This window comes from Mirounga angustirostris, unplaced genomic scaffold (genome assembly GCF_029215605.1).
Source record: "Mirounga angustirostris isolate CCGP_5_RB_7025 unplaced genomic scaffold, mMirAng1.0.hap1 SCAF_4, whole genome shotgun sequence".
Taxonomy (NCBI): Eukaryota; Metazoa; Chordata; class Mammalia; order Carnivora; family Phocidae; genus Mirounga; species Mirounga angustirostris.
This window is the reverse complement of record NW_026991712.1, coordinates 157,060,170-157,188,945: the sequence shown is the minus strand read 5'-3', so window position 1 is coordinate 157,188,945 and position 128,776 is coordinate 157,060,170. Positions and strand designations below refer to the sequence as shown.

The following is a 128,776-nucleotide window of genomic DNA, read 5'->3' as shown; positions in this document are numbered from 1 at the left end:
TAACGAGACAGTTCTTTGCCTAGTAAGATGGTTCAGAAGGCAGGTCCCCGTGGAGTACACCACCGCCCTCCGCCCTAAATATGCTGAGCAGGGGCGACTGACGGACTGCGTGGTCCCTCCAAGGTGACTGCTCCGCCAAAACGGACGCTCTTTGAATGCATACGTTTAAGTCCGTTCCAGAAACCCTCGCTGTGCCGAGAGTACACGGCCATCGTAGAAAACAGGGCTCAATCCGCAGTCTAAGGTCACAAGGACCACATTTAAAACAGGGAGAGAGGAAGGCCTTCCCTCCACATGAGGCTAAGGTGTCGTCGGGTCCCCTTTCAAGCCCCCGGATCAGGCGTTTGGTAGTCCCCTTCCTTCGGCCAGGACCTAACCCTGGACGTGAGGCCCGCCCGCCCGCGTTGCAGCCTCGTGAAAGTCATGTTCACTCTGCCCGTCCTCTCGGGTACTCTATGGTTCTCGTGGTGCCTCTACTCTAATTCTAGTTCCGGTCTCTATGGCGGCGGCGGAGGCAGGAACGGTTGTAGGTCGGCCGAATTAGCCGCCTAAGAGCCAATGAGAGTAGAGGAGTGATAAAGTATTAGCCAATAGAGGCCAGGAATCGGGGTCAGGTGGTGAGATTGACAGCACTGCTGGCCAGTGAACGATGCTTGGGGCGGGTCGATCGCAGGGCTTATCCCGCCCGTCCCGCCATTCTCGCTAGTTCGATCGGTAGCGGGAGCGGAGAGCGGACCCCAGAGAGCCCTGAGCAGCCCCACCGCCGCCGCCGGCCTAGTTACCATCACACCCCGGGAGGAGCCGCAGCTGCCGCAGCCGGCCCCAGTCACCATCACCGCAACCATGAGCAGCGAGGCCGAGACCCAGCAGCCGCCCGCCGCCCCCCCCGCCGCCCCCGCCCTCAGCGCTGCCGACACCAAGCCCGGCACCACGGGCAGCGGCGCAGGGAGCGGCGGCCCGGGCGGCCTCACATCGGCGGCGCCTGCCGGCGGGGACAAGAAGGTCATCGGTGAGGGCCGGACGGGGACGGGGGTGGGGCCGTAGGGAAGCCTGGCGGCGGAACCGTTACCCGAAGCGGGGCGAGCCGGCGGGCGCGCGGCCGGCGGGGACCGACTCGGTGGCGCGCGGCCGCCCCTCCCCCAACCTCCCCCCTCGCGCCCTCGCAGACGCCGGCCCGCCCCGGTCCGCGTGCCCGGCTAGCGCGCGCGCGCGCGCCGCCTCTCGCGCCCCTTGCGGACCCCGCGCCCCTCCCCCCGGGCGGCCGCGCGCCGCCGACCGCGTGTGCGGCGGGGTCCCTCCCCTCCCCGGCGGCCGCGTGCGCTCAGGCCCGCACGCCGTTGTTCCGTCCCCCAAGCTCGCTCCCTTCCGCGTGTACCCTGAGGGCGCGGCGCGCCGCCTACGCAGGCCCGAGTGGGCCGGGCGCTTCCCGTTCCCTCACGTGCTCCCCGCCCAGCAGCCGCGCCCGCCCGCCGGCTCCGCGGCCCGGGCCTGCCTGCGGGCCTCCGCCGCCCCGAGCGCACCCACGTGTGCTGTGGGGCCCGCGCGCGGCCTCGGAGGGGAAAGGCTGTCAGGTGGTCGCGGGCCGCGGCGGAGCGCGCGCGGGCCGGGTACCCAAGCGTGGCGGGTTTAAGAAAGGATGTCTGGTAATCGTGGGTTTTTTGTGTGTTTTTTTTTTTTTTTCCTCCAGCAACGAAGGTTTTGGGAACAGTAAAATGGTTCAATGTAAGAAACGGATATGGTTTCATCAACAGGTGAGATGACCGCCACCGTAGTCTCCGTCCTACCTTTTGCATGCTCTGCTCCGTGGGTAGGCTCTGCGGACTTGGAAGGGTGTAAGCATGTGTAGCTTGTTATTTCTTGGTAGTGAGATTTTGCTTTCCTTGAAGACTGAAGGGATTAAGAATTTAGACAATCTATAGAGAGGGTCTTTGTTTTGCAGCTAAATATTAATCTAAAACCAGTTTGATAGTCGTCTTAGGTACGGAGCAATTTAAAAGGCAAGTGCAGTGAGTGAGCCAACTCTTAACAGGGCAAACTGAGGAGACTGGGACCTAGTCTGATTCTCAGGCGCATTTTTATCCTTGTCACTCTTTTATACGTTATTGAAATTGATAGTGAAAAACGTGATGTGACCCACTGATAAGTGTATATATAGGTTATATCTAACACCTTAACCTTTAGAGGTAACAAGATTTGATAGTGCAAGATTTGTCATCTTGACTGTTAAGGTTAGAGCACCTTTGTTTAACGTTTCAATGTATGCTGTCTTGAATGCTTTGGATAAATTTCCCATTAGGACTACAGTAGTTTTTATTTGTTCCTGCAGTCGCATCTGGAAGAAATTGCCTTTCTCCTTCTGTTTTTATTTCTCATACTTTTTTGTTCCTATCTTTAGGATTAGTCCTTAGAATCGTTTGTAGCAATAGTAATGGTAACGTGCAGTTCTACACACTGTACTCTTCTTCGTGGTCTCCCTTGTGAGCCGGGCATCATTTTCAAGATGGCTGCCAAGCAAGGCTACTAGTGCAGTTGCATATGGGTGTAGAGCATGATGTGTGCTCATAGCATATTGGCCTTACAGGTGGCATAGTGTCATCTTGGTGTTTTCTTAAATTCTTACTTTAGAAGGCATTAAACAACCAGATGTTTTAAAAGAACACCTAAGAGTAAGACATAATGCTGAATGCATGTGAAATAGACACTACTGCAAGAAACCAAGAGGGCAAGATCAAGCTTAAAGACAGACCTAATTGGCTGATGAAAACCTTTCATTACTCAACCATGAAGTAATTGTGGAAATGTTCAAAGCAGAAGAGATTGTAAGCATTTGATGGTCTGTTTTCCACGTTTGCAATTGTGGGGAAACATTGTTTCTTCCAAAATCTTTGGGAATCTTCCATCTACTCTTAACACTGCTTTTGTGACATACCAAGGTTACATTTTTCATCAGTTTTTTAATAATGGGTTACTAGTGATGAAGGAAGGGAATGCGTGGGTGCTTACATTTGACCACTTCTTAGTTGATCTCTGAATGTTAGCACTTCCCTCTGACTCTCCTTACTGTCCTAACCCTTAAACCAATAGTTTTCAAATTAAAGTAGGCTTATTATCCTGGAAGGTTGTTAAAAAAATACAAATTCCTGAGTTCTTCCCCTTCCCAGCCTGGATTCATTGGGTCAGGGGTACATTTTTAACAAGAATTCCAGGTGATTATGTCTGGTGGGCCATACCTTGAAAAACACTGCCTTTAATCCTTTACCCAATGTAATGCTGGTGTACACATTAGAAGGGACTGTAATTTGCAGCTTTTCTGTGGTAAGATTGTAGTTTGTATGTGCTTTAGATATTGTACCATGTGCCTTATGTTTTGCTGCATTTTGTTAAATGGACAGAGGTTATGATTTTTGAAGTGAACAATTGATAATCTAAAAGTAGTTTATTTACATACTCTAAATTATTTTAGGAGATGCCATTCCTTGACTTTCTCTTTTCTAACTTGGAATCAACCCTATTGGTTGTCCTCCAGGGCAAGTTAAATGTAAATTGACTTTTGATGATCCTTTGGACTGTCCTAACCTCAACTATTTTGTCACGTTAACTGATTTAAATGTGCTTTGTGTTTCTAAACTGGTTATTTCAGTGATTTTAAGTCACTGTAAAATGTGACTACAATTAAGTCCAGGAGAGGTTTGCCTTGATTAAGGGAAAATGTGGGTCTTAAAAAACTATAATCTGGTAGTTTGCAAGTTGGTTGGGTGTGTAGGCACTTGGCTCTTGGTGGGGGTTTGGGGGGAAGCAGACACATGCTGCTTCTGTAGAAAGGAGAGGATGTAGTGTTTGAGATGATTGCTGTGACTATAATTTTAACCTTGGAGTTCTCTGAATTATATTATGGTCCTTAAGATTTTTGTAATGAAAACAGAAGATAATTTTTATATAAACTTTGATTTTAAAGAAACGTATTTTCGTTGTAAATGTTTTGATCTAAATTACTACCTGTGAAAATAATGTAGCCTTATCAGAATTATTTTTTAAAGGATTTTCTTCTGATGTTTTCTTGGGTAAGAGGTGTTAAGTAAGAGTGTAGAGTTTAGACCATCAAACATTTTGGCTACAGAATCTAAGAATTCTGACAGATTCATGGTTAGTCCTTCAGTATGCTGTGTCTTGAAAACAGTAATTGGATTATGTTACTAGAGGGGTTTATTAACACCCCCCCCCATTTCATTTTATTATGAAAAGCTTCACTCAAAACTGTTGAAGATGTCATTAGAAGGATGCCACAGGGGTCAGTGGTTTCAGGGTTTGGTTCTCTGCTTTTTAAGTCTGGAAACCTGATTTTGTCTTTTGCTTCCTTCTTTTGAGGATAATCCATGCTCATCAAATTTCGTGAAAAGTTGGCATGAATCAGTAACAGTTTTAACAGTTTTTCATTGAGACATGCGTCTTTCATAGTGACCACATAGGAATGCTTCTCTGTTCTCCGGAGTACTTAGAGTTTTGGGGTGGGCAGGGAATTTGGAGCAAAGAGAATCCAATAGGGCAGAGGACATAGACTGGTGACCTACTAACTGAACTACCCCCAGATGTTTTGTTTGGATAACACAGTATCTTAGAAAGAATTGGAATGAATTGTTGCTGTTTAAAATTAGGGAGATAATCTCCAAAATGTTCAGATTACCATCTTTTTAAGATCTGAATTTTAGCTTTGGGGCCTGAAGTCCCATGTAAATAAAATCAGATGGCCACGAGTATTATTGCCATCTTTCAGTGGGGCATACATTCTCTTATTTGCCATCTTTCAATGGGGCATACATTCTCTTATTTACCACAGTATGTCAGGTCTGGTTTTCTCCTGTTGTTGACCTCCCTGCCTGCTCTTCCTGCCTGGCCTGTGCATTTGAGTTTATTACGCATGGTCCAAGAAAAGGTATAATAAACTAAGCCACGGAAGGGTTTAGCTATCTTTAGGAAAAATACCTAGTTGTGGCTGTCAGATTTAGTTCTTTTGGGGATTCCCTGTGTATGTAACTGATGAAGGTGACTTCCTGGACACAGTGGTGACACATAAAAAAGTAGCTAATGTTTCTCAAGTGCTTAGACTAGACATTATTGTAAATGCTTTACGTGAACTAGGCCGTTTAATCCTCAAAATCTGAGGTGTCAATACTATACTGAGACGCAGAGAAGTTGAGTAACTTGCCTCGGGAAGCGTGGGAAGTGGCAGAGCTAAGGTTTGAACTCCCATTTTCTGCCTTGGAAGTTTGTTCACTAGCTGCTGTTACACTGTCCCTGAAAGTAGGCCCTGGTCCTCTTCAGTATGGTTGGTGTCCACGGTTACAGATACTTTCTTAGGGTGGCTATTCTTTAGCCATCAAGAGACTTTTCCTAGATGATACCTAGCAGTCACTGGAGCTCCTGTGTGCTGACTTACTAGTTCCCCAGATTTGAAAAACTTTGCTTTTTGCACTGCCTATTACATGTAGTTAGGTAGTGCTGTAACAGAGTTTAGTGTGCAGATTTGCTTTATAAATTAAAAGGACTTCCTTAATATAGCTAATGCTGGGATGCAATTGAGCTATTAAAGGAGAGAGCCTTTGACCCTTATCTCACTTGTGAATCTTTTAATTTTGTCTTTGTGTGACCTGCAAGCTAAGAATGGATTTTCTTTTTAAGGGTTGTTTAAATAAGAATATGTGACAGACATGGCCTAAAATATTTACTCCCTGGGTCTTAGTTTTAAAAATTTGTAGACCTGTCGGAGAGTGATTGCCAAGTCTCCTGGACTATTAAATTAAAATCAGACTGAACTTGATCACAAATGGTAAGGTTATCTCTAAATTATAAAAGGCATGGATGGTCTATAACATAATTGACTAAATGCTGTGGCACTAGGGAAGACTTGGTAGTGTGCTATTAAGGAAGGATGGGTGGGTGAAAGCATAAAAAAATGATACCTAAGTAGTCCCCAAGTCACGGTGTATCATTGGCAGTCTTGAAAAGCACTGTTATTGGTTGTTGGTTTGGGTAGGGGTTGTTTTTGTTTTGATTCCAGAACTGAGGCTCTTCAGGCAGTGACTTCCATACAAGGCACTTTAGGATTAATTTGCATGCTGGTTGTGTTAGCTACTGATCTTAAGTTGGCCAGAAGTCATCCTTGTTGACCAAGTCACTGATATGTAAAAGCTTTTCATCTTGAAATCTGGAGTAGAGAACTAGCTTACTTACCTTCTGTTTTCCAAGTATTGGGGCTGTTATTGCTGTTTTCCACCCTTCAGTCTTAGCCCTTGGAAGCCTCTACAGTCCAGCTCACTGAGGCAGAATGATAGAAAGTAATGTGGGAAATAGTGTGCCTGCTGGCCATAAGAAGTGTTTAATAGAAAACAAGTAAAAAGATAAGTAGGGTTTATTATGGCCATGTGCAGAACTTGGGAATTGGTGTCTGGATGCTTTGGGTTATAGAGTATATATGGATGCTAAATCCTAGAGGTTTTTATGACTTAGAATTAATAATTTGTGCAGTTGGGCAATTTAAGCTGTTAAAAGGGCTTGGTGTGGTTCTGCAACAAGATAATAGCATAAGAGCATTTAGTTATGGGTAGGTGAGCTTATATGTTAGGTTTCACTTAAGGCAATGCTGTGGTCTGGCAAAAAAAGGTTTCCTAAAATTTTAGGACATTTTGAGACACTTTAATCTGGATAAATTTAGTACTATAGGAGTTGAGTGTTGGCTACACTTTTTTTTATCTTCATTGTACTACATTAGGAACTTTTAAGAGACTTCTATTTGTAAATCCCAGCAGGATTTCTTTTTTCTTTAGCATTTTCCAAACTTCAGATGGTAACTCCTTTTTTTCTTCAGCCTCCCGCTGTGATTCTTTTTTCCTTGAAGTCCATACTGTGTCCTCATTTGCTGAATAAGGACGATATTAGTAGTTAGGTGAGAAAACCTGAGAGGTGGAGTTTTTATGAAAATTTTTCAGTATAAATAATGCACTTAAGAAGTGGGGTAGAAGAATACAGCAGAAAGCATACACCCGAGTGCAGGAAAACAGGAGGACTGTGCTGTATGGAGTGACACTGTTAGAATATTGTAGGCCTGTGCTGTCCAGTAAGTACAGTAACCATTAGACTTGTATGGAAACATGGTTCTTACATCTGAGAAACAGCATTTTTTTTTTAACTTGAATTTTAAAACTGATACCCAATTTAGTGTTTGTTTTGAACCACTTTCTTATGAACAGCTTGCATTTGTGAACCTACTTTTCAGAAGTGTAAAATATAGAGCAGATTATGAGGGCTTAGTATGAAAAAAGAAAATACTTCAGTTTTTTATATTGTTCATGTTTAAATGGTAAAACTAATTCTACCTGCTTTTACTTTTTTTTATTGTGGCCATTAGAAAATAAACCTAGATATAGATTTCCCCCTGCTATCCAAAAGTAGTGCATTCCTGTGAAACCTCTCATGCAAGTGAAGTGGTATCAAGTGAACTTTAAGGTAACAGGACGAACCTGTATCGAACTTGGATTTTATATCTTTTGGACAGCAGTACTAGGCACTGGGCTGCCAGTAAAAATAATGTCTCAAGTGGCAGCAGTATGGATGGGCTTGGGTTTGATTATAGTGTGGTCTTTAGGTAAGTATTGTTTCATCGCCATTGTCCAAATAAGGCGACTTGCCCCAGATGGGGTGCGTCGTAATGGGGATAGCCAGGATTCTAACCTTGGCTCCAGTGCTTCTAGTAAGGAACGCTGAACCACTGCTCTGTATTATGTGTACTGCCTGCTCTTTCCTCTTCCTCCTTTCTGATCAGTGGGACTTAACATACTACAATATGTGGAAAACAGGTTTTGGTAATTCAGCTGCTGCATTGGATCAAAGGTGGTGGCCTTCTAGGTTGAAATATTTGAGGATAGGCCATGTCTTATTTTTATTAGTGGTGCTTAGCACAGTTCCTAGCTAGCTAGCTGCTTTTTAAAGATTTATTTGTTTATTTTTGGGGTGGGGGGAGGGGGACAGGGAGAAGGGAAAGAGAATCTTAAGCAGACTCCATACTCAGCACAGAGCCCAACACAGGACTGGATCTCATGACCCTGAGATCACAACCTGAGCTGAAACCAAGAGTTGCACACATAACCGACTGTGCCACCCAGGCACCCCTAGCTAGCTAGCTTACTTATTACTATACCAGTCTGCCCTGTCCGTGATTTTCCACCCTCGGTAAAGTTAGAAGTATGTCTGTTGGTTGTCAGCATATACCACAAAAGGTAAGGTGCAGTACTTAGGAATGTCTCTGTTCTTCCTTACTACATTAGTAATAGCTAGTTTTTTATTTTGTTTTGTTAGTTTTTTTTAAGATTTTATTTGATTGAGAGAGAGCAAGAGAGGGTACAGAGGGAGAGGGAGAAAGTGGACTCCCCGCTGAGGAGAGAGCTTGACGCAGGGCTCTATCCCAGGACCCTGAGATCATGACCTAAGCTGAAGGCAAACGCTTAACTGACTGAGCCACCCAGGTGCATCCCAATAGCTAAAGGTTTAAAATATACTTCTTGATGATCCATTTTGATCAGCTTATTTTATTTTTTAAAGATTTCACTTATTTGAGAGAGCACGAGCAGGGGGGAGGGGCAGAGGGAGAAGGAGAAGCAGACTCCCCATGGGCAGAAAGCCCCACATGGGATCAGTTCCAGGACCCTGGGATAATGACCTGAGCTAAAGGCAGACACTTAAATGACTGAGCCACCCAGGTACCCTGGTCAGCCTGTTTTAATTGCTGCTTTTCCCTCTTCAGTAAGATCTCTCGTAGCCATGAGCATGCATTTTTCTCCAGTATTACTATAGATAGGGGTCAAGAAATTACCACTCAGCATCTGTTTTTATATGGCTTGTGAGCCCAAAATGGTTTTTACACTGGGGGAGGAGATACATAGGAGAACCTTGGTCTCATTAAATCAAATAGCTGTGTAATGAAAGTGAGGATGTAGGGGTGCTTGCCCTTTGTTGTTGTCCTCCCAAAAAATGGAGAGACCATATTGCTGTAAGTTGCCTCAAGAGCTGAAAATGTGAAGATTCTGAACTGGTCCTTTTTGAGTTTTTAAAATAGTAAAGATCAGGGCCTGTGGAGTCAAATTATACCACTGAGCAGATGAACACGTACTTCATTTTCCTAATGTATGGAAAGGGTTATGATAGTGTCTACCTCAGGATTGTGAGGATTGAATGGTATGTATAGTTAAAGCATTTGGAACAATATCTGGAACTTAAATCCTCAGTAAGGTAAGCTGTTGTATCCAATTTTGCAGATGAGACAGCTTTCCAAGGTTGCACAGCTGTTAATAGTGGAATGAGGACTAAAAATTGGGTTTCCTTTTAGCAGTACCTTGAATTTCTGCATAGTCACTTAAATTGTAACTAGATTGATTTAATGCATCCAGATTATAGTGTTCTATCTAGGCTAAAACTGCATTTCTTTGAGCGGTCGTCAAGTTTTTTCCTAAAATCGAGATACGCTTTGGCCATGTTAATTCCCTAATAGGTTGGCTGGTTGTCAACATTGTAAGTGAGTGCTGTTGTCTGGCACATCATTAATGAACCTTTTATTGGTTTCTACATATCTTTGTACCCACGGAACATCTTAAGCTGTCTTTCAGGGGATGCATTGTGTGTATTATTGCCTACCTTGTACTGTTTTAAAGAAGATTGTTCTAGGGATGCCTGGGTGGCTCAGTCGGTTGGGCATCTGCCTTGGGCTCGGGTTGTGATCCCAGGGTCCTGGGATGGAGCCCCACATTGGGCTCCCTGCTGAGCAGGGAGCCTGCTTCTCCCTTTCCCCCTGCTTGTGTTCTCTCACTATCTCAAATAAAAATCTTTTAGAGAAAAAAGATTGTTCTAACTACTAGATAAATAGTTGGTAAATTTTCTAATTCCTTTTACAACCTTGAAGTAAAATTTATAGATAACTACTTGTATTTCTTTTTATTGTAGTGTATAGTGTATATGTACATAGCTATTTGCAACTATATTAGAAGACATGGATAGTGCTACCACAGAGACCAACTGATAAATGATGTGTTGGCTACCCAGATACACAAGTGGCATTATCAATAAATGAAAATTTCTCTCCATGGAAGTTGCATTTTTTGTAAATTTAATGCATATTAAAACTGTAAAATACCAGATTCAAAACTCAAGTTATAATAAATGTACTTACATGAAAGTCCACTAGGATACCAAATAATTCTTTACCTAGTCCTCCAGCAAGCCTGACATCCTTCACCCCAATTATGGCAAATAGTGCCCATCTTCGGAACAACTTTAAACGGCCTATGGTGGTCAGCACTGCCCCTGTTGAGAGTTCCTTTTCTAGACTTTACCCACCTTTCCTGCTCTACCAGATTTTTGTTGCACTTCTCCTTAGGGCCCCAGGGTTTGGAATTCAGTCCCAGTGTTGGAGATGAGAATTTAATAGTGATGGCTATGAACTTTGTGGGATGCCTGTGGACCTATTTGACAGATAGGCATTGTGGCAACCATTAATTCCCTAGGTTTCCTAGTATTTAACTAGCTTTTAAAGGTCAGTTTTTAATCAGTTGCCTTGAGTAGCTTTTGCAGTATTCTGGGTGTTTGTAGATTTTTCTTTTGAAGATTTAAAATTCTGTTCCCATAAATGAAATGTCCTCATGTTACGATAATCCAAGCTATGTGGATTCTTTGGCGCATTTTTGTTGCTCCACGGTTCAGCAAGGAGCCAACAGTCAGTAAGCCAGTCCGTCTAGTTCATTGCAACCTTTGTTCCTTCTGTCATTAAACATTAGAACTCTTATTGAGCCCATTCTCTCTCTGACCTACTGGACAAAATGAAAAGGGCGGAGGAGGTTGATAAAGGTCTGGAAAATGGTTTCTCCTCCTGTGGATTTTGCTTATATAGTATCATCATCTTAACTGTGATGTCCTAGCTAAAATAAGTTCATTCTCCCATTCCATTTTTACCTCAAGAAAGCAAACCCTCAAATAAATTCCCTCACACATAGCCCCTTAATTTAGGCTTCCATCAGTCCCGGTCTGGGCTTCTAGAGTAGTTACTAGAACTAACTGGGCTCCTCTTGTATTTGAAATTTCTCTTAATAGCCACCAAATTTTAACATCTGATGTTATGGCATATTTGTCTACTCAAAAGCCTTTGGGACCTCCTCTGCCTACGTGGTGATCGTTTAGCCCCTATTCTTTATCCTCCCCCACCCACAACCATATTCCTCATGCTTCAGCCAGTTTGGACTCTGCTTGCATTGAATTTGCTAGTTGCTGCTTTACCCAGGTTTATGACCTCCTTTCTGTCTACCTCTGGAACATTTTTCTCATTTTCCAGTAAACTTCTTTAAGACTTAAGGGCAGATGTTTCCTCCTTTAACACTACTTTTGAAGTTGTAAAGCAGATATTTTCAACCATATTTCTTTAGCACAGTTTGACTAGATATTTAATGATTGCTGTAAAATGGTTTCTGATACGAAGTGAAGGGGTGTGTGTGCTAGTAGGAAACTGTCTCATTCATTTTCACCTCCTTAGTTCTCCAGTACAATGCTTGTTGCCACATGGATGGAGTAAGAGTGGTGTATGCTGGGAAGTTGGTAATGTTTGGTAGGATCATAAGGAGTGATAGTTGCTAGTCACTTAAACCTTCTTAATAGCCTTAATGGCTTAGTAGGTCACAGACTTTTTTTTAATCCTTCTGCAGGTAGTGAGGTTTACAACTGTTGGCAACTGCTTCCTCAAGAAAAATGAAACAAAAACTATGTTTCTGCTTTATATTTCCTGGTGACTGGTTGGCAGTCAGAAAGTCTTTAACAATAGGAAAAATAGGGAAGTGCACAAAGAACCACACTTACTCTTAACCTTTGGCAACATGAAGTGTATTGCATTTACTGACTTGTTCAACTTGGTTCTGTCTTGCAGGAATGACACCAAGGAAGATGTATTTGTACACCAGGTGAGTGCTCGTGTGAATGTTTACAATCCTAGTTTTAAGGGACGTGAGAAGAAAGAAAGGGGTGGATGTTATCTCAACTATTGTTCCTTGCAAAAAGGTTATTATATCCAACCAACCAACAATTTAGCTCCCACAGGAACAGTGGGAGCATGCTTAAATGTATACATTGAAACATCATATTGGCGGTTTACTTAATTAAGATAGATGTTTCAAATGGGTATTTTGTTAATAGCTCTGGCTTTTTTAAATGTGGAAATGTGCTCAACTCATACCAAATTTTAAAACCCAATTTCAGAGGAAGAAAAAAATCTCCATTAACCTAAACTTGAACTAATTTTGCTATAAACACACAGAACCTTTGGTGGGGTGTTTTCAAACACTGTCAGGTTTTTACCTCTCTGGTAAGGACAAATCACAATAATCGGGGAAAATAGGACTCAGCTGCAAAACATAAATTTGAAGTGAATGCTAGAACACCAGCAGAGTTAGCCTAGGTCCTTCTGTTTATTCTAAAGCACTTTGGGAATTATTTTTGAGAATTTTGGTTGGTTTGGAAAATTTATAAATCCTCACTAGTTTAGGATTGAGTGAAAAGGCAGTGTGACAAAAGTTGGTAATTTACTCATTAAATAATTAGATAGGCTTCAGTGTTTTAAGAGGAAAAAACTAACATGGGATTAGGTGCCATATGCTGAAATTTCACAAGTGCATTTAAGAAAAATATTTTGGGAAGTGAGCATTAAGGATTACTTTTATTAAAGCAAGCCACTACAGTGTAAACACTAATATCTCAAACTTAAGTTTATCTCATGGGCTCCGTTGGACTTCATTATCCTCACAGGTGTGCATTGGATAGGAAGAACACAGTTGTGTATGTATAGTTGTGTGCACTGCAGTTTTTTCACCAAGACCGTTATAATATTATCTTACATTGAAAATCACTCTAAGAACTTTTTAACCACTTTTTTGTACTTTTTATCCAGACATCAAAAGAGAGTTTTCACACTCAACACTGTTATTCAGGCAGGTGTGAGCTTGGATGGCAGCATACTTTTCTTAGGAAGGGCTATCTGAGGTTGGTGCTTTGTCGCTTTCTGAGATGTCCTATACAGCATTCAGTGGCAATCAAGGGAGCCAGGTCAATTTCTGGTATGTCCAAAACCTTATCAGAAAATCCCAGGGTCAAATATATAAGTATGGAAACATTTAAATTCTAAACATACGGGCACCTGGCTGGCTCAGTAGGAAGAGTTTGAGGCTCTTGATCTCGGGGTCATGGGTTTAGCCCCATTTTGGGTGTATAGATTACTTTTTTTTAAAAATGAACTTTAAAAAATTAATCCTAAACATAAATATAGGACTGCTTAATGTTATTTTTAAAACAAATGTTTTATAAAATTGAATGCCAACTCCTTTGTGTTCCTTACTTCTGCATGTTCAAAGGAATATGCACATTTAGGAACAAGAGACAGCAAGGCAGGTCAGTCTTGTTATTTGTCAGCACAAAAGGGTTTGGGGAGATTGGGGTGTTCTGAAGATGCTGACCAAAATATGTTCTTAGATTGTAATTATCCATACTTCTGCTATCCCCTATGACTGCAGGTAATTGAGAGTTGGCTATATATGGAAGGTATGAAAACTTTGTGACAGTTTAGATGACAGATGAGATCAATTATTTGGCTGAATGCATGTCACCCACTTGGTACTGACCCACAGGTGTCACCAATATGCTTTCCTCTTTATTTTGGAAGTGGTTCAACATTTAGTTGTTTCTTGGGACTTTGGATGCTCAGGTCTTAGTGTATCAAGGAGACTGCAGTTCTGGGCAACTTAGCTTAATTGGCTTCAGCTTTGTTGGTTGTCCTGCCTCCTATGGAATGGAAATGCATGAGTGATCCTGTAATGGATACTGCTGTGATGTAGTAGAATGAACACGGGATTTGGAGTCCCAAGACCTGGATTTAGAAAAGTCCATACTGTGCCACTTAAGCTGTGTGACCTTGGGCAAGTCACGTAACTTTTAAAAGCCTGTTTATTTGTAAAAAAGGAGTAATAATACCTCACATCATTGTCATAAAGAGATTGATCAGGTAATGCATGAAGGAACTTTATTATATTACACCCAAACGTGAGATGTTATTCTTCCCCCTTTTACTTAGTTGTAGCAGTCTAGAGAACAAGTAACAATGTGAGATTTATTGTATTCTGAGGAGGTAATAACCGACTATCCCGTGTGGTCAGATAATGTAAAGAGTGGCGCATAGTCAATACATGTGAATTGCATTTCCATTGAAGTATCACAGACCAGTTGGAAGGGATTTTGGTTGACATTTGTAATTGAGTTTGATATGGTTAACACAGGGACAAAGTTGGTTTGGTCAACTTTGAAGCATGCAAAACTAAACTCGCCTGTCATCTAAACTGGCCCTGTGTGGGGCTAGCTTCTACTATTAAGTGCAGTCTTTGGGGGATAGATGGATATCCTCATTTTGTTTAAAGCTACATATGATGCTTTTGCAAAAGGCATTTTTAAAAAATACATATTGTTGTGTCTTGAGTGTTAAATTACTTGCTTTAGTTTGGAAAATGCTGGGGCCTTGTAAGATCAGAGCATTTTGGTTGAGGTTGGGGGTACATTGGTCCCTGTTTTCCTAAATTTATTGACGGTTTGGTCTTATTTAAAGCTAATTTTAAGTGTATATCCAAGCTAAAATAATATTGACTCTGGTACATTTTGAATGAAAAAGCACATTATTCTCCCCTGTTAATCTATTTTTGGAATGTGATATTACTAGACTGCCATAAAGAAGAATAACCCCAGGAAGTACCTTCGCAGTGTAGGAGATGGAGAGACTGTGGAGTTTGATGTTGTTGAAGGAGAAAAGGTGAGGATGCTTTTTGTGTAAAGGTTTGACTTCAGTATGGAAATATTTTGGAGATCTCATCCGTTAGGATGGTGGCTCTAATGTGGATGGATGGGTCAGGTGACCACATGAACACAGGTGCATCAAGCCTAATGTGCTGGCTGCAGTTAGAGGGCAATCTCTTCAGAACAGTGAGGAACTGATATTTAATCATTTCTATGCACCCCTGGCCACATAGACCCTTTTTTATTTGTTTTGTGTAAATTTTATTAAGTGTACTTAATTCTGTTGTCACTGTCAATATATGATGGCTTTTGTAGGGTGCGGAGGCAGCAAATGTGACAGGCCCTGGTGGAGTTCCAGTGCAAGGCAGTAAATATGCAGCAGACCGTAACCATTATAGACGCTATCCACGTCGCAGGGGTCCTCCACGCAATTACCAGCAGAATTACCAGAATAGTGAGAGTGGGGAAAAGAACGAGGGATCGGAAAGTGCTCCCGAAGGCCAGGCCCAACAGCGCCGGCCCTACCGCAGGCGACGGTTCCCACCTTACTACATGCGGAGACCCTATGGGCGTCGACCACAGTATTCCAACCCTCCTGTGCAGGGAGAAGTGATGGAAGTAAGTTTTCACCAAAAAGTAAAAGAATGAACAGCATGCAATAACTTTAAATAGGACTGCATTTTAAGCATTTTCTGGGTGTCTTCCCCTATATTGGAGCAATTAATCTAATGGGAAGCATTTTTTGATTTCTGAAAGATTATAGTATAATTATAGTTACTAGATGATTGATTTATTTTTAACTCCTGTATGCAGACTTTGGATTTGTCTGATTGGGTTTTTACTGTTACTGATTGAGTCAGCTTGATTGTCTTTTCAGGGTGCTGACAACCAGGGTGCAGGAGAACAAGGTAGACCAGTGAGACAGAATATGTATCGGGGTTATAGACCACGATTCCGCAGGTATGGTTTGTATTAAATTTCTCAAGCATATGTTAGGACTCAGCAGCATCATGCTTCTCCTGTAGCCTTTTGGAATCATTTTATTTGTTAACACTTAACATTTTCTTTTGTCAGATGCCAAAGAGGTGAACCCGAAGTCAGTTATCTTTGAGAGTGTGTTCTTTGCTGGCACTGGTTAAAAACAGCTTGTATAGATGAGGTCTACTTTATATACAGTTGTGGGTTCTCCCCCGCCCCCCCCAATGAGGTTATGGAATTTCAGTTTTTGTCTTGAACAGGTAAGAGAGTAGTTCAACCTGTGTTATATGTTTAAGACCTGCTTCATTGGGAGGGAGAAAGGTAAAGGTAAGCATTGCCTTTAAAGCATTAGGAGTATGTGAATTGCACCTTCATCATAAATGAAGAATCTATAGTGTCACCTCTGAGATGGCATAATTTTCCATTAATCACTTCTCAGTTTAGGTTTTTTTTGTCACCCTTAAGTTGCAGAATGAAATCACTCCAATAAAGTAGTAACTAGAGAAGAGTTCCATGAGCCAGACATGTTTAGTATATAAACGTTTGGTGTATTTGAGGCAATAGATACCCAGTCTGTCCCACAGTGGATGGATATAGTGGTGTTAACAGCTATTTCTTTTAAGGGTCTTTTTATTAAAGCATTGAGTCTCCAGATGTAATCCCTAAAACTAACGGGTTGTATACTTAAGGCAATACAGTAATAACTCTTAACTGATGATCACTTATGTAACAGCTTTAAATGTACAGACCCAAATAAGTTTTAAGAAATTCCTTACTGTAAAAGTATCCAAAATACAATATAGAAGTCTTTAAAATACATTGTGATTTTGTAAGCAAGGTTTCTGAACACACACACCCATGTTCAAAATACTTCAAGGAAGGTGGAGCAGTGAAGCTTTAGGAACTAGGAACCCAGCTGAGATTGCAGTATACATCGGTATATATGCATTGAGAGTTTTGCAGTAGCCAGTGTCTATAATTTCTTTTCTCGTTTCCAGTGATGTGTGTCGTGTCCTGAGTTTTTATTTCATGAAAATAGCCTGGAGTTCCAGCTCTGGTTCATTAAAATTTCCACCAAGAGATTGTGTTAGCCATGTGCTGGATGTTGGAGATCCAGTGGGGTTTTCCCTGTTGAGTGGGGAAGATTATTTTTGATGCTGACAGATGAGCTTTGTTGATCCTGAACTGAACTATTGTTCAAACTAGTTTTAAACCTAGACAGAGATACCTTGTTGAAACATTGCAAATAATATAACAACATCATTTTTTACAGTGATCAGTGTTTTTAAAATTGGTCTAAAATAGGCTCTCATGGCAGTCTATACATTACATCCATTGGTTCCAACAGCAGAAAATTTGGTTTACCTTTGTGTTACACTATAAAGCTGCTTACATTTTTGGGTTAGCTTCATTGATGTCTTTAAAAGCATGGGAATTTTTGTTGTTGAGTGCTTCAGTTTTGTTGTTTGCCTTTTAAGTTAGACGGAATAGTCTCATTTGAATGGATAGGCAAGTTGACAGTGCTAAATACAAAGTAAAAGGGAGGAGTGGTGTTACGAAAGTATTTTTGTTCGAGAAATTGGGCATATTCATAGGCTGAAAAATGGCAGCAGAAGACAGTTGGTAGAAAGTGACTGCTTAGAATTGTCTTCAGATAGGATAGGATTTTGTCCATAAGTGAGTGGTGGACCATTTGCTAAGAACTCTGGGTGTGTTGTATGTAAGAAGCCAAAGTATGTGGGCATTGGTGTGCTAGTGGAGTCAGAAGGAGAGGGAGAGGTAAGAGAAGAGGTGTGGGGAATTTGAGACAAAGATGTGAAATGATCTCTAGAAGAGAAAGGGGAAATGAAGTAATAGAATAATGGTTACAGGGTCCACCCAGCACGATTGTATTTTCCAGCCATTTTTGAGCAGCAGGCTCAGATTGAGCAGGGTTGAATTTGTCCAGCATTTGTTGATCCAAATGAAGATCCTGGGGTTGGGATTGGTCATAATTAATGGTGGGCTTTATACTTGGGTAAGAAGGGAGAAAAATATTAACGGAGAATGGGAGATAGAGTCATAGGATCACTGGATTATAAGCCCTAATGGAAATAAAGAATGGGAGAACAGGAAGGAATTAAACTAGGAGAAAAGGAAAAGGAGTGTTTGGAGAGTGCAATGCTTAAAATGGGGAGAACCCAGATAGAAAACAACTGGATAGGAGGTAAAGAATTTTAAATGCTCAGGTTATTTGGGGTTGTCAGGATAACTACAACAGGAAAAGGATAGTAAAATGGTATGTAAGATTTGAAAAGCTCAGAGTTTTAAAAAGAAGGGGAAATTGACTTTGAAGCGACAGTGGGGTGAAGCAGCCACACTTGAAGGCTTCGGGGAAGAGCCAGAAGAGTTTTGCCAAAGACTGGCTGTGAGGTCCCAAAACTAGGAACAGGGTTTCCGGAAAAGAGGAAGGGAATTAGTTGGAGCCCATGATGACCAATAGGTATAAAAGGCATGCTACTAATCTTGATGTTTCTGGGGTACTGTGATCGAAGAAAGGCCAAGAAAACCTCTGCTTTCTGACATAGTCACCAGCAAAAGCAATTCTAATCTTCCCTTGGTGATAGAAATCTTGACACTTTCTTTGGTCCTGAAATCTTTAATTTCAGGCTATTGAAACATAATATTGCTAGAATGTAAATTTGAAGTTTTTTCTAAGTGTACAACTCTGGATTTTAGTATTCACGCAGTTATGCAACCATTACCACTATCAGATGTTTTCACTCCTTCACCCGCCCTGAGCCAGAAAAATACCCTTGTGTCCATTAACAGTTACTCATTTCCCTGTACCCCAGCCCCTGGCTACTACCAGTCTGCCTTTTCTGGATAAATCAGGGTCCACTGCATGGATGTCCTGTTTTGTTTCTTCCTTAGTAAGCTAATGGGCACTTGGATTGTACATCTTTGTTACTGGTAATCAGGAAATGGATACTTTCTTGGGTGTATAGACCTCTGAGTGGAACTGCTGGGTCACATTGACTCTTTAATATTTTGAGGAATTGCCGGGCTATTTTCCAAAGCTGCTGCACTGTTACCTTCCCACCAGCAACGTATGAGGGTTCCAGTGTCTCCACATCCTCACCAACACTGGTGGTTTTCTGATCTTTTGATTATGGCCATCTTGGTGTGGGTATGAAGTGGTCTCTGTTTTGAATTGCATTTCCTTACTGACCATTGGTTGCTGTGTCTTTTGATTTATATAGAGAGAGCATCTTTTGTTTTTTGATATCATGCCTTTTTAGCAAGTGCTCATCTATCGGTAAAGGATTAGTAGCGCTTGTTCCCAAACCTGGTTACCATGGAGCCCATTTAAAATGACTGATCAAAGTGTCTGGTGGTGTGCGACTTCTAGTAGTTTCAGGATTAATTTTGTAATCGTTCTACTGTGAGTAAAAGTTGGCTAGTTCATAAAACCAGTTTTAAATGCCCATCTTCTAATTGACACTTCGAAATCCTTGCTCAGTTATCCCATTCGGTTTGTGAAATAGGAACCAAGTTTTGGAAAACAGGCCAGATACGGTGTTTAGTTGACTGACCCAAGTGAGAGCGTTGGTGGGTGGATTAAAGAATGAAGGTTTTATTTGTCGTTTCAACTTTGCACAATGTTCATTCCAGGGGTCCTCCTCGCCAAAGACAGCCTAGAGAGGATGGCAATGAGGAAGATAAGGAAAATCAAGGAGATGAGACCCAAGGTCAGCAGCCACCTCAACGTCGGTACCGCCGCAACTTCAATTACCGACGCAGACGCCCAGAAAACCCTAAACCACAAGATGGCAAAGAGACAAAAGCAGCCGATCCACCAGCTGAAAATTCGTCCGCTCCCGAGGCTGAGCAGGGCGGGGCTGAGTAAATGCCGGCTTACCATCTCTACCATCATCCGGGTAAGTAGGTGTAGGTGGCCTTCTGGCCTCTGACCAGTCATGGGTGGTGAAAAATCTCAGTTTATCAGGTAAGATGAGCCATTGTTATTTAGGTTGTCTTTCAGCCACAGTCCTCTTCAAATTACCTAGGTATATCCAGTTTGGGTCATGGCAAGTATTAGAGCCTTTTGTCAGCTGTTCTGAATGAAGTCTGTGATTTCACCAGTAAGCGGACGAGTCTTGCTATAACTTTACCCTAAGAAGAATGACGACATTGTGTTTATTTTCAAAAAGAGGTGGGATAGCTTACCAGAATTAATAACCTGCGTGGTGATGAGCAGTGTAGTCTCTTTGGGGGAAAGTGGCAGTTGACATTATATCAGTTCTAAAGGGATTCCTTTGCATTCAGTTTTTTACTTGATACTGAGAAGCATGTAATTGTCTCTGTTTGGCTTTGGAATTGTCATTTCCAGCCAGTGATACTTTTGGTTTTTTCCCCTCTATTATTTTCTGGGTGGCAAAAGGTCATCCAGAACCTGACAGTAGCCATTCTTGTCACAGAGCATTGTCCACCCCTGTTGGATCAGTGTCTTGTGATAAAGAAATAGATTTGTTAATACCTTCCCTACTTAGCTAATGTGATCTGGAGCAATTTGGTGTATACCAAGAACATCGTAGTCAATTGTGCAAGATAATCTTAAATTTATTTTAATTTTTAATTTTTTTTTTTTTTTCAGTTTAGTCATCCAACACGAAGAAATGAAGATGAAATTCCAGCAATAAGAAATGAACAAAAGATTGGAGCTGAAGACCTTAAGTGCTTGCTTTTTGCCCACTGACCAGATAAATAGAACTATCTGCATTATCTATGCAGCATGGGGTTTTTATTATTTTTACCTAAAGACGTCTCTTTTTGGTAATGACAAACGTGTTTTTTAAAAAAAAAAAAAAAAAAACCTGGTTTTTCTCAATACACCTTTAAAGGTTTTTAAATTGTTTCATATCTGGTCAAGTTGAGATTTTTAAGAACCTCATTTTTAATTTGTAATAAAAAGTTTACAACTTGATTTTTTCAAAAAAATCAACAAACGGCAAGCACCCGTTAATAAAGGTCTTAAATAATTGTCTTTGTGTATATTTCTGTCTTGTCTTAATTTTAGTTTGTAAGTCCTTAGGTAGCCATAGGACCCTTAGCTTAAACCTAGCAGCAGATAGATGGTACTCACTGGATTACTTGGAAATTTCCTTAAAATGTATAATTCTTTAAGTGACATACCTGTGGGCTCCTACTAAACATCAGAAAACATTTACTATGATAGAAAAGGCCATTTTCCTTTTCATAAGTTGTTTTTACTGAGGGACAGTGGTAAAGGGGAGAGGGCATGCTCTAGCATGCACTAATTGGATTCTAATCCCTACAAGCCACTTACTTCTGTCCTTGTGGAAGAGTTACTTCAGCCTGCCACAGAGCCTGGTTGTGCTCAGTAAACAGGCTCACTCTGATAACAGATGTAATACATATAGGAAGACTTTTGCTAAAGAATACGGAGGTTGGTGAAAATAATTTTGTGGTCTCAACTCCCTTCTAACCTAAACCTGTTCTGGTTATTCTTTTTTTAAAGATTTTATTTTTTGACAGAGACAGCGAGAGAGGGAACACAAGCAGGGGGAGTGGGATGGGAGTGGGAGTGGGAGAGGGAGAAGCAGGCTTCAGCCGAGCAGGGAGCGTGATGGGCTGGATCCCAGGACCCTGGGATCATGACCTGAGCTGAAGGCAGATGCTTAACGACTGAGCCACCCAGGAGCCCCTGTTCTAGTTATTTTTATACAATGTCTTGCTAGGTGTTCATTTGGGATCATCCTGGTCAGTTTTTTGGGCCCAGGGTGAAAAGTTGCTGGGGATTTAGAGGATACTTCCAAGAGTCTTGCAGTTCTGTGTAAATCCAGTTGGTGGTGCCCCTTTCCAGAACATGCTCAGAATTCACAACCAAGATTGCATTGCGCTGGTATATAAAGTATATTTTTTATAATTACATACCTAGGATATGTATGTATCATAGAAATAACAATATTGGTTAAATATCCACTACAGGTAGTCCTTTTCAAAATTTTGCATTATACCATACCACTTTTTAGGAAAGACGACATTGCTTTTGCTAACCAAGAAATCTGACAAGAATTTTCACTTTTATGAAAATAGCATTTGGTGTTTGTTTTGCTGCAGTGAACTATATACAGAGGGCAATGCACTGAGCAGCAAGAGTGGGGCCACCGAGCTCCTTCCCTGAGAAGGAACGCTCATCAAGGCGCCATAGTTTGGAACCGTGTGTAAGCATCTATGCTCTTTTTAAATTCAAGTACAGTGTAGTATTGGTTTCAGGAGTAGAATTCAGCGATTCATCGTGTAATACCCAGTGCTCATCCCAACAAGTCCCCTCCTCAATGCGCATCACCCATTTAGCCCACTCCCCTCCAGCAACCCTCAGTTCTCTTAAGAGTCTCTTAATGGTGGTTTGCCTCCCGCTCTGTTTTTATCTTATTTTTCTTTCCCTATGTTCATCTACTTTGATTCTTAAATTCCATACATGCAAGACATCATATTTGTCTTTAACTTACTTTGCTTAGCATAATACATTGTAGTTCCATCCATGTTACAAATGCCAAGGTTTCATTCTTTTTGATGGCTAAGTAATATTCCATTATATATACATTCCATTTTATATCTATATAGACACGCACCACATCTTCATTAATGTGCACATTTGGGCTCTTTTCCATAATTTGGCTGTTGATACGCTGGTATAAACATTGGGGTGCATGTACCTCTGGCATTTTTTTATTCTTTGGATAAGCAAAAAATACATAACATTTCATGAATTTGCTTGTCATTCTTGGGCAGCAGCCATGCTAATTTCTCTTATTTCAATTTTAGTATATGTGCTGTCGAAGCAAGCACTCTATTTTGTACATCCATTAGCAAAATACACCCCAAAGTATCAGAAAAGCCTAAGAGACTATTTTTTATTTCTGAGAACACTTAAATTTTTCCATATAAGCTAATGGTAATTGCTTCTTCACTTTACACTCACTATTCAGCTTACAGAGGGTTCCATAGGAATGCAGTGCTTTCAGATAGCAGGGGAGACCTGTAAAAATGATTTTGAAAACCACAGCAAGGAAGAAAGTTGTCTTGTGGTACAGTCTTGATGCCAGTGTTGCAAACAAAACTATGCATTTTTCATGTGTCTTGTGTTGCCCAGCACTTTATGAATGCCTTCACTATGTGTGAAGATTAGATAGCCTGAGTCTCTAAGGCAACCCAGAGAAGCATTCTTTCTGCAGCCCGGGTGCAGGGTGAGAACCTGGCCTTGCAGTCACATGGTGCAAGCATGAGACCTGGGAGAGAAGTCAACACTTTTCTACAGGGGGGAGTGGGGGCAGTGTTGAGCCAAAACAGCAGCAACGGTTTCCTCATCTGCTAACTGCCTTAGTTTTTGACACTTACCTTTGAGCCGGTGCTCCAGCCTTAACAATTAAAATATCTCATCCCTGGGGCGCCTGGGTGGCTCAGATGGTTAAGCGTCTGCCTTCGGCTCAGGTCATGATCCCGGGGTCGTGGGATCGAGCCCCACATCAGGCTCCCTGCCCCGCGGGAAGCCTGCTTCTCCCTCTGCCTCTGCCTCTGCCTCTCTCTCTCTCTTTCACGCTCATGAATAAATAAATAAAACATTTAAAAAAAAAATCTCATCCCTTTATAAGAATATGTGGCTGTAGCAGAGTAAGCACAGGAGAGTGATAAGAAATTAGGTATCCTGTATCGGGCATGTGGTGTGTTCTGTTTTATTCAAAATGAACAAGGTGAGGATGCTTTTCGTGGTTTCTGTTAAAAACATTGTACTAAACGCCTAGGCAGTGCATGGAGGTTAACATATGTAAAGATTGGAAAGGAAACTGGCAGGCAGCATGGATGATACTGGTAACAAACTTGCAGTCAGTTTAAGGATGGATGATGTGTTAGTAAATGGCTAAAACCTATTTGTGTATAATAGCTAGTAAAAAAATTTTATCCGTGGTACTATCAAGGAAATAGATTTAGAACTATACCATTTTGAGGGCTCATGGCAGGCTCACTTGGTACAATATGGAACTCTTGATCTCAGGGTTGTGAGTTTGAGCCCCAGGTAAGGTGTAGAGATTATAATAAAAGTTTTTTTTAAAGCTTATTTGAGAGAGCATGAGCAGGGAGAGAGGGAGAGGGACCAGCAGACTCTCCACTGAGCACAGAGCCCGACCTGGGGCTAAATCCCAGGACCCCTGAGATCATGACAAGGACAGTCGCTTAACAGAGCCACCCAGGTGCCCCATTTAATAACAAAATCTTGTGTGTGTGTGTGTGTGTGTATACATATACACACCATTTTCAAAATCTGGGCAGAAGCAAAACTATTGAAAGGTATTAAAAGAAAATGGAGGTTTTCATGTTAATGGATATTGAGGCTTGTCAATTCATCTATTCAAATTAAGTTCAATAAAAAATTGAAAAGTTTTGGGTTTTGTTTTTGGGGTTTTTTGTTTTGTTTTTGATGAATCTTAGAAAAGGGAGAAGAGATGTTAGAAGTTTGATGAAAGAAAAATGTAGGGGCGTCTGGCTGGCTTAGTGGAGCGTGCGACTCGATCTTGGGTTGGGAGTTTGAGTCCCACGTTGGGTATAGAGAGTACTTAAAAAAGAAATGTAAAATAGTTGTCTTGGAGAATGGGAAAACAAATGTACCAGGGAAATAAAATGGCCAGGAAGTAGAGCATTGGGTTTAACCAGGACTTCGGCGGCTGAATTCAACAGAAGAAAAGTGCAAAGGTATTAAAAGTGGGCGCAGGGGCCCCTGGGTGGCTCAGTCGTTAAGTGTCTGCCTTCAGCTCAGGTCGTGATCCCAGGGTTCTGGGATCGAGCCCCGCATCGGGCTCCCTGCTCGGCAGGAAGTCTGCTTCTCCCTCTCCCACTCCCCCTGCTTCTGTTCTCTCTCTCGCTATGTCTCTCTCTGTCAAATAAATAAAATCTTTAAAAATAAATAAAGTGGGCGCAAAGTTACCGTTAACAGTAATGTTCCCAGCATCCTCTCCCCCTGTCCCCACCCAGAGATGGATCCTGATCAGCCAAAGCCAGTACGAGCGTAACATTCTCTGCTGAGTGGAGTTGGTGCGTTACACATTTACTTGGAGTAGAAGTATTGATTGAAGGGGGCTAGAAGAAGGTGAAGTGTGGTGCACCTAGACATGCTTAACCTTGAGATGTGCAGTGACTGGTAATGACAAAGTTTTTGGGTGATGGTCATGTGAGTGGAAGATGGGAGAAGGAAGAAAACATTGGAAGTGAAAATGTCAAAAATAGACCATGCTGTTCAAAGGATTTCTGTGTGTTAAAATTGCTGCAAGTGATGGTAGAAGTAGTGGGCATGAGAAGCTGGTGCTGGTGATTCTGGAGTTAAAAATCTTCAAGAAAGGCTGCTTAGATAATGGATTTAGTCTAAAAGCATGGGCTTCAAAGAAGGTTGAGCTTTTTTTTTTTTAAAGACTTTATTTATTTGACAGCAAGAGAGGGAACACAAGCAGGGGGAGTGGGAGAGGGAGAAGCAGCCTTCCCGCGGAGCAGGGAGCCCGATGCGGGGCTCGATCCCAGGACCCTGGGATCATGACCTGAGCTGAAGGCAGACGCTTAACGACCGAGCCACCCAGGCGCCCCGGAAGGTTGAGCTTTTGAGGGCTTATGAAGGAGGAAAATGGTTTAGAAGTGGCAGTAGTGTGATCTAGAGGAAACTTAGACCACCACCAGGAACCCTGCTGCTTCTGGTGTTAGGGAAGAAAAGCCTCTGAAAGGGCTCCCAGGCAAGTCTGTCCTAGAGGCCGAATAAGAAAGTGAATGCAAATGTTCGCAGAAGAGGCTGGGGACAGAGTTCCAGATGGCACAGTGGAAGGTTTGGGCAGGGAGCAAACATGGGCCAGATTTGTGGAGTTGGAGAGAGCGAATTGCTGACCGGGGGGAGCTTGAACATCTGGTAGGGACAGTTTAACCAGAAAGTGTCACACAGGACAGGCTTAGTGCTGAGGTTCTGCTAGTGGAAGGGTTAATCTGACACTTAGAGGGGTTAGGTTGACTTGTGGCTGGGGAAAGAGCAATCAGATTAGGAACTCAGCCTCTCGCTTCTCTGAGTGGTACTACAGGTAGAGGAGGGCTTGTTTATATACCTTCAGTCTGGCCGCCTGTTTATAAAGCTACAAATAATTAAAGTGAGTAGACTGTTAACCTGCACCATATTCACATCTTTTTTTTTTTTAAGATTTTATTTATTTGAGGGGCACCTGGGGGGCTCAGTCATTAAGCATCTGCCTTCGGCTCAGGTCATGGTCCCAGGGTCCTGGGATCGAGTCCCGCATCGGGCTCCCTGCTCTGCAGGAAGCCTGCTTCTCCCTCTCCCGCTCCCCCTGCTTGTGTTTCCTCTCTCACTGTGTTTCTGTCAAATAAATAAAATCTTAAAAAAAAAAAAGTGTTTTTTTTGAAAGAGAGAGCATGAGAGCGGGGAGGGTCAGAGGGAGAAGCAGACTCCCAGCTGAGCAGGGAGCCCGATGTGGGACTCGATCCCAGGACTCCAGGATCATGACCTGTGCCGAAGGCAGTCAACTAACCAACTGAGCCATCCAGGTGATGTTTTAGCACCTCTTCTAGGCTTAGGCAGCTAGCTCTACCACCCTCCTGCGCTTTAATTCCTCTGTGCTGAGGAGCTGATAGGGAACCTGGATTATCTTTAAGTAAAATGATTTTCATTTTAGAAATAATACTCAGGGTGGGGGGGGGCGGGGAACCAGTTTGACCAGAAAAGAAGTGACCAATGTGGACACTGTTGCAGAAGTCCAGTTAAATGATGAAACCTGTATCCTAGATCTGGCAGTTGGGAAGAAGGTCAAATTTGAGATATTTTCAGGAAGGGAGCTGACTGAGCTATGTGACTACCTGGATGTGGGGATGAGGAAGAGGAGAAAATCCAGCATGATTGCAGGACACTGACGCAGGTGGTGCCATTTGCTGGAATAGAGAATGCACAAAGGGATGGGGTTTTTTCAGTTTGAAATGTCTGGTGTTTGAGGTGCCTATGGGGAATCTATTTGGGAAGCAGATTTGGAACTAAGGAGTGAGGTGTAAGCTGAGGTGAATGCTTGACACTCAGGTGGCTTTTTGAAAGCTGTAGTCATGGATGAAATCCTATCAGTCAAGGAGCGTCACTTTGGGAACAAGACCAAGGATGTAAAAGTGATGGCCAGAAAGAGATGTAAAAAGAAAGGGAGGGCATCACAATCCTAGAGCACAAAATAGGAAATTATTCATTTGGCATCAAAACCAAGAAGTCCAAGAAGGTTAAGGTGGGCAAGTGTCCACTGGGCTCAGCAACAAGGAGACTACTAGCAAGAGCAGCAGTGGAAACGGTGGGTGGACCCCAGGCTGCAGCAGAAGCAGGTTGAAGGGCTGATGTTCCCACAGCCTCCCATCCCAGTAACAGCCAGCCCAGCCTTCTAGGTCCCAGCCGCAACCCTGAGAGTCCATCCTGACTTCATCTTTTTTTCTCACACTCCACATCCAATGAGTCTACAAATCCTGTTGATTCTGCCTTTGAAACAGAGCCTGACCACTTCTCACCAACTCCCCCAGCATGGGTCTAGGCCTCTGCATCTCACCTGGATTATCAGTCTCCTAGATGAACTCCCTGCTACCCTACTTTCCACCCTCCATCTCTCTGCTGTAGTCAGTTTTCAATATAGCAGCCAGGGTCACTTAAGCAGAAGCCTCCAGAGGCTTCCAGTCTCACTGGAGCAGAAGCCTGCTTCCTACAGGAAGCTTCACAATGTACCCCCACCTGTCTCCCATTTTCTCTGCTCTACCCCTGCTTTCCTCCAACCTCAGAAGCTGCCTTTTCCAGACACACCCCAATCTCAAGGCTTTTCCCTCTTGATGGGAAGACAGTTTCCCCAGTGAAACCAATGGCTATCTCTCTCAGTTCTTTCAAGTCTTTAACTAGGGAGGCCTTCCCTGACCACTGTTTAAAATAGCAGCCCCTCCCCATGGCCAGATCTCCCAACCTCCGTACCTGCTGGACTTTTCTCCGTGCATATCCTCATCTGCTAATTCTGTACTTCCTTGTTACTCTTAGTGTTTGAGATTTTTGTTTTGTTCACTGCTGCTGTATCCCAGCATCTGCAGCAGGGCTAAAAGAGTAGAGCGAGAGGTCAAAAAATACGTTGAAATGGGATGAAGAAAGTGAAGGCTGCCTCTGGAAGGGCAGGTTTGTTAGTGTGACCATGTAATTTACATATTAGCCAAATAGGATGCTCTAGGGAGTGAAGGGATGTGGTTATCAGTTATACTGGGCTGAAAGGACTACCCTGGGCAACATGGACGTTCTGGTCACTCTAAAGATAGATAAATTGGAGGGAAGGGTTTTTTAGAATGAGACATGTTTGTAGGAGGGAAAAAGGAGCCAACCAAGAAGACAGCTTTAGGGTAAGCTTCGGCAAAAGGGTAAGCTTTAGGGTAAGCTTCGACAAAAGTCCTCATTTTATCATGTGCATAAAATGTAATTTTCATAAATCATTTGAGACACCAGGAGGGAAAGTAGTTTGGAGTCAGAAAACCTGAGTTGGAGTTCTGTCAATGAAACTTGACCTTCCAGAGCCTTGGTATGGAGCTACCACATAAAAGTCAGTACTGAACTTTGAAGTAGCTCTTAAAGTAAGATGTAGGGACCATCCACAAGAAAATGAACAGATTTTCTTGGATCCCACCTTCAAACTGCCAAATCCAAGTGCATGGGAAGAGCCTCAGAATGAGCCTTTTATATCTTTAGAGATAACAGAAATTATTTCTTGAAGTTCTTGTGAGGATTAGGTAAGACCTGACATTTGGTTAGTGCTCAGTAAATGTTGGCTGTTACTATTACAGGAATATTGTAAGGATCAACTGAGATAATAGTTGTGAACATTGTAAACTGAAATGATGGGGAGCCTGCTTCTCCCTCTACCTCTACCCCTGCTTGTTCTCACTCTCTCTCTCTGACAAATAAATAAATAAAATCTTAAAAAATAAAGTGCTAAAGAAAAAACCATAAACCAAAAATCCTACATCTGGAAAATCACAAAAATAAGTTCCATATGATTCCACTTATGTGAGGTACTTAGAGTAGTCAAACTAGAGGCAGAGAATAGAATGGCAGAAATGGGGAGTTATCATTTAATGGACATAGAGTTTCAGTTTTGTAAGAAGGAAAGAATTTTGGAGATGAATGGTAGTGATGGTTGCACAGCAATATTGATGTACTTAATGTCACTGAACTGTGTGCTTTGAAGTGGCAATTAAGATGGTAGGTTTTATGTGTTGTTTTTTTTTTTAAACTTTATTCATTTGAGAGAGAAAGAGCACAAGCAGGGGGAGCGGAAGGCAGAGTGAGAAGCAGCCTCCCCACTGAGCAGGGAGCCTGATGCAGGACTTGATCCCAGGACACTGAGATCATGACCTGAGCTGAAAGCAGTTGCCTAACCATCTGAGCCACCCAGGCGCCCCAATTTTATGTGTATTTTACCACATTAAAAAAATTGGGGAAAAAATGATGGGAAAGATATTGAATAAAGATGTAAGAAAGAAAGAGTACATTGGAAACAAAACATTTTAGGGTCTTGCAGTGGTTGTCAGTTTTATAGAAAAAGAAGTTAGATGTCCAAGGAAGAAAAACTAGTAGAAACAACTGATACTTAAAGGCCATTTTATGAGTCTTTGTCATTTGTATAACGTCTTTTCCATTTTTGTGAAAATATCATATAACAAGGTTCATGTGCTTATTGGATAATTTTTGGAATGCATATTTAAATTAAAAACTTGGGGGCACCTGGGTGGCTCAGTCAGTTAAACGTCTGCCTTCAGCTGGGGTCGTGATCTCAGGGTCGTGGGATCGAGTCCCACATCAGGCTCCCTGCTCATCAGGGAGTCTGCTTCTCCCTCTCCCTCTGCCACTCCCCCTGCTGTGCTCTCTCACTCTATCTCTCAAATAAAGTCTTTTTTAAAGATAAATTAATTAAAAATTTTTAGGGACTCCTGGCTGGCTTAGTTGGTGGAGCATGTGACTCTTGATCTTGGGGTCATGAGTTGAAGCCCCACATTGGGTGTAGAGATTATCAAAATAAATAAATAAATAAATAAATAAATTTTTTTAAAAGTTTAAACTTTAAAAAATGAGGTGATAGAATTTTACACCAACTCTGGTAAATATTTTAAAACATCTAATAATTCTTTTGTTAATTTGGATTGGTCATGCACAATCACTTTCACAAAAAAATTAAAATGTTCTACTTTAAGTCATAAGGTTTAAATGTACTCTAAAATTATATGACAGCCTTTGGAAAGATGACTCTTGACTTCCACTTGTGGTAATGTTGGTCCAACTCTTCTGCTGAAGACAGCTAAGAACATTAGACAAAATATTTTCTAAAATCTTTCTAAAAGCAACAAAACACTGGGGGGTTCCCAGGCTGGGTCCAGGAAGAGGATGGTAACGTAGAAAAGTGAGTCTGATGCTCAGGACTACTTTGTCCCTGGATATGTTTACAAATCTGGAAGAGGCAACTCAAGAGGCTGAGTGCTGATCTGAAAATGTGTTTGCTGATCTGGAAGAGGCAGTTGTACAGGGCTGGAGGGAAAAATTTATGAAGTCCAGCCCCACCAACTGTGGGGACCCTTGTAAACTACGTTATGCTTTGAGTTGGGGACCTGGAATGGTTGTACTGTGGTAGCTAACTAACCAATCCTCACACAGATTGCAACCTGACTTGGAGTCACACAGGGAGCCAGAAATTTCCAGTCCTAAACTTGGATAAAAGTGATCAGAATAGCTAGTGCCCCCAGGCACACACCAAAGCAAATAATCCTTGGCCTTAAATGATTTCTACACATATTTTACAGAAGCCACATCTGGCACATATTCAAAGATAACAAGGTTTAAAAGGAGACAAGGAACCGTGATGAACAAGGTTGAAACAGACAATCAAAAAGGACCCACAGGAACCCCAGTTACCAAAGATAACAGACACAGAATGTGAAGCAATGATGTTTGCAATTATTTTTATGCAAAGAGAAACTTGAAAATTTTAGGTGTTATGAGCTGAATTGTATCACTCTCCCACCCAAATTCATATATTGAAATCCTAACCTCCAAAACCTCAGAATGTGACTGTTTGTACATAGGATATTTAAAGAGGTAATTAAAGTTTACATGAGGTCATTGAGGTAGGCCTTAATCCAATATGATTGGTGTCTACGAAAAGAGGAAATTAGGACATGGACAGACACACAGCTGAAGGACCATTGAAGACACCACAAGAAGACAGCCTTCTACAAACTCAGGAGAGAAGCCTCAAAATGAAACTAATTCTGCTGACACCTAGATCTTGGACTTAGAGCCTTTAGGGATGTGAGGAAGTAAATTTCTGTTGTTTCAGCTGTCCAGTCTGTGGTACTTTGTTATGGCAGCCCCAGCAAACTAATAAAGAAGCTATAATTGACCCAGAAGATTTTTTAAAATTAACCAGGTGGAAATCTGAGAACAGAAAAATACAATACCTCAAAGAAATCAATGGATATATTTGGAAGCTGATTAAACACAACTGAAGATAAAATTAGATAACTGGGAGCTAGTTGAAGGAAACCACTTATAATGAAGTACAGAGAATTTAAAAATTGGAAAACAGAGAAGAATAGCTAAGAGAGACTATAGTACGAAAATCAAGCAGACTGTAATTGGAGCCACAGAAGAAAGGAAAGAGAGGATTGAAGAGAGAATGGCTGAGACTTGCCCAGAATTGATTAGAGGAAAGGAGACACCAAAAGAAAGAGTCAGGAAGCCCAAAAACTTACATAAAAAATCCACCTCTAAACTATATCAATAATGGTACCACAATTTGTAAAAGACAAGAGAGGAGTTGGGGGGAAAAGATTACTTTGAAAGGAATGACATTAAAGCTGACATTTGATTTCGCAACAGAAAGAATGGTCGCCATAAAACTGTGGAATGATATCTTCAGTGATCTCAAAGAAAATAATTCCCAGCCTAGGATTCCTATACACAGTAGGATACAAAGGTGAAAAAGACATTTTGAGACCAAAATGGAGAGCATCGACAAGCAAGCAGCAGACTTGCACTAATGAGCAAAAGAAAATGATCCTACTGAAATATTAGGAGATACAAAAGCAATGAAAAGGGGGGCGCCTGGGTGGCTCAGTCGTTAAGCGTCTGCCTTCGGCTCAGGTCATGATCTCAGGGTCCTGGGATCAAGCCCCGCATCGGGCTCCCTGCTCGGCAGGGAGCCTGCTTCTCTCTCTCCCACTCCCCCTGCTTGTGTTCCCTCTCTCGCTGTGTCTCTCTCTGTCAAATAAATAAAATCTTAAAAAAAAAAAAAAGCAATGAAAAGGAAAGAACTAAGTCCCAAACAAAGGTTGCCTACTTCTGAGTTGAGTAGAAGGAAATGCTGCCGGCCACTAGCAAGAAGAAGCAAACCCTTTCAGCACCAGGATCTTGCACTGATACAAAACAGAAATTTGCTGCCTGGTGGGAGGGCAGGAAACTCACAAGGTTTAAAAGGTCAGAGACTATGTGGGGAGGACAAAGCCCTACACTGAGGCTCAGGTGCACAGGACCTGTCTACAACTAAGGCTGGAGTAGAAGAAAGGAGAAAAACTCTCCTGCCGCCAACATGAGCCTTGCATCCTAAACAATGGCAAGCTACTGCTGGGGAAAGGGCAAGAGTTTGGAGAGGGAGTCCCTCTGAGGTGCAGGCATGCAGGGAGTGTTGAATGCTGAGGTACACCCAAACCCCCTGGATTCCAGGTCTAGACTAAGCACAAGGTAGAAGCAGCCCACTATCAGAAATGAGGAGATGCTTCGATGTGCATATCAAAGGACACAGCAGAGGAAAGAATTCATGAGCTTGATGGCAGGTCAGTAGAAACCCAATTGAAACAGAAAAACATGGGAACAATAAAACAGAGCAGAATATTTAAGAGCTGTGCCACAATATCAGGCATGTAATTGAAGTAGCAGATGAAGACAGGAAATATGGCAGAAGAAGCATTTGAAAAAAATAACAGCTAAAATTTTTCCAAAATCAATATAAGATAACAAACCACAGATCCAGGAAGTTCAGAACACCCCCAAGGAAAATAAACACACAGAAAGAAAAGAAGAAAAAAAAAACATACCCAGGCACTTCATATTCAAACTTCTGAAAACCAAAGATGGAGAAAATCTGGAAAACAACTGAGAGAAAACAAAGGAACAACAACAACAACAAAAAGAGTTAAGCAGGCTTTTTGTTTAAATTATTATGTAAGCTAGAAGACACCGGGATGATATCTATAACGTACTGAAAGGATGAGAGTCAACCCAGAATTCTATACCCAGCAAAAGCATCTTTTAAAAATGATGGTGAAACAAAGAATTCTGCTTGGGTTCACCAAAGATGAGTCCAAAGCTTTCTCTCCACTGCCATATTGGGAGGCATCTGCATCTATGTTTGGCTGGGGTTTCAAGTGCCTTCTGAGAAAATCAGTGTCTCAGTGTTCTAGCTTTCACTTAGACTTTAAAAAACAACAACAAAAAACCCCTCTATCTTGAAATAATTTCAAACTTCAGAGAAAAGTTGCAAGCATGGTTCAAAGAACTCCAGTCTGCCCTTCACTTAGGTTGCCTGATAAATATATATATATTTTTTGTCCAATTAATATTATACTGCAGATATTTGCCTTGTAACTCTTCATTTTATCTATGCATATTTTTTTCTGATGCCTCATTACCCTCTTAGTACTTCAGTGTGTATTTCCTGAAATATAAGGACACTGTCCTACAAGACTACAGGAAACTATCAAATTCAGGAAATTAACTTTGAAGTGGTACTGCCCATCTAAACCATAGACACTATTCAATTGTCACTGGTTGTCCCAAGAACGTCTTTTATAGGTCCAGGATCCAATCAAGGATCACTCATGGCATTTAGCTATAATATCTCTTCAATCTTGTCAGTCTTTTCTTGTCTTTCGTAATGTGGACAGTTTTGAAGAGTGCAGGCAGTTACTTTGTAGAATAACCTCCATTTGGATTTTTTTGTCTTGTCATAAGGCATTTCAGTTTGTACATCTTTAGCAGGAATGTCGCAGAAATGATGCTGTGTTCTTTTCAGTGCATTATATCAAGGGACACACAATTTTGACTTGCCCTGATGCTGATGGTGTTAACTTTTGTCACTTGATTAAGATATGTCTGCAATGTTTCACCACTGTCAAGTTAAATATTTTATACTTACTAGTTAATAAATTATATTAGTTGCCATTTTACTGTAGAGCTTTTTTTCTCCCCCATCTATTTAATTTTTGTATCAGTAGGGACTAACAGATTCTTATTTTTATTCACTGAATTAGAATCCATTACTATCATTATTTATTTTGATACTCAAATTGTCCCAGATAAAGCAAATGGGAATCTCTTTAATCTGGTTTCTGTATCCTTTAGATGTGTCTCCATTATTCCTCGAGCACTTTCTTACTTTCTGGAATATCAGGATGCTCCAGGCTTATTATTTCCTTACCCCAGCCCTCAGATCAGCCATTTCTCCACAGAGCCCTGGTACCTGTTAATGGAAAATGGTATTCAGAAATCAAGGTATCTTCTTGCCACTGGGTTATCATTGCTTCTAGGCTTTTCTAGGAGGTAGAACTCCTACATATATGGATGTATGTATATCACACACGTACGTACACATACACAACTATAGTTACTTCAGTATTCATCTAAATATATTAAAAGCCAGGTGTTCATCCACATACCTATAATTCCAATCCAACACCACAGGATTTATTTGAATCTTCTCCATTTCATCTTTGTAAATCTATCCTCTGGCAGTGGAAAGCCTGGCTCCCAGTATCTTTGATATTTTACTTATTTGTTCAATCCCCTTATATGTAACTCAACTTTGATCCTGGCAGCCATGGACGACTCAGTTTTGTGGTCACCACGTGGGCCTCCATGTGGATGAAAGGGAGTGCTTCTTGAGTGTTGACTTGGAGAGTCCATAGCATCATGTCAGCCCTTTCCCTTGATGCCCTGTAAAGAATTCTTCGCCCTTTCCCCAACATTTTTAGTTGTTTTGAACAGGAGCATTGTCAAGAATAAAATTGCCTGTAATGTGCTCATAAATTGAGCCAAATATTATTTTTATGTGCTCTATGAGGAGAGAAAGTCGGGAAGGACTGCTTTGGGCATTGTCTTCATTTCCAGTTTTGCCTGGATCAGGTTTAGCCGTGGCCCCCTATAATCTTGCCAACTCTAGACGAAATCATACCTTGAGCTGCTTTCATTGCATCTGGTATTCAGATGATGGAGGAAGACAACGCACCACACAGCTCTTCCCTCCCTAGCCTAGATCAGCGTTTCCCAAACTCGTGTGTGCTCCAGTCACCTGGAGAGCTCCTTAAAATGCCGAGCCTGTTACCTGGTGTGGGTTGGAGCCTGAGAGTCTGTGTTTCTACCAAGTTTCCAGGTAGCAGGAGTCTCTAGAGCGCTCATCACCTCTGTCTCAGTGGTCAGTGAGGGGTGGCTACATTGCAAAACTTACAGGCATTTTTAACTTTTTATTTTTTTCATTTGCAAACCTACACACAAACGAAGAGAACAGAGTGAACCCCTAAATATCACTGGCATTTACCAAACTTCCCTTGCCCCTGACCGTTTTGTTCTTAGAGCATTTTAAAGCAAATCCAGCCTTCTATCATTTCAGGGTGCACCTCTTAACAGATAGGGATTAAAAAAAAAAAACCCAAACAAACCACGGTGTCATTATCACACAGAATTAACAATACATACAGACAACACAAAAGCATCACTCCTGGACACCATGTACTACTCAGTGCACATCCGTATTCTCCGAGGCAGGCATTGGGTGGGTCCCCTGGTCGCCTCCTCCACGGCCCCAGGCTCACTCCCTGGGCTGAGCACCTTCTGTTGCTGTGCACCTTCTGTATGTATTGCTACTCTATGCTATGCTTCTCGTCACTGGCTGAGAACACAGGCATTTTCCTCCCCAAACTGTATTTTTATGGGCTGCCAGTTTTATTCTTGGGAGAACTTTGTTAATAAACATCAGCAAAAGCTTGAGGATCGTGCCCTTTGACCCCCTTGCTGGGTCTCTGCCCAGTCCTCTAGGCCCGCGGCTGGGGCAGTAAACAGCCGTGCAGTCAGGAGGCCTGGGAAGGTGGCCCTGCCGCACACTGGCAGCCCAGGTGACCTTGATGTGGACATTTGAAAACAGCTGCCTCGAGAGGCGTGGAGGATCAGGCTTCCGGAACCCCTGCAGCCTTGAACTCCTCTAGTTTCCCCCGGACATCTTCCCATGGCCTGCTGCCCACTGTGCTGTTAGCGTATCCCGGGGCGACACGCGCTCGCCTGACTCTGCACCTCTCCAGTCCCGGGTTCGAGGCAGAAAGGGCATCCCTCCACGAAGGACCAGCGGGAAGCTTGTTCCTGTGGCTGTCAGAGCCACCGCTGTCCCCGAAACTCACGGGGAGCAGCCAGCACATTCTATCCCCATGTTTTCCTACCAAGTCCCAAGCCTCTGGTGGACCCTGAACCTCAAGAGAATACACACGGTGTCCTGGCCAACCGCTTTGTGACCAGACTGCAAGGGCTGCCAAATCCCCAGCTGGGGACGGGAGGGAGGTGCTGGAGGACCCGCAGAGGTCGAGCCTCTGGGCCCCACATCCCCGCCTGCTCAGCTGGTGCCCGTGACAGGAGCCCTCGCCCAGACTCTCAATTTCCAGGTTCCAGATTTGGTGGTGTCAGTCAGGGCTCTTTTGGTTGTATGAGACCGAAGTCAAACTCAAAATTGTTTCAGCAAAAAAGGTGGATATGTATTGGGAGGATGTGGGAACCTCACGGAGCAGCCTGGTCTCAGGAAAGGCAGACGGAGACAGGCCTTCCTGTCATCTTTCCTCTGCTCGCCTCTTCACCAAGGTGCCTTTCTCCCTCCCAGAGGCCCGCAGAGTGGCAAGAAATGTGGCCCCGACGGCCCCGAGCCGTAGGCCTCACAGAGGCGCCCACACATCGCAGTCCCTCAGGAGGTGCCTGAGCTCAACGCCGGGCCCACCCCAGGCCAGTTCCGGCAGGATGTGGAGCCTGGGCACCAGCTCCCCGCATTATAGCTTCTGGCACGCAGAGAGACTCTCTGTAGTCCTCACTCATAACTTGAGGGGCAAGACTCTGGTAAACCCACGTGGGGTCAGGTGCCCACCCCCGGAGCCAGGGGCTGGCCAGGCCACAGGAAACGGCCACTCCTGAGGCGCCCCGTGGACGTGCGGCCGCGGCCAGGCCGGGGCCCTGAGCCCATAGTCCCACAGCCGCTCCACCACTCGCTCCTCTCCTCCCATCCCTGACCTCCGAGCGTGCATGACAGTCACCCTGTCTGACCTCACCTCCCTCGAGCCACGCTCAGGGGAGAAGGCCCAGCTACCTCCTTGGGATTCAGTGAGTTGGTGAGAGCTGTGGTCACCAGCAGGTGTTGGAGGAAGCCAGACAGGGCTGGCTGAGGAGGGCATGAGGAAGGCAGGGGGCAGTTATGGTCAGCTCTTTCCAGATGGGAGGCAGAGGGTAGCCAGTGGCCAGAGACTCGGGGCCAGGGAGGATGTTTGGGGCTGGCGAGGCCTGAGCATGAGTGGAGGTGCTGATCTGGGTTAATCTTCCCTATATCTCTCTGAGGACGTCTCCTCCTTCTACACTAAGGTAGTATCTATACTTCAAGACCAAAAGCCCCTCCAGCGTGGACCGCACCCTTCTGCCTGAGGCCGCCCCTCTCTACTCTGGATCCAGGGCGGGGATATAGGGGGACCTTGGCAGACTGGAGAGGAGGAGGGGCGGATGTGGAAGAAGGGGCAGCATTAGGGGGCTTGCAACCTTGCTCAGGATAGTCTTCGTGGCTGAAAGGCCCTAAGGTCCCTCTCCATGTAGTGAGCTCCTCCAGTGTCCCCTCACCCCAGCTCTGAGGTAAGTGTCAGGCCAGGGAGGTTACTGGAGCCCCGATCGGCACCGGATGTGCCATGTAACCCACCCTGCAGGTCTGTCTCCCCGTCTTGCTGCCCAAAGACCCCAGGGACCAGCTCTGACCTCTCCGAGCCAAGACCCACCGTGGCCATGCCAGGGGCACATCAAATGACACCACAGTTGGAGCTGGATGTTCACTTCTCTTTCCAAACAATACCAAACACACAGCGTAAGTGTGGCCGGGGGGACAGAGTCAGATTGGGGACCTGGACATTACACACCCAGGGGGCCCTTGGCGGAGGCGGACAACTTAACAACTGGTCTGAAAGTCAAAAGAGAGGAGAGCTGGTTAGTGGGGTGAGCAGCAGGGTGGGGCAGGGGCTGTGGGGTGCGGGCCCAGACGCAGGGCCTGACCAGCGCAGTCAGACCTGGGCACCCACGGCAGCCCTCCCTGGGGCCCACTCCTGGGGGCGGGCTGGCCGCGTGCTGGCCGAGCCATGCGTGGGGGTGTCCGCGGGGTGCTGGGCGTACTGGAAGAGCCTGAGACCTGAACTCAGGAACAGTGGGGCCAAGCCTCTTGGTGTCCCTGAACCTGTTTCCTCGTGTGTAAGGGGGACATTCATCATCCTGGCCCTGCCCCCTGCATGGGGTTGCTGTGAGGAGCCTGCCAGCCTGGGGACGGGAAAGGCTCTGGCCACCCCAGGGCATGGGGCACCAAGGGCTGTCTTTGTGGCTGTGTCCCCGGGGCCCAGCACAGAGCAGACACTCGTGTGCCCTGCAGGGAGTAAAAAAACCACCCCGGGGAAGCGCCGGCACCTGGATGGCAAACGTACTTGCTGGTGCCTGTGCGCTGTGCAGACGGGTCCACGCCTGCAGCGGGACAGGCGTGTGCACCTGTGGGCTGGGGCCTGCCTCTGGCCTCCCTCTGAGTGTCTGGGTCTGAGTCTCAGAGCACAGGGTGGGTGCCTGTGTGGGGACAAGCTGCTCAGAGCCCTAACGGAGTTCGCGGGGCGCCCTCCTGGCCCTGCCCAGGGTGCTGCAGGGGCCGGCGGAGCCCGGGCTCAGACGTACTCTCGGGCGGCAGCCGAGGGGCCAGGCCGGTAAGGCTGCGGGCTGCTGTTGGATCTCTCAGGCTCCGGGCACGTGCAGCAGAGGAAGGAGCCCCCCAGCATGGCCAGGCCGGCGGACGTCCAGCCCACGAACAGGGCCGAGCCAAACTCGTACCTGCAAGGGGCAGGGAGGACAGCCTCAGGTGCGACTGCAAGCCTGCCCTCCCCCAGGGAGCCCCCCGTGGGGGCGGGGGGCGTGCAGGGGGTGGGGAGCTGAGACTGGGGGCCTCCCAAGCCTCCTCAGTCTCGCGGAGAAGTTCCGCTGCAGGCCCATCGCTCCTCCCGACTTCCACGCAGCACATCACCCCCACCCAAGGGGACCCAGGCCCAGGGTGGGCCTGCTCCGCGCACACTCTGGCCCCTTTCCTGCTCCGGCCAGGGGCAGGGGTGCGGGAGGGCCGCCGAGTCCCGTGGGGAGGAGCAGGGCGATCCCTGCCATCTTTCTCTCAGTCCCCCTCCGGCGCCCGGAACCCCCAGCCCGGGCTTCCCATGGTCCTCGGGGGCACAGCGGGCCCTCCACCTGGCGCTCCTGACTCCCCGCCTCGGGGCCGCCGCCAGCCTGCGCACCCCCCACTCCCGCTCTGCGGCGCCCAGGGGCTCCCCGATTCCGTGCCTTTGCTGGAGGCGCCCCCTCCTGGAGCGTCCCCCCTTCTGCGCTTCCTCTGCTCCTCTGCCTTCAGGGCCCACTTGGGCCACCTCCTCCCAGGGGCTTTCCCTGACCCCTCCTGCTGTGCCTCCTGCTGACTCTTCCTGGGTGGCCTTCAGCTCCTGGCTTGCCTGGCTCCCTGCGGAGCACCCCGAGGGCGGACAGCGCCGGATTCATCCGTGTCCCCCAGGCCCATCACGGCCTGTGTACCAGCTGCCTCGGGGAGTGTTGGAGGGACAGGGAGTGCCAGCCTGGCGTCTGTCTCTGAGTTGAGCTGCCTCTTGCTTGATCTTCGTGGCTAGAGCTCCGACCCCAGGGGACGAGCGCTGTGCCTGTGGTCTCCTTTTCTTCCCCCGCCCCACCTATGCCTTCTCCAGGCCCTCCTGACTGTGATAGCCTGGGTACCTTTTCTCATTCTCCCTCCAGCCCAGGGCCCAAGGTCTGTTGGGATGTCTGGGGTTGAGACTGTCCCATTCTCTGCTCGGGCACAGCTGAGAGGCGGGGTGGAGCCAGGTGGGCCCAGGCTCTTCACAGAGCCCCGTATCCGGCCCTCACACCCTGGGCCTTCCTAGTCCTGGCCCTTCTAGCTCCTAAACATCTCTGAACCTACTCTGCACTGCGAGCCTCGGGCCCCAAGCCCTGCTCCAGACCTTTGCACCTTACCAGTCTTAGCCTCTCCCCACCATGCTGCATGCCACAGCCAGAAGGATTGTTGGCTGCCTTCCACCCCAGGATGGGGAACCAAATCTTCCCTCCGGCTGTAAGGCCCCCCCACATCTGCCTTACCGCTTGTCCAGTCTACATCTCCCAGCCCAATGCACCTGTCACCTTGGGCAGGAGTCACAACGAGGGCTTTATTGAGTGCTCTCCGGGGCCCCGGCATTGTGCTGAGCCCGCCCTGCAACATCTCACTGAGCCCTCACAGCCACGTCAGCTGGGTCCTTGGGTCCCAGCTCCATCTGACTGGAACTCGCCCTTCACACAGCCAGCGCGCCCAGATCTGGGATTTCAACCCGGATCCAGGTTGCTGAGCTCCTGCGGTGTCCTCCACAGGACTCTGGCCCCTTCAGAGGGCTCAGCCACACCCTGCCTGGCCCCCCACTCCAGACAGCTTCGCCGTGACAGGACCTGCGGCTCCCCCCACCCCGTTTCTTCTTCCACGTGTCCTGCTGGACAAAGGCAGCGGAGCGGGAGGCCCAGCTCCCTGGTCCAAGCCATGCACTGGCCCTCACCTGGCATTGACAGGTGTGCTGGGGTTGAAGAATTCCTGGGTCACTAGGGTGGCATACCACGAGACGGCTGTCAACGTGCAGAGGCCTAAGGACAGAGGAGGGAGCGCTCAGCTCTACTCTGGCCCCCGGCTGGCCACCCAGAGCAGGGCCACCTGCCATGACCAAGATGGCAGACAGGGAGCCAGGGACACTGACCTGCCAGGAGGAAGAGGACACCCCCAGAGATGGCGATGCGGTCCTTGGCGATGGGGTTGCTGTCTCCAACCCGAGTGCACTTCATGCCGACCACACTGAGGACCATGGCCACAAAGCCCAGGAGCACGGCCACCACCATCAGGGCTCGCGCTGACTGGATGTGACCTGGGCAGAGCAGGGGGCACTGAGCAGGCTCTGGGAGAAGTGGGCAGGTGTGAGGAGCGCGGCGGGGAAGGGGTTGGGGCAGGGGCCGGAAGCTCCCCCTGGGCAGCCACCTGCAGCAGGTGTGAGGGGACAGTGAGGACAGGGTGTGGGGCTGAGCTTCACCTCTACCACCCGCCGTTCACTCCCCCTGCAGGTTCCTCCAGGTGGTGTGTGCGGTGCCAGGGTAGTTGGACTTCTCTCGTCCGCTGCGCTCTGGCGGTGGGACTCCCTTTGGGGTCCGGCCCACCCCTCCCAAGCCGCGGGCTCAGTTCCTCCCGGGGCCTTGCAGATTCAGCAGGAGGGAGTGAGGGTGTCTGAGGTCCATCCAGCTCAGCCCCAAGTTGGCTTTCAGGCAGGGACACCTTCCCCACCAGCCATTTTGGCTCCTGGTCCCCTTCCCTCTGCCCTCTGAGTCACCCATGGCAGCTGTACACCTGTGCGGTCAGTCCTGGGCCGCGGGCAGCTCGGGGGAGCTGGGTCGCTGAAGGAGACCAGATGACCCGCCTGGCCGGGTGTCGTGGGGGAGGGCCGTGTGACAGCTGCCCCGCTCAGGCCTGCGCTGCCCTGGGCAGAGGCTGGGTGGGCTGGCCCTGAGCCGGGGACGGAGCTGCGGTGGTGCCTATTTACAAGCCAACTTGTCAAGTTCAAATGCACACGCCAGGAGGAGAGGGACCTACGTGCCCAAGCACCTGTGTGCACAGGCGTGTGTGTGTGTGTGTGTGCGCGCGCGCATTGGAACACCCAAACGGAGGCGTGCTTGTCTAGGCGGCAGGCCTGGCATGAAGGCGTGTATGCACAGGGTGTTTGCTGCAGAGTATGGGGGGAGGTGGAGGGGAGCCTGAGGGCCAGGCACTCATCTATCTCATCGAACCCTCCACAGTCCTGTAAAGTCCTAGTGCTCCCCTCTACAGATGAGGACATTAGAGCACAGAGAGGGTTAGCGACTCCTTGAAGGTGACAGTGGCAGACCTGGGATCTGGACCCATGGCTGCCGGAGCCTGCCTGGAGCCCCTGCCCTCCACGGAGCACCAGGTGGGCCTGGATTTTCAAAAGCGCACGCGGGCAGGGGGCTGGAGAATGGAGCCCAGCGCAGGTCGCAGGCTGTGGGCAAGCTTGCTCTGGACCTTGCCTTCCCCCACATCCCACCTTCCCAACCCAGCTAGAGGGAGGCCTACCTTCCAGGGCGAGCAGTGAGTCATAGAGCTTGCACTGCACCTGCCCGGTGCTCTGGGAGGCGCAGGACATCCAGAGCCCTTCGTAGAGGCCCACGGCCGTGATGATGGCGTCGCCCGCGTAGGAGGACTGCTTCCACTGCGGGAGGGCCGTGCTGGCGATGATGCCCACCCAGCCACCGAGGGCCAGGAAGTAGCCCAGGAGCTGGAGGCCTGAGTTGGCCATGGCCCAGGGGAGGGGGCTGCAGGTTCCAGGGCTCAGGGCTGGGCCAGGGTCCCTGGGGGGGCTGGGGTCATGGCCAGGTGAGAGGAGCTGCTGGGTGGGGGGGAGGGGGAGCAGCGCTGGCCAGAGGCTGAGAAGGAGAGGGGGCAGGCCCACAGCAGCCTCAGCAGCGGCTGCAGCAGCTCTGGGCTCTAGAATGCAGGGGGAGGCCCAGGGGCTGGAAAGGCCAGGGGCCCGCCCACAGCAGCCGCCTAAGCCAGGGCAGGGTCTCCAGCAGAGCTCCTGCCAGCCCCCTGGGGGCGGGGGGCGGGGCCATGGCCCAGGTGGGTGTCCTTGCCCCACCTCCCAGGGATAGAGAGGGGAGGGGCTGGGAGGAGTGACCCTGCTTGCCCTCAGGGCCTTCCTGCCAGGGAACCCCCTTTAGGAACCATGCAAGTGCCCTACAATTCTAATGCCTGCCCAAGCGCCAGCCCCGAGATGATGGATTTTGCTATTGCATGGCTGACCTGACCCTTTGGGTTTTCTGTCCTCTGACTGTAGGACAGAAAAGAAATGGAATTCTACTTTGCAGCAGGTAAGACTAAAGTTAGACATCAGGGAGAACTTTTTGGAGAGGGCTCTGAGGCCAGATGTGGAGAGACTGGGCTGGATGTTGGGGAGAGAGAGTCCCAGGTTCTGGGGGGCCATATGTATCAAAAGCAGGGGAGGCCAGGCCAGGGAATATGCACTGTGGGGTCTGTTTGAGATCTGAGGGGGGCAGAAGAAGGACCCTTCAAGGCTGGGCCAGACCTGGCTGCCAGCCAGCAAGGGGCCTGGCCAGGGAGGTGGGAGATAGCACTGACCTCCTGGCATCAGCCCGAAGGAAGGCAGACTGTTCAGCCCCGTTAATCCCCTTGCTGGCTGGCTTAGCAGCTCCTGCTGGGGCTGGAGGCACCGGGCCCTGGCCCCCAGCTCCAGAACAGCCTGACCCGGAGCCAGGAGCTGGGAGCCGTGGCCTCTGCACATTCCTAGGGTTCGGGCTGCCCCTCCTAGTGCCCCGCCTCCCCCTTCTCTCTCCCACCCCAGCTCAGCCCTCTGGAGCAGGGGAATATTTAACTCTCCTCCAGCTCATTAGCAATCCCCTCACGTTCAGTTTGGCCCCGTGGGCTCCACCGGGCGTGGGTGCAGGGGGAATGTCACAATCCTGCTCCTACTCGGGCCAGCCCCTGGCTGCCCCCTCCATCCCCAGTGGCCCACCTGCCTTTCCTGGACCGCACTGGGGGAAAGCAGGGTCTGGCTGCCGACCCCCACCCTCACCCGTAGGCTTCCTCCCCCACAGCCCGGCCCCCCTCTGCAGGGACTTGTCCCCAGCCTGCTCCCTCGCATTCTTCACGTGGCTATGCAAACGAGGGGGTGCCAGGCACTGCGCAGACAAGGGCTGCCCTGTGCCCGCCCGGGGCGTGGGCCCCTGGTATGGCCTACAGCTCCAGTGGCTGGGGCAGGGCTGGGCGCTGTTTGGCCTGCAGTTCCGCATGCGGGGCAGACACTGGGCCCCCTGTGCACTGGGAAGGCCAGAGCCACGTGGATCCACGGACACATAGACCTGCTTCCTGGGACGGCCCGAGGGTCCCCCAATTCAAAAGGGGCCTAGAACAGTTGAGAAGTCAGTCCTGCGTTGGGATCCCTCTTCTATCACAGGCAGTTTGGAGACCGTACGATCAGGGGGAACAGAGGACATGGCTGGGGCCCAGAGCGGAGACTCCCGGGGACGCAGTGAGCACCCTTTCTGTGCACGAACTGTCTGGTCCTCAAGGCAGCTGTTGGCGCTGGGCAGGCCAGGAGGTAACCTCCCCGGGCCGAGCATGCAGCAGACCTGTCCGCCAGCGCCACGCTCATCCCACGTTCATCCCACACCCTGATTTCTGAGGAGGACCATGATGAATGAGGGGACTGAGAACCAAAGAGGGGAAGTGAGACACTTAAGGTCACACAGCTGCCCCCAGAAGTGAAGTCTGGGGGCGTGAGGCCTTAAGAGACGTGGGGATGCCTGCACACCCCTCCGTCCAGGGCATCCCTCCCTCGCACTGGGCTCCAGAGCTACTTTGTGGTCCAGACTGAGGCTCACGTCCCCTCTGAAGCTCTTCTGGGCAACCCTCCTCTTTGCTATTTGAGGTTTCCAGGCTGTCAGAATATCCTCTCCTACCCTAAGGGCCTTCCCTCACCAAGGTTCCAAAGCTGTTTGGAATTCAGATGGCGCTCCTGGGGGGCATTTCCTACTCCCCCTGCGGTCCCCTGCAGTCCAGTGACTCCCAGGCATGCGGGGAGAGCAGGACCGCTCAGGGTCCCAGCCCAGCCTCCGTTTGGAGCTAACTAGAAACCGCCCTGGGGTGCCACACTTCCTAACAAGTGCCTTCACGTATGTGACCAGAAGCTTAGGCTTCTAGCTTTACCTTTGCCACCAAAAGGCTGTGTGACATTGGGCAAGTCCCTTAGCCTCTCTGAGATAAAATAGGGATAAAGGCACTGGCCTTGTCGGGTTCATGAGAGAGATACAGGGATCAAATAATGGGTGGAAGCGCTTTTGGAAAGCATACTCTGCCTGAAGAAATGGGGCTGGCTAAGGAAAGCTCTTCGCCAAAGACTCCCTCCTGGGCGAGACCCCCCTGGGCCCTCTCGGCCTGGGTGTGGGCGCTCTGCCTGTGACTTGGAGTCCCACAGCCCCTTCCTGCCCAGCAGTGCCTGGCAGAGAGCCAGGCTCAGCAGACGCACACTGATCATCGACTGGTTTGGGGAGTCCACGTCGTTGCCTCCCTCCGGGTGGATTACTGGAGCTGTTTCCCTGGCCCCCTCCCACCGCCCGTCGGGAGGGTCTGATTCAGTTGGTTGCCATCCAGCACACTCGGCAGCCACCACCTGAAATGTTGGGGGCTCAGGAGGTGGTGCTGGTCTTACTCCCCCTGCAACTCAGACTCCCTCTGTTCCTCTGGAACCACAGGCTGGGAATGGAGAGGACTTGTCTCAGGCACCACAGCTGGGCGGCAGTGTGGTGTCCAGGCGGGGCCAAGCGCCCAGAGCTGCCATTCCGTAAAGCTCTGCGCCTTTTTCCACTCATAGCATTTGGCGTGTGGTTTGCTTCCTTCCCAGGGAAATGTAAGCACCTCCAGGCCCTACTACCAGCCTCATTTTTGGGTCCCACACTTCACCCAGGGTGGGGGTGGGGTGGGATCTCTGCAACATGTGTGGCTGCGGGGGGTGCCCCCTCCTCCCCAAACAACCCTGAGCACAGGCTGTCCTTGGCACCCCTGCTGGGAGCCCTGCCATTTGCCTGGACCACTAGCCCGCCCCCATGACATGTATTTATCCCAGGCCCAGACACTGAAAACCTTTGGCCCTTCATGGGTTAAACTGAGACAGTTGGCTGGCTCTGTGTGGTTAGCATACACTGAAATTGTAAAGGGCATCTGCCTTGGTGTGGAAGCCTCTGGAGGACCAGAATCAGACTGATGTAGTTTCCTGTTCTGTGGAGTATCTGCTACGTGCTAAGTGTTGCACCAGGTGCTTTCCGAGCATTCCCTCGTTACTGCGGTCAGGCATCCTGGGCGGTAAGGACCACAACCCCATGTTACTGCGGGGGACACGCACTCTGGCCTCACACGACTCCAAGGATGGAAGTGAGCTTCACCCAGCTCAGCCCGGGGGCAAAGCTCATGCTCTTTCCATCAGTGTGTCCTCTCTCCCTACGGCGAGTGCGTCACCAAACAGGATGCGATCACCAGGGACTAGCAGAGGAGTGACCGTCCCCGTGAGGTCCTGCCCTTGAGCGCGCTCACATATGATGCTGTCTCCCCACTTCAGAACAGCTGATCCTCCATGTCGCGTGTCTAGCTCGTCCTTGTCCCCACGTAGGGCTGAGCTCCTGAGACCCCTCTCGGGTCCCCTGCTTGTGGCTGGCCTCCTGTCCTCTGTTGGGACCCCCAGCAGGCTCGGTCTTCTGCCTCTTCCTGTCCATGCGCACCCAGTCTCCCAGCTTTGAACACCATCCACGGCCGGCAACGACTCTCAAAGTGATGGCTCCCCCCCGCCTCCTCCCTGAACTCCCTGTCCACACACCGGACTGTGTAGTTGACATTTCTGCTTGGAGGCCTAACAGGCTCCAGGCTCCTGGAACTCAGCACAGCACATGCGACACTGGGCTCCCGGCGTCCACGCCCAGCGCCATCCCCGCCGCGGTTCCTCTGCCAGAGGGCAGGCGGCTCCCTTCTTCCCACTGCGGAGGCTGGAAGCCTTCCTGATGCTCCTTTTTCTCACACCACCTGACCCATCAGCAACTCCTGTCGGCTCCACCTCAAAAATGGATCCGGAACCTGCCCTCTTCCACCCTCTCCCCTACCAGCACCCTACTCCACGCCACCTTCCCCTCCCGCTGGGGACTGCAGCAACCTCCCTCGCCTCTCCTCGTTTCGCCCTTGCCCCAAAGCCCCTTCTCCGCACACACACCCTTCCCCGCACACACACCCTTCCCCGAGGCTGACACTCCTCTGCTGTCTCACTGAGGCACGGCCCACATGCCCACAGGGACCGACGAGGCCCCGAGACCGTGACCGCAGGGCTGTCCCCCTTCCTGCCCACTCTGTGCTGCTCGGCCCTCCTCAGGGCCTGACTGGCTTCCTTGGCCACCTCGAAGGCCGACACGCACGCGCGCGCACATGTGTGTTACCTGTCGCCCCTACTAAAACAGCAGCTGTGTCACGGCAGGGACTTGTTTCGTTGGCTCACGTGGTCCCAGCAGCACTGGGCTCAACCAATGGCTACTGGCTGACTGAATAAGTGAGGACCAGAGCGCGGGTTCCTGAACTCGGCACCCCATGGCATCTCAAGCCCGGGAGGGGAGACGGGCTTGCGGCCAGAGGGGCAGAATCTTCACCTGTACCCTTTCTGTCTCCGAGAGGTGTGTGTTCTCCTGGGGTCCAGGGCCTCCGAGGCCGGCCTGCAGAGCAGGACGCATGCGGCCGACGCGGGGGCGATGTGCCCGAGCTGGCTGCCGGCGGGGGCTTGGTCATAATCCCCACCATTCATCCAGAGCATTCCAGTTTACAAAGGGCTGTCACATCCGATACCGAATCCACCCAGAAGGCGGGCAGAGTGGGGACCGGCATCCCCATTCCGCAGATGACAGGTCTGAGGCGCCTGGGGCTCGGTGTCCGGCCCGAGGCCGCAGAGGTCCCCCTGCCAGGCCCCCTCACGCTGCCCTGGAGCGGCCTCCGGCCCGGGCGGCAGGTAGCCGTACTCCTACTCTCTGAACCCACTCCTGGGTAAAAAACCACAAATCATTTATTCTTTGGTTGTCTACACAGACACTTAAATACTGCAGTGCTGTCACTCGGCTGCCTGAGCAGGCCCCCGGGGGCGGCTCCGGGCCTGCGTCCTGAGCCCTCAGCCGGGTCTGGAGGCAAGAGGGCCGTCCCGCCATGTCCACTCCGAGAGCGGTAGCACCGTGCGGACGGCTGCGAGCAGGGTCCCGCCGGGTGGCAGACCGCAGCCCCCGGGGGCCGCCCGGTGGAGGACACAGTTCCTCAGGGTGGGTCCGCTCACCCCTCCACAGCGAGCCAGATGCTGTCAGAGCTCATCCTTGTGTCCCGACTCACTGCCAGGCAGAGACTCCTCTACAGGCTTGGGGGCCCCCTCCTGGGCTTCCTGGGGCTGCTCCTGGGAGAGGTCCATCTCCTCTGGGCTGAAGAGCATCTTCACCAGGTCATCCGCCTGCACCCGGTCCTGCAAGGACAGACCCCTGCCTGTTCAGGGAGGCCTCTGGACCAGGCGCTCACCTGCTCTCAGGTGCTACTGCTGGGAGGCAACAGGTTCTTCCCCATGGCCTCTGAGCTCATCTGTTTCCCAGCAGGTCCTAATCTCTGGGCGGACAGCTGAAGTGCTGCCCAGCCAGGCGACCGAGCGCCAGCACCACCCCCCAGTTTGGCACCCCAACCCGGAGCCCCATTTGCAGTATGGAAGAAGGGCCAGGGAGGACAAGGCAACGTGACCAGGAGGAGTCTCTGTGGACGCCAGGCCTAGTGTCCCTCTTATGTCTAAGTCGCTGGCAAGGAGACTGGGAAGGGGGACGCTGAACCGGGGCCCTTCCAGGGGCAGATCCCAGTGCCACCGAGCGCTCTCACCCTCTCACTGTGCCGCGCGTCCAACGTGAACCACAGGGCGATGGCACAGCGTTGCCCTCTGGTGACAGCCTTCACCCCGTGCGGGTTCTCAGTGCCTGAAGAGAATCCCACGGCCCTCCCGCACTGGGGCTGCACCTCTGCCTGAAGGAGACACAGAGTGGGGGGTACACAGGAGACTGTAACCTGCCTTCAGAGGGGACACGGGATCACTAGGGTCTGGAGAGAAAAGGTGGCCAGTCAGAGGAGTGAGCGACATATCTCTGAGCCCCCCAGTTTGAGGAGGGGAGCCCTGGCACTCCGCACTGTGAGGGTTTCTGGCCCCCAGGGACAGGCACGAGGGCACGCTCACCGTCACAGTCTTGGCGTCTAGTTCAGTGAAATAGAATGCTCCTCCATCGAAGTCCCCATTTAGATAAAGGATGGCACTGGGAAGGACAGACATGGTCTCGCCATGGGCCGCCTCCTCCTGTCCCCCCGACAGCCCACGGCTCCCACATCTCCAGGGGCTCTCAAGCAGCAGGGGGAGGGGGCCCGCCATGGGAAGACAGCCTCCCCACCCTCCACCCTCACTCCAGAGAACCCACTGTCCTCCTCATCACACCACACGGGAATGACTCCCTTTCTGTCCGCCTGCCTGGCCAGAGGGTGTGGGGATAGGGGACTGGATTCTGGGGACAGCTGGCCCCACACCTGTGTGTGTGCGTGTGTTTGTGTGCTGGGGACGGGGCAAGGCGCAGGGGACTGGGGACCTCAGAGGGAGGGCGGGCACCTGTAGTCCCGGAAGGTGTAGGCAGGGGGCTCCTTGATGCACATGAGGGCCTCGGCATTCAGGATGCAGTTGTCCACGTGGACTGGGTGGCTACTGTCCTTCCTCTCGGCCTGTGCCTCTGGGGCCGAGGTAACGCACGTTAGCGTGGGGACACCTCAGGAGACACTGCAGCTCTCCTGTTGGCATGGGGGGTGCTTCCCAAATGCCTTTGGGTCTGTGGGAATGGCCAGTGAACTAGGGGGTCTCTGGCTAAGCCATCAGCCCGGGGGGCAGACGAATCTGCAGGCTTCCCAGCAAGGTTCTTGGTGGGCCAAGCAGATGCAGCAAGCTTGGCTGGGAGGCTCTAACCAAGGGCAGGTTCTGGGCTCAGCGGCACGACCCCAGCTTTCTGGCTCGAATTTACAAAATAGGAATCCCCCGGGAGATGAAAATGAGGAGTCAGGAGGGTGGCAGGATGCAGGGCACAGTGAGCCTCGCTCTGCAGTGGGAGACGAGATGAGGGTGGCACGGAGGGGACCAGACAGGAGCAAAGGTAAGCAGTTAGCTTCCGCAGGGCTCCGCAGGGGGAGAAGCCACGCAGGAGGAAGGCCGTGAAAGGGCACCGACGGAACGTACTGTAAAATGCTAGGCAAGCACATTCATGACATGGAACCGTCACCCCCAGAGCAGGCTGGTGGCACCATCCGGTCACGGTAGATCCCTCTTATTTGTCCCCACCTGTCCAGCCAGGTGCCATGCCCTGTCCCTCCACCTCCTCTGTCTCCCTCACCTGTCCTCTCCTCTCTTACTCCCACCGCCACTGGCCAGGTGGGCCTTTGTCCTTGCCCACCCGGTCACTGCTGACCAGCTTCCCGCCCTCTGGTTTGATCCACATTCTCCAAATCTCTCACCACAAAGCGGCAAAACTAACCTCGTGAAGACAAAGGTCTCACCGAGTCCTTCGCGTTTGAGGACTCTTCCCAGCTTCCCGCTGCCCGGCCCCCACCTTGAGAGGCCACGACACATACGGCTGTGTCTGACGCGTTCCTCTGGGTGTGTCCAGAGTTCGAGAGCACTCCAGACCTTCTGGGGGGCGGATAAAGCCCTCTCATCTCTACCACCTAGTGGCCCATCAGTGCCGGGGCCTCCGAAGGCGACGGCATGACAGATGGGGCTGTGGGCCACGTGTGACCCCGGGGCACTGGCCACACCTCATCCCTCCTCAGGACAGCAAAGGGAATGCAGGAGAGAGAGAGCAGACGATGAGTGACCTCGCATCTGCTCTGACTTGTAAAAGTCCGTCTCTCACGGATTTGGTACCGAACAGTTTGTGACAGAACTTGCAACATCGCTCATGACTGACCTACACGCCTGGAAGCCCAGGAGCGTTGCTGAGACCCAGTGGCCTACAGGATGAAAACAAACTCCTGAATGTAGCTCTCCGTAGTGTGGCTTCTGAAAGCCTGTCCAAGCCTTATCTGACTTACGGACTGCTCCCCCTTCAACCCCACGCCCCAGAAATGGCCACTTTCTTAGTCCCCCCCACCAGGCTGCCCAATGCCTACACTTCTTTGTGCATGCTGTTCTTTCTGGCTCGAACATGCTCTCATCACCTGGGCACTCCACCACTCCTATTCATCCTGCACAACGGTCACCACCTCCTCTAGGAAGTCCTCCTGACTCCCTGGTGGACGGACTGGAACTCCCTCCGCTGCACTGATCGCACGGGGTTGCCCCATTTCGTGTTGGTGCCCCGGCTAGGATGAAAAGGGCCGTATCCCGTTCCTGCCCATGTCCTCAGCACCCGCGCCAGGCCACAGCGTGTGCTCAGCAGGGACGGAGAAGGCCCACCTTCGATGGCGGTGCGGCACACCAGGTGGGAGTAGGAGAAGTAGAGTGGCGTGTCCAGGCGGAAGTAGGACTCCATGACGCGCCGCACCTTCTCGGTCACATTGTAGTACAGGTGGGCGCTCTGCAGGGGGACTTTCCCTTCCTGTCCCAGCTGCCAAGGAGACCAGCAGTCAGCTGCCCTGAACGCCCGGCGGCGGGCCAACAGAGCCCACTGAGGCATCGGGCCCCCTGCTCTGCTCCCACGCGTGACAGCGCTCCCGTGTTACACCTGCCCCTCCTCCACGCTCCTCTCTGTGGACAGAAAGCCCTCTCCCAGCTCTGGCCACCAGTCTTGTCTCGTCTGCCTCACTTTGATCACACTTGCTTCACCAGCCAGGACGCAAAAGTCAACCTCCTCAACTTAATTCCTCCTCCTTCCAGTGGCCTCTGGAATCCAACAGGCAGACACCTTCACCTTTCCCACCCCCCACTACCCCCCACGGCCTGAGCCTCCCCTCTCCCATTCCCCACACTCTAGAATGCTGAGTACTGATTCTACCTTGAGGGCTTTGAAGACCGTGACGCCATAGAACTTTTCACTGGGGGTGTGTGGGGAGGTCTGACCCCGGTAGCCATCCCCTGAGGTCGCTGCTGCCTGCAAGGCCCAAAACACAGGGGGGCTTAGCTGGGGCAGCTGAGGGTCCGCGAAGAGGTGGTCGCCGGTGTGCAGCGAGGGGCGGGCGAGCTCAGCGGGGAGGCGCGGGGAGGCAGGGGTTTCCCTTACGTTGGTCAGTCTCTGCAGCTCCCGGCACTCGTCAGCGGAGATTACGCCGTCCATCACCACCCTCTGCGAACCGTTCAAGACTTTGGAGTTCATGGTGAGACTGATGCCTTCATAGAGCAGGGGGCCACCTGCAAAGCAACGGCAAGACTGGGCTGAGTCCAGCGGCAGCTCTGTCCAGACACTCTCCATCGGAGGGGAATAGAAATTCCAGTTGTTTCCAGGGCACCAGAGAAACCTCCTATCCGGCCACTTCCAAAGGTGGCAAATGGCTCGGAGGACAGCACCTGGAGCTGACAAGACGGGAGTGCCAGGCCCTAGTCCTAGCTCCTCTCCCAAACAGTTCTTGGCTCTGGGCCCTCGCCAGTTGTTGAGGAAACATCGCCAACAGATTCTTCAAACCCTGAGCTCCAGAATCAAAAAGAAGGGGGTCTAACTCCTGAATCCTCCACCTATTAGCTGTGTGAGCTCAGCAAGTTACTCAACCTCCCTGAGCTTTCATTTCCTCATCTGTAAGACAGCATCTACCTCCTGAGACTGGTGCTTGCTTGATGTAAAGAGCATCAAGGCGAGTTAAAAGCTCAGCACACTACCGGGCACACAGGGAAGGCTCAGAATCTTCGCTGCCATCGCACCAGGCACCGGCAGCATTTATTTCCAACGAGGACCTCAATTTGCCCAGCCAGCCTCCCCCACAGAAGAGAAACCACAGAGTGAAAGCTGCCTGAAAACCAAGGAATGCGGGACAAATTCTTTCCACGTGCTCTTCTTGTGAAATCACCCACTTTTCATTTAAGCAACTATAGAGCAAAGGCTAACCTTCTCTTCTATTTCTCCTGGTGTCCCTCCGTGCTGGGGACCTACTGAAGGCGACTCACTGAAGCCCCCGTGTGCGCCAGGCCCCGCGTGCGAGGTGAGGGTCTCACACCTGAACACGGCCCCTCTCCCAGCAACGATGCAAACGGGCAGACTTGGTGCAAGCAAAAAGAAAGCTGCCATGAAAGTTCCAAACAAAAAGGGAGAGGGTCCCCAGGACAGGGAGATTAAGGCTTCGTGGGCAGAGGCGATGGGAGGGTACCGGGAGGAGGGACAGGCAGGAGCACAGCCACGGGGGCAGACGGGCCCAAGGAACAGAAGCAGCCCAGGGCACACGAACAGAAGGTAGAAGCAGGTAGTTCGAGCAGCAGGCAGGGTGGGTAGGGGTAGGGTCTGCGTGTTTGGAAGCCCGGTCTAGCCACTGCAGGGGTAGGGGAAGCACAGATCGAGGAGGGACAGGAGTGCACACAGCAGGTGCAGGGGACCCGCAGCAATGGGAAGAGGAGAGGCTTGGGGAGAGAGGCGAGGAAAAGCAGTGTCAGCACAGCTTGGAGGGGGCGGAGCAGGGCGGAAGAGACCTCAGATTTGGAGGCTTGGTAGCAGGATGCATGATGGAAGTGGGGAGACCGGATGAGGTTTGCACTATAAACACTGACTGCAGTGAGCTTAACTAGCGCTGCTGTGACCCAGGAGTCGTACTTCCCCGAAGGCCTTCTCCGGGTGGAAGTCCTGGTGAGTCTAGGCCCAGTCCCGGGGCCGGCCAGCTAGCGCGGGGACGCCTGCCTTGCTGCCTCCACGACAGCCAGAGGCCGGAGTGCTGTCCTCTTACCTTCCCGCGTCAGCCGGCTCACATCCAGCGACTCCTTGGTCTTCTCCTCCACCAGGGTCTCAATCTCCTTCATAAGGTTTCCGATCTCCTGGGAGATGCGGACGGCTGTTTCCCGTTCGGACCTGTGCGCACAGCCGCTCTGAGGACTGTGTTCCGGGGGCCACCCTGGCTCCCACCCCAGCTTCCCAGCCTGGACCAGCGCCCCCACCCCCCACTTCCAGGAGTGCACATCTGCCTGGGCTCAGGAAGCCTCAAGTGCTTATCAGGCCGCTCCAGTCATGCAGTCTCTTCAGGGTCCTCACTTTTGTTTCTCTTGCAATCTTTTGGGAATCACCTCTTCTGGAGTCCATGAATCCTAAAAGCAGATCAGGAGAAAAATCAACGCTGTAGGGTGACCCGCTTCATCTTCCGGGTCTCTGCACAGACTCGGGCCTCCGGGAGAATCCAGCTGCCTCCTTGCAGGAGATCAAGTGAGTCTCCAAACTAGAGTCACCTCTGGCTGCCCAGAATTCCCCTTTGTCTTCCTCTGTCTCTCATCCACGGGTTTCACAGATCCCGTGTCTGGCTCCACCCCCCAAACAGAGTCACACAGCCAGCCGCCCTCCCCGACTCCCGCATCCGGGCTCACCGGATCCACAAAGGGAATTCCGAAGACATCGTAGGCGAAGAAGAGCAGTTCTTTCTCGAGCAGGCTGCGCTGTCGGTACTCCCGGGCACTCTGAGGAAACAAAGTCGAAGGAATGCCCTGGAATTCAGCCCTGTTAACTCTCGGGGGGCCCCCAACCCCGCATTCCATGCTGTTGCTCCCAGTGTGATCTGAGCTTCCTCTCCTACCACCACTACTGTGCCTGTTCTCCCGTCTGGGACAGCAGCTTCACCCCTGTGTTAAGGGTTGCTTCCGCTGAGGGTGACATAACACCCGCCCCCCCTTGCCCCCCGTTAATCACTGAGACAGGAAATCTGAGGATTCTCAGGAGATGTGGAAATATTCCTCAAAGAAGGAGAGTTCTTTCTTGACTTCCGTAGGGGTTCGACGGGGAGGCAGGAGACCTAGATGTTGGGTGACCCATGTGTTATTCATTTGACCTTCACAGCCACCTCTGACGTTGACACCGTGCTCCTCGTTTTACAGATGGAGACACTGAGGTGCAGGGGGGGATAGGCGGCTTGTTTAAGCTGACACTAAAGGAAAGGGAGCAGGGACCGACATTCAAACCCTAAAGGCCAGGAGCTTTTTCCTTAGGCCCACTGCCTCCCCTGAGACTCTGAACAGACTGGATGGATCCCTCCTGGAGCAGGGCGGCTGCAGCTGCAGCAGCTGGTTCGGGCCCTCTGGCCCTTCCCACACGTGCTCACAGGGAGGGCTTACCCAGGGCTGGGAGACTAAGTGCCTTCTGGGGCCACCTCTCTCCCTAGGTGCCCTGCTAGTCTCCAAGCAGCAGGAAGAGGAAAGAAAAGAGAAAGAAGACATCATCAGTTGCAATTAAAGATGAAGGCAGTAAGGAAAATGTTAGCAAGACCTCAATGAGTCCTACATCATCTAGCATATTTACCCAACAGGGAGATGGAAATTTCTCCTAAGGAGTTTAAGTGATTCACCAAGTGCTAGACACCACGCTCGGTGCGTTCTCTCGTTAAACCCTCTCCCGCGGCCCTGAGGCTGCTAGGAAGCAAATCCCACGCCTACGTTTATTCGCTCGGCACTGATTCATGGAGTAGGAGCAAGGAGCTGGGAACTGCGCCAGCGCTGAGACAACGCAGGGAGGGACCCGGGCTGCCACCCTCAGCCACAGGCCACAGGGCGAGCTAGCCCGTCTCTCTGAGCCCGAATGTTCTCATCTCTAAAATGGGAGAATAGCGCCCCCTACCACGGCCACTGTGGGGATTAAATGAGATGATGGGGGCTGAACCACACAGCGTGTGGACTGGGGCAGCCCGCAACAAATGCTAGTTACTTTCTTTCCCGAAGGAGGGTTCTAGTTAAAAGTGGTTTATTTTCCCTCTCTGCCCCAAACTCACTAATATGACCATAAAGTGGGGGTTGGGAAGGTCTTCACTCAGCAAGACAGAGACCCGAAGAAGTGCCATCGCAAATGCAGACTGTCGCCACCTGGTGGCCAGAGAGGACAACTACAAGGTAACGTCCTCAGGCGAGAAGAGACTGGGTTCCAGAGCTAGGAAGGAAGAACCTGGGTTTTTCCCTTCAGGGCAGGCTGGTAGCCCCACCCCAGCAGGTTGTTATGAGAATCGAATGAAATAAAAATAAAAGCTATGGAGGAATTTTGCAGCCTAAATGCCCCCCACACGCGAAGGGTGGCTACCCTCAATGGTAAGCTCCACAACCACCACACCGGGAAGTCGACTGCCGCCTCATCCTCTACGTCCTTCTTTCGGCGAACAGAGGAAAGCTTAGCCCCCTGGGGCTGGAGTACAGGCAGGGCAGATGTGTGAGGAAAGCATCCCGCTCCACCGTGCGCTCCTGAGCTAGGTGGGCAGCACCATGCCTGCGTCTCCCAAGCGGGAAACTTGTGTCTAATGCAGAGAGAGGAGTGAACCGCCCCCCCCCCCCCGCCATTCTGCCAATGCCACCTCCTACTCCACCCAGCCAGTTCCCTCCTCCAGCCAGCATCTCCCCCGGCCCCGCAGCTCCCCTCTGCATCGCCACGGTAGCCCTGTACTGGTCTCCTGCTTCCAGCTCCTTCCCGTTCTGAGCCTTGCACGGCTGCCTGGACTACTGCTTAAAACCCTTCAAGCGCCCACCACTGTCTGCCTTGTGGGACAGAGGCCAAGGTCCTGTCAGGGCACTCAAGACCCTTCCGAATCTGACCCTCCCAGGCCTCATCTCCTGTAACTCCTCATATCACCTTGCATGCATGTGGGACAATTGTCCGGGTTGTATGCACATGCTGTCCTCCATCTCACAGGCCTTCCCTTGCCTCATTCACCTCCTGAAGGCTTTTAAAACCAAATGTCAACAGCACTTCCTCTTGAAAAGCCTCCGGTGGCTTGCCAGTCAGTCAATTACGTCCTTCCTCCACTCCAGCTTGCATCCATGGCCACTCTTAGATTTACTACAGTATTCTCTGAGTTCGGGATTATGTACCCTTCTGTATCGTCAGTCCCTGAGGTGTGCTTTAGATGGCATTCAAAAAGACAGGAAGGTAATGCACCTATAGCTAGAAGAGATCCACAAAGTATCAACAGGCATAAATATAAACAGGTCTCCCTCCCCACCCCCGCCCTGTAGGCCCGTGCCTCAGGGGTAAGCTGATGAACAGTTTCTTGTCAATCCGTCCACAAAGTTGACGACTTAAAAAGTACATATGTATTTTAAAAAACATAAATACGATAGAATATACAGTTCTAGATCTTTTTTTTTTTCCTTTACCTACAACAATATCATGGAGACCATCTCATACCGCTGGGTAGTAACCCACTCACGCAATAGAATGGTTGTCTCGCATACCACTGAATGCATCTACCACGATTCATTTAAGCCAGTTCCCCAATGGATGGCATTTAGCTTGGTTCGGGTGGTTGCTTTTAGCAGCAAGGTTCTGACGCGTGTCCGGGCGCGTCTGCCTTTGCATCCTCGTGCGACACGGCTGTGCGGCCCATCTCCGGGGGCAGAACTGCCGGTTAAACGAATGGTCCAACTCATAATCCCACCGGTGGCGTGGGAGTGCGCCTGCTCTTGCACCCTTATTTGTCCCAAATATTCGTCACATAAACAAATGAGCTGCCTCTAGAGTAATGCTATTTACCATATTTTTCCTCCAATAAAATGAAAAACGGGTGCAAAGTTACATTTTTACATAGAAGGTAGCTAGGGTTTGGGAGGAGCCTGCAGGACATGGGTGACTGAGGCTCGCCTTCCTCTCACTCCTAGTCTCCTGTTCTGAAGTCAGGGATCACTGCAGCCACGATAGGCCACCCACCCCCTGTTCCAGGAGGTGGCTGAGGTCAGAGGTGAGGAAGCCAGCCGCTGGCTACTTGTCTACCATCAAAAAGACCCCTGGGATGCTGCCTGTCCACACAACTCTTGGGACACACTCGTGCCACGCCTGCTGGCTTACAAAGTGCATTTCTACTCGGTATTTCATTTGCCTCTCGCGCTCATCTTGGGTTGAAGAAAGAGTAAGAACCATAATCGCGTTCTATAGAGGGAGAAACGGAGACTCAGAGGGGCAGTGCAGGGTGTCTGAGATCCCACACGACGACATGCAGAAGATCACACATCCTTGTAAGCGCAGGAGCCCAGACCAGTGACTTCAAATCCAACTCACCATTCTGGGCTCAAGAAGGAGAGGGTCTAGGGTCTGTGAAAGGCGTATGTACAAATATCGAGGTTCATAGGATTGTATTTCACTGAGTTAAAAAAAGAACTTTTCGTGTTTTTAACTACAAAAAATAACTTGTAATTCCACTGAAGGGAATTTAGAAAACATAAATGGGCAAGATACAAAAAAATCACCCATATTCCACCACCTAGAAATAACCACTGTCAACACGTCAGTGTATTTCACTTTGGTCATTGCGTCTGCTTGGGAGTTGAGTTGGGAGTGATGCTGAGGGAGGGAGAGCTCAGAGAAGGGACAGGGAGGAAACAGGCAAGAAAACAGGTGAGCGAAAAAAGAATTTAGCTGGAAGTAAAAAATGATAGATCTTGGCCAAATGACAGCAAATCTCAAAGCAGAGGTACCAAGAAAGGGGAAAAGGGGAGCCTGTGTTGCGGTTCTGCTTTTCTTTTACAACTCAGACGGCAGACTTCTGGACCCCGATGGTGTGGAGTAAGGCTGCTCCCTGGTTCTTTTTTTTTTTTTAAAGATTTTATTTATTTATTTGAGACAGAGAGAATGAGAGACAGAGAGCATGAGAGGGAGGAGGGTCAGAGGGAGAAGCAGACTCCCTGACGAGCAGGGAGCCCGATGCGGGACTCGATCCCGGGACTCCAGGATCATGACCTGAGCCGAAGGCAGTCGCTTAACCAACTGAGCCACCCAGGCGCCCCTGCTCCCTGGTTCTTGAGTGACAAGTGCATCAGTGTACTCGTGCCCGGCCCAGGCAACCCCCCCTCCTGGCCGCTGCCCGAGCACTACCAGACCCTTCTGCCCCCACCCCCCACCCCCCGGCCACTCTTCTGCCCTCTAACTGATGCAAGTCTCTCACCTCACGGGGGCCAATGGATCTGGCTGGTTCTTCTCCAAGCATGGCTGTATAGTAGGCCAGATTCTGGTTCATCACCTCATCGTTGGGGAAGAAGAGGAGATAGGTCTTGGCACATTCGATAGCCTGCGTATAATTCCCAACTGCAAAGCAAAAAAGAAATGTCTGAGAAGAGAGGGTCCAATCCTGGGCACCAGGAACCACTGGTCTTGAGTCTCAGCACAGCCTGAGGCGGTGATGACACGGCAAGGTGGCCCTGCTACCTACCACAGCTGCCTGACCTGAGGGAGAAGTTCTAGAAGAATGAGAAGAATAGAATTTATGCAAACACAGAATGCAGAACTGATGCAAGGGGCTCAGGGTCCTCAGGCCTGCCTACTACTGAACGCCCACATCTTTTTTTTAAAGATTTTATTTATTTGACAGAGAGATAGCAAGAGCAGGAACACAAGCAGGGGGAGTGGGAGAGGGAGAAGCAGGCTTCCTGCCAAGCAGGGAGCCCAATTCGGGGCTCGATCCCAGGACCCTGGGACCATGACCTGAGCAGAAGGCAGACGCTTAATGACTGAGCCACCCAGGCACCCGAACGCCCACATCTTTATAATTTCACAAGTCAGTTAAACACTGGCCTCATACTAGACCAATTTTAGGAAGAGTCCCATCTTCCTATCTTCTCCCTGCAGATTTTCAGAAGATGGGGACACTACAACAGCAGGTGGCCTCTTCCACGGAGGAGCAGTGCTTGTTTGCATGTGTTGGTCTCAGCGCAACGATAAACACCTCACACTCTCGAATATGCGGTGATGCTTAGCACACAGTAGGAACTCGATGAGGACCTGCTGACTTGTTGCTGGTTTGGATACTGGCAGCCCCCCACCCCGCACCACCCAGAGCATCCGCACTATTGTACGATGAAGGGCTGGAAAATGTCCCGTGAGCTGGTTTAAATGGTAGTACACCCTTGCCTTTGCTCTAACTGAACTCGGATTCAGAGTCAGATTATCAGTGTTCTAGAAGGGACGAGAGAGAGGTCCTAGGTCTCCGTCTCCCAGCTTTTTGGGTTACTAGCATTGGTTTCTGGGGCCAGTGGCTTGTCACAAAGCAGGCAGGGGTCACCCGGCACGGTGCCTCCCGGAGTCCCAGGTCACAGTGAGAAGCCAAAGATGCCGACGTGCAGAGTGGCCATCATCCCTGCCTCCCTTGCTTTTGGCTTCCTGCTGAAAAGCGGCAGAGAAGGAAGAAAGTAGGCCTTACTGTTATAGTAGGCGAACTGCAGATAATTATAATGTGATGGAAGGAAGTCTTCAAAGGGCTTCTCTCGACTTGGGTGGGAAGCCAGCTCCGTGACGCAGTTCTGCTTACAGCTGAGGACCTGGATGTAATGATCTGAAAGGAATCAAAGACGGGGAATAACCATCAGCTGGATCTTCAGGATGCGAATTCTGGGACGAGGAACAAATTCAAGCGCAAGGAATTTTCAGTCCGATTCCGAGATGTACTACATTTAGGTCTGAGGCGGAAGACGGCGAGCAGTGGGGACTGTCCGCACGTGGCCCCGGGAGCCCTGGGCAGCCGGCGAGGGCCTCGGTGTGGGCAGGGGCGCGCGGGGGCGGGGGCGGGCGCGCGTGCGGGAGGGTCGCGGCCGCGCACCTGCGATGGCCTGGAAGAGGTCGGCGTTGTACTCCAGGTAGTTGTAGCCGTCATAGTCGTAGGGCCCCTCGCACAGGGCGCGGCACTCCGCGTCCGCCACCAGGTACTCTCGCAGCGCCGCCTCCAGGTGGGCCACGGCTTCGTGCGGCTGCTCCTCCGAGTAGAGCCGCACTCCCAGCCGGAACTGGTGCTACTGGGAGGAAGGGGGACTCAACTGCGGGCCGCACACAGCCCTGGGCCCTCGCTCCCCCCGCCACCTGCCCCTGCGTCCTCACGGCCTGTCTTAGGTTAGGGACGGAAAAGGGTGCCCGCTACCCAGTGAAGGCCTCCTGTAAATGGTCTCCACAGGTTTCTTTGGAAACCCAGAAGCATTAAACTCCATCTAGATAAAAGATACAAGCGAGTTCACTATAATTTTCTTGCACTTCTGTAGGGATAATAGCGTTCAAAATAAAAGTTTAATTAAAAAGAACTCTTAGATGCTAGAATTAGGTCTGTGCTGATGGGAGCAATCCTTCCAGCATAAGGGGGAGTTAGGGCTGCCGCTGATTACAGAATGGGTTTTGCCATCTGTGGGACACAGCATCCATTCTTGTGAATAACCATTTCCGTTTGTCATAGAATCACTAAAAAACAAACAAACAAAAAACCCCCACCAAACCTGTGTGATTGTGTAATGTACTAGATGTACACAATCTACAGTTTTTTTTTAAGCAGTTGTCACCTCCATCATGGAGCCCAACAGAGGCCTGAACTCAGGACCCTGAGATCAAGACCTGAGCTGAGATCAAGAGTCTGGCGCTTAATGGACTGAACCACCCAGGCGTCCTTACACAATTCACTTTTAAAAGTCATTTTGATATTGTTTCTAGTATCTCTATTTCTAAACTATGAAAACTTACAAGAACATAAGCTCTTTATAAAATGCTGTATCATCACAGACAATATCTCTCATGGGACACAGACTTCTCCTAAACAAACAGAATAAGAACATCGATGGGCTGGGCACCTGGGTGGCTCAGTTGGTTAAGCAACTGCCTTCGGCTCAGGTCATGATCCTGGAGTCCCTGGATCTAGTCCCGCATCGGGCTTCCTGCTCGGCAGGGAGTCTGCTTCGTCCTCTGACCCTATCCCCTCTCAGGTGTTCTCTCTCTCTCAAATAAATAAATAAAATCTTTAAAAAAAAAAAAAAAGAACATCGATGGGGCGCCTGGGTGGCTCAATTGTTAGGCGTCTGCCTTCGGCTTGGGTTGTGGTCCCAGGATCCTGGGATCGAGCCCTGCATTGGGCTCTCTGCTCAGCAGGAAGCCTGCTTCTCCCTCTCCCACTCCCCCCTGCTTGTGTTCCCTCTCTCACTATTCTCTCTCTGTCAAATAAATAAAAATCTAAAAAAAAAAAAAGAATAAGAACATCGAGGAACACTGTACCACTTACAGTAGTGAAAGCAAAAACCTACACAGTACATTAATACAATTATGCATAAAATGGACTATCATGCAGCCACTAAAAATTGTATTTTCAAAGAAAATCAAGACATGAGAGAAGGCTCATGATACAGTGTTAGTTCAAAAAGGATGATGAAAAATATATACACAGTATGACACCAAGTTAGGGGAAAAAAATTAAGATCTAGAAGAGTTTTAAAAATAGGCCAAAATAGGGACACCTGGGTGGCTCAGTCGGTTAAGCATCTGCCTTCGGCTCAGGTCATGATCCCAGGGTCCTGGGATCGAGCCCTGCATTGGGTTCCTTACTCAGCGGGGAGCCTGCTTCTCCCTCTGTCTACCTCTCTCTCTGACAAATAAATAAATAAAATCTTTAAAAAAAAAAACTAGGCCAAAATATGAACTACTGGTTTCCTTAAGGTGGCAGTATTATAGATGATCACCTTCTGTTTTATACTTATCTGCATTTTTCTATAGTGTTGTACAATGAATGTCTACTACTTTTGTAATCAGAAAACAAGCCTAGTAAATATCACTTTAGTAAAAAGAGAGAATGGGGGGGACAAAGTTTTTTTCACCATATGGGGTTTGGCCTCAAGATCCTTGAAGTCGGCTTCCTTCACTCCAGACATGGTTTGGTAATAGTCCAGGTTCTGCCGCATCTCCACGTGTTCAGGATTGCCCACGAAGAAGGTGTGTGCCGCTGCCACGGCTTTCTCCAACTTGTTGATCTAAGAATAAGGCACAAGAACATAACCCTCACCTCCAAACCCTGAAGGTTTGTGTCCAAATGGGCAGTCCACGGTAAACAGGAAATCCCAGCCTTGCTGAGCCTTCCACTCCACAGTTTGCGCCAGACTTCGCCAGCCCCAGAAAACACACCTATTGCAGGAACTACATACCAGAAATCAGGAGCACAGGGCCCTGGGCAGAACTGCAGCCATTTCCCAAATCAGGCTTTGCAATTCCCCAAATCATAGGAGGTAAACCTTCAACAGTGTAAACATTCTATTTTCAAACAAAGGTCATATTGTTGGGAGGAATGCTATGGAAGACTGACTGCCCGAGTAATATATTCTCAAGATTCAGAAGTGGCAACTGCGCTGAAAAAAGTCTAAGGCTTCAAGAATTTAGTAGTAGGGGAGAAAGAGCAGTTAATGATTATACTGTGCCTAAGGATTTCCCTAGAAGATACTTTTTTTTTTCAAAAAATATAATCAAGTGTTTTTGACACATTCAAGGAAAAGATGGGTGACGGAAAAATCCTAAGGTCTTATACAAAATCTGGATATGGCGTCTTCTGACTCAAAGCCCAGGGCTCATGAGGTTAAAACAAGTGGTTATGAAATCTGAGAAGAAAAAAATGTGCCAAATGCCACAATAATGCCCAAAGCAATGGACTCAAGCATATCAATGTCACACAGGTTCTTATGTAGAAGCCAAAATAAATCACTGATGATCTAATGATTAACACGGCTTAGGTGACAGACAAACCTGTGACAAAGCTAGGTTTAATTAGTCACTTGCTGGGGCTTCAGACACTTAAAGTTTACTCTCTATTTGAGTTCCCTAATCTGCCACCTGGAGATAGCACTCACTGTTTCACAGTCTTGTTGGTAATGTTAAAACAAGCTGGTATACATGTGGCTTCTAACACCTGGTGCTGGGCACATACTAAGTGCTTAATAAATGTTAGCTGGTATTATTAACACGCTAAGAATTTTTTCCTTTTCCTTTTTTCATCAGTACTAGTAAATGCATGCTAAACAAGAAGTCAGCCCTGGCTCTAACCCTAAAATAGCTAGGTGACCCAAAGTCAATAATCCTCTGCACCTGTTTTGTTAACTGTACAATTAGAAATTCTCACAAGTCTGTCCCCTTCATGGATTTATTCTCCTGCCCTGCCATCTTCTCTCTCCACCCCAGTCCTTCTTTACTCCCTAAGCACCTAGGCACCTAATTTCCTTCTCTCAAGTGGACAACCAACTCATCTCTCTTTTTTTTTTAAGATTTTATTCATTTATTTGTCAGAGAGAGAGCGAGCTTAAGCAGGGGGAGCGGCAGGCAGAAGAAGCAGGCTCCCCGCTGAGCGGAGAGCCCGATATGGAACTCGATCCCAGGACCTGGGGATCACAACCTGAGCCGAAGGCAGCTGCTTAACCAACTGAGCCACCCAGGCGTCCCACCAACTCATCTCCTAATGGTTAGCCCTGCCACCACTTTCTCCTTCTCCCAAGGCTTATTCCACATTCCAGAATTAGCATTCTAAAACCTGATTCTGACACTAGCTCCTGAAGCCTGCAGAACTCTCTTCCCTGTCTGGCCTCGCTCTATCTGGAATGGCCATCCTTTCTCTCCTCTAGTGATATTTAGGACCGACTTCAATTGTCATCTCTTCTTTCAGTCTCCCTTGTTTCTCTGAGAGGAAGCTAGATCCTCCCTCCTTTGTGCTCCCACCGCCCTATGTACACACCCTTTTAGTAGCCTTTTCTGTAGTGATTCTCACTAAGGAAGTGATGTAAAACAAAACAATATAAAGTCAAGTATTTTAATGACCTGTACAAGAACTGGAATGTAGCAGGTATTCAGGAAACGTTAGTCAAAGAATCTGAGTGTGCTGTTAAGTGACATGACCAAAGACATGACCCACTTATTTTGGTTTCAAATACAGTACTTTTCCAAGTAACAAGGAGGAATGTAAGCAAACTGTGTAAGCAAAATGCTTGTGGAGAGGTGGAAGTCCGTGGTCCCCACGGCTCCCTAAGTCTCTCTTTAGGTGGAACCGAAGGTCTGTTAAACTATGGATGTGACAATATGCAACACAGCTCCTTCTTTCTTTTCCCCCAATAAAATGGGCCTAATAATAGCACTTACCTTACAGGACATTGACAGGATCTGGGCAAATAAACCAATAAACACAAAGTACTTAAAATAGTGCCTAGAAGTATGTGCTGGCTATCATCATCATCATCATCATCATCATCATCATCATCATCATCATGCAAGTCAGGGGCACTCCAAATCCATGTATGCACTTGGACTTACGCCACTCTGGAATTCCTAAAAATACTCATTTTCTTTGAAAACCTGACAATAGCCAGAGGGTCCCGCTACAGGGAGGGGTTAGACAGCCCCTACTGGCGACGTGGCAACCTCACGTCCTGAAAGAGAGCTGCTGGACTCGGGCAGCAGGAAAAGCATCACTGAACAGCGAACCGGAAGAAAGATACTGTAGAAAGGTCCTAGCTTCTCACTCGGGCACTTACAATGAAATCTGGAAGAGAAACCCAAGCTGCCGCTTTAGTTCCCTTTGGGAAGGCTCCCGGGGAACACAAGGCCAAGTTTTGCTTAGTCCGTGCCTTAACCCCAGGCTGGACCTTTGGGGTTACCATCTGCTTATGCGAACCGGGCGAAGCAGGTCTCCCGGCAGGGTCCCTGCTCTCCCTGGGTCCGAGGAGAGCTCCCCGGCCAGGAGGCTACGTTCCCTCTCCGCGGACACTTTCCCGGCCCCCCAAGTTCGCCCGGGTCATCTGCAACCACGCCCAGAAGGATCCCTGCCGCCCGGGCCCGGGCAGGTCTGCACCTTGAAGTAGGCGACTTGCAGGTAGTTGTAGGGGCTCCGCTTGCGGAACTCCAACTCCAGCTCCTCGCTGAGCGAGTGGGAGGCCGGCGGCCCGAGGCAGCGGCGCAGGCAGGCGGCGCGGCGCAGCAGGCCCCCAAAGAAGCGCAGGTCGTGCAGGGCGGCGGCGCCCGAGGCCTGTGCCAGGCTCGGGGACGAGTCGGGGTCCAGCTCCCACGGGAGGTCGGCGGCACAGCGGGTGCGGCAGCGCAGGCGGAGGGCGCGCAGGGCGGCCCGCGAGCGCAGCGCCCGCTCCATGCTCAGTACAACCCCCGCCCAGTCCCTGCGCGCGTAGGCAGCGGTCCCCTCTGCGAAGAGCAGATCAGGCGCCGCCATGTCCCATCCCGCCTCGGACTCGACCTCGGCCTGGGAGGCAGCGGCGGCGACGGCCAGCAGCGCGGTCAGCAGCCTCAAAGCGCGTGCAGCCATTGCCTCCTCCGACCTGACGGGACCGCCAGCCACCCGCCACGGAGGCTGGAGTCCCACCCCCGAGGAGTCCCGCCCACCCCTTCCCGTCCCGCCCCTGAGTGGAGCCCCGCCTCCCAAGCTAGGCGGCGCATGCCCGGGAGGCTTGCACCACCTTTTTGGCTTTCCACAAGCCTGGACCCCGCCCCTCAGCCGAGCCCTGAGCGACAGCCGGGGCCCCGCTCCCGGGCTCAGGCCGCGCTCCTCCGCGGTGATGCCCAATGCCCGGGGAACACGGAAGCTCCGCCCACGGGCCTTTGTGCGCAGGCTCTTCCGCCCCCTGACGCGAGGGTGGTAGGGAGGTTTCAGGTGTTGCCATGGAGGACGCTGCAAAGCTGGGGCAGGCGGAGGAGGTCCCCGAAAACCGAAGAATTCAGCCGGCGACCGGTCGGGGAGGTACGCAGGGCGGGAGTCCGGCCGGGGAAAGAAGCCCTCACGGAGCAGCTAGTCTCCGGGCTGCGCGGGAGGCCGAGGGCGGGCGCTCACGGGCTGTGTTCCTGGGTTTGTGTCGCAGGAGCCCTGGTGGAGCGCACCTCGACCCCCGGCGGCCTGGCCCTGGTGAGCCCCTACCGCACCCACCGGGCCGGGGACCCCTTAGACCTCGTGGCGCTCGCAGAGCAGGTGCAGAAGGTGAGGAGGTGCGGCTGGGGAAGTAAATAACCGTCTTCGTTCACGTTTGGCCCTGCGTCTTAGGACTGGGACCTCACAACCACTTACTGTGGCATTTGTTTTGTCTGCATCTTACATACAACACGGGAAAACTGATTGTCCTTGACTCGAACTCTGATCTTCTGAGACCAAAGGCTCCTTCAGCTGCAACATGAGTGCCTATAATCTCCTTTGGCGGCAAGTTTTGCACAGCACTTTCAATATTCAGTATTTCGTTTGGGCCCTAGGACAGCCCTGTGAGGTAGGCAGTACAGAAGAGAGGTGCAGACCTGCCCGGGCGGCAGGGATCCTTCTGGGCGTGGTTGCAGATGACCCGGGCGAACTTGGGGGGCCGGGAAAGTGTCCGCGGAGAGGGAACGTAGCCTCCTGGCCGGGGAGCTCTCCTCGGACCCAGGGAGAGCAGGGACCCTGCCGGGAGACCTGCTTCGCCCGGTCCGCATAAGCAGATGGTAACCCCAAAGGTCCAGCCTGGGGTTAAGGCACGGACTAAGCAAAACTTGGCCTTGTGTTCCCCGGGAGCCTTCCCAAAGGGAACTAAAGCGGCAGCTTGGGTTTCTTCTTCCCATTTTACAGGTGAAGAGAAGTTTCCGTGGAAGTTTCACAATCAGTCTAACGCAGATTATGTAAGGATGCATAGTCCACTTACTTTAAACTGCTTCCCCTAAAATCTTTATCTGAAACCTGAATGCTTTTAGAACTTAACATCTTCTACAAGGACGGGGACTCTTAAGTTTTGTCCTGTGCTGTCATTCACTGGACACAACATTCCCAAGCCCAGTACTTAGACATTCATTACCAAAAGTAAAAAAAGGAGGAAATGCGAAATAACAGAAAAAGCACTGGAAGTTTGGACACATGCGTGTTAATCTCTCTTTTGATTTTTTTTTTTTTTTTTTTTAAGTAGGCTCCACTTCCAGCATGGAGCCCAGCGCAGGTTGAACTCACCACTGTGAGATCAAGACCTGAGCTGAGATCAAGAATCTTTCTCTTAACCGAGTCACCCAGGCTCCACCCCCTTTGATATTAACTTGCATATGACCTGAGGCAAATTACTTTTCTCTGGACTTCACCTTCTTTTTATTTATTTATTTATTTTTATTTTATTTATTTATTTTTTAAAGATTTTTATTTATTTATTTGACAGAGAGAGACACAGCGAGAGAGGGAACACAAGCAGGGGGAGTGGGAGAGGGAGAAGCAGGCTCCCTGCAGAGCAGGGAGCCCGATGTGGGACTCAATCCCAGGACCCTGGGATCATGACCTGAGCTGAAGGCAGTCGCTTAACCAACTGAGCTACCCAGGCGCCCTTCACCTTCTTTTTAAAGATTATTTGAGAGAGAGGGAGAGTGCATACGGAGGGGGAGGAGCAGAGGAAGAGGGACAGAATCTTAAGCAGACTCCCCGCTGGGCACATTGTGGGGCTCAATCCCAGGACCCCGAGATCATGACCTGAGCCAAAATCAAGCCTCTCACGCTTAACCTACTGAGCCACTCAGGTGCCCCTTGACTTCAGTTTATCTGTAAAATGCAGGATTTCAACTAGGAGAGCTTCTAGAGCAAAGCTGTGAAAAAACAAATTCCATCTAATTTTTATCAAGACTTCAGTTGTGGAACCCTCTTCAGTATGTAGAGATATAGGGCCCTGATGCTTTAATGCTTCTGATATCCCTTCATCCTTGTATGCACTATCACATTTGGCCTTGGTTATAGTCAAAGGTCTTTATTTTGCTTAAAAATATTTAATTATTAACATGCTCAAATTTCCTCACACATACATCTCTGTACTTCAGGGGTTTTTTGTTTTTTAGGATTTATTTATTTTAGACAAAGAGAGCTTGCGAGAGAGCACATGTGCACAAGCAGGAGGGGCAGAGGGAGAAGGAGAGAGAGAATCTCAAGCAGACTCCGTGCTGAGCCTGGAGCCCAATATAGGGCTCGATCTCATGACCCTGAGATCAGCTGAAACCAAGTTGGACGCTTAACTGACTGCACCACCCAGGCACCCCCTGGGTTTATTTATTTATTTATTTTATTTAGACATATTCGAATGCTTAGGAAAGTGCCTTTGATTCAAACTTTGTGACTTATCTATAGAGGTGGGGAGCAAAGTATAACTTTTATGGATTAGGAAAATTTCATGTGTCTGATTGATTGGATCACTTAACTGGGGGAGGCAACCAGGCCCAAAGCTTAGGCAAACATTTTCATGGGTTACTGAGTGACCATCATGTTTATTACAGTAGCCCAAAACAAAGATGGAACACTGTTTTTGCCCTTCAGCATATAATCTAGTGAAATATAGAGGGTGCATTATTGTGCTGCCTCCATTTTTCCAATATTATCGATATTGAGCAGCTGAAATAAAAACACAAGAGACAAACAGATTGAATCAAGCATATTTACTGTCTGTGTCCTGAAATGTACTTTCTAGCAGGACTGATTAGCTGATATGCCATTTCTGTATTAGTGTGTGTTCAGAAAACTCAAGAGGTCTGGTATTAAGGCAGTAAATTTGGAATCAGAATGATCTGTGTTCAAATCTTCAACTGCCATTTATTAGCTGTGAACCCATGGACAGGTTGCTTCACCTCTCTGAGAGTATAATTCCTAAAATGAGGCTGAAGTTGTTATCTCCAACTTCATAAGGTGTTATAAAACTAAATGAGATAATATATATATGTGAAGGGCTTCAGAGTGATGGGGGCCAGAGTTTGTGTTTAGTAATTATAAGTACTTTTCTCCTCATTTCTGTTTGAATTCGGTCCTTTTGTTTACAAGGAAGAGATTTGTTGCTACCACCTTAAGAAAAAGACTAATAATGAGGCCACTCCACTGTTAACCTAGAACCATCTTAGCTCTAGAAACCAGCTACTCTCTCCTTGGCCATAAGGTGTCTCATTGTCCTTGGAACAAAAAGTAGCGCTTTCACCCATGGGCCGTAAGGCCTTGTGTGATCTGATCCCTGCCCCCTTTTTTTACATTCTCCTCACTTACTACTCTTCAGACACATCTTCAGTTTTGTACCTGGCTGGCCCTTTCCTTTTGTTCAGACCCAAGTCAAATGTCACGTCCTTGGTGAGGCCTTGTCTGTAGAAGGCTCTACCCCACCCCATCTAAATGACAGTATTGGGGCACCTGGGTGGCTCAGTTGGTTAAGCAGCTGCCTTTGGCTCAGGTCATGATCCTGGAGTCCCGGGATCGAGTCCTGCATCGGGCTCCCTGCTCGGCGGGGAGTCTGCTTCTCCCTCTGACCCTCCCCCCTCTCATGCTCACTCTCTCTATCTCATTCTCTCTGTCAAATAAATAAATAAAATCTTTTAAAAAGAATAAAGATCAAGTCCAAACTTCTAAAAAAAATAAACATAAATGACACTATTATTAAATTGAATTTGCCTCTATATATTCCAATCCCTGCAGTCCTCATCACTCCCTGTTTTTGAACCAGTTACTTCACTCACTTGTTACCTTTGATCTCCTTCTACCACATAATTACTGTTATTTCCTTCATAGTAGCGCATCATTATTCTGAGTCCGTATAATACTAGCTCTAATTGTCTTTCTTGTTGGTGTCTGTATTAATCACCAGAGCTGTGCTGTTCGTTATGGTAGCCTCCAGTCACACAGGGTTGTTGAACACTTGGAATGTATGGTTAGTAGTGCAGCTGAGATACTGAATTTTAAATTTTATGTAATTTTAACTAATTTACATTTTAAAACCTGATAATCGAGTCAATTATTGGACACTTTTAAGTATATTTGGACAAGCTGAGTATGTGAACTGACTCTTTCAAATGTAAATTTTATGAAGTCCAAATACAGATTGAGGATTTCTAATCAAAATTTGGCATCCCAATTGATAGTATGGGAGTATAAAAAATAACAATATGAAATATAAAATATCTCATTAAACTTGTTTTATACTGATTACGTGTTGGAATGATGTTTTTTGATATATTGGGTTAAATAAAATAGATTATTAGAATTCATTTTACTTACTTATTTATTTATTTTAAAGATTTTACTTATTTATTTGACAGAGAGATAGCCAGAGCAGGAACACAAGCAGGGGGAGTGGGAGAGGGAGAAGCAGGCTTCCCGCAGAGCAGGGAGCCCGATGCGGGGCTCAATCCCAGGACCCTGGGATCATGACCTGGGCCGAAGGCAGATACTTAACAACTGAGCCACCCAGGCACCCCTACTTATTTTTACTTTTAACACAACTGCTAGAAAATTAAAAATTGCATATGTTACTTGATTCATATTATTCATAAGGCCAGTGTATTAGGCTGTAATCTTGACAGAAGTAGGGACCTCTTTCTCTGATTTGCCAGTGCACCCCAGGGCCTGGCATGGTGTCTGACACACAGTGGTTGCCCAGTCTATATTTGTGGAACAGATAAATGATTGACCCTGTTTACTCAGTTATTTATGTTTTTACATGATACTGCCTTATACCTGACTTTTACCTTGAGCGCCCTTAACTAACTGGCAAATTCTCTTGATATTTCTTAGTTCGAGTTTAACCTCCTAATTTCTTCTCCTTAACTTAATTGTATACCACCGGACATTAATCAGCTTTTCTTGAAAGTAAACTGGAAGTCTTTGACAGATTTCTGATGCCTAAGTGATAATCCTTCCCAGTGCCTGAATTGGTCACACCACCATTCTCTCTGGCTGTGAAAATTATTTATTTTAAGCAATTCCCATTGCCTTCAGTTGCATTTCCTAGCACAGAAGACAAGCAGTCTTCTGTGTACATTATAACTTTGTTTCAGGTCTACATCCTAGTGCTGTCTTTAAAAATACATTTGAAGTAACAATTAGGAATACAAATATAAGTTAAAATATAACTAGGTTTGAAGTAAATAACTCAGCCAAGGTAATGGTCAGATTAATAGGTAGTTTCTGTATATAGCTAGATTCCTACATAACGGGTGATAAGAGCCATATCACAAGTGTCTTTGGATTTTTATTGTAAGACCCACTCCTGATTTCAGAAATATTTAAACATGAGAAAATAAATGGAGGCCTAAGGAATGAGTGGGTTTACTCAGGCAAAGAGTAAGGGGGAGAACATGTTATATCAAGAAGAGGATGTATTCAGTATATTGGTAGCATGTGAGAGTAGGGCATGTTGGAGGACTGAAGAAATTCAGTGTGACTAGAATATGGAGTGAAAAGGGTAGAAAGCTATGGGACATAGAAAAGAAGGAGGACCTAGTTCTGTGGTGTGGGGCCATGTCAGGGGAGGCTTCTCATAAGCAGTGCTGTTTGGGCTGGGTGGGAGAAGAGGGAGAGGAATGGGAGCTCATGGGGGAGTGGTGAGGAAGGACAGGAAGAATATTTTAGGCATAAGCGAAGATGTCGAGATAACTCTTCACGCTGGGCTCTAAATAACATTGTGGAAGTCTTATCCTTTTTTCACCCGCCCTTTGGTTTTGTCTCACCTTTAGGCTGATGAATTCATCCGAGCAAATGCCACCAACAAACTGATGGTCATAGCTGAGCAAATCCAACATTTACAAGAACAAGCCAGGAAGGTAAGTAACAGCTTTTACGCAGGCATTCATTTTCTTCATTTAATTCGCAGGATTGACTGATCTTGCTTATAATCATTTAACTTATTTGTCTTCAGTACCTTCTAGAAATATCGAAGTGTTGCGTGAAAGAAAATAGGCTTAGGAGGTTACGTATAAGATAAGCTTTTCACTGGGAGACAGTTTCAGTGAGGTAAAGCATTTTGAGGGGGAAAATAGGTTCTCATTTATAAAAGAAATGTACTTACTACAGAAAAATAGGAAAGAAATTTAAAAGCCATTCACAGCCAGTAGTGTTCGACGTTTTGAAATATAATTCTTTTAAAGGCATTTTTACAGCTTAGTAGCAGTCTTTTGTCTCTTCAGAATCATCTGGATCCTAGTAGTGACTCATTGCTATGGGGGAGCAATTCCAAAGCATTGAGTAATTTCCAGATTTTGACTGGATTAATCACTGAGTGTGAGTGCCTGTTACATCCGATACTTAACTTGTTACATCTCTGTGGTTCTTAGGTATTGGAAGATGCTCACAGAGACGCTGACTTGCACCACATAGCTTGTAATATAGTAAAAAAACCTGGCAACATTTACTACCTTTATAAACGGGGGAGTGGTCAGCAGTATTTTTCTATTATTTCTCCAAAGGTAAGAACATTTATTTTTTACTGGTAGAAATGGCTATGATTAGGGGCACCTGGGTGGCTCAGTCGTTAAGCATCTGCCTTCAGCTCAGGTCATGATCCCTGCTCGGCAGGAAGCCTGCTTCTCCCTCTCCCACTCCCCCTGCTTGTGTTCCCTCTCTCGCTGTGTCTCTCTCTGTCAAATAAATAAATAAAATCTTTAAAAAAAGAAAAAGAAAAAGAAATGGCTACGATTAGCTTTTGTTTATCACAATATTAATATACCATTATGAGGAATTTGTCACTGTTGAAACATCAACAAGTCCCCAGTGATATTTTATATTTCAAAAATGTTCTACTAGATAGTAAGACAGTATTTAAGACAATTAATAAAATAAGTTGGGTTTGAATACTATTTAATTTTTTTACTGAAGAATCCAGCTATTATTTTTTTCAAATGAACATGATACATCAAATTGAGGGCATGGTATGTTTCTTTTCTTCCTGTCTATGAAAAAAAAAAAAACCCTCTGTGTTTTGTTTTTTTTTTTTTTTAATAGTAAAGATTTTGGAACAACTGATAATAAGATTCTTTTAAATTTGGACAAAATAAAGTACATTTTTACTTGACAATATATATATTCTCAACTTTGGAAAATATCAGGCATTATTTCTGTTTGTAAATAAAATAATAGCTTCATCTTGCTAACTGGTGATGTTTCTGTTTGTAAAAAAAAAAAAAAAAAAGCTTCATCTTGCTACCTGTGATTAGAATATATAGAAAAATATCCAAAAGGACCATATGCCATATGGGTCTACGTATTTATAAAATAATTTCAAAATTTTTCGATTGTGATATTGAAAGTTATATAAAAATCTCATGTTTTCCAGCCAAATAGATGAAATAATGTTTATAACTGCATGGCATATACTTTTGAAGCAAAATATATCCAGGCCAACCAGTAATGACCATTAATTTTCTAATAAGCAGAAATAAAATGAATTTTTCAAGAGTTAAAAAAAAGCATTTATTTTTGCACAAAAATCTACTCTGGTCTTTGAGAAAATGTAGGCATAGGGTTGGTAAATGTTTTCTAAAAAATTGGGAGGTGTTGTGAGCCCAGGCATGACTCTTAAAAAATATACATGAAAAATACACTTAAATTATTTCACAGTCATTATCTCTGTTAAGAGAGGTATCTGATGTGTGATGCAATGAGGATGATTCTCACTGGTCTGATGTGAAAAACCAAAAAAGAAATTCGTGGCATGGGGGGGCGGAGCAAGATGGCAGAGGAGTAAGAGACCTGGATTTCGTCTGGTCTCAGGAATTCAGCTGGATAGGGATCAAACCATTCTGAACACCAACAAACTCAATAGGAGATCGAAGAAAAGAATAGCAACAACTCTCTGGACTGAAAAGCGACCACTTTCTGGAAGGCAGGACGTGCGGAGAAGTGAATCTGAGGCGATATTTGGGAAGACAGACGGCGGGGGAGGGGGCCTCCGTTGGCTGCTTCTGGCAAATGATAGAGCCCCGGAGCACAAAATCAGAACATTTAGAAGTCTGCTCCGCTGAGGGACGTCACTCCAGTGGCTAAGCTGGGGGTAGAACCCTTGCGGGACAGTGTGGTCTCAGGACCCTCAGGGTCACAGAAAGACCGGGGGTACCTGAGTGTGGCAGAGCTCCCAGGTATCGGAGCGGGGAAGCCGGCTGCAGAGACGGAGCCCAGGCGCAGGCTCTCAGCTCAGGGTTGCCATAAACCGTGATCCACGGCACAGTCGGGCCACTGCTCCTCCAGCGGGGACCCAACAAGTGGCAGATCCAGGGAGACTCCCCTTCCTCCCCCGGGAGGAGAGGCGAGGGAGCGCACCACAGGGATCTGCTGGGTTTGGAGACTCCACACGGGGTCAGGTGCCAGAGATAGAAACACTCGGTCACAGGCCAGGTAAGCACGGAGTGTGGCTGGAGACCGGGGAGACGGGAGTGACTGACTGCTTTTCTCTGGGGGCTCACTGGCGAGCGGGGCCCCGAGTTCTTGGCTCCTCCGGGGCAGAGATTGGGAGGCCGCCATTTTCACTCTCAGCCTCCAAAGCTGTATGGACAGCTTGCAGGGAACAAAAGCTCCTGAGAGTAAACCTGAGCAGATTACTTAGCCCCGACCGGCAAGGGCAGGGCAATTCCGCTTCCAGCAAAGACATTTGGGAACCCCGGCAACAGGCCCCTCCCCCAGAAGATCAGCAAGAACAGCCAGCCAAGACCAAGTTTACCGATAAATGAGAATGGCAGAACTCCAGCGCTAGGGGAATAATGCACATAGAACCCATGGCTTTTTTACCATGATTAGTCTTTCAAAGTTAATTTTTTTTTAACTTTTTTTTAAAAATTTTTCTTTTTCCCTTTTTCAACCAACATCTTATCAATCCCTTTTTTACAAAACATTTTTATTTTTCATTTTTAGAGTCATATTCTATCCCTTCATAGTAGTTACCCTTATTTTTGGCATATATATATAAGTTGTTCTCTCTTTAAAATTTTGAGATACAGTTTCTTTTAACAGATCAAAATATACCCTAAATCTCTAGTGTATGGCTTTGTTCTAGTCTCCTGCCTGATAATATTCTCTCCCTTTTTTTCCTTTTTTTAAATCCTCTTCTTTCTTTTTTCAAAAAACTTCTTATCAATTCCTTTTATAAAATTTTTTATAATTTTCATTTTTACAGTCATATTCCATCCCTTCATTGTATTAACCCTTATTTTTGTACATATATAAGTTTTTCTTTCTTTAAAATTTTGGGGGGTACTTTCTTCTAACAGACCAAAATACACCCAAAATCTAGTGTGTGGCACTGATCTATGTACCAGCCTGATCATATTTGATCATATTCTGTTTTTTTTTGTTTTTATCTTTTTCTTTTTTCTTTTTTTCTTGTTTTCTTTTTCTTTTTTCTTTCCCTTTCTTTTCCCCCGGTTTCAGGTCTTTTCTGATTTGTTTAGAGTATATTTTCTGGGGACGTTGTTACCCTGTTAGCATTTTGTTCTCTCATTCATCTAGTCTCCTCTGGCCAAAATGACAAGATGGAAAAAATCACCTCAACAAAAAGAACAAGAGGCAGTACCGACTGCCATGGACCTACTCAATACGGACATTAATACGATGTTGGAAGTAGAGTTCAGAATGATGATTTTAAAGATACTAGCTGGGCTTGAAAAAAGCATGGAAGTTATTAAAGAAACCCTTTCTGGAGAAATAAAAGAACTAAAATCTAACCAAGTCGAAATCAAAAAGGCTATTAATGAGGTACAATAAAAAATGGGGGCGCTAACTGCTAGGATAAATGAGGCAGAAGAGAGAATTAGTGATATAGAAGACCAAATAATGGAAAATAAAGAAGCTGAGAGAAAGCTTCTACTTTCTCTACTGGAGATAAACAACTACTGGATCACGAGGGCAGAATTCAAGAGATAAGCGATACCATAAGATGAAACAACATTCAAATAATTGGGATCCCAGAAGAAGAAGAAAGAGAGGGGCAGAAGGTATATTGGAGCAAATTATAGCAGAGAACTTCCCTAATTTGGGGAAGAAAACAGGCATCAAAATCCAGGAGGCACAGAGAACCCCTCTCAAAATCAATAAAAATAGGTCAACATCCCGACATCTAATAGTAAAACTTATGAGTCTCAGAGACAAAGAGAAAATCCTGAAAGCAGCTCGGGAGAAGAGATATGAAACCTACAATGGTAGAAACATTAGATTGGCAACAGACCTATCTACAGAGACTTGGCAGGCCAGAAAGGACTGGCAGGATATGTTCAGAGCACTAAATGAGAAAAATATGCAGCCAAGAATACTATATCCAGCTAGGCTGTCATTGAAAATTGAAGGAGAGATAAAAAGCTTCCAGGACAAACAAAAACTAAAGGAATTTGCAAACACGAAACCAGCCCTATGAGAAATATTGAAAGGGGTCCTCTAAGCAAAGAGAGAGCCTAAATGCAACATAGACCAGAAAGGAACACAGACAATATACAGTAACAGTCACCTTACAGGCAATACAATGGCACTAAATTCATATCTTTCAATAATTACCCTGAATGTAAATGGGCTAAATGCCCCAATCAAAAGACACAGGTTATCAGATTGGATTAAAAAACAAGACCCATTGATGTGCTATCTGCAAGACACTCGTTTGAGACCCAAAGACACCCCCACATTGAAAGTGAGGGGGTGGAAAACCATTTACCATGCTAATGGACACCAAAAGAAAGCTGGGGTGGCAATCCTTATATCAGACAAATTAGATTTTAAACCAAAGACTGTAATAAGAGATGAGGAGGGACACGATATCCTACTTAAAGGGTCTATCCAACAAGAAGATCTAACAACTAAATATCTATGCCCCTAACATGGGAGCAGCCAATTATATAAGCCAGTTAACAACAAAAGCAAAGAAACATATCGACAACAATACAATAATAATGGGGGACTTTAACACCCCCCTCACTGAAATGGACAGACCATTTAAGCAAAAGATCAACAAGGAAATAAAGACTTTAAATGACACACTGGACCAAGTGGACTTCACAGATATATTCAGAACATTCCATCCCAAAGCAACAGAATACACATTCTTATCTAGTGCCCATGGAACATTCTCCAGAATAGATCACATCCTAGGTCACAAATCAGGTCTCAACCGGTACCAAAAGATTGGGATCATTCCCTGCCTATTTTCAGACCACAATGCTTTGAAACTAGAACTCAATCACAAGAGGAAAGTCGGAAAGAACTCAAATACATGGAGGCTAAAGAGCATCCTACTAAAGAATGAATGGGTCAACCAGGAAATTAAAGAAGAATTTAAAAAATTCATGGAAACAAATGAAAATGAAAACACAACTATTCAAAATCTTTGGGATACAGCAAAGGCGGTCCTAAGTGGAAAGTATATAGCAATACAAGCTTTCTCAAAAAACAAGAAAGGTCTCAAACACACAACCTAACCCTATACCTAAAGGAGCTGGAGAAAGAACAGCAAATAAAGCCTAACCCAGCAGGAGAAGAGAAATAATAAAGATCAGAGCAGAAATCAATGAAATAGAAACCAAAAGAACAGTAGAACAAATCAATGAAATGAGGAGCTGGTTCTTTGAAAGAATTAACAAGATTGATAAACCCCTGGCCAGACTTATCAAAAAGAAGAGAAATGACCCAGATCAACAAAATTATGACTGAAAGAGGAGCGATCACAACTAACACCAAAGAAATACAAACAATTATAAGAACATATTATGAGCAACTCTATGCCAGCAAATTAGATAACCTGGAAGAAATGGATGCATTCCTAGAGATGTATCAACTACCAAAACTGAACCAGGAAGAAATAGAAAACCTGAACAGACCTATAACCACTAAGGAAATTGAAGCAGTCATCAAAAATCTCCCAACAAACAAAAGCCCATGGCCAGATGGCTTCCCAGGGGAATTCTACCAAACATTTTGAGAAGAATTAATACCTATTCTTCTGAAACTGTTCCAAAAAATAGAAATGGAAGGAAAACTTCCAAACTCGTTTTATGAGGCCACCATTACCTTGACCCCCAAACCAGACAAAGACCCCATCAAAAAGGAGAATTACAGACCAATATCCTTGATGAACATGGATGCAAAAATTCTCACCAAAATACTAGACAATAGGATCCAACAGTATATTAAAAGGATTATTCACCACGACCAAGTGGGATTTATCCCTGGGCTGCAAGGTTGGTTCAACATCCACAAATCAATCAATATGATACAGTACATTAACAAAAGAAAGAACAAGAATCATATGATCCTCTCAATAGATGCAGAAAAGGCATTTGACAAAGTACAGCATCCTTTCTTGATCAAAACTCTTCAGAGTATAGGCATAGAGGGTACATACCTCAATATCATAAAAGCCATCTATGAAAAACCCACAGCGAATATCATTCTCAGTGGGGAAAAACTGAGAGCTTTCCCCCTGAGGTCAGGAACGCAGCAGGGATGTCCACTATCACTACTGCTATTCAACATAGTATTAGAAGTCCTAGCCACAGCAGTCAGACAACAAAAAGAAATAAAAGGCATCCAAATCAGCAAAGAAATCAAACTCTCACTCTTTGCAGATGATGATACTTTATGTAGAAAACCCAAAAGACTCCATCCCTAAACTGCTAGAACTCATACAGGAATTCAGTCAAGTGGCAGGATATAAAATCAATGCACAGAAATCAGTGGCATTTCTATACACCAACAACAAGACAGAAGAAAGAGAAATTAAGGAGTCAATCCCATTTACAATTGCACCCAAAACCATAAGATACCTAGGAATAAATCTAACCAAAGAGGCAAAGAATCTGTACTCAGAAAACTATAAAATACTTATGAAATTGAGGAAGACACAAAGAAATGGAAAAACGTTCCATGCTCATGGATTGGAAGAACAAATATTGTGAAGATGTCAATGCTACCTAGAGCAATCTACACATTCAGTGCAATCCCCATCAAAATACCATCAACTTTTTTCAAAGAAATGGAACAAATAATCCTAAAATTTGTATGGAACCAGAAAAGACCCCGAATGTTGAAAAAGAAAAGCAAAGCTGGCGGCATCACAATTCTGGACTTCCAGCTCTATTACAAAGCTGTCATCATCAAGACAGTATGGTACTGGAACAAAAACAGACACATAGATCAATGGAACAGAGTAGAGAGCCCAGAAATAGACCCTCAACTCTATGGTCAACTCATCTTTGACAAAGCAGGAAAGAATGTCCAATGGAAAAAAGACAGCCTCTTCAACAAATGGTGTTGGGATAATTGGACAGTTACATGCAGAAGAATGAAACTGGACCATTTCCTTATATCACACACAAAAATAGACTCAAAATGCTTGAAAGACCTAAATGTGAGACAGGAGTCCATCAAAATCCTAAAGGAGAACACAGGCAGCAACCTCTTCGATCTCAGCCGCAGGAACTTCTTCCTAGAAACATCGCCAAAGGCAAGGGAAGCAAGGGCAAAAATGAACTATTGGGACTTCAAGATAAAAAGCTTTTGCACAGCAAAGGAAACAGTCAACAAAACCGAAAGATAACCGACAGAATGGGAGAAGATATTTGCAAATGACATATCAGATAAAGGGCTAGTATCCAAAATCTATAAAGAACTTCTTAAACTCAACACCCAAAGAACAAATGATCCAATCAAGAAATGGGCAGAAGACATGAACAGACATTTTTGCAAAGAAGACATCCAAATGGCCAACAGACACATGAAAAAGTGCTCAACATCACTTGGCATCAGGGAAATCCAAATCAAAACCTCAATGAGATATTTCCTCACACCAGTCAGAATGGGCTAAAATTAACAAGTCAGGAAATGACAGATGTTGATGGGGATGTGGAGAAAGGGGAATCCTCCTACACTGTTGGTGGGAATGCAAGCTGGTGCAGCCACTCTGGAAAACAGTATGGAGATTCCTCAAAAAGTTGAAAATAGAGCTACCATACAACCCAGGTATCACACTATTGGGTATTTTCCCCAAAGATACAAATGTAGGGATCCGAAGGAGTACGTGCACCCCAATGTTTATAGCAGCAATGTCCACAATAGCCAAACTGTGGAAAGAGCCAAGATGTCCATCAACAGATGAATGGATAAAGAAGATGTGGTGTATATATACAATGGAATATTATGCAGCCATCAAAAGGAATGAGATCTTGCCATTTACAACGACGTGGATGGAACAAATGGTGTTGGGAAAATTCGTTATGCTTAGCGAAATAAGTCAATCAGAGAAAGACATGTATCATATGACCTCACTGATATGAGGAATTCTTAATCTCAGGAAACAAACTGAGGGTTGCTGGAGTGGTGGGGTGGGAGGGATGGGGTGGCTGGGAGATAGACGTTGGGGAGGGTATGTGCTATGGTGAGTGCTGTGAATCGTGCAAGACTGTTGAATCACAGATCTATACCTCTGAAACAAATAATACAATATATGTTTAAAAAAAAAAACAGGAGAGGAAGAATGAAGGGGGGGAAATCGGAGGGGGAGACAAACCATGAGAAACGATGGACTCTGAAAAACAAACAGGGTTCTAGAGGGGAGCGGGGTGGGAGGATGGGTTAGCCTGGTGATGGGTATTAAAGAGGGCACGTTCTGCATGGAGCACTGGGTGCTATACGCAAACAATGAATCATGGAACACTACATCAAAAACTAATGATGTAATGTATGGTGATTAACATAACAATAAAAATTTTTTTAAAAAGGAAAGGGAAGAAATTTGTGGCAAGGAAATGAACCCAATGTTTTTACCTCCTACCCTGATGAGAATTGATTTCTTTGCCTTCTCTAGGAATGGGGGACAGGTTGTCCACATGACTTCCTTGGTGCCTACAAGCTACAGCATGACTTGTCCTGGACTCCATATGAGGACATTGAGAAGCACGATGCCCAAATCCACATAGTGAACAAGTTGCTAAGCCAGCCTGCGGCCCTGCTTCCAAGCACTGAACCCACCTTCCAGGGACTGACTGAGAGTGGACACTCATAATAGCTCTCACAGCAAGGACCTGTCACCTCTTTGTTGCCCTCATTCTCTGCCTTGATGGGAGGTGGCACGAGAATTGAGGTATTGTGGATGAATCATGAACTTCTTGAATAAAGACCCTGTGTGGGGTGCCTGGGTGGCTCAATTGGTTAAACAGTTAAGTGTCTGCCTTTGGCTTAGGTCATGATCCTGGGGTCCTGGGGTGGAGCCCCATGTTGGGCTCCCTGCTCAGCAGAGAGCCTGCTTCTCCCACCGCCCCACCCCCCACTCATGCACGCTCACGCGCACGCACTCTCACCCTCTCACCTCTCCTCTCTCTCAAATAAAATCTTTAAAAAAAGAGAGAGAAAAGAGACCCTGTGTGAATATAAATGCTGTTGTTATTACTTTTAGTTAGGATAGTAATGAATCCTGTCAGTCCCTTGGGATCCTCTCTGGGTCACAGGTACACAGCCAGTGACTTTCAGAGTATTGGCCAGTGTACTTTCCTTCTCCTTTATCTCCATCTGTTCTCCCACAAGGCAGAGAATTAAAGAAGAGTTTCTTTTTCCCACATAAAGGTTGGCGAGGCATATTCCAGGGAGGACTGTTTTTGGTCTTTTTGTACCTGGAAGTGTTTGAGATTGGGTTGAGGTTGAACATAGAGGGGAGAAAATAGGCAAACCATAAGAGAGACTCTTAACTGTAGAGAACAAACTGCGGGTTGCTGGAGGGAGGTAGGGGGGATGGGCTAGATGGGGGATGGGGATTAAGGAGTGCACCTGTTGTGATGAGCACTGTGTTGCACATAAGTGATGAATCACTAAATTCTACTCCTGAAACCAATATTGCACTATATGTTAACTAGAAGTTAAATAAAAACTTGAAACTAAAAAAAAAAAAAAGATTGGGTTGAGGCTAGTTAGCAGGTAGTGCAGTTCCAGCACAGGACGGGGCTAGAATCTGACGGGGTCACCCAGGGGATACTTGGTCACTCATTTCACAGGGGGATGCTCTGTGGAGTCAGCTGCAAAAGCCTCTGGCGGGGTTGGCCTTGGGGATACACATACGCACACCCACACACACATTAGTGGTACAGTAGTTGATTCCGACCACAAAGTTTCCAAGGTTTTCACAAGCTTCTGACCTGCATGCTTGTGACACATTTTGAGCAGGTGCTTATTAGTCGTCTGTGGCTGCATGCATGACCAGAAATGTGGTGGTTTAAAACAATGCACGTTTGTGATTTCATAGTTTCTCTGGGTCAGGAGTTGAGGCACGCTTCCCTGGGCCCTCTGCTTCAAGGTTTTTACAGGCCCCAATCCAATGATTTGCCAGGGCTGGGTTCTCATCTGAAGGCTGGAGAAGGATCTGTTTCCAAGCTCACTTAAGTTGTTGGCAGAATTTCAGTTCCTCAAGGGTGTTGGACTGAGGTTGTTGATTCTGTTACTAACAGACTATTCACCAAAAACTGACTTCAGTTCCTTGCTACATTGGTCTCCCCGACATGGCAATTTGATGAAAGCCAACAAGGACGAGTCCGCTGGGAGGGCGGAAGTTCCAGTCTTGTGTAGTCTTCCTCACCGGAGTGACATCTCCTTTTGCTGTGTTCTGTCAGAAGCAAGTCAGAGGCAAGCCTACACTCGAAGGAGGGAATTACACAAGGGCACGAATACCAGAAGGCAGAAATCATGGAGCAGATCTTGGAATCCCTGCCACGGTGCTCAGTTGAGAGGGAGAAAAGAAGGTCCTGGGTAAAAGAGGCAGTATTACCACGCGGGTAAGCATGGTAGTGTTCGAGTCACAGATCGGGACTCGACTCTCAGCTCTGACAAAATAACCTCCCCAGCTGGCATCCCCGCTTCCTCCTGGATCCCTTCTCCAACCCATTCTGCATACAGTCATCAGCTGGAGCTTTTTATTTTATTCTTCTTTTATTTTTTTAAAGATTTTATTTATTCATTTGACAGAGCACAAGCAGGGCGAGTGGCAGGCAGAGGGAGAGGGAGAAGCAGGCTCCGCCCTGAGCAGGGAGCCCCAGGCGGGGCTCGATCCCAGGACCCCGGGATCACAAACTGAGCTGAAGGCAGTCGCCCAACCAACTGAGCCACCCGGCACCCCAGCTTGATCTTTTTAAAATACAAATCCCCCTCACTTGGCATTTCCTAACCACCGGAGCAAAAAAAAAAAAAAGAACGGTTCAAAAAAAAGCTCCTGCTGTTCAATAAGGTGCGCTTCCCGCACTGCCCACCAGGTGGTGCCATTGCTCTTTTCGGCCTCAGCCAATTACGAAGCTTGGGGAAAGTCTGTGGCAATGCGGTGATTTTGGAGGTAGCATCTCAGAGTGGGGAACTAGGACCCACTGGTTATAGACAGTAACCATTTTCCATTCACCCATCCATCTACCCATTCAACCATTTTATAAGTATTAAGTGCCTTCTAGGTTCCAGGTTCTGGAGAATAACACAGCTGAGTAAAAAGGCACCTGTGTCCAGGGAGCTGTCAGTCTAGTGGGGGAGAAACCAAGTCAACAATTACAATGTGGTATAAAAAAGGCTATGATAGTGGTATGCATGGGGTATGGAGCACCATGGAAGGCTACCTAACTCAGACTGGAGAATTTGGGAAGACTTCTTGGAAGATCAGACACCCACGTAGGTGTTGAAAAAGAAACAAGAGTTAGAGCTTGTTTGGAGACTCCAACTGTCCTCTATAGGAAAATTGTCTTTGGAGTTTGGAGTAGGGTTCATTTTTGGATGGAATTTATTTGTGAGTGAAGAAAGGGATATCCATTTAACAAGCTGTATTAACCAAACCAGTCCCAGCAGGCAGGAGGGCTGGAGTGAGGTATGCCCTGGCTAAAGAACTCTTACTTCTAATAGCTAGGAGGTAAGCAGATGAAGAATGGGAGGAAAAGCGATTCCAGACTAGAAGCAATATAACATCTGGGGAATTGCAGCCAATTTAAAGTGAAGAATGTGGGCCAGGGGCTATGGGAGAAGACGTAATTGAAAGATTTGGGGTGGGAGTTGGTAATATTGGCCTTGTATAAACCTCTTTTGGCATCAGAGGACAAGTGGAGGGAAGATGATCAAGTAGGAGCTTCCATCCCTAGTCTAGGCAAGCGATGATGAGGTCTGAGCTAAGGTAGCAGTGATGGAATGAGAGGTACAACCTCATCAATTGTAAGACGTACTCTTCTTCCCCCACATTTTAATATCTCTGGAACTGGGATGCTTCTAAAAGTGAGTGGCACGTCACAGTTTAAGTGGCAGCATTTTTTCCTTTCTTAGAACTATATAACATAATGGTGTGTCTTACGTGTCTTATAACGGTTGGTATCTTGGATCTGATGAAGTATGGCATTTTGAAGCTACAATAGAGTGCATCTTGTTAACTAATAAGATGGCAAGGGTTGAGTGAGAAGACAGACTCTCAGATAATGCTTGGATTTCTGGCTTGAATGCTGATACGGATGGTGGGGATCCACTCAGCAAAATATGAAAGGGGGAGACGTCCCTGGTATTCCCAGAAGGATAAGCAATCTATATTTTCTTTATTAGCCCACCATGCCAGCCCTGTCCAGGTTCATTGGGTGTGAGTAGCAGCTGAGCGCACCTCCCTTTCTCCATGCTAGCTGTCTGGAAGGAGGGTCTGCTGTGTCCTTACCTTCTCAAGTTATCTGTCAGTCCACAGGCATTGAGAGTATTGGTGGTGTAGATACAAAGATGATAAATAGTGCTTAGTGAGCATTTATTCTGCCAAGCATATCCATTATCTGATTTAATTTTCACATAACCATCTATGAGGTATATAGTATCTCTGTTTTATTTTTTTAAAAGATTTTATTTATTTATTAGAGCACGAGAGCGAGAGCGAGAGAACAAGCACAAGCCAGGGCTAAGGGTAGAAGGAGAGGAAGAAGTGGACTCCCAACAGAGCAGGGAGCCTGACATGGGGCTCGATCCCAGGACCCTGGGATCACGACCTGAGCCAGAGACAGATGCTTAACCGACTGAGCCACCCAGGCACCAACAGTATCTCTGTTTTAGAAAGCAGGAACCCAAAAATTAAGCAACAGGCCCATGGTTATATAGATCAAACAGTCCTGTTTGATTCAAGTCTAACCATAACCAGTCCTAGGGGATCCCAACATAGAGGTGTAAGGAAGTTAAAAGTGACAGAGGTAGATGTGCTTATGGGATGCTATTGGAGTCGTTCACTTGGGTGTGTAGTGATGAGCATGGAGGGGATGTATATCAAGGCCCAGAGAAGATAAGTAACTTACCTAAGGTCACAACTCCTAAGCAGTGGAGCCCGTGTTTCCGGCACTAAAGCCTGTGAAAAACCCTCATGCACAAGATAGGGTTCATCCCCATAAGGAGCCGCAGCTTGGGAGGAAGGAGCCACTAAGTGCCTGGAGTAATTATTTCTAAAGAAGCTTTTGATTCCATGGACCACCCTTTACTTGAAAGTTTTTTTCTTCGTTTTGATGTGGGATATTAGCATCTCTTGCTTTTTTTCCTACTTTGCTGACTACACCTTTTCTGTCTCCTGACACCTGGCTTTTGGATTGCTCTGGGGCCTATCCCTTAGCCTTCTTTTCTTTCTCTCTGCTAGGTGATCTAATCCATCCCCAGGGATCACATACCACTCCTATGCTGCTGGCTCACTAGCTTGCCTCCAGGCCTGATCTCTCCCCAGCTTCATGCAGGCTTGTTTATCAACAGCCTCACTTGACGTCATTACAACCCTAACGTGTCCAAACCGAAGCCTTGAATTCTGCCCCAGACGTGTTTCATCACCAGCCCTTGTACTGCCATCAACACCTAGCTCCCTCTGTTTTTTGAGGCCAGAAGTCGAAGTCATCCTCGATTCTGCTTGTTCTTCCCACACCAGTCAGCAAGTCTTCTCAGCTGTCTTCAAAATATATCCCAAATCTGACAGCTTCTCACCGCCTCCACCCTGACCCCTCGGGCCAGACCACCGCTGTCTCTGGCCTGGACTAGTGCAGCGGCCTCCCAGCTCACCTCCCTGCCCCCGTTCTCACCCTGCTTCAGTCTAGCCCCACAGAGACTGGGAGCATTGTCCTTCACAAAGAGAATTCGGGTCATAACCCCGCTCCATAAAAATGACCCAAGAATTTCTCATTACACTTATAATAGAATCCAAGCCTCTTGCCAAGGTTCTATGTGATCCACCGTTCTCTGTACTCGCCCTGTTCCCGATGACCTTGTCTGTTTAACAAATCAAGCTCATTTCTGCTTCGGAGGCTCTCCATTTGCTGTTCCTGCCTAGAACACTGCCCCCAAGATCGTTGCCTGGTTTGTGGCTTCTCATCCTTTAGGTCGCTGCTCGCATATCACTTCACTGACAACCCTGTCAGAAATCCCAACTCCTCTCACATCCAAGTGACGGCTCATCCTGCTTTGTTTTCCATCACCCTTTTCACGAGCAGACCTTATTTGTTGCCTTTCCCCCACACTTGAGTGTAAGTTCTGCGAGGACAGAAACAGTGTCCGTCTTGTCTCCTGCTCTATTCCTAGCACCTGAACCAGTGCCTGGCGCATAATAAATACTCTAAGAATGTATGAATGGATGGACATCTATGTCTATGTACTTATATCCTGGAAGGGATCTAAGTCAGTGGCATTAATGGAAATATCGTGTGAGCCACACGTATGACTTGGAAATTTTTAGTAGCTACCTTAAAAAATACAAACAGGTGAACTTAATAATACATTTTATCTCACCCGGTATATCCTAAATGTTAACATTTCAGCAGATAATACTAAACAACTAAAGAAGCTTTTGATTCCATGGACCACCCTTTACTTGAAAGCTTTTTTCTTCATTTTGATGTGGGATATTAGCATCTCTTGCTTTTTTTCCTACTTTGCTGACTACACCTTTTCTGTCTCCTGACACCTGGCTTTTGGATTGCTCTGGGGCCTATCCCTTAGCCTTCTTTTCTTTCTCTCTGCTAGGTGATCTAATCCATCCCCAGGGATCACATACCACTCCTATGCTGCTGGCTCACTAGCTTAATAATAACATACATGTTATTTTATATGTATATTTGAACTAAGTATTCAAACTCTGGTGTTCACTTTGCACCTACAGCACATCTCAGTTCAGACTAGCCACACTCCAGGTGCTTCAGGGCCATGCGTGGCTAGTGGCTACCGTATTAGCACAAGCGTAGACAGTCTAACTGTACTGTTCTTGTTCTCTACTTCCTTGTGAGATCCAGAATAGGAGGAAGCTGGAAACTTCTGACGGATGGGGACACGTGTCTTTTGTAGCTACCCCTGCTTCCTCTCCCTCTTCAGAAGGAATCCTTGGGGATGTCCAGGCTAACAGAGGCATGATCGTGTCCTTAGAATAATAATAATGATGATAATGATTGAGCTTCTACTCTGTGCTGAGCACATCGTTTAGTTCACTCAACAATCCCATTTTACAGATTAGGAAATAGGTTCAGGAAAGCAAAGTAACCCGTTCAGATTTCCACATCTGGTAGTGTTAGAGCTCCAGCATGAGTCTGGTCAAGAGTTAAAGCCAGCAGTAGAATTAGTATGCCGTAGTTTTTAATCTGCCATGAATGGTCCATGTGGTATGGACAAATTAAGGTAAAGACAAAGGATAGAAGGAAGCTGACCTGACTCCTGGACTTGTTGCCTGCAACCTCGTTTTCTCTTTTAGTTTCTCAGACACCTTAGGTCTGACTTTAGTGTTGGACTGTGTTTAGGTCTCAGCTCCATCAATTATGAAAATCAACAAATCCTCCATTTCCTCTTCTGGAGAATAGGAATGCTAATACTAATGTCGAGGGCATTTGAGAACGTCCAGTAAGATGATGATGATGATGTCCGTAAAGCACCGAGCACAGCGCAAGTGGCTAGTTGCCACTCAGGGCTCGCTCCTCTTTCCCCTACTGGTTCCTAACAGAAGCAAAGTGTCACCTGACCACCCAACTCCACCCCTTCTCTTGCATATTCTCCTGTGGGGTCCTGGAAGCCACTGCCGCTCTAACTCGGCATTAGGGCAGGTGGGAGGATGTGGGGCAGGTATCAGAACTTGTGTCTGGGAACCTACCCAATACTAACAAGCTTCTTTCTTTCTGTAGCACACTATTCATCCGGCTGCCACATTGAGACCCTCAGAGAGGCTCTTCTTACCTTCTCCCTCTCATTTCTCTCCCACACCCTTGGGATGCTTTTCACAATGGCTCCTAGTCTGGCTCCTTCCTCCCATTCCCTTCTGTTGCCGTCCAGCAATATGTCCCTGCTCCGGCCTGCCTCATTTCTCCTGCAGTATTACAGAGCCTTCTTCCACACTAGCTGCCAGAATCGTCTTTCTAAACCAAACTGACCATGTCACTTCTCTGCTTTAAACTATTTTCAGGACTGAGTGTAAATTACTCGCTTTGTCATTCACCCGACAAATACTGGGGTGGGATGGGGGGGACTTACCATATGCCTAAGCAGTTCTTATAGGTGCAAAGATACAGCAGTGAACCAAACAGCAAAAGCCCTGACCTGGGGGCCCTTCACAGTCTGGACCCCAGCCATCCTTTACAGCCCCATCTTCCCCAAAGCCCTCGCAGCCCACCTCCCACACGCCCTGCACTGTGGTCTCTTAACCCCCCGCCCCCAGCCTTCCCTTGCCGGCCACGATGGAGAGAGACCAGTCCCCTCCTCCCAGACCCCTCCATTCCCCAAGGCGCCCCCAGGGTGGCCTAGGCTCCTTTGTAAATTGAAGTCCCCCTTTCTGCCAACTAGAGCTCCCCCCACAGCCCCTCCCCTACCTCTCAGGGATTGTGAGCTAAGAGCCAGGGGTGAGAGGCTTGGGACCCGTGCTGCTCCCCCAGGCCCCGGCTGGCCTGCTCCACCGCACAGGAAGCGGGTTAAGAGCGCTGCCCTCACCCCACCCAGGAATGTCTGGTCCCCAGGTAGGCATCCGAGGCAGCGCATGCCCCTCCCCAGAGTGCTTCCCTCCCCAGAGTGCTGTCAGCGACCAGCCCCCCCGCCCCGCGGGAGGCGGTGGAGCGGTCCTGGAGGCCAGCCTGGCTCCCTCTCTTCCATCTCTGGGCGCGGGGCGGTGTCAGGGCTGGTGCGGAAGCCCCGCGGGGCCGGGACGCCGGCGGGGGTGGGGTGGGGTGGGGCTGTCTGTGGCGGGAGTGGCGCAGGGCTGGGCGTGGGGGCATCTCTAACTGCCGTGGCTGCGCCGGGTGTCCCAGGAGCGCATGCCCGCTCTAGTTTGCGACCAGCCCCTGTGCAGCGTGACTTTTGCCACACTGCCTGCATTTCCCTACCCGGATCCGCCTCCCCTGCCAGACTCCTTGCCTCTTGAGGATGCAGCCTAGCTCTTGTTCTCTCTGCCCCCAGAACGCAGTCCCGGCGCGGAGCAGGCATCAACACATGCATTTAAAAATGAGTAAATGGAAGATCCTAAGCGTTGGGTAGATGCTGGGTGTGCTGAGGGTCTGGATTGTTGACAGTTCATCTGAGAAGGCTTCTTGGAGGACGGACTGAACAGGCTCTGGCAGGGGAGAGATGTGACTTGGTGCAGTGAGAGGATCTTGGGGAAGCCCCAGAGTGACATCCTCTACTAACTTAACAATCATCGAACAACTTCTATTGTCAGGCCTCGTGCTGGGCACAGGGGACCACAGCCTGCGCTCAAGTTGCTTCCCCTGTAGTAGAGGAGGAAGACAGGATAGGCCGTGCCAATGCAGAGTGCCCGGTGTCACATGGTGAGCACACGGAGATGCGGCAGTGTAGAGGGGCGCCTGGCTGGGGTGGGGGCGGTCAGGCTTCCCTGAGAGCAGAGGGAGAGCCAGCTTCATCGTAAGGGCTGGTACACCAAAGGAAGGAGATGGACTCCATCCTGGGTGCCTGGGAAGCCATGGACAGCTTGCACAAAATGGGGTAGTGACATGATCTAGTCCTGCAGGCCACTGCCCAGCAACGCCTCGCCTCGGACCCCCTCACCCGAGAAGCCTTCTCTAAGCCCCCTGTCAGGCTGGACCCTTCTTCTATGTTCCCCTGGCAGCCTGGTCACCTCCCCTTTTCTGTGAACAGTTGAATACCTCTGCTCTACTGAGCTCCTTGAGACATGAGACCAGGTCTTAATCTTCTCCGTGTGCCAAGCACCAGGCGGTGAATCTTGCTCGTGACCAAATGTTTGCTGAATGAATGGATTGCTCCTTTTTTCTCTGGATTTCTAGAGCCCTTACTCTGAGGTCCACATTCTTTCACACCCGGGACCCGTGCTGTATGCTGACAATGTCATTTAATTGGGAAAGAGGAGGCCCAATTCAAATCCTGGCTCCATCATTCACTGGGACAAGTCGCTTGACTATCTTGAAAACTCAGTTTCCTCACCTGTAAGATGAAGAGTCCGGGAATCTCCACATGCATGAGTGTTGTTTCCTTGGGTAGACTGGACATTCCATGAAGGTTTTCCCCAGCACCTAGCTTAGTCTGAGCTTAGGGAGAATACAGTGCTCAGGCCTGTTGGTTGGTAGACAGCAGAGTGCAGAGTAAGGGGAAAGAACATTTAAGGTGACGTTGTAAGTCCTGATCTGCCACTTCTGGTGTGATTTTGAGCAAGGCTCTTCCCCTCTCTGCGTCTTCTTTGCCTTACCCTGCGAGTAGGGGTAGTGACCCTCATCTGGCCGACCTCACGGGGCCAATGGAAACCACAGATGTGAAAGTGCTTCCTGAATGAAAGGGATGATATAGTAGATAATTGATCGTTAATTTAAAAAATAACTGAAGTAGTGCAGATGAGGTGTGTCTGGTGATTGGTAGAAATGCCCCAGGTATGTGCTGACTACCTCTGAGGGGCAGAGATGCTGGCGTGCTGCCCTCCAGGCAGGGGTGGGCTGGGCTGGGCACAGAGGTGTTTGGTCTTGCTGGAGTGAGCCTTGAGGCCCAGGAGAGCCTGGGAGGGGGGACTCCTGGGGAGGAAGTAGGCAGCCAGCCCTTGGCTCCCCTCCCCTCTCCGATTTCTCAGCCAGCATTCTTCTTGTCTTAGGTTTGGAGGGGCCCTGACGTCTGAGAGGGTCTCAGGAGTCCTGATGGCCTTGGTGAATGAGACTGGCCTGGGGGAGGAGTGAGCCCCATGAACCCTGCCCAGTTCCAAACTCCAAGCCCAGCCCCTCCCAGCCTCTGATATCTTGGTGGACGGGTTTATGGGAAAGGACCATAATTTGTCTTAACTCTGGCCCAGACCAGAGGGGCCTGGGGCTAGACACTGGCTGAGAGGAGGAAGAGGCTCAGCTTCCTCCCCTCTCAAATGAGGATTAAATGAGGAAGTGGCCATGAAAATACCTTGGAACTTGTGTATTTCATTCAGGGGCAGGATTACTGTTTGTGGGTAGCAGCTTGCAGCAACCAGCGGGGCTTCCCTGTTCCAGAAAGCCCTGGGGCTCTTCCTCCAAAAGAGACTTCATGTCACAAGCAGTCTATTGTACGGAGTGCATGTTTGGTCTTAGAGGAAGAGCAGAGCCCGCCAGGCTGTGAAAACGGGCTGGGCCAACCCATTGCCCATAGCCCTGAGGGGCTGGGAGGCGTGAGGAGCCCCCGGGCAGGGCTGCTACCAGAGGGGGAGGCTGATGCTGCCCTGCAGGGCTGGCCAACTGAGCTCCTCCTCGGTCTCCTACCCCACAAACCTCCTCCTGCCCAGAGCTGGGCCCCCAGCCAAGGAAGCACCAGATTGAGAACCTGGCAGCGGGATTACCTTCTACTCACCTAGCACGTCACTTTGAGCCAATGTCCCAGTTCTCTGAACCTCAGTTTTCTCATTCATAAAATCATGATAGCACCATCTTCTGAGGTCGTCAGGATCAGGAGCGAGAACATAGTGGAAGGTGCTTGTGAACTATTCCGTGCTGTCCATGTTCATTTCTTGTGTCTCACCTCTTCCCCTGTGGGAGCTGGGCCTGCTGTTCTGGTTGGGGCCCGTCAGAAGCAGGACCTTGGGGCACTCCAGCGGCAGCCCTGTCCTGAGGGAGTGAGTATGGCTTGCGGAACAAAGGAGGCTGACTCCATGGCGGTCTCTTCTGTGCTTTCTACCCCTCAGGGAGCCTCTCACCCCCTGGGCTATTCCTGGGGGGTGGGGGGTTACCCCTTCCCAGGGTTCTTTTTTATTCCTCTGGGGCTCACCTCACGGGAATAAAAAAGTATTGAAAGTAACTTTGTAATTGTTTTTTTTTTTTTTTAAAGATTTTATTTATTTATTTGACAGAGAGAGACACAGCGAGAGAGGGAACACAAGCAGGGGGAGTGGGAGAGGGAGAAGCAGGCTTCCCGCCGAGCAGGGAGCCCGATGTGGGACTCGATCCCAGGACCCTGGGATCATGACCTGAGCTGAAGGCAGACGCTTAATGACTGAACCACCCAGGTGCCCCAAAGAATTTTTTTTTTCTCCTTTTCTTTTTTTTTTTAAAGATTATTTATTTATTTGACAGAGAGAGACACAGCGAGAGCAGGAACACAAGCAGGGGGAGCGGGAGAGGGAGAAGCAGGCTTTCCACTGAGCAGGGAGCCCAATGCAGGGCTCGATCCCAGGACCCTGAGATCATGACCTGAGCTGAAGGCAGACGCTTAATGACTGAGCCACCCAGGCGCCCTGTAACTTCGTAATTGTTTTAACAAGGGCTTACCTATGACAAAAGGCTCATCTCTCCGATGGGGGAAGGGTCCATACCCCTTGTCCCCTGGGCCATGGGGGTACCAGAAGAGTCACCACATGGGCTGGAGGGAGGCCCGCACTATGGCAAGGGGTACAGTCAATTGGTTGTGCGGCCTCACTTGCTTTGCTGTTGTGCTTCCCCAAGATGCTCATCCTCAGCACCTTTGTCTTTGCCTCCTGGTCTCCTCCATCTGCCTCCTGTCTCTCTTATTCCAGACAGTGAAACAGTGTTGGGAGGGTGCAGTCCTGGGATGAGGTCCGGCGAACAGGAACTGCCTGGTCCCTGGGAGCCTCTTTTGGGACTCTTTGACGTTGGGAACCCTTACCCCTCTCCCCTGAGCCCCAGATCATTGCACCAGTTTCTTCCTGACCAACAACCAGAGCTGTCCCCAGATGAACGAATTTTCCTGGAAGGACGTTACCAATGCCTTGTCCCTGGCCAACCTGATCCTGGGGCTCTTCTCCATCTTCTGCAGCTTCTGCAAGTAGGTCTGGGGCCCAGCAAGCTCCTAGCCAAGAGCTGGAGTCAGTGGCATGAGGGAAGGAGCGGGGAGCCTAGCGAGCCAGGCACTGAGGCACAGGATCAACCAGGGGCAGGAGAAGGTGTAGTGGGTTGGGAGTCAAGGGGCCAAGATCTTAGCCTCAGTTCTACCACCAACCTGACATGTGACTTTGGCTAGGTCATATCCCTGAGCCTTGGTTTCCCCATCTCTAAAACAAGGAGCTTGCACCGTGATCTCCATAGTTCCTTCCAGCTATGGCAGTCTAGAATGGTTTTTATGAGAAAAATGAAGAGATTCTGTTCTGGTGGCCCTCACTTAATCCTGCCTACTTAATGGTAGGCAGGCTACCATTCAAAATTTTTTATTCTTTTTTTTTTTAATATTTTATTTTATTTTATTTCTTAAATTTTTTTAAAAAGATTTTATTTATTTATTTGAAAGAGAGAGAATGAGAGACAGAGAGCACAAGAGGGCAGAGGGCAGAGGGAGAAGCAGACCCCCTGCTGAGCAGGGAGCCCGATGCGGGACTCGATCCCGGGACTCCAGGATCATGATCTGAGCTGAAGGCAGTCGCTTAACCAACTGAGCCACCCAGGCGCCCTTTTTTTAATATTTTATTTATTTGACAGAGAGAGACACAGCGAGAGAGGGAACACAAGCAGGGGAAGTGGGAGAGGGAGAAGCAGGCTTCCCGCTGAACAGGGAGCCCGATGTGGGGCTCGATCCCAGGACACTGGGATCATGACCTGAGCCGAAGGCAGAAGCTTAACGACTGAGCCACCCAGGCACCCCTAAAATTTTTTATTCTTAAATTAGAACATATGATGTGGGGAATATTTACAATTAGCACTATTGTGGAAAATCTGAGACATGTATATGGGCCCCTAAAAAGCAAAGCAAATTATATATTGTAAGCAAATTATACTTCTATAATTGAATCATATTTCGATGCCTTGGCAAATCAATTCTTTAAAGAGAAATCCTTTATAATGTAGGTATCCTCCTCCTAACTGTTTTATTCTCTATAACCATCAGCATGTGACTTCTCTGGATCAGTTTCTCATCCATAATTTAAGATAATCTTACCTGGTGATGTTTGAGTTCCCTTCCAGTTTGAAAATTTTATGATTCTCTAAGTCTGGATTTGTGGAGTCTTATACAGTAGATCACACCTGCAACAGAAAATATCTTTTTAGTTCAGTCTAATCTTCTGGGAGTGTAATTTTTATGGCACAATGGTGAACCCAGTTCCCTGTAGACACATAGGTATGGATCTAAAGGAAGGTAGTGCTGAGGTGGTTTAGAGACAGCTGAAGTCTGGGGTCAGGCTCTCTGCTTCTGCTTGGCCATCCAAACACTGCAACCAAGGTGTAGACTCAGGAATGGCAGGCTGGGGCAGCCTTGCCTGAGACTGCGGTGGCTGCTTTCAGAGCAGTCTGGGAGCATGTGTTGGACTGCAATGCAGAATCCTCAAATGTAGGGTCTGCAAGAGATCTTAGAAATCATTTAGAGCATCAGAATATGTGAGATGAAAATGGATAGAACCGCAAGGAGAACTTGATAAATCCACTATCATAGTTGGATATTTCAACACCCCTCTATCAGAAATTGACAGATCCGAATGGCAGAAAATCAGGAAGGAGATAGTTGAACTGAACTGCACCATCAATCAACTGGATCTAATTGACGTTTATAGAATATTTTATCCAGTAACAGCAGAATACACATTCTTCTCTTTGCTCATTCAGGCTATAAGACTGAATTTAAATTTAAAAGAATAGAAATCATATGAAGTATGCCCTTAGACCACATGGAATTAAAGTAGAAATCAGTAACAGAAAGATAACTAGAAAATCCCCAAATATGTGGAGGTTAAACAACACAATTCTAAATAATACATGAATTAAAGAAGAAAAGTGTTTTGAACCAAAAGAAAATGAAAGTACAACTTATCAAAATTTGTGAGATGCGGTAAAAGCAGTAGTTAGAGGGAAATGTATAGCATTGAATGCATATACTGGAAAAGAAAACTGCTCTGTGAAGGACAACGTCAGGAGAATTAGAAGACAAGCTGTAAGCTGGGAGAAAGTATTTGCAAAAGGTACATCTGATAAGGTACTATAAAATAGACAAACCTTAAAAACTCATCAGTAAGAAAACAAACAATTAAAAAATGGGCCAAGGACCTTAACAGACACCTCACCAAAGAAGATCTACAGATGGCAAATAAGCATGTGAAAAGATGCTCCACACCATATGTTATCAGGGAGATGCAAATTAAAATAACAATGAGATACCACTACACACTTATTAGCCAAACCAGTTGTCCAGAATACTGATAACACCAAATGCTGGCGAGGGTGTGGAGCAACAGTGGGAATACAACATGGTGCAGCCACTTTGGAAGACAATTTGGCTGTTCATTACAAAACTAAACATACTCTTACCATATAATCCAGCAATCACACTGTTTGCTATTTATCCAAATGAGTTAAAAGCTATGTCCACACAAAAACCTGCAATTGGATGTTTATGATGTTTTATTTATAATTGCCAAAACTTGCAAGCAACCAAGATATCTTCTAGTAAGTGAACAGATGAATAAACTGTGGTATTTCCAAACAGTGTTACTTAGTGCTAAAAAAAAAAAAAAAAAAAAAAGAGCTATCAAGCCATGAGAAGACATGGAGGAATCTTTAGCGCATATTACTAAGTGAAAGAAGCCCATCTGAAAATGCTACATACTGTATGATTACAGTAATATGATATGATACGCTGGAAAGGCAAAACTCTGAAGACAATAAAAAGACCAGTGGTTGACAGGGGCGGGTGGGGGGAAATGAATAGGTAGAGCATAGAGGATTTTTAGGACAGTGGAAATGCTCTGCATGATACTATAATGATGGATACATGTCATCACACATTTGTCCAAAACTATAGAATATACAACACCAAGAGTGAAGCCTAAGGTAATCTACGGACTTCGGGTGACTATGATGTGTCAGTGGAGTTTCATCCTTTGTATGTACGAAGAATCTAAATGTACTGTTCTGGTGAGTGATGTTGCCAATGTGGGAGGCTATGCATATGTGGGGGCAGGGGGCATATGGGAAATTTCTGTAGCTTCCTTTCAATTTTGTTGTAAACCTAAAATCTCTCCAAAAAAAAAAAGTCTTAGAAAAACTGAAAAGAAGGGAGATACAAAATCAATAATGTAAGATTTCTACCTTAGCAAACTAGGAGGGGAAATGCAAATTAAATCCAAAGTAAGCAGAAGAGAAGAAATAATAAAAATGAGAGCAGCCATCAATGAAATTGAAAATAAAAAATCAGTAGAGAAAACCAATGAAACCAAAAGCTGATTCTTCGGAAACACCAATTAAACTGACAAGCCTCTAGTCGGGCTAACCAAGAAAAGTAAAAAAAAGAAGAGAAGACACAAAATACCAATATCAGAAATGAAAGAGGAGCCATCACTACTGATCCCATGGACATTAAAAGTATGAGAAAGGAATATTATGAACAACTCTATAAATCTGATAGCCTAAATGAAATGGACCAATTCTGTAAGTCATAAGTTACCAAAACTTGCCCTAGGAGAAATAGATCATCTAGATAGGCCTATATCTATTAAGTCATTTGGCACAAACCCCTCATTTTACAGATGGAGGAAGAGAGGCCTAGAGATGCAGGGAGGGATTTCTCTGAGAATCCACAGTGAGATGGTTGCAAAGGCTGGGCTAAAACAGAGGACTCCTGTGCCCTCAGATATGCCTGGGACTTAGCGCTGGAAGGGACCTTACTGATTATCTATGGCACTCCAGGCACCCCTTTAAGACTGTGGGTTGAGAGTATGGCAGGGGTGTGTGTGTGTGTGTGTGTGTGTGTGTGTGTGTGTGTGTGTGTGGTGTATAAAGCAGTGTATTTCAGAAAGAACATGAGTGTGGGGACATGCAGGGCAGGGGTGTGTGCCCGTGTGCAAGTGTAGGAAGTGTGTTGGTGTATTGGGGGTATGTGGAGTGGTTGGCCGGTGGAGGCCATGAAGGAGCCGTCCTATTTGGGCCCGCTGCCATACACTTTAGGAGAAGCCACTGTGCCTCCTGGATGCTTCTGATCAGCTTCCTGTTAGACATGGCAGTTGGGGCAATAACCAGACACCTCAGCCTCTGCTCCAAGTCAGGTGAGTCCAGGCCTCAGACCCCTGATCCCTGACCCCAGGAGCCCCCATCTCAGACCCCCCCTCCCCCCTCTAACATCCAACAGGCCTCCATCGGTCACCACTCCTGTTCACAACCCTCCAAGGATGGCAGAAGCAGCCCTAGAGCCGTCCGGGAGCCCAACAGTCTAGAGCTAGCCCCCCGCTGGCTCACTTGTTAGCTTCAGCCGTCCTTGCCCTGGCCTCCCCACTGGGGCCGATCCAGGGATCAGGAGTGGGGTGGTGGCTGAGGTGGTGGTGGCCGAGCCGCTGGTTCAAAATACAAGGAACTGTTTTCGTGTAAGATTGTGCTTGAAAAAAGGGTTCCCTAGCTTGTCAATTTGCATCCAGTTGTCGTCCCAGTCCTGGAAGCTAAAGGGTGGGAAAGTAAGACCCGAGAGGGGAAGACCTGTCTAAGGCCGCAGGGTCAGCATGAGGCAGAGCCAGGAGGAGCCCCTGTCTTTGATCCCCCGGGCGAGCAGCTGTGGCTCGCTGGGACCTCAGACCCTGCTTGGCACCATGCAGCTCCCCCACCAGAGCGGACTAAGGTGCGAGACAAATGAGTGTAAGTTCTAACCTTGGCCTTCCGGAGCAGGAGTGGAGCTGAATGACTTTGCGATCTTCACCACCTTCGGCCTGGCCTCGGCCCTGCTCCTTGGCGTGGATGGGCCTCTGAGTGGGTTCCTGGCTGTCATCTATGTGTTAGCTGCTACTTTCCGCCTGTGTTTCTATTCAACTGGTGAGTGATCCCCAGCTTTGTAGCTGAGCGTCGGGAGCCAGGGAGGGGGAACCAGTGGGAGCCAGAAGCCAGGGGGGCAGTGACTGACTCTCCCCCTCCTTTGTGGAGTCCCTCTTCCTTCTCCTGCGTCCCAGGCCCACTGAAGGCTGCAGGCTGCACCAGCAGAGCCCTGGTTGGGGGCAGGGTCCCGGGGTTCTCTGAGCAGCTGTGCCTTTTTCTTATCGTGTGACCTTTAGAGGGTGCACAGAGACCCACAGAATCTAGAACCAGAGGTCATCCTCCAGTTTTCCACAACAGATGGAGAAACGGAGCTCTGTTGAAGGCAGTTGCCTTGCCCAAGTTCCCAGTGCAAGGGAGGGCAGATGCAGACCAGACGACCTCAGGAGACCCTTCTACAGAGCCGTCCTCGGGGCCGGGGTCCCCGCCTGGTCCTGGCAGCCTGCTTCCCCGTGGGGATCTGGTGCCAAGTCCTCTCTGTGAATGACTACATGCTTTACAGCCTGCCACTGCCCTGCAAGGAGGGGGATTTGGAACGTGGGGAAGGGAAGACCCAACGAGAGGGGCTTGCTTCGGGGGAGACAGCGTTAGAGCCGTGGGAAGCAGCTAATGCCTGGCTCTTCTTTCTCCAGCAGACGCTCAGCTCACGTACAGGGGTCTACCCTGCCGCTATGCTTCCTGTGTCTTAGCCTCCACCTCCCTTCTGACCAAAGGCAACACGTTCATTCTCTCCTGCATGGCCTCACTTATGATTCTATTCATGATGGACCAGAGCTACTACCCACACGATGAAATCCTGGAGTCTGAGAACTGGAAAAAATTGGTTTATCTGGGAGGTGAGTGAAAATGGCTGCCCGCAAATGTCACCAGTGATTGTTTATTATCCCTGCTGCTCCCTGCCGCCCCGTACCTCGCCCCAGCTTTCCCGAGCTGCCTCACCCTGCTTTATCTTTCCGCATGGGGTTTACCATCATCTGGCATGCCTTTACTTGTTCATTGTCTCCACACACTAAACCTGCCCCCGGCTAGAGAGCTCTCTGTTAGGCACGCAGTAATCCCTGGACCCAGGATTGTGCCAACCACGGGGTAGCTGCTCAGTGAGTGTTTGTTGAATGTTGTCAAGTTCGATCGGGGACACCTGCCATACGCCAGGTGCTGAGAACCAAATCGGTAAACTAGACAAACACTTCCCACCTCGGGCTTTACAGTCTGATAGGGGAGACAGACACCAACCAAATGATGACAGACATAACTAGAAATGCATCGTTGCGATGTGTTGTGGAAGCACAGGGTGCTCTGAGAAGGTGTTGGAGGGGGACCTAGTTAGACGGAAATGGCCTGAAGGGGGGAAAGGCTGCTTCACCTGGCTGAAGGTGGTCAAAAGGTACAAACTTCCAGTTATAAGTCAGTCCTGGGGACATAAGGGACAGCATGGTGACCACAGTTAACAATACCATATCGTATATTTGAAAGTAGCTAGGAGAGGAGAGCTTAAAAGTTCTTATCACAAGAAAAGAAAACATGTAACTCTGTGTGGTGGCAGATGCTCACTAGACTTTCTTGCTGATGGTGTCACACGAATATCGAATCCTTATGTTGTACACCTTGGACTAGTACAATGTCATATGTCCATGATATCTCTATGGAACTGGAAAAGAAAAAAAAGCAACCTGCAAGATGACTGGCTAGGTAGGTGAGAGGGGTAGTTCAGAAGAGAAAATGGTATTTCGTGACAGCTCTAAGCTAGAAGGTGCTGGAATCATTCGTGCAGCCGTGTGGCTGGAACTTGCTGAGAGACGCTAGGGACAGAAGCCGAGGCTGCCAGATGGGCAGCTTTGGGGAGCTGATCCTAACAGCAAATGGGAAGCCTCTGAAGGGATTTCTGAGCAGCAGTTTTAAGTGGCTACTTTGACTCGGTGGCGGGAGACTGACCAAAGGAGGAAAACAGACCCGCCAGCCCGTATTAACTGCATGAACTTGGGCTAATAACCTCATTGTTTTGAGCTCAGTTTTCTTCATCTACAAAATGAAGACATTAATCCCTACCTCAGGATTCTTGAGATTAAATGAGATAATGTATACCAATCCTCTGGCACAGATGTGTCCTGTAAATGGAAACTTCTAGACCCCTTCTTCGCTCCACCTGCACTCCTATCTCATAGCAACAGTGTTTCCCATGATGTTCTTTGCTCCTGTAGATACCACTGATCCCCTCACCTCAAAATACACCATACGCTTGGCCTCAGCCTTCCTTGGATTGTCTTGGCTCTGAGTAAAGGAGGAAATTGCACCTCACAGATTTTGACACTATTTAATACCAGAGCCCTACTGGATAGATTTCAAAATGGCCACTGTTAATATTCCTCTTACCTGGAGTGCAGATAGTCACCTTTTTACTTATTTATTTATTAAATGTTTTTTGAGAGAGAAAGAGCACGCGGGAGAGGACCAGAGGGAGAGGGAGAGAGGTCTTATCCAGGCTCCACGCCCAGTGTGGAACCCAGTGCAGGGCTTGATCTCACCACCCTGAGATCATGACCTGAGCCAAAATCAACAGTTGCACCCTTAACTGACTGAGCCACCCAGATGCCCCCATTTTATTTTTTTTTAAGATTTTATTTTTAAGTCATCTCTACATCCACTGTGGGACTCGAACTCACAACCCCGAGATCAAGAGTTGCATGCTCCACCCACTGAGCCATCCGGGCGCCCCAATCCCCTTTTTAGACTGAGGTTCCATCTCCTCCACAGAGCTTCTGAGAAGCTGGCCTGTGGCTACTGAGACCTTATGTCACATATTTTCCAGGACAAGTAAAATATTGTCTCCTTGCCTTAACAGATCAATGACCATTCTTAGATATTGAGTATCCCAAAGTTCCGATCCATTTCTGTAACTGCCTCTTGCCCTTAGAAGTGGTCTTCTGCCAGATCAAATGTTCTGATTTCTCTTGAGGAATGCATGGTGGTTATCCCCATGGACCTGCTGTTGCCCTGTACTCTCCCACCCTCTTTTTGAGCTCTCTGAGGCTAAGTGTCTACTTTTTTTACAAAAGCAGACATGGGTTTGAATCAAGACCTCGTGCAGGTTACATCCCCTCTGTCTCCTCATCTGAAAAACAGACTTGATTCTGAATCACAGCATTATTCTGAAATGTAAATGGAACAATCTTTGTAACATACCTAGCAGGATGTCTAATGCAAAGAAGATATCCCACAAGTGTTGGTGCCCTTCTGCCTTTCAGTGGTGAATCTGAGATTCAAATGTGTTGGGGGTCCCCCAAGACCACCCCCAGGTTCATTGATTCTCTAGGGACTCACAGGGTGCCTATAGTTAGACTCATGGCTAAGATTTGTCACAGCAAGAGGACACAAGGCAAGAGCAGCAAAGGGAAGGTGAAAGGGGCAAAATCTGGGCCCCTCTGGGGCCACCCAGCATGAAATTGTGACAACATTCATGAAGTCTTATCTAGCTGGAAGCTCTGTAGAGACCCAGTGCCCAAGGTTTTCATGGGGGCTGGCCACATCAGCACCCTCGGCCTAGCAGTACCAAAATTCTAGATTTTCACAGAAGGAAATCAATCTCAGCACCATCTAAGCACAGTGAGCCACTCTTGCCCACGAGGGAAAGTTCTATCCTGGTATAGGGAACTGGTTACTAGCCATGTTCCCAGATTCCAGACAGGAATAACCGGTAAGCAGAAGCAGGCCTTTCAAGGGAGAGCTGCCTCAGGTCTGCTGTGTTCTTCTGCATACGGGTAACATTGTGTTGGCCATTGTCACGTGTTAAACTTGACACAATCATATATAACAAGGGGCCTGGGCAACTCAAATGTATTCTCGGCTAAGACTGGGTTTCTGATCTGAATCCGACAAAATGGAACCTGAGCTTGTGTTCGATTATAATCATCTAGTTACAAACAGACAATACTTCCTTAAGGGCAGGGCTCATGTCTCATTGATTTTTGTCTCTTCGGCACCACGAGTACAAACCAAAGGATGGGAGGATGGGGATGGGAGAGAAGAGGATGGAAAATACACGAAGGAGGGCTTCATAAAAACGGAGTGTTCGCCTTTTTTCTTCCAGGTGCCATCATGCTGCTCTTGTCTCCGTTCTCTCTGACTGCGTTTTACTGCCTGTTGTGGTCGCTGTCCTACATCTTCTTTCCGGATGCTCTGTGGGGCAAAGCAGTGCGTCTCAGGCTACAGTGCTGAGAAAACTAAACAGCTTTACCCACGGCCACTGGCCTCTGGGGTTCGTGCCTGCACGTCGGGCCAAGCCTTGCTTTATCCTCACTAAATCTTTCCTTGTCCGCACGTCTCCTGTGTGCCAGATAACGTGTGGCCTTGAACCAGAGCAACCCACCGCAGGCCCAGTGGCCTTCACATCTTCCTCTTTGCTCAGGGTTCGGGATCCCTTGGGGACAACAGCTGTTTATATCCTATAGAACAGAATGTTTTCCAAGCTCCAGTTGGGCCCGGCTGAGTTCTAGCCCTGTTACCAGCTGGGGGCGCTTGTGCACTCAGGTCAGTCCCTTGGAAAGGAGTGAAAGCCTGTAGAACTGGTCTAGTCTCCAGCTTGGCCGGTCTGGTGGTTAAGGCTCCAGTGGCAGGTGGGGCTTACTGAAGCGTTTCTTCAACTTGCAGGCTCTGCTTGGTAGAGCTCATCACAGGACAATCACATGGACCAGTGTAAATGCACGTAGGATTTTGGAACTTGAAATTCTGTACTTGAACAGTTCAAGCTTCTGCCTTTTGCTTCAGTGAAGAGATTAGACACCCTGGCAGCTTGAGGGCATCCCCTGGCTTCCATCGGGTTTTCTCCTAAACGATAAAATACTAAACTCTAGATGTTCAAATGCCACTGCGTATTCTAAAATCCAAATTGAGTAAAAATAAAGAGTATTGTATGGACCCTCCCAGCTGCCCCTCCCAAAGAATTGAGGCCGGCTGAAGGCAGCGACGCCCAGCACTGCCTCTGGACCACCTTCCATCTCTAGGCAGTGTACCGAAGGACTGGTGGCTACTTCGGCCCCTTCCTCAACTGTGGAGCCGGAGCCCTTTTACCTAATTTCTTGAAGTTTGCAGAACAGTGTATTTGGTAGATATGCACTAAGTCTACAATTGGATTTTGAAAAATAACAGTCCAGTGAATCACATGGCTACAACCTGGCTTTAAAGGAACGGATAGCGTCCTCCTGGTCCCTGCTGCTCTCTGTCCATGTCTCTGTTATATCATTTATGTTTTTCGTGGGTGGATGAATATGTCTATGTCCCACCAGATTTTAGGCTCCTTCAGTTTACATTTTTTTAAATGTCTGCTGCTTACCACAGCACCTGGTACTCAAAAATGTTTGCTTTGTAGATGAATTGATTTCCCTGTGCATTCTAGCGGGTTATATACAAGATTACTATAATGTAATAAGAATCTTACAAATGTATACCTACATACACATGCAAATATGTGCTGTCCTTTGGTACTATACCCTCATTTCAGAGATGCTACACTTCATCAAAATATTTAGGAAATGCAGCTCGAGAACTGTGTTCACATAAGCTCTTAGAGGCCAGCACTTAGCGCAGTGCCTAGATATAGTAGGTGCTCAAAAAATACTGTATCCTGAACCAACCAGATCTAGTCTAGGAACCCACTACTGAAGATTTAGCCAACGATGTCCTCTTTTGAGCCACATGAGTTATCAGATTTGGCATCAAATGATTCTGGCTACTTCTAAAACCTGAAACTACATTCAAAGAGGAAGATGCAATTCCGAAAGAGGACTTCCACGCTACTTTTGAGCCACAGCAGCAGAGTTAAAAGAAATATGTGGACCCCTTAAGAGGACTGCTTTGAAAAGGAAAATACCCATTCGGATATGTAAATTGTGCTCTGTAACAATAATAATTCATACTTCATTGCCTCAGACGAAAGTTTGGGTTAGTGATGCATGATAGTTATAGGTCAGCTGAGAGCCTCTAGATTTAACAGAGGGATATGTGCTTCCTTCCCAATACATGGAAGTAAGGCTGCCCTTCCACACTTGTTCCAGGAACTCAGGATGCCAGTTCTAACGATGCAGGCCTTTACTTCCTCAGTTAGGAATAAAACTTAAAAAATAGAATAGCTAAAATAGGACATGTTAAAATAAAATAATATTCTAATGTAGAATAGCTCTCAGGAACAAGTTGCAAGTCTGAGACTAAAAATATACTTCTCAGATGAGTTCATGAAGTCAGAGGGCTTAGTTCTTGATTCAAGGCAGTTCTGCTACTTCTCAACTTAATGGAGTATAGATTTCCCTTCTAGTCCCCTCTTAGTTAACCTGTGCCCAGTGAGCAGGGTCAAGTGACTGAGAATTCTGACTTTTTTTTTTTTTAGCTCTGTGAACTTGAGTGAAAGGTTTAATCTCTCTAAACCCACTTCCTTAACTGTAAAATGGGTTATTTACTTCCTCTCTGGGTTGCTTTGTGAATTAAATATGATGACACATAAAATAACTAGAATAGGGAATGACTGTAAAAGGTATTAAATAAAAGATCTCTTCCTCTAAACTTCCTCCCTTCCCATTATATACCTTGCCATTTAAAATAATAGTAATAATAATAGTTATCATTTATTTAGTCTATTCTATGTGTAGGAATTGTTTCTTGCACTTTACTCTTTCACTTAATCCCTCATACAACCCAGTGACATAGGTGAATACAGGCTTAAGGTCGACAGTTCTTGAAGTGTGGTCTACGGACCCCTGGAGTTCCTGAGACCTTTTCAGGGTTAAAACTATTTTTTATTTATTTTTTATTTTTTATTTTTTATTTTTTTTATGTATTTGACAGAGAGAGACACAGCGAGAGAGGGAACACAAGCAGGGGAAGTGGGAGAGGGAGAAGCAGACTCCCCGCGGAGCAGGGAGCCCGATGTGAGGCTCGATCCCAGGACCCTGGGATCATGACCTGAGCCGAAAGCAGACGCTTAACCAACTGAGCCACCCAGGTGCCCTAAAACTATTTTTTAAATAATCCTAAAACAAGTTAAGCATCCGACTTTGATTTCAGCTCGGGTCATGATCTCAGGGTCCTGGGATCGGGCCACTTCAGGCTCCATGCTCAGCAGGGACTCTGCTTGAGGATTCTCTCTCTCCTTCTCCCTCTGCCCCTCCTCCTGCTCATGCGTGCACGCTCTCTCTCTCTTTCATTTAAAAAAAACTTAAAAAAAAAAATCCTAAAACAGGGACTGAAAATCACTGCTGACATTTTGCTAATGGTGCAAAGCAATGGTGAGTAAAGCTCCTGGCACTGTGTGAATCTAGGCAGTGGCACCAAATGGTCCCTGTAGTCAAATGTACTTTTCACTGTCATTTGCTTACAGTAAACAAAACAAAGCAAAAAAATGTTTCACTTATGACTGTCCTTGATAAAGCAGTAAAAGTTATCCATTTTATTAGGCCTTGCTTGACCCTTGAGTCTTTTCAATATTCTGTGCAACAGTGGAAAGCATGTATGAAGAACTTCTGCATACTGAAGTTATGACAGTTGTCTCAAGGAAAAGTACTGTTTTGAGTTTGAGCTGAATTAGCTGCTTTTCTTATGAAATACCAAAGGATAACTGACAAACTAGGGTTGTTCAGACTTGGTTTTCTCGAAATATGAACCGAGACTGTCACTCATGAAAAAAGTTTTTGTTACCAAAAATAAAATTTGAGCCTCCCAGTGAATTTTGGAAAACTTACATCTACTACCATGAGCTTGACAGCTTTGCAATACTCAAAGACTTTTCTGATGAGACCGGGGGGGATATTAATGAAAATTTATTTTTAACAATGTATAATAAAATGTGTAAACATTCGGAAGATCTGCATAATTCAGTGAAGCAGTATTTTCTAAATGATCAGCACATGATGTTACAAGATCATGCATAGATAAATGATCCATTCAAAGGGCAAGAGTCAAAGACCAGTGGATTTTAATGTAACAGAGCACAAAAAGTTCATTAATATGGCATCAGATTTCAAGTTGCAACTAACCTTTAAGAAACTACTATGTGCTGGGGCGCCTGGGTGGCTCAGTTGGTTAAGCGACTGCCTTCGGCTCAGGTCATGATCCTGGAGTCCCGGGATCGAGTCCCGCATCGGGCTTCCTGCTCAGCGGGGAGCCTGCTTCTCCCTCTGCCTCTGCCTGCCGCTCCCTCTGCTTAGGTGCTCTTTCTCTGTCAAATAAATAAATAAAAACTTAAAAAAAAAAAAGAAAAGAAAGAAAGAAACTACTACCTGCTAAATTTTGGTATAGTAGCAAAGAAGAACATCTAAAATGAACATTAAGATACCCCCATCTTTTTCAACCACGTATCAACGTGAGGCTGGATTTTCTTCATATAGTTTAACTAAAATAATATGAGAATACAGAATGCAGAAGTATAAGAAACCAGCTACTTTCCTTTAAGCTAGATGTTAGATTTGCAAGAATGTAAAACAATGCTACTCTTCTCAATGATTCTTATTTTTTTTTAAGATTTATTTATTTGGGGGGGGGGGCAGAGGGAAAGGGAGAGAGAGAATCTTAAGCAGGTTCCATACTCAGTGCAGAACCCTATGTGGGACTTGATTTCAGGACCCCAAGATCATGACCTGAGCTGAAATCAAGATTCGGATGCTTATCCAACTAAGCCACCAGGCATCCCAGATTCTTTATTTTGAAAAATTATTTTTTTAAACTTTCCAAGATAGCAGAGGAGTAGGAGACCTTAGTTTTGTCTAGTCCCAGGAATTCAGCTAGATAGCTATCAAACACCTGTGAACTCAACAAGTGATCTAAAGAAAAGAATTGCTGCAATTCTACAAATAGAAAAGCAATCACTTTCTGCAAGAATGACAAGACAGAAAAACTCACCTCAAAAAAGAATAAGAAGCAGTACTGACTGCCAGGGACATAATCAGTATGGATATAAATAAGGTGTCAGAACTAGAGTTCAGAATAACGATGATAAAGATACTAGCTGGGCTTGAAAAAAGCATAGAAGACACTAGAGAACGCTTTTCTGGAGAAATAAAAGAACTAACATCTAATCAAGTCGGAATCAAAAAGGCTATTAATGGGATGCAATAAAAAATGGAGGCTCTAACTGCTAGGATAAATGAGGCAGAAGAAAGAATTAGTGACATAGAAGACCAAATGATGAAGAATAAAGAAGCTGAGAAAAAGAGATATAAACAGCTATTGGATCATGAGGGGAGAATTCGAGAGATAAGTGATACCATAAAGCGAAACAATATTAGAATAATTGGGATCCCAGAAGAAGAGAAAAGAGAGAGGGGGGCAGAAGGTATACTGGAGCAAATTATATCTGAGATCTTCCCTAATCTGGGGAAGGAAACAGGCATTCAAGTCCAGGAGGCAGAGAGAACCCCCCTCAAAATCAACAAAAATAGGTCAACATCTTGACATATAATACTGAAGCTTGCAAATCTCAGAGACAAAGAGAAAATCCTGAAAGCAGCTCGGGACAAGAGGTCCGTAACCTACAAGGGTAGAAACATTAGACTGGCAGATATATCCAGAGACCTGGCAGGCCGGAAAGGATAGGCATGATATATTCAGGGTGCTAAATGAAAAAAAAAAATGTAGCCAAGAATACTTTATCCAGCAAGGCTGTCACTAAAAATAGAAGGAGAGATAAAAAGCTTGCAGGACAAACAGAAATTAAAAGAATCTGTGACCACCAAACCAGTCCTGCAAGATATGTTAAAGGGGATCCTTTAAGTGAAGAGAGAGCCCAAGTGTAACATAGACCAGAAAGGAACAGAGACAATATACAGAAACAGTGATTTACAGGTAATACAGTGGCACTAAATTCATATCTTTCAATAGTTTCTCTGAATGTAAATGGGCTAAGTGCCCCAATCAAAAGACATAGGGTATCAGATTGGATAAAAAAGCAAGACCATCGATACACTGTCTACAAGAGACTCATTTTAGACCCAAAGACACCTCAGATTGAAAGTGAGGCGTGGGAGGCGCCTGGGTGGCTCAGTCGTTAAGCGTCTGCCTTCGGCTCAGGTCATGGTCCCAGGGTCCTGGGATTGAGCCCTGCATCAGTCTCCCTGCTCCACAGGAAGCCTGCTTCTCCCTCTCCCAGTCCCCCTGCTTGTGTTCCCTCTCTTGCTGTGTCTCTCTCTGTCAAATAAATAAATAAAATCTTAAAAAAAAAAAAAAGGAAAGTGAGGGGTGGAAAACCATTTATCATGCTAATGGACATCAAAAGAAAGTTGGGGTAGCAATCCTTATATCAGCCAAAGTAGATTTTAAACCAAAGACTAAATAAGAGATGAGGAAGGACCCTATATCATAATTAAAGGGTCTATCCAACAGGAAGATAAGAAGATCTAACAATTGTAAATATTTATGCCCCTAATGTGAGAGCAGCCAATTATATAAACCAAGTATTAATAAAAAGAAACACATTGATAATAATACAATAATAGTAGGGGACTTTAACACCCCACTCACTGCAATGGACAGATCATCTAAGCAGAAGATCAACAAGGAAACAAGGGCTTTGAATGACACACTGGACCAGATGGACTTCACAGATATATTCAGAGCATTCCATCCTAAAGCAACAGAACACACATTCTTCTTGAGTGCACATGGAACATTCTCCAGAATAGATCACATACTGGGTCACAAATCAGGTCTCAACTGGTACCAAAAGATTGGGATCATTCCCTGCATATTTTCAGACCACAATGCTTTGAAACTAGAACTCAATCACAAGAGAAATGTTGGAAAGAACTCAAATACATGGAGGCTAAAGAGCATCCTACTAAAGAATGAATGGGTCAACCAGGAATTTAAAGAAGAATTTAAAAATTCATGGAAACAAATGAAAATGAAAACATAACTGTTCAAACCTTTGGGATGCAGCAAAGGCGATCCTAAGAGGAAAGTATATAGCAATACAAGCCTTTCTCAAAAAACAAGAAAGTTCTCAAATACAGAACCTAACCCTACACCTAAAGGAGCTGGAGAAAGAACAGCAAATAAAGCCTAAACCCAGCAGGAGAAGAGAATTAATAAAGATTAGAGCAGAAATCAATGAAATAGAAACCAAAAGAACAGGAGAACAGATCAATGAAACTAGGAGCTGGTTCTTTAAAAGAATTAGTAAGATTGATAAACCTCTGGCCAGACTTATGAAAAAGAAAAGAGAAAGGACCCAAAGAAATAAAATCATAAATGAAAGAGGAGGGATCACAACCAACACCGAAGAAATACAAACAATTATAAGAACATATTATGAGCAATTATATGCCAACAATTTAGGCAATCTGGAAGAAATGGATGTATTCCTAGAAACTGAAACAGGAAGAAATAGAAAACCTGAACAGACTCATAACCACCAAGGAAATTGATGCAGTAATCAAACAATCTCCCAACAAAAGAGTGCAGGACTGGATGGCTTCCCAGGGGAATTGTACCAAACATTTAAAGAATTAATATCTATTCTTCTGAAGCTGTTTCAAAAAACAGATATGGAAGGAAAACTTTCAGACTCTTTCCATGAGGCCACCATTACCTTGATCCCAAAATGAGACAAAGACCCTACCAAAAAGGAGAATTACAGACCAATATCCCTGATGAACATGGATGCAAAAATTCTCACCAAGATACTAGCCAATAGGATCCAACAGTACATTAAAAGGATTATTCACCATGACCAAGTGGATTTTATTCCTGGGCTGCAAGGTGGTTCAACATCCACAAATCAATCAACATGATACATCACATTAATAGAAGAAAGGACAAGAACCATATGATCCTCTCAGTAGATGCAGAAAAAGCATTTGACAAAGAAGCATCCTTTCTTGATTAAAACTCCTCATAGTGTAGGGATAGAGGGAACACACCTCAATATCATAAAAACCACATACAAAAAGCCCACAGCAAATATCATTCTCAATGGGGAAAAACTGAGAGCTTTTCCCCTAAGGTCAGGAACATGACCGGGATGTCCATTCTCACCATCATTGAACATAGTACTAGAAGTCCTAACCTCAGCAATCAGGCAACAAAAATAAAAGGCATCCAAGTTGCAAACTCTCACTCTTTGCAGATGACATGATATTCTATGAGGAAAACCCAAAGACTCCTCCCCAAAATTGCTAGAACTCATACAGGAATTCAGCAACATGGCAGAATATAAAATCAATGCACAGAAATCAGTTGCATTTCTATACACTAACACTGAGACAGAAGAAAGAGAAATTAAGGAGTTGATCCCATTTACAATTACACCCAAAACCATAAGATACCTAGGAATAAACCTGACCAAAGAGGCAAAGGATTTTTACTCAGAAAACTATAGAATACTCATGAAAGAAATTGAGGAAGACACAAAGAAATGGAAAAATATTCCATGCTCATGGATTGGAAGAACAAATATTGTTAAAATGTCTCTGCTACCTAGAGCAATCTATACATCCAATGCAATCCCTATCAAAATACTATCAACTTTTTTCACAGAGCTGGAACAAATAATCCTAAAATTTATATGGAACCAGAAAAGACACTGAATAGCCAAAGGAATGTTGAAAAAGAAAAGCAAAGCTGGTGGCATCACAATTCCGGACTTCAATCTATATTTACAAAGCTGTAATTATCAAGATAGTATGGTACTGGCACAAAAACAGACACTTAGATCAATGGAACAGAACAGAGAACCCAGAAATGGACCCTCAACTCTATGGTCAACTAACCTTCGACAAAGCAGGAAAGAATATCCAATGGAAAAAAGACAGTCTCTTCAACAAATGGTGTTGGGAAAACTGGACAGCCACATCCAGAAGAATGAAACTGGACCATTTTCTTACACCATACACAAAAATACACGCAAAATGGATGAAAGACCTAAATGTGAGACAGGAACCCATCAAAATGCTAGGGGAGAACACAGGCAGCAATTTCTGTGATCTCAGCTGCAGCAACTTCTTGCTAGACACATCTCCAAAGGCAAGGGAAACAAAAGCAAAAATGAACTACTGGGACTTCAGATAAAAAGCTTTTGTACAGCAAAGGAAACAGTCAACAAAACCAAAAGGCAATCGACAGAATGGGAAAAGATATTTGCAAATGACATATCAGATAAAGAGCTAGTATCCAAACTCTATAAAGAACTTATCAAACTCAACACTCAAAGAACAAATAATCCAATCAAGAAATGGGCAGAAGACATGAATGGACATTTCTTCAAAGAAGACATCCAAATGGCCAACAGACACATGAACAAACACTCCACATTACTCGGCATCAGGGAAATACAGATCAAAACTGCAATGAGATACCTCCTCACACCGGTCAGAATGGCTAAAATTAACAAGTCAGGAAACAATGGATGTTGGCAAGGATGCAGAAAAAGGGGAACCCTCCTACACTGTTGGTGGGAATGCAAGCTGATGCAGCCACTCTGGAAAACAGTATGGAGGTTCCCCCAAAAGTTGAAAATAGAGCTACCCTATGACCCAGCAATTGCACTACTGGGTATTTACTCCAAAGATACAAATGTAGTGATCCGAAGGGGCACCTGTACCCCAAAGTTTATAGCAGCAATGTCTACAATGGCCAAACTGTGGAAAGAGCCGAGATGTCCATCGACAGATGAATGGCTAAAGAAGCTGTGGTATATATATATATATACAATGTAATACTACTCAGCCATCAAGAAACTGAAATCTTACTATTTGCAATGACGTAGATGGAACTTGAGGGTATTATGCTAAGCGAAATAAGTCAATCAGAGAAAGACAATTATCATATGATCTCACTTATATGGAATTTAAGAAATAAAACAAGATCATAAGGGAAGGGAGGGAAAAATAAAAGAAGACAAAATCAGAGAGGGAGACAAACCATAAGAAACTCTTAATCATAGGAAACAAACAGGGTTGCTGGAGGGGAGAGGGGTAGGGGGATGGGGTTACTGGGTGATGGACATTAAGGAGGGCACATGATGTAATGAGCACTGGGTGTTATACAAGACTGATGAATCACTGACCTCTACCTCTGAAACTAATAATATACTCTATGTTAATTAAATGAATTTAAATAAAAAATTTTTAAAAAAAGAAAATTTTTTTCACAAAAAATTTGTTTGAAAATATTGATTTATTTAAAACAGTAAAAACCTACTACAGGTTAACATAAATAACAAAAACAAAAGCTCTTTGGGGTCCTCCATTTTTAGAGGATAAAGAAGTCTGAGACTAAAATGTCTGAAACTCACTGACTTAGGGAGGTTAAAACTTGCCCAGTGTTCATACGTTAGTGGTGTGTGATGTAAGTGGTGTAAAGTGGTGGACCCAAGAGTCAAACCCAGGCAGCCTGACTTCAAAAGTCAGTTCTCATCATGAATTTTTTGATGCAGAGCTCCAAAAATATCTCTTACCTCTGAAAAACCGGGAGTAGATCACATCAGGGTTAGGGAATTCCAGGTAGGGAAGCAGAAAGGAGGTGCTCCTCGTTTTCCCTGATTATGCTTGCAAGAGCCTTAGCATTGAATGCTATTCCAGTTATGGACGCAAAGGCTCCTGCAGCCCTTCCTGAGGCAGATGAAACTTCTTTCGCTTTAAATTGTGAATAAAAAGATGACCCAGTCCTGCCTTGTTCACACATCCCTCACATTTCAAACTTTTTTTTTTTTGCCACAACCCATAGAATAGAGAACTTTTACCTCCAATGCAGTAGACTCTTTCATAAATATACATAAACCTGAAACAAAAGCTTCATGAAATAATATCTTTACCACATGATAATTTTAATCTGTTGTTTCATTAAAAAAAAAAGCCCGTCATAATTTATTAAACTGATTTTACAACCACCTGCAGTTTGAAAAACTGCAATCCTAGAGGACTTCTCTAGGATGGAATAGATCTAGGGCTGAGACTTGTTAATACAGGCAGTTCTCAACTAAGGATCAGAATCTTTCCAACTGATGCTTACGCATTACTTGGTTATTTGAAATTTGGAACATTTCCCATGAAACAAGGTGGTTGGGAAGGGAGGTGACATTTACTGAGGATCTATTACATACATTATCTCATATATTACTCCAACAAATGACCCTGACAGGAAGAAAATATTCCACCACACAGATGGAAAAAGTGAGGCTCAGAGGCTAATAACTTATCTAATGTAGTAGAATTGCTACTTGACCCCAGGTCATTTGAGTCCAAAAACTGTGCTCTTTGTAGTATACTACAGCATTCTTATAGGTTTATAATAGCTCACTCCAAACCCCAACGCCTCCAAAAAACAAAACCAAATAATCCCCAATCCAAATTTGGCAGGACACCATAGACTCTAATTACAACTTATGGGGATAATCTTTGTAGAGAGTATCCTTAGCTATAACTTAGGCTCTCAAGAACACATTCTCCACAGTGGTAGCAAGTTCCTCATACCCCATTATGGCCCAGTTTACTCCTAAAACAAGCTACAGCAGTGGGAACAGAATTCTCAGTGACTTCTGAGGCAGCAGGGAGACAAAGAGGAGATGGGGATGGCTTGAGATGATCCCAACACCAGTGGGGAAAACATGGGCATTTCTAGGGTAGAGAGTAAAGGGGGTAGTGGCGTCTGGCTCCTTTGCCCTGAGAGGTCTACCTCATTTCCATACATATTCTGCTTTCTGACACCCTTCTCCCTACTCAGGAATGTCTGGAAATGAAATACCCTGAAAGAACAAGTTCTGCTTTTGCTCAGCATTAACTCTTTTATCGTGAAAGCTGAAGTATGACCCACCATTCCTGATACGAATGTCTGAGGCAGAAATTTTACACTTTGATACTTAAAGATGGCAGGTGGATGGATGGGTAGGTGAATGGTTCTTGAGGAACCGGTCTGGATATTCCTATCACAAACCAACTTCTAGGCCTGATAAAGTAGCTCCTGGAATGAAAAGCGAAAAGCACCTGCACGCGTCTCCCCACTGGTACCAGCCTGCGGCTATCTGTCACAAGATGAGAGGAATCCTAGCTGCAGGCCTCTGCCCTGAGTACTGGCTCATCGGGGAATCGAGGCTCACATATTTATACCCATGAGGCTAAAAACTTAGGAGCTGCTGGGTTTGCCGAGCTTTGGCCCCAGGAAGAATGAGAACTGGAAACGCTCACATCCTTTCTCTTATCTCCTCCCTTCCACTCCCTCCTGAAGGAGAAAGGGTTCCCTCTGCTCACCCCAAACTTGTCTTACCTATTACATTTTTTCTGACTCCGTTTTCTATGGCTAGGTACCCCGAGCTAAAGTCTGAGCAAACGAACATTTTATTAGCTTTTTATTTATATTTTTGGAGAAGAGCTACAGTTTCACGAGAAACACTGATTTTTCTCAAACAATAGAAAAAGGTTAAAAAAAAGAGAATCTATTGTCTTAGAAGAACAAAACAAGTCTCTTCAGCAAGCATTGGGCCAATTCAGACTGAAGGAACCAGTGAAGCAGAAGGGACGTACGGAAGTTCAGATTTATCCAGGAACAATGCAAACAGCTTCTTGTCTAGTTCTGTAAGGTTCCAAGTGGACCATCTCAGTGAAACGGGGACGCAGCTGAGAAACCCGGCCCCCGGGGCCCCACCCGGCTCGCACATGGGGCGGCTCACTCTGCAGGAGGCTGCATCTGTTTACAGAACTCATCGAACTGCCGCTGCTCCAGCTCCGTCATGACTCTGTTGAGGGCATAGATCTGAAGGGGAGAAAAAGAGCCGTTAGCGGGGGAGGCAGCTGCCCCACCTGTCCTCGGACGCCACCGACGCCACAGGCCGTGGCATTTGGAAATGCCGGTAATGCAGCTGAAGGGAACCAATTCCCCCTGGAGAATGGGGAGAGACGCAGTGGCCTGATCTGGCTTTTACAGGGTCTGGAGGATTTGAACAAGTAGAGACTGGGGAAGGGCCATGAGAGGTGATGGCCAGGGGGCAGTATGATGAAACAAACATAACGGGGAAGTACAGGATGAGTTCGGGAAACTTCAACGAGGCCAATATGAAGGATATTATAGAGTTTGGGGAGCTGGAGAAAGTGACAAGTGTGTTGGCCACGGCCTCTGGACTTTGGCCAGACTCTGGAGAGCCAGTGAGATTAGTGTGCAGGGAAGCAACCTGATGATATCTCTGCTTTGGGAAAGATAACTGGAGACCATGTGAGGGATAAAGTGGAAGAAGAGATTAGGGGCCACTTACGGGCATCATTACGATAGTCAGGGAGGAGGCGGCAAGAATATGACGTAGGGTAGGCAGCGGGGATGGAATGAAAACTGCAAGAGACATTCTCAGGTGAAAGGTGGGGTATCTACCTCATTCCTCACCTTTCTTTATCCTTGTGGTATCAATCTGTCCACCAAAGAGCAGAAACATCAGAAAACTTTCCAATTTGTAGAAGGGAAAAATGAAGGAGTGTGTTTGTGTGTAGGTGATATAACTTGATTCATTTAAGAAAAGACAAGAAAGGGGGAAAAAAAGAAACTGAGAAGGGAGACAAATAGAAAACACAAAATAAAGAGCAGAAAAGGCAACCAAATGTGCGAAGATCACCAACCCTGCGAGATGGTTCTTTGAAAATAGTAGAGAAAATCCTGCAAATCTCTGACATGATTCATCAAGATAAAAAGGGGTTGACATAAGCAAACATTATTAGAATCAAAAAGGAAACATAATTACTGATATAATGGAGATCAAATGAAAACATTACGAACTTTGTGTCAATAAGTTTGAAAACGTAAATGAAATAAATTGCTAGAATGAGTAAAATGATCAAAACTGACTAAATAGAAAGTTTGAATGATCCTATAATCTTCTCCACCCCCCCCTCTTTTTTTTTAACTGTGGTAAGATCCTATAATCTTTAGGGAAAAGGCTATTCCACAATGATGAAAACAATTAATAAATCAATGCAAATGATTCTCGAAAAGCATAATATTGATGGTTAAAATGGTTAACTCTTCTGTTATGTCTATTTTACCACAATGAAAACAAATAAATAGGTCTGAATAGTTTAAAAAAAGAAAAGAAGCTGAGTGAAGAGAGCCAGTCACAGAATGTAGTAACATATATAAATTCAGAAACATGCACAACTATTTGAGAGAGAGAGAGTGAAGGTGAGAGAGAGAGAGCAGGAGTTGGGGGATAGAGGGAGAGAAGCAGGCTCCCCGCTGAGCAGGGAGCCCAACATGGGGCTCGATCCCAGGACTCTGGGATCATGACCCAAGCCACAGGCAGGCGCCCAACCTATTGAGGTGCCCCAGAAACATGCACAACTAGACAGTATATTGTTAGGCTACAAAATATCATTTGGGGGTACACAGAGAAATACTAAACTAGTGCAGAACAGCAAGGGCAGGATCAGCATTAAAATCAAGGAATGAGAGCACTGCTGGTGGGAAGGGTTGGGGACAGGACCAGAGTGGGGCCCGAGGAGCTTCCAAGTTACTGGTCACATTCTATTTCTTGAGTTGGGTGGTAGACATGGGGTGTTGGTTTTATTCATCTTCTTTAAGCTGTACACATCATATATATGTGAATACACTTCTAATATATATACATTCGAACCTCTGCTTCATCCATTCATGCTTTAACGAGCATTTTAATCTGCATGTGACTGAGCTGGGGACCGAGAGCGATATTAAGGAGCTCCTTGGAGACCTCTAGATCCCGAAGGCAGGCTGGTGGAAGGGAAAATAGAATAAGCAGAGAAAGAAGAGACTCAAAATGGGTCAGCAGGCCCAAGCCAAGGAACAAAGACTTTCAGGCAGGAAAGGGTGGCCAACTGTGTCAAACGTGGCTTCATGGCCACACGTGCCCTCTCTTCATTTACTCGTCATGACGCTCCCTCACATCTTTCTGGAATGCGGCATCTCTGTAGAACTGAATGGAAACTGTGTCTCCTCCTCCCCACGAGGGTCTTGTCACATTCCTATCTTAGGAGACTACATTCCAGGCAGCTCAGATAGAGCCAACAGCAGGGCGCTTGTAGGGCAAAGCAAAAAGCAGGAGCCCAAGGTCAGATGTGTTTAGCTCGCAGTGTGCCCCTCAATCCCTGAGTAACGAGGGGTTCTATGCTTTCAAGTGAGGATAATACCTTCTATGTCACAAAATCACCTATTTTATATTTACATCTCCCTGCCTTATGCCAGGCAGGATTTACAAAGGTCGGGATGGGAGTAGCAACAATAAGCTTTCATGTGAGGATACCCATGGTCAAGCACGTGCACGCTGGCCCTGGGCCTGGTGGTATTACATCACAATGTTCCAATATTGAGTTCCAATATTCCATTTCAGCATGACACCAACAACGTGATCAGTCCTTCCACCCGGAGTCCGCACAATAAAAGCAGGTCACCTGCTGGGAAGCACATGGTTCCTTGCTGCCTTTTACTGAGGGCTTTCTCTGGGCCAGGCACTGCGCTGAGGGCTTTACACACCACGTTTCTGTTCCTCGTAACAATCTTGTGAGGTAGATATCATCGCCCTCGTTTTTCAAGGGGGAACTGAGGCACTGAAGTGTAGGGAGGTGAAGCATCCTCTCCAAGGTTCCATGGGAAGAACTGGGGCTCATGATGAGCTGGAATTTGGAGTCGGACCAATAAAATCTAACCTGTGGAATCTTACCAGAAGGATGTCAATAAGGACACCAAGAAAGCCCTCCACATCTATCCCTACAGTGTGCACAAAGGATAGTTTCCTCAGGCTGTTCCTCACAACAACCCTCCAACTGTTCCCCAGAGCACAATGCAGTACAGTTATCTGGGGGCCTGGATCCAGGTGGCAATGGGGAGGTAAAGGGGAGAATAATTTGTTAGAATCCATGTCTACAACTCTCAAACGGTCTTTTTTTTTTAATTAAAGATTTTATTTATTTATTTGATAGAGAAAGACAGCAAGAAAGGGAACACAAGCAGGGGGAGTGGGAGAGGGAGAAGCAGGCTTCCCCGCAGAGCAGGGGGCCCGATGCGGGGCTCGATCCCAGGACCCTGAGATCATGACCTGAGCCGAAGGCAGACGCTTAACGACTAAGCCACCCAGGCGCTCCTCAGATGGTCTGTCTTAATCCAAAGGTGGATTTCAGTTTATGGATTAACTTTGAACACACTATTCAATTTACTTATTATACTGACTGTCTGCCTCTCGCACTGAACGCAATCTCCATGAAGGCAGGGATTCTTCTCTGCCTTGTCCACTCGTGTATCTCAAGCCCCAGTGCGGGGTACATAGCAGCTCAGTATTTAACGAATGGATCAAATCAACACAAATTTAATGTGGAAAAGAAGTGAGGAATGAGAACTCTCTTACACTGGTGATGGGAGTAAAGACTTGTACAATCTGTTTGACAGCAATCTGGCAAGGTCTAGTAAAACTGAAATACACACTGTAATTCTGCTTCTAGTCAAATATGCTCTACAGAAATTCTAGCACAGGTGCCAAAGGAGACATCCAAGTTTTTCACTACAGCAACGTTCGTAGTAGCAAAAAACCTGTAAGTAATTTAAATGTTCATCAATGGAGGAATGGGTAAATATACTAAAGTGGCTTCATAAAATGGACTACTGTATCTCTCTCTCCCTTTCCCCTCATGCTCATTTGTTTTGGTTCTTAAACCGAGAAACAGACTCTTGAATACAGAGAATAAACTGATGGTTACCGGAGGGTAGGTGGGGGGGGGATGGGTGTGATGGGTGATGAGCACTAGCTTTTGTATGGAAGTGTTGAATCACTACATTGTACACCTAAAACTAATATGACACTGTATTTTAACTACTGGAATTTAAATGAAAACTTAAAAAATAAAAATAAAATTGGGGTGCCCGGCTGGCTCAGTAAGTTAAACGTCTGACTTTGGCTCGAGTCATGATCTTGGGGTCCTGGGATGGAACCCTGCATGGGGCTCCCCGCTCAGGGGAGCTCAGAGTCTGCTTCTCGCTCTACCTCTGCCCCTCCCCCTGCTCATGCTTTCTCAAATAAATAAAATCTTTAAAAATAAAAAAAATAAAATAGACTACTGTAAGCAGTGATGAGGAATAAACTATATTAACATGAATAGTTCTAAACATAATGTAAGCAAAATGTAAAATAAAACACAGAATTTTATTAATGTAAAATTTTAAAACACAAAAGAATATTGTATATTACTCAAGGATATCTATTAATATATCTGAGTGTAAAAGCATAAAAAATTATAGTGGATGCCCATACAGAGGGGAAAAGGGTGTAAGATAGGAAATGGACAAAGAGGACTTCAAATTCATATGCAATTTTTGTTTATCTAAAAGGCTCCAGGCGAATATGACAAAATATTAACGACTACCAATCTGGCGCACTGAGTACGCAGGTGTTTGTTTTAATATTTTGTTTTTCTGTATTTTTAAATTTCTCAAAAAAGAAACAAATACAATGCCTCGAAAGAGGGAAGAATTTTCAGCAAGCTTTCTTCCGATATTAAATACTAAAATAAAAATACATGTCTGGATGTGGTTCCACATAGGTAGTGTGAACAGTTTAGCTTTTCATTCTCAAGCTGATTCTAAGTGTTGACGGAACAAAGAAATACATTTGGTGGATGTAGAGCTTGGGCCTCTACTTCTGGTTCTGAGCAGCTACTCTCCAGGACAAAGCCTGAACACCTGTGCTAGGGGGTGTCCAACACTTGTTGTCTCTCGCTGACCCCTCCCTGACATGTCCCTTCTCTTTTTCCTTTCTTTCTTCCACAAAAGCTCTGCACCAGGAGTCACCTGGAGATGGTCAGGGTTCGGACAGTAACCTGGCATGTGACTCTGGGCTGCCACTTCATCATTCTGGACCTCAATGACCTCCTCCTAGGAGAACAGCTGTTTTGCCTAGAGGCAAATAGCCCTCCCCCTCACAGCTCTCCTCTCTATTCCAGCACCATCTACAGCAGACTACAGGTATACAGGCCTCCTCCTTAATCTCACCTCTGCTCTTTGTCTTTGCTTCAGCTCCTGCTGGGCTGATTTCTGCTTGGCCTTCTCAACTCTGCTGACAGGTTCTTTAACTTTGGATTTTTCTTTACGGGTAGGTTGATCCATGACTCGGCTTCTGAACACTTCTTAGCTCTGACCTGGATGGTGCAGAAGAGACTGCCTGATTAACAAAAGAAAGAAAGGAAAGAAAAGAAAAAGAATTTCCAGTCACTGCCTTAACTAATATCCAAGTTCAGCACCCTCCTTTGACAGGTGAGGCAGAGTGGCCCTGTGGAAAGAGCGCTGGATTAGGTGGACTAAGACCGAACCCACCGCCATGACCTTGCCGGGTGTCTCTGGGCAAACTGTTGTACTATCTATTTTTCTGAAATTTAAAAAAAAAATTCTGTATTTTTAAATTACTAAGAAAAAAAGAAAAAGCAAGAAAGAATAAAACTTAGAGAAAGAGGGAAGGCAATGCAGCAAACTTTCTCTTGATATTAAATACTTAAATACTAAAATGAAATCCCCTCTCCACTCTGAGCCTTAGTTTCGTGTATGCAAAATGGGACAACAGCCCCTTCCCTGGCGTGAGGAGCGAGCGAGAGGGCCTGTGCCACGTTCCTACACTGCAGCGCGTTGTTCTAACTGCGAGGCCACCGCGACCCGGCGGGGCGAGCCAGTCCCAGCCTCGGAGCGGGCGGCGGGGAGGCCCGGGCCTCGCGCAGTCTCAGGGCCACGGCCTTCCCACCTCTGGCCGGCCGGGCACCTACGGCCCGGCTCGGTCGCAGGGCCACCGCCCCGCCCCGGCCCGCCCTCCGCCACCGCCCGCCCTGGGCCCAAGCCCGGCCCCAGGAGACGCTCCCCCGCCCGCCGCTGCCCTCTCCGGGTGCAAGATGGCGGCGGGCGGCGGGCGGCGGTCAGGAGTCGGCGCCGGCCCTCCCCGTCTCGGGACTCCGGGACTCCGCCGCGTCGCCGGCAAGGCCCCACGTGGGACACGCCGGCCTTCCCCTACCTCCCGGCCTGGAGTCGCGAGCCCGCCGCGCCTCGGATTGGGCGGGGCCGGGGCGGCGACCCGGAGGCGGGCCGGGAGGCGGGGCGGCGGAGACCGGCGCGCTCTGAGGCCCCGCCTCCTGAGAGGCCCGCGCGTGCGTAGAGAGCATAGCTGCGCGTCTCCCGTTTCTCCCGAGCGTGGGCTCTGGAACTGGGGAGCTTTAACAATGCTTTCCCGGGAGTATTTTCTGGGGCAGCTGCTGGGCTTTGAAGGGTGAGATCTAAAACCTGGGCCGAGAATTGTAACTTTCTGGGCCTCAGTTTCTTTTTTTATTTTTTTAATTTTATTTATTTCTTTGACAGAGAGAGACACAGCGAGAGAGGGAACACAAGCAGGGGGAGCGGGAGAGGGAGAAGCAGGCTTCCCGCAGAGCAGGGAGCCCGATGCGGGGCTCGATCCCAGGACCCTGGGATCATGACCTGAGCCGAAGGCAGACGCTTAACGACTGAGCCACCCAGACGCCCCGAGGGCCTCAGTTTCTTAATTCGAAAAGTGGGGATGGTGATTTGCGCCTTCTTGATTTACGAGCTTGTTAGGAAGACCAAGTGAGGTCTTGCGGCCACAGTGTTTTGAAGCAGGAAGTCAGGACAAATGTAAATAACCAATATAAGTATAGAGAAATGTGCAAGCTCACTGATAATACATCATTTTACAATTACAGTTGTTTTACAATTACAATTTTACAATTATAATAATTTTACAAATTAAAATAGCTGGCTGTCGTTTTTCATTTATTAGAACAGGATTGAAGAAAATAGTAGGTAAATGCTTTGACAACAGAATCTTGTTCAGTCTAATAATAATAACAATAATAACAGCTGCCTCTCTTCGGGGCTTATGATATTCCACACACCGTTCTTAGAGCTTCACATTTATTAACTCATTTATTCCTGTTGATAAATGCGTACAGTAACGTACATGTATAGTGACATGTTATTATCACCATCGTACAGATAAGGGAACAGAGGCACGGAGAAGTTAAGTGACTTGTCCACGGTTACACAGCTAGTAAGTACCGCAGCAAGTACTTCAGCCAGGATTCAGGATAGGACAATGGCCTATCCAGAGGAACACATGTCGTCCAGATCCCCTACTTCTTTTTTTTTTTTTTTAATTTATTTATTTGAGAGAGAGAGTGAGAGAGAGAGCGAGCACAAGAGGGGGGAGCGGGAGAGGGAGAAGCAGACTCCCTGCCGAGCAGGGAGCCCGATGCGGAACTCGATCCAGGGACTCCAGGATCATGACCTGAGCCGAAGGCAGTCGCTTAACCAACTGAGCCACCCAGGCGCCCAAGATCCCCTACTTCTGTTCCTCTAAGAATTAGGCAAGAATTGAAACAACTGATGGATGCTAAGCAGGAAGTTGTTCAATGGATATGGAGTTTCCGTTTTGTAAGATGAAAAAGTCCTAAAGATCTTTTGCACAAGAATGTGCATATATTTAATACCACTGTACTGTACACTTAAATAAGGTGGGAAATTTTATATTAAGGCCTTTTTTTACCACAATATTAAAAAAGCACAACCTTTGACTCAGCAATTCCACTTCTAAGTTATCCTAACTAAATAATCAGAGATAGCACTATTCTTAAGAGTAAGAAACTGGAGGGGCGCCTGGGTGGCTTAGTCTGTTAAGCCTCTGCCTTGGGCTCAGGTCATGATCCCAGGGATGATCCAGGATCCAGCCCCACATCTGGCTGGTGCCCAATGGGGAGTCTGCTTCTCCTTTTCCCTCTGCCCCTATCCCCTGCTAGGGCTCTTTTGCTCTCTCTCTCTAAAATAAATAAATAAAATCTAAAAAAAAAAGTAAAAAACTGGAAACAAAATAATTGTAACGGGGTTGATTAAATAAACAATAGGATGGCTGGCATGGGATTCCATGCAGCCATCAAAATGACGTAGAAGAATATTTATTGATATAATAAAATGTTTTTATTAAATGAAAAAGTTACAAAGAGGAACATACAACATAATCACAGTAATCACAGTATTTGTTTCAAAAAAGATTATTTATACATATGGCAAAGAGGCTGTATGAAAACACACCAAAACATAAATCCAGATTATTTTGAGAGTAGAGGGGATTTTTTTTTTTTTTTTTTTTTTTTTTTTTGAGACAGAGCTCACGATCAGGAGCAGGCACAGAGGAAAAGGGAGAGAATCTTAAGCAGGCTCCACACCCAGAGTGGAGCCCAAAGAAGGGCTCGATCTCACAACCCTGAGATCATGACCTGAGCCAAAAATCAAGAGTCAAATGCCTTAACTGACTGAGCCACCCAGGCGCCCCAAGTGTGATAGATTTACCTTCTTTGTGCTTTTCTTTATTTTGCAAAATTTCTACAATGAACACTTATACTTTAGTAAGGTTTATACTTTCTTTTAAAGAGAAGAAAGTCTAACAAATGTTATTTTAAACTTCTATATTAATTTTGGTTGGATTATTGTTAATAATAAACGTGGCCAGATTAGATTGGAGTGTATTACAGCTGGAAACAGGGCAGGGACCTTTGGAAAGCTTTAGAAAGACAACTAAAACAGACTGGATATAGGGTATAAAGGAGTGGAGAAGCCAAAGAATATTGGAAAAATAGTGGAGACACTGATAAAAAAGAAGGTATGCTGTTGGCTTGGGAAAGGATTGAGGAAGAGGGTAAGTCAGAGGGGTGTGTGTGCATGTGGGTGTAAGAGAGAGTTTAAATTTAGAGGGTGCAAGAAGAGTTGTCTAGCTCCAGAAAGGACACTGGTTTGGAACTCTTCATCAGGAAAGTGAGGCTGGAGTCTGGAGGGAGTGAAAGTCCCCTACTTGTTCTTCCTCTATGAGTTTATGATCTCTATCTATCCATCTACCTATCTGTCTTTCTGTCTTTTTGTGACCATCAACAGACTTGGCCAATGTGCACAATTCCCTAGTTGGCTGAGCCAGAGTTTACATTAACATAACTATGGAATATTTTTACAATTGAGCTGTACACCAGACTGAGATTACTTTCACTTTATTGAACAACCTTTCTCTCCTAGAGTCAAAAATTGCCTTTTTTTTTCATTCACTTAATTATGCATCTATTGTTAATTCTTCCCCCAAATTCTCCATCTGGACTATAAAACATTTCTTGATCTGGTCATGTGAATCTGGTGATCTCTCAGTGTCTTTTTTTTTTTTTTCTTGGAGACATCCTTCCTCGAGCCCATCCTCCTCTCTCCAAATTGTCATCTTGGCCTCACTGTCCAACTATTGTCCTAGGATTTCCCCTAACCACATTCTGGGGATTCCCATCTCTACTCTCCGGTGCCAAATCCCCTGATCATCCAGTTGTGGTTTATTCTCTCATTTCAGAAGAGCACATTCTCCAGTAACCTCCCCAGAAGGGGTTCATGGGAGGTAAATTTTTGAAACCTTGTCTAAAAATGGCTTTATTTTCTCTCACACTTGACAGCTTGGCAGGATACGGATTTCCAGATTGGAAATCATATTCTCTCAGAATTTTAAAAGCATTGATCCATTGTCCTTTAGCTTCTCATGTGGTTAGACTCTGGGGAAGTCTGATTTATTCTGATTTCCATCATGTCCTATGTAATTTTTGTTTGTGAGTTTGTTTTCTGGAATTTTTTTTTAAATTTTTTTTTTAAAGATTTTATTTATTTGCGAGACAGAGAATGAGAGACAGAGAGCATGAGAGGGAGGAGGGGCAGAGGCAGAAGCAGACTCCCCGCCAAGCAGGGAGCCCGATGCGGGACTCGATCCCGGGACTCCAGGATCATGACCTGAGCCGAAGGCAGTCGCTTAACCAACTGAGCCACCCAGGGGCCCTGTTTTCTGGAATTTTTTAGGATATATATTTTTCCTTCATCTTTGGCGCTCCAAATCTTCATAATGATGTGTCCTGGTAAGTCTTTTTCATTCATTGTGCTAGGCACACAGGAAATGTCTAGGCTTTGGGGAGACTTTCTCTGTGATAGATTTTCTTGTGTTTAAAATCTTTTCTTTCTCATTTTCCCTCTCTTGGTTTTGCTTATTCTACTTTATCAGAGATTCTCCTGAACTTTATCCTCTAGTTCTTCTGTTGAATGTTTTAGTTTCTGCTATAAAATTTTAATTTCCAAGACTTTTTCCTGGTTTCTTGGCTTTCCTTTTGGTAACCTCTTGCTTTGTGTTGTGAATTCAGGACCTTCTCTTCTTTCATATTTCTGAGGACATCAATTGTGATTTTCTGCCATTTTCTTTTACTTCCTAGATTGTCTTTGTTGTTTATTTATTTATTTTTTTAAGATTTTGTTTATTCATTTGGCAGAGAGAGAGACAGCAAGAGAGGGAACACAAGCAGGGGGAGTGGGAGAAGGAGAGGCAGGCTTCCCGCTGAGCAGGGAGCCCGATGCGGGGCTTGATCCCAGGACCCTGGGATCATGACCTGAGCCAAAGGCAGACGCCCAATGATGGAACCACCCAGGCACCCTGTCTTTGTTGTTTATTTTAGTCTCTGGCTTTGGCTTTGAAGTTGGAGGCTTTTCTCAAGTAATGATAACAGCTACCATATATTGGGTGTCAAGCACTGTTCTGAGTATTTTACATGTTTTAACTAATTTAATCCTTATGCTACTGTAATGAGGTAGTTACCATTCTTACCGGTAAGGAAACCGAGACACAGAAAGGTGAGGCTCTCACCCAAGTCACAGAGCTTAGAAGTGGACCTGAATCTAATCAAACCTCTAGCTTTCCAATTCAGCAGAAATATGAGGGATAGAGAAATAAATTAAATGATACCACTCAAAGGCAATCAGCCAAATCCAGAATGTAGGACATTGTACAAGACAAATTTCTAAGTTTTACCAACAATCAAGAGTATGAAGAAAATTTTAAAAGGACAGAGGGATCATTATAGAATAAAGACACTTTAGCAACTTAACAACAAAATGTAATATGTGTATCTTGCTTGGATCCAGTTTTGACCAAACCACATGTAAAAAGACATGTTTGACACTGAAAACGTGTGAACGTAGACTGCATATCAAATAATATCAAGGGATTATTGCCAGTTTTGATAGGTGTAGTGGTAGCATGATGTATGTAGCTGTGTGTGTGTTTATGTGTACCTTAAAAATTATTGAGGACCCTAAGGAGCTTCAGTTTATAAAGGTTATATTTTTTGAAATTTGCCATAGTAGAAATTAAAGTAAGAAGTTTTAAATATAATTATTACTTCACTTAAAGACAATAATAGGGGGTGGGGGATGGGGTAACTGGGTGACAGGCATTAAGGAGGGCACGTGATGTAATGAGCACTGGGTACTATATAAGACTGATGAATTGGGGCGCCTGGGTGGCTCAGTCAGTTAAGCATCTGCCTTCAGCTCAGGTCATGATCCCGGGTCCTGGGATCGAGTTCCGCATCAGGCTCCCAGTAGGGAGCCCACTTCTCCCTCCCCGCTTGTACTCTCTCACTGTCTCTCCTTCTCTCACTCTCAAATAAACGAAATCTTTAAAAAAAAAAAAGACTGATGAATCAATGACCTCTACCTCTGAAACTAATAATACACTCTATGTTAATTTTTGAATTTAAATAAAAATTTTTTAAAAAGGCAATAATAATACACATAAACACTTACGTTAGCATAAACATATGTTAACATAAACATATGTAAACACAAACATGACCTAAACATAACAAATACACATGTTAACATAAACACCACGTTTTATGAAAAACAACTTATCTGAAACAAAAAAATTAGTGAGAAGAGTGGTCCTGTTTTACATATCTATACATCTCTTAAGTGGCTGGCTGGGACAGCTGGATTCTCATATCAGCTCTTGCATTCGATCTGCGGCAGGAGGCTGTGTGGTTGAAATGGGTGGAAAAGGGCATTTCACTCGCCTCCTCAGGTAACTGTGGATATTCTTCTTTGATACTATAGCCACACTTGGCAAGTGGTAGTTTCTGAAAGGTTACTGCAGCATAGGATCTAAAATCATACCAGTAAACTTTTCTTGTCTTTTTCCCCTCAGCTTTATTGAGATATAACTGACAGACAGGTTTACAACTTGTAAGACTTGATACATTTATATGTCGTGAAATGGTTACCACCATAAAGTTTGCTGACACCTTCCCATCCTGTCACATAATTACCATTTCTTTGTTGTGGTGGGAACATTTAAGATGTCCTTTCTTAGCAACTTCCAAGTGTATAATACACCAACGAACTTCTTATACTCTGTTACAGTTAAACCCACTGGTTTATCTTGCATATTGAATAGATTTTTTACCTTTGCATGATTTTTGTCGACATGCATTAGCCATTTGGAAGTTATTGGTTCATGGAGTTATGCAGCTCTTTCAAATGTTGACACATTTCATTACACAACATCAAAAAACCACTAATCATTAATGTCACTGCCAGTCTCATGAGAACAATCTTTTTTTATTGGGAAGCTCTCAAGCCCACAGGAACAGATGAAATGTCAACACAGTGAAAAAATAAACAACAGCCTAGTATTATTATGGACATAAGAATACTGGGCGACCTCATGAAAGGATCTCAGGGGCTCCCGGAGTTCATGGACCCCAGAGACCCCACACATGGCTGTCCTAAAGAAACTCTTGCACACGTGAACCAGGAAAGAATGTTCCTAGCAGCACTGTTTGTAAAAGCCACATTTTTATCAATGAGGGAATGGACGAAATGTTGGTATATTCATACAGTGTCTACCACACAGTAAGGAATGAATGTACCAGAGCTCTGTGAATCCATCTGGATGAATTTCAATATCTTAATCTGTACTCCAACAAAAAGCAGAGTGTGAACTGAGTCCTTCAGTGCAAGTGCTTACTTAAGAGGTGATCCCAGGAATCAGAAATGGTGAGTGAGAAGAAAAGGAAGAAAAAGCACTAAAATGTGCATTATTGAACTACTGATGTCTGTGGGTTACTGAGCTCATTCCCTCTGGGAACTCTCTGAGGTATTGTGTAGAGTACAGCTCAGAACTGTCCCTCCAAAGGTGTGAGGCTGGAGCATTTTCCACTGACGCCTGTCACTGCCCAGTTGGTCCCCTGGGCTATTCAGGTTCCTAAACTCCTGGGCTGCATACAGGTTGAACAGGCTTCCCAGCCTTCATAGATTCAGATAAGCAAA

At 46.6% G+C, this 128,776-nt stretch overlaps 6 protein-coding genes and 1 non-coding gene across 17 annotated transcripts; 3 read left to right on the top strand and 4 right to left on the bottom strand.

Moving 5' to 3' along the window:
- The first annotated feature begins 693 nt into the window (after nucleotides 1-693).
- On the top strand, nucleotides 694-20,857 carry YBX1 (Y-box binding protein 1). Of its 2 annotated transcripts, XM_045897928.3 has the most exons (8): nucleotides 694-1,009; nucleotides 1,688-1,751; nucleotides 11,954-11,987; nucleotides 14,783-14,872; nucleotides 15,172-15,474; nucleotides 15,734-15,816; nucleotides 19,489-19,754; nucleotides 20,471-20,857. In XM_045897928.3, the coding sequence occupies exons 1-7, from the start codon at nucleotides 844-846 to the stop codon at nucleotides 19,721-19,723; spliced, it is 975 nt and encodes a 324-aa protein (XP_045753884.1). In that variant the 5' UTR covers nucleotides 694-843; the 3' UTR covers nucleotides 19,724-19,754; nucleotides 20,471-20,857. The 2 variants fall into 2 exon arrangements, with proteins under 2 accessions (XP_045753884.1, XP_045753885.1); XM_045897929.3 differs by lacking the exon at nucleotides 14,783-14,872.
- Nucleotides 20,858-22,587: 1,730 nt separating this feature from the next.
- Nucleotides 22,588-22,689, bottom strand: LOC123860662 (U6 spliceosomal RNA). The gene has a single exon (XR_006794783.1). It is a non-coding gene; the product is annotated as a U6 spliceosomal RNA (small nuclear RNA).
- Nucleotides 22,690-37,882: 15,193 nt separating this feature from the next.
- CLDN19 (claudin 19) lies at nucleotides 37,883-42,627 on the bottom strand. 2 transcript variants are annotated; one of them, XM_045895441.3, is made up of 5 exons: nucleotides 42,405-42,627; nucleotides 41,026-41,190; nucleotides 40,831-40,915; nucleotides 38,915-39,067; nucleotides 37,883-38,165 (listed from the first exon to the last, which is right to left on the bottom strand). In XM_045895441.3, the coding sequence occupies exons 1-5, from the start codon at nucleotides 42,625-42,627 to the stop codon at nucleotides 38,117-38,119; spliced, it is 675 nt and encodes a 224-aa protein (XP_045751397.1). In that variant the 3' UTR covers nucleotides 37,883-38,116. The 2 variants fall into 2 exon arrangements, with proteins under 2 accessions (XP_045751397.1, XP_064443564.1); XM_064587494.1 differs by lacking the exon at nucleotides 37,883-38,165 and having other exon boundaries at nucleotides 38,822-39,067.
- Nucleotides 42,628-47,916: 5,289 nt separating this feature from the next.
- Nucleotides 47,917-66,137, bottom strand: P3H1 (prolyl 3-hydroxylase 1). 3 transcript variants are annotated; one of them, XM_045897924.3, is made up of 15 exons: nucleotides 65,622-66,137; nucleotides 62,617-62,769; nucleotides 60,594-60,783; nucleotides 60,198-60,329; nucleotides 58,947-59,086; nucleotides 54,406-54,495; nucleotides 54,080-54,132; nucleotides 53,778-53,899; nucleotides 52,136-52,263; nucleotides 51,911-52,006; nucleotides 51,373-51,523; nucleotides 49,543-49,660; nucleotides 49,123-49,198; nucleotides 48,774-48,914; nucleotides 47,917-48,375 (listed from the first exon to the last, which is right to left on the bottom strand). In XM_045897924.3, exons 1-15 carry the CDS (start codon nucleotides 66,084-66,086, stop codon nucleotides 48,220-48,222), a joined length of 2,211 nt encoding a protein of 736 aa, XP_045753880.1. In that variant the 5' UTR covers nucleotides 66,087-66,137; the 3' UTR covers nucleotides 47,917-48,219. The 3 variants fall into 3 exon arrangements, with proteins under 3 accessions (XP_045753880.1, XP_064445381.1, XP_045753882.1); XM_045897926.3 differs by lacking the exon at nucleotides 47,917-48,375 and having other exon boundaries at nucleotides 48,864-48,989; XM_064589311.1 differs by lacking the exons at nucleotides 49,123-49,198; nucleotides 49,543-49,660; nucleotides 51,373-51,523.
- A 211-nt stretch (nucleotides 66,138-66,348) lies between these two features.
- On the top strand, nucleotides 66,349-81,688 carry CUNH1orf50 (chromosome unknown C1orf50 homolog). 2 transcript variants are annotated; one of them, XM_064589316.1, is made up of 5 exons: nucleotides 66,349-66,518; nucleotides 66,637-66,752; nucleotides 72,245-72,331; nucleotides 72,842-72,973; nucleotides 81,340-81,688. In XM_064589316.1, exons 1-5 carry the CDS (start codon nucleotides 66,440-66,442, stop codon nucleotides 81,535-81,537), a joined length of 612 nt encoding a protein of 203 aa, XP_064445386.1. In that variant the 5' UTR covers nucleotides 66,349-66,439; the 3' UTR covers nucleotides 81,538-81,688. The 2 variants fall into 2 exon arrangements, with proteins under 2 accessions (XP_064445386.1, XP_064445387.1); XM_064589317.1 differs by lacking the exons at nucleotides 66,349-66,518; nucleotides 66,637-66,752 and adding an exon at nucleotides 66,793-67,032.
- Nucleotides 81,478-105,479, top strand: TMEM269 (transmembrane protein 269). Of its 4 annotated transcripts, none has more exons than XM_064589315.1 (6): nucleotides 81,478-81,615; nucleotides 83,132-83,293; nucleotides 96,660-96,772; nucleotides 98,510-98,653; nucleotides 99,283-99,486; nucleotides 102,735-105,479. In XM_064589315.1, exons 3-6 carry the CDS (start codon nucleotides 96,760-96,762, stop codon nucleotides 102,860-102,862), a joined length of 489 nt encoding a protein of 162 aa, XP_064445385.1. In that variant the 5' UTR covers nucleotides 81,478-81,615; nucleotides 83,132-83,293; nucleotides 96,660-96,759; the 3' UTR covers nucleotides 102,863-105,479. The 4 variants fall into 4 exon arrangements, with proteins under 4 accessions (XP_064445385.1, XP_064445384.1, XP_064445383.1 ...); XM_064589314.1 differs by having other exon boundaries at nucleotides 96,660-97,899; nucleotides 99,286-99,486; XM_064589313.1 differs by having other exon boundaries at nucleotides 96,660-97,899.
- Nucleotides 105,480-111,165: 5,686 nt separating this feature from the next.
- SVBP (small vasohibin binding protein) lies at nucleotides 111,166-120,925 on the bottom strand. Of its 3 annotated transcripts, XM_064589318.1 has the most exons (4): nucleotides 120,611-120,925; nucleotides 118,024-118,287; nucleotides 115,290-115,372; nucleotides 111,166-115,192 (listed from the first exon to the last, which is right to left on the bottom strand). In XM_064589318.1, the coding sequence occupies exons 1-4, from the start codon at nucleotides 120,722-120,724 to the stop codon at nucleotides 115,156-115,158; spliced, it is 498 nt and encodes a 165-aa protein (XP_064445388.1). In that variant the 5' UTR covers nucleotides 120,725-120,925; the 3' UTR covers nucleotides 111,166-115,155. The 3 variants fall into 3 exon arrangements, with proteins under 3 accessions (XP_064445388.1, XP_045753875.1, XP_045753876.1); XM_045897919.3 differs by lacking the exon at nucleotides 118,024-118,287 and having other exon boundaries at nucleotides 114,952-115,192; XM_045897920.3 differs by lacking the exon at nucleotides 118,024-118,287 and having other exon boundaries at nucleotides 114,952-115,372; nucleotides 120,611-120,921.
- Between the last annotated feature and the right edge of the window lie 7,851 nt (nucleotides 120,926-128,776).

What these genes read in the sequence shown, in the direction of transcription:
- YBX1 (XM_045897928.3), top strand. Translation starts at nt 844, where the DNA reads ATGAGCAGCGAGGCCGAGACCCAGCAGCCGCCCGCCGCCCCCCCCGCC. An exon ending in GGATATGGTTTCATCAACAG is followed by an intron (nt 1,752 to 11,953) that starts GTGAGATGACCG and finishes TCTGTCTTGCAG; the next exon opens with GAATGACACCAAGGAAGATG. An exon ending in AAGATGTATTTGTACACCAG is followed by an intron (nt 11,988 to 14,782) that starts GTGAGTGCTCGT and finishes TGATATTACTAG; the next exon opens with ACTGCCATAAAGAAGAATAA.
- CLDN19 (XM_045895441.3), bottom strand. Translation starts at nt 42,627, where the DNA reads ATGGCCAACTCAGGCCTCCAGCTCCTGGGCTACTTCCTGGCCCTCGGT. An exon ending in TGTCCTCTTCCTCCTGGCAG is followed by an intron (nt 40,916 to 41,025) that starts GTCAGTGTCCCT and finishes CTCTGTCCTTAG; the next exon opens with GCCTCTGCACGTTGACAGCC. An exon ending in CCCTCGGCTGCCGCCCGAGA is followed by an intron (nt 38,166 to 38,914) that starts GTACGTCTGAGC and finishes TTTGACTTTCAG; the next exon opens with ACCAGTTGTTAAGTTGTCCG.
- P3H1 (XM_045897924.3), bottom strand. Translation starts at nt 66,086, where the DNA reads ATGGCTGCACGCGCTTTGAGGCTGCTGACCGCGCTGCTGGCCGTCGCC. An exon ending in AGCTGCAGAGACTGACCAAC is followed by an intron (nt 52,007 to 52,135) that starts GTAAGGGAAACC and finishes TGGGCCTTGCAG; the next exon opens with GCAGCAGCGACCTCAGGGGA. An exon ending in TACACCTTCCGGGACTACAG is followed by an intron (nt 49,199 to 49,542) that starts GTGCCCGCCCTC and finishes TGTCCTTCCCAG; the next exon opens with TGCCATCCTTTATCTAAATG.
- CUNH1orf50 (XM_064589316.1), top strand. Translation starts at nt 66,440, where the DNA reads ATGGAGGACGCTGCAAAGCTGGGGCAGGCGGAGGAGGTCCCCGAAAAC. An exon ending in TACAAGAACAAGCCAGGAAG is followed by an intron (nt 72,332 to 72,841) that starts GTAAGTAACAGC and finishes TGTGGTTCTTAG; the next exon opens with GTATTGGAAGATGCTCACAG. An exon ending in TTTCTATTATTTCTCCAAAG is followed by an intron (nt 72,974 to 81,339) that starts GTAAGAACATTT and finishes TGCCTTCTCTAG; the next exon opens with GAATGGGGGACAGGTTGTCC.
- TMEM269 (XM_064589313.1), top strand. Translation starts at nt 97,671, where the DNA reads ATGCAGGGCAGGGGTGTGTGCCCGTGTGCAAGTGTAGGAAGTGTGTTG. An exon ending in CAGCCTCTGCTCCAAGTCAG is followed by an intron (nt 97,900 to 98,509) that starts GTGAGTCCAGGC and finishes CTTCCGGAGCAG; the next exon opens with GAGTGGAGCTGAATGACTTT. An exon ending in CCTGTGTTTCTATTCAACTG is followed by an intron (nt 98,654 to 99,282) that starts GTGAGTGATCCC and finishes TTCTTTCTCCAG; the next exon opens with CAGACGCTCAGCTCACGTAC.
- SVBP (XM_064589318.1), bottom strand. Translation starts at nt 120,724, where the DNA reads ATGGATCAACCTACCCGTAAAGAAAAATCCAAAGTTAAAGAACCTGTC. An exon ending in AACCATGTGCTTCCCAGCAG is followed by an intron (nt 115,373 to 118,023) that starts GTGACCTGCTTT and finishes TCTCCCCTTCAG; the next exon opens with ATCTATGCCCTCAACAGAGT. An exon ending in CAGATGCAGCCTCCTGCAGA is followed by an intron (nt 115,193 to 115,289) that starts GTGAGCCGCCCC and finishes GGAACCTTACAG; the next exon opens with AACTAGACAAGAAGCTGTTT.